Raw genomic sequence first — 112,662 nt, forward strand, 5'->3', positions numbered from 1 at the left:
CGGCGTTCCCGCATAACCTCATCCCACCCCAGACACGGCCGAGCCAGAGAATCATTTCTGAAACGGGATGAGTCCCGGGAGGCTGCGGTGCCCAGGCTCGGAGGAAGCGGGGGGCAAAGAGGATGAGGGTGAGCACAGAGGGTGCTCAGAGGTCGTGCTTGTGCCGTCGTGCGAGCTCTGAGCTGCGCCCTGAGCACTCACAGCACTCCGAACTCTGTGAGGGTGGGAAGAGGGACACAGTCCTAGCAGGAACCAGCCCAGCAGCCGAAGCTGCACCTCGTGGGTGCAGCTGTGTGTGAGCCTCGGTGTGTCTGGGGTGAGCGCTGGAGGATTCGGCTCATTCTGCCCCTGGGGCAGGAGACAGCCTGGGAACATCCTCGTCTTGATTAAAAGGGAAAGAGCACGGGTGTGCATGCTCCTCCACCACATCACAGGAGCTGTGCAACCTCCCTTTCAATTCCTGCCAGTCCCGTGGGCTGCGGACCAAGTCACAGCCTCCTCCCGGGCTTCCTTTTCCGGGCTGCATGAGGAGCTGCGGGAGCAGCGGGAGCCGGCCAAGGACCATCCCAACAGGGCTGTCATGGTGACAACAAACGCACAACAAACCCCAGCCCTCAGGAACCGAAACCTGACCTGCTCAACCCGACCCGTGGACAGCTCACCAGCCGTGGCTCCGTGCCCCCTTACCCGGCTCTCCCCGTGTGCCATCGCCTGGCTCCTTGGGCTCCGCAGCCCCAGGAGCAGCAGGAGCTCCTACAGAAGAGCTGCCGGCAGGTCCAACTCCTGCTCCACCTGCTGCCGGCTCGGAGGATCCAGGCTCCCACGCTGCCCCACTGCTGCCAAGTTCTGCTGGATGCTCCAGCTGACATTACCTGGCTCCCGTCTGGAGCTGTCAGCTGTCAGCTGGAAGCCAGACACCTGCTTTGGTGAGGATCTGCAGGATAAGGATAAGCTAAGGATAAGGCTGTACCTTGGATAAGGCTGTACCTTCACCAAAACTTAACCACCCTCCTTGGTGTGGCAAGAGTTATTCCCTTGTCCTTAAACCAGAGAGTCTTCAGCTCCTCCCCACCTTCTGCAGGTGGGACAACACCCCTGGGTCCTTGCTGACCTGCACAGAACCTGGTTTAAATTCCCACTTCACAGCCAGGCACTGTCACCTCTGGCCCTCTGCACTTTGGAATCTGCTTTCATGTTGTATGAGGAGCAGGAAGTGTGATCAGGAGAGCCCTCCATGTAGCTCCCAGGCTCTCTGGCCATGTCTGAGCTCTACCAGCACAAACCAGAGAGAGGAAAATCTTCTTGGAGAGATCTGTCTGGACTCTGGCATCAGATGAGCCTCTACACTTGCCTTTCCCACTCTGGACTGTCCCCTCCAGGATGCCCTCGCCACCCTACCTCTGGCTGGGCAGTGTAAGAGCAGCTCTTGTGGAGCCCCCACTGGAGGGGCCACAGGATTGGTTGGGGGCATAATAAAGTGGGGTCCTCTATGTGTCTGACCAGCTGGGCCTACCCAAAGTGGCCAGGTGCTCACACCTGAGGCCTCTGGCACCAGCCCTGGCACACACCTCTGAAGTGAGAGGAAAAGTTAGTGATCCCAAACTCCCAGAGCTTGTTGGTGGTTACCTCTGGAGGCCTCCAGACCCTAATCCAGGAGAGAATCACTGTGAGTGGGTTGCTCATGGCTTTGTCCAGTCAAGGACTGGCAACATTGTCCCTAGAGAGAACAGGTACCCCCAGCCAAGAGGGGGAGGTTGTCACTGGGGCTGTCCCCCACAGCAAAATGCTCTGGGTGCACAAGCAGAACTGATGTCCTGGACGGCTCAGCCACGGGGACACCTGTGTCTGTCCTTAACCTGTGGCTTCTCTGCACAGGGACCAGGGCAGACAGACCACAGGGTGCCAAAGACTGTTGTTTGAGCCACATCCCGGTTTCCAAAGCTGCTGATTTGCCTGCAGGACCCCCAAGGCAGCAGCAGATCACACCCTGCATGTCCTGGCTGTGCACAGCTCCTGCTGGTGCTGCAGCTGATCGTGCAGGATGCCAGCAGAGCACCAGGATCAAAGCGGGCTGTGGGCAAACAGCTGAGGTGGGGCAGTGAGTAAGAGATGTGGGTTGTGTTGGGTTCCATGACAACCACAATATTTGGGTACTGCCTCAGCTTGCAGCACCCAGTGGCAGCCCCGTGTGTGGCCGTGCCTCGGGCTGCAGGGTGGGCAGTGCTGGTGTGGCTCCAAGGGTGTCTCATCGGGCCACAGGCACTCACCACAGCCCCTGACACACCAGGATGGTTGGCACTGCCTCCTCAGCCTGGGCAGTGCCCTTGGTCCGTGGTGTCACCCACCAGGAGGACGGTTCCTCTGTGGGAGGCACGGTGACTGTGCGGGCCAGGGGAAAGGGCTGCAGGGTAAAGCACAAGCAGGGGTGCCAGGGGGAGCCTGCGCTGAAGGAGCGGCGGAGCGACCTTGTGGGTTTATGGTGGGACCTTGTGGGACAACGCCGGTGCTTTCTAGGGTGACGGAGAGACCTTGTGGGGTGTAGGAAAGTCCTGGTCAGGTGCCGGTAGGGTCCCGTGGGGAAGCAGAGAGGCTTCATGGCGTGGCGGAGGGTCCCGGAGGTGGTCCGGGTCCGCTGCCCGGGCTCTCCCCGCCCCGAGGGCGCTCCGGCGGTGCCGCGGCCCGGGGGAGGCGGGCGGGGGCGGCCCGGCCCCTCCCGTCTCCATGGCGGCGCCTTAAACAGGCGGCCGCGGCCGCCCCCGCCCGCCTCAGAGCGCGGCGCCGGGAGGGGAGAGAGTGACCGGGAGGTGACTGAGCGGCCTGGAGGTGAGTGACCGAGCCACCGGCACCCCCCGAACCCGCGGCTCCTCGGGTGCCCGTCCCGGGGCCACCGCATGGGGAGGGAGGGAACCGGCGGGAGGGCGGGCGGGGGTCGTGGCTGCCCCGGCATCCCGCTGCCGCCGGCCGTGAGTCCCAGCCGGGCGGGGACAGCCCCGGCCGGTGCTGCGGGGCAGTGCGGGCCCGGGGCGGCCGGAGCCCGCGGGAGAGCGATGCCGGGAGGATCCGGCGGCATCCCCGCCCCGCCGCGCCTCCCTAGCGACGGTCGCCAGGCAACGCCCATCCTCCCTAGCGACGGCTTAGGGACCACTCTCCGGGCCTCGCCCAGGCCCCGGGGGCCTATCCCGGCCTCTCTCGCCCACCGGGCGAGGTACCCGCTCTGCGCCTCGGGGTGCCGGAGGCTCCCCCGGGTACTGGAGCTCCCCCGAGTACGGCCGCGCCCGGTCCTGCCGTGGGTGCTCGGCGGGCGCTGAGGGATGCTGAGCCGCCAGGGAGAGGCTGGCGAGGCGATGGCAGGAGGGGAGCGGGGACGGGGCAGCGGCAACAGTGCCACCACGGGGTGCAGAGACTTGTTAGCGTCTTGGCACCCGGCAGGGCATCGCCAGCCCTGGGGGCAGGTCACAGGGCCGTGTGCTGCCAGCTCCGCACAGAGGGGGTGCAGGCAGGGGAGAGGTGGGGCTGAAGGCGGGCAGCGATGCCTGCTCTCCTGGTCTGCGAGCGGGAGGAAGGCGGACGCATTGCGTCATTCCCGGAGACTACTCCCGGGGGGACAGGCTGATGCTCTCACTCCCTGCCAGCCCCGGAGCAGACAGCCTCGCCGCTGACAGCTCTCGATCAGGAAACTCCATTCCCCGAGACACGTTCTTGGCTTTCGGCCTCGGGGCTCGTCCGAGGCTGCTGTCAGCCCTCACCCCACACCCGCAGGTGCTGCCAACACCCCGATCCTGCTGCAGAGCCTCCACCCTCGCCAGCCTTCCTCCTCCTCCTCCTGCTGCCCTCGAGGGCCTGTGAGCAGCCAGCTGAGCTCTGCCGTGCAGCCAGCAGGAGCCTGGGTGGTGACGGGCTCACCTGCCCCCTGTGCTGCAGCCCCATGGCCGGGAACGCTGAGATGGCATCCCTGGAAGAGAGCTTCCGCAAATTCGCCATCTACGGTGACACCAAGGCAACGGGGCAGGAGATGAATGGGAAGAACTGGGCTAAGCTGTGCAAGGACTGCAAAGTCACCGACGGCAAAAGTGTCACCAGCACCGACGTGGACATTGTCTTCTCCAAGGTGAAGTAAGTGACTTGGATGCCTTTGCAGTATGGGCAGGGTGCCGGTGTCCGGGGGTCCCCACAGAGCTGTGCCACCCCTGCTGTGTGCCCAGGCTGCCCATCACGGAGCTGCAGGTGCTCTCCTGTAGGGTCCCACCTTCAGGTGGGGCATATGGCTGCTTCTGAAAGGCCTAATAATAAATCAACCCAAATTTTGGGATTGGAGGCTTAGATTTGGTGCAGAGATTGTGCCCCTGCTCCCACTCCATGCATTGGGGTGGGTCTGGTTGGCCCTGCCAGGTTCCCAAATCTCAAGAAGGTGCCACAGGGAGCAGAGGAGGGTGCTCAGGCTTGTCCCATGTGATGCTGCCCTTCCCTGGGCCTGGGCAGCCGACACCCAAGCCTGGGGAGGGGTCTGGTCCATGGAGGTCACAGGGGAAGCTTGAAGGGCTAAAAGGCACCTGGAACTGCTTTTAGGGTCCCTGGGGACACAGCAACACTTCATGGTCCACACCAGGGTGCAGGAACAAGGATGGGTGAAGAACCTGCTTCCTCCATGTGCTCTGTCCAGGCATTCCCATGTTCGTGGGTTGGGTCAGGTGGAGCTGAGCACTGGGAGGTTTTTGGGGTGCAGGAGAGCAGGTTGCTGTGCTGCCCCAGAGATGAGAACCAGGAGCTCAGAGAAGAGATGCTGCGTGTATGTCCTTCCAAATGTGACTGGAGGATTGATGCCTGCCAGGGGAGAGAGGGCACTGGGCAACCCAGGCAGTCTGGGAGCAGTGGGAATGGAGCGCTCCCCTCCCAACACCAGCACCAAGTCCCAGTGCACTGCCATGCACCCTGGGTTTTGGTAACAGAGACTTCAACAGCATGTGGCTGAAAAGGTCCCGGAGCTCAGCACCAGCTGTGCCCAGCCCAACCTATTCAGCTGTAGCTGAATTTCAGAGTGGATGAGGGACCCAAGGGTGGTATAGGACAAAGTCAGGGTCTCTCTGATGCACTCATTTGGAGGCATGACCCAAAGACGTGCTGGTGGCAGCCTGAGTTTTGTTCCTGCAGAGGGAAGACAGCCCGTGTCATCAACTACGAGGAGTTCAAGAAGGCGCTGGAGGAGCTGGCCCCCAAGAGGTTTAAGGACAAGAGCAAAGAGGAGGCGTATGAAGCCATCTGCCAGCTGGTGGCAGGGAAGGAGCCCATTAACGTGGGTGTCACGGTGAGTGAGGAGCCCCTGGCTGCTGGGGGCAGGAGTGATCGTCAGGAGGGGAGGATGGAGCTCTGCCCACAGTGCAGATGTTTTCTAGGAGACCCCACGGCCCTGGGTGAGTGGGGGCACCTGAGGCTTGCATAGGGCACGGGGGGCACAGCAGGGTCTCTGGTGGGTGTCAGGATCTTGTGTGGGACAAGGGATGGAACTCGTGTGGGAAGGGGATGGAACATCTTAACTCCCATGTCCCATCTCCCCGCTGCAGAAAGCCAAGACAGTGGGAGCCGTGGAGAGGCTGACGGACACCTCCAAGTACACGGGCTCCCACAAGGAGCGCTTCGACGAGAGCGGCAAGGGCAAGGGCAAGAGCGGGCGGGAGAACATCGTGGACACCAGCGGCTACGTCAGTGCCTACAAGAACGCGGGCACCTACGACTCCAAAGTCAAAAAGTAGGGACGGGTGCCCGTGGCGCCACCGCCCCGGTCCCTGCGCGCCGGCCGCGGGGTCAGCGCACGGCCCTGGGACGTGCCCGTGAGGTGGGGCCCGGGGGGCTGCGCTGGGGCCAGCCCCAGGCTGGCGGGATGTGGGGGGCCGGCGCTGGGGGGATTGGGGCAGTCGCCGGGCCCGCCCTGCGCTGTGATCCCCGCGCCCCTCCCGTGTCCCCCGTGCCGTCACCCCCAGCCCCGCACCGTACTAACAGCACCGCTCCTCAGGGCTCCCCTGCCCCGCCGGCACCCAGACCTTCCCTACCTCAGCCCCGGCTTTTGGGGCACCCCCTCGTCCCGCCGGGGACCGCAGCCCGTCCTCCCCTCCCGGGGATCTGCCTTAACCCCGCAGCAGTCCCACCGCAGCCGCCTCCCTCCTGCCCCAGCGCTGCCCTCACCCGAGGCTGTCCGGCTTCGCCGCTTGGCCCCGCGGGAGGCTCGGACCCCGCCGTGCCCTTTGTGCCGGAGCTGCCGGGACGCTCCTGGCCCAGCCCCGGGACGCACCCCGGGAGAGTTTGGCGTTGCCCGGCCATCGGCAAAGGTCTCCGACCTGAACCCCCGTGGCCTCCCGCTGCCTTCGTGAAGCCCGAACCAAAGGATGCTGCAGACCCACGCTGTAACCCGGTTCTGCAATAAACCCCCTCCGCACTGACGCTCCCGTCTGGTTGTGTTCATGGACCGAGCAGCCGGAGCCCCTCTGGCCGCTGGCCCGGCCGGACAGAGGGGGCTCGGCCGGCCGCGCCGCCCCGGGGCAGCTGTGCCTGGGGCTTGGCCCTGGCCACCGCGGATTTTGGCAGCTCCTGGCTGGCCCCGAGTTGCCTGAGCAACCGCAGGCACACAAACACGAGCGCCTGGCTCTCGCTGCTGCTCTGTTTGCAACCAAACACACGAGCTCCTGGTAACGATCCCTGGGAACAGGCTGGGCTCCAGGATGGGACGGCAGCTCCGGGATGGGACGGTCACTCCGGCGAGTGTTTGAAACTGGGTGTAGGCGCTGTGAGCCCGATCCCAAGCACGGGCTGAGCCTGCTGGGATGGCAGCGCCAGGATTTGCGGCTGCACGGCCACCCCCAGGGGGATCCGTCCAGAGCCAGCCTCCCTAAATAACCCGCGGCGGTTATTTGCAGGTGCCTCGGCTGTGGCGCCGCTCGGACCGTGAGGGTCGTGCCAGGGGCACACGTGTGGCTGGGACAGCGCTGCACCTGTGCATCCCAGACACCTGCTCGGAAAACACAGGAGAAGGAAGAGGTTGTCTTCTTCCAGGCTGGATTCAGCCCCATCCGCAGTGTCTGCCAGTGGAGGGCTGGGGATATTTGCTCTCCTCTCTCCTTTGAGCAGGTTGGAGGGAGTTTGTGCCAGTCTATCCCCAAATGCTCTTTCTAAGCATCTGATGCTCCTCCAAAAAATTGTTGCTTGGGGGGCGGTGGGGGAGGCAGGGAGGGGGAAGGGGAAGAGAGACTTTAACCCCTTGCTGACTCCACTGCCCAGCTGCACAAATGAGCTGCAGAATTCCCAGGATCAGACTGCCCCACATGCCTTGAAGTCTGTGGAGGGGACTCAGCCTTGTCCTTGCAGCCTTGGCAAAGGATCATTTTGGGCAGAGATGAGCAGGTCAGGCCCCACAGCCCTCATGCCCTGCCTGTGTGTGGCCCTGGTCAGGACCTGGTTGTGGAGCATGGGAGCTCCCATGTGGGGACAGCTCTGTAGGGGAGCTGCAGGTGTTGATGTGTTTTTGATACGGGGAAATCAAGACTGGGAATCACAGAATCCTGGAATTACTTGGGTTGGAAGGTGCCTTAAAGACCATCTTGTTCTAATTCTCGTGCCATGAGCAGGGATACCAGGTTGTTCCAAGCCCTGTCCAACCTGGTTGTGTTTCCAAGGAATGGGGCACCCACACCTCCTCTGGCCAGCCTGTGCCAGGGCCTCCCCACCCTGCTGCCGAGGTGATGCCACTGCTGCTCAGCTGATCCAAGGCAGGGACTGTGGGACCTCCCAGGACAGCCAGCTCCATCAGCCAGCCTCTCCCTCCTCTGAATCCTGAACAGAAGCAGCCTCTTTGCTGCCTGTGAAGCCACTGCAGAGGTCAGGAACAGCTCACAGCTCTCACAGCTCCCACGTGCTGCCACCCTCTGCATAAAGTTGCTCCTCACCCACTCCAGCACCTCTTCAAGTCCTCCACTGTTTTCTCCACAGATTACACAGAATTTTTCCCCTCCAGCCTTCTTGGTTCTCAAGGAGGCAGCTCCAGTGCACGCTGTTCCCAGCACGGAAAAGGCATCTCAATGCTGCCAAAGCAGCCCCAGGAGAATCTGCACCGGTAAAGACCAACAGGAGCTTTTGGCTGCGAAGTGCTCCAGATCGGCCTGAAAAAAGCCATGTCCTCTGAGGTGATGGGAACAGCTTTGTGGGAAGAGCAAGATATTGATCTGGGTCTTCATCAAAGAGGGGAATCTTACTAAACACCAGTGTAGTGGTCTGAGAGCTGTTGGCTCTGTGTGTGCGTGTCCAAGGCTCCCCCGTTCATCCTTGCAGGAGGCTCTGAATGCCCTTTAGAAACAGCACCTGCAGAACTGTGGCTGTGACCTGCACTACAGATACCTCACACAGCTCCTCAAAGTGGTCCAATCCAGGTGGAGACACAGGTAAGTGCAGGGAATACGGCCCTTAAACACCAGTCTCCCTGAGCAGCGTGGGCAGGAGAGCAGAGGTTCCTGGAGTGGCTGGCAGTGGAGCACAGGACCGACAAGGAGAGGCTGAGTTGGAGGGCTCAGCACTTGAGAAGACCAAAACCTGAAGGAAATTCCACAGGAGCAGCAGCCCCGGCTCCTTCCCCAGTGAAGCTGAAGTGGTGTCACAGGCTGCTGAGACAGCGGAGACCTTGAGGCATTAGCTGCAGGTCTCCTGCGTGTGATGAAAAGCGACACTGCCCAAACCAAAGGGCCTGCAGCCACTTCCTCATGCTAATGACCTTCCATTCCTCTGGCCAAGCATCTGCTCTGAGCTTGGCTCCACACCAGCCCAAGACAGTCGCTTTGCAGCCAGCCTGTAATTCCCTGGCAGCAGAGGAGCCAGCAGGAGGAAGGTGTCTCAGCCAGTGTTTGCGTTGTGTGCGTTGATCCAAGCTCCAGACATGAAGATATTTTTTCCTTCCCACTTGTCTCTTCCCCTTGGCCACGCTCTGGCCACGCTCCCACAGTGGAGAGACACACCAGACCTTGCTCCCTGTGGTGCTCTGCCACCAGAAACTGCCACCTCCTCTGGGTTTTCGACAAACCCAGGCTCTTACAAGGTGATGTCCCACCTTGCCCCTGAGACGTGCAGCCCAGAAGGATCATCTGCGTGATTGCAATTAATTTAGCTGTAAAATGTGTTTTCTTCCCCCAGGGTCCCTTCCCTAGAGATGTTCTAAAATCACCTGGGGTCATGGCTAATGTGCTTCATGCTTTGACAGCAAGCTGTGTGCTGGGGATGAGGGATGAGGGAACTGGAGAGGTCGTTTTTCTCTAGCACGAGTCATTTGACCAGAAATACTGAAGAGGATGGATCACCCTGGTCCTCAAGGATATAGATTTGTTCCTAGAAGAGGGAGATAATGGATACCAATATACCCAGGGAGGTTTTATCCTTTCTGTCCCTGTGCAGGGTCACCAAGAAGAGCTCATATATTGTCCAAACCTCTGCTCCCCAGGGAACATCCCTCCTCGCAGGGCACTGTGCTGATACAGAGAAGATCCTTGATCCTGGGCCAGGCAAAACACCTTCCCTGTGGAGCTGTACCTGCCCTGCTTCCTCAGTACTTTTCCATTTCACTGCTATCCTGATGGACAGTGTTCCAAGACACACAGACAAGGTTGTCAGTCGTGTTCAGACAAGATTCAGAGCGCAGCTTCTACCACCTCAACCTGGGGCTCGAATCCAAGCTCCTCCTGTCAGCGCCCTGAGATGGGTTTGACCACGTGTGTTCCAGGCAATACTTCGCTGCCAGCCACGTGCTCCAGCACCGTGCTGGAATATTGATTCAGTACCCTTTTAGATGGAATTCAATTAACTAAATTACCATCTTCCCAGCACGGCACGGGTCCAGACTAAATGTTATTTTCCAGGACTCATCCCTGCATTTTGTTAATGTAATAAATGCGGCAGAGTTGTAAGAACACGGGGGGAGATGGAAGCAGGAAGATGCAGAGAAAGGAAACAAAAGGCGAGGATTGGATTCACCGGATTGGAATACAACACGAGACGCCACGCAAGGTAAAACTGAACATGGTCCATATTTATTGTTTTGTTCCTTGTACAGAGCACAATTGCATAATTGCACCCAACTCCAGAACCACCCAGAGCTGTGTGCACAGCTGCACTGATGTGTGATGCATTTCCTAGAGGGGATGGTGGTGCATTTCTCACCACTGGTGCATTTCTCAGCTGGAAGAGGTGTTTTGGGAGCAGTGTGGCTGCTCTCTTTACTCAGCTGCTGCAGCAGGATGGTTTGTGGATAGTAAAGACCCTGGCAAGGTTGTTGCAGAAAAAAGAGTAAATGATAAGCAGGTATTTGGGAGAGGGACCTGCTGCCAGGACATTTTTCCAAAACTGATACACTGACTTCATTATGGAACTATAGAATGTTTGGGTCTAGAAGGGATCTTAAAGATCCTTTAGTTCCAACCCTCTGCCATGGGCAGGGACACATTCTGCTATCCCAGGTTGCTCCCAACCTTGTCCAAGCTGGCCTTGACCACTTCCAGGGATGGGACAGCCACAGCTGCTCTGTGCCAGGGCCTCCCCACCCTCACAGGGAAGAATTTCTTCCTAATACCCAATCAGATCCTCCCCTCGTCAGTGTGAAGCCATTCTCCCTTGTCCTGTCACTCCATGCCTTTGGCCAAAGTCTCCCTCCAGGTCTCTTGGAGCCCCTTTAGGGATTGGAAGGTGCTCTGAGGTCTCCTCCTCTCTTCTCCAGGCTGATTTCCATTACTCAAAATCACATTTTAAAACATTTGTACTTGGAGCTCTGAGCCTGTAGCCCAGAGCTCTGTATTTCAAGATCTGCAGCTACAGCCAAGATTCATTTTAAGATTTCATGCAGAGCTTGCTGACAATTGTTAATAACTGATAGAAACTGTTCCAAGAGATCAATAGCTTGTGCTTAGATAGCTGGAAGCACATCAGTGGAGCTCTGTGATTGCAAAAGCCAAGTCTCCTCTCTCTCATTTTGACATCAGATATTTTTCTAAAAAAATGTGTTCCTCAGACACAGAATATTCCTGGTGTGCCGCTCACTGCCCTGGCATTTTCATGACTTGGCTTTTCATGTCTGTGGCCAGTTCCAGCCTCGTTAAGGGTGTAATGTGTGTTAATGGTCACTGAAGCAGCTCTGCCGTGTCCCAAATCCATCCATTTGCAGCAGTGGGGGGCATTACGAGAAGCAGACAGGAATTCTGCCGGCACACAGGTACCACGTCCTGCTGCGCCCTGCCTGTGAGCAGCCCACCCCTCTGCCCGTGCTGCAGAACAGCCCTGGGCTCCTGCAGCTCAGCCCGTTGTTTCCCTTCCGTTCTTGGAGATAACACCTGGCAGCTCGGACATTTTTCCAAAACAATTCATCAGAAGGAAGCACAGGGAGAAGGGTGGGTGAGCTTACACAGGTGCTGCAGAGAATCTCCACGTGAGAGGCTGCACATTCTGTTTGTAGAAAAGCTTGTTTTGGTCCTTGAGCAGCCCAGGCATCCATCCTGTGAGGCTCTGGCTTGCTTGGAGTAACTCCATCCTTGCTGTACCACGACTCCAAGCTCCTGGAAAATGCCAATAGGGCGCAGCTGGCCCTGGCACCACAAATGTGCGGTTGCTCTGTATCAGTTCTCATGAACCTTATAAACCACATCAGCCCCCATTTACTCCATGCCCAGGAGGCTCTGGAGGATCCTTGTATTTTTCTTTATTCTCTGTGGGTGTTTGATTCCTGGAGATGCAGTGGCTGGAAGCAGCAGCCCGACCCACCTCTCGTAGGGTGGAAGCTGCTACATGGCTCCCCTAAAGCCTTTCATCCAGCTTCTGAATCAGATAATCCCTTTGGGATGAGACAAGACATAAGAAAACAAACCCCAAATCCCCAGAATCACAAAAGGTCAGAAATGTTACAAGAAATGAATCACTTTTGAACAGTTTTCCCCATGTCTGGTAAGTCCCTCAGAGCTTTTCCAGTGGTGCTGCTGAGCCCTTGGAAGCAATGAATGTCCGTGAGCGTAACATGGTGTGAGTTTAAATAAACCTTTATGTTCCTGCTTTGAAGCATTTGTCTCAAACACACTTCTAAATTAAAAAAAAAAAAAAAAAAAAAAAAAAAGACCATTTCCAAGCATTCCTGCATAGGTGTGTGAAAAAAAAAAAATAAATAACCTAAACAAGCAGTAAAATCTGAAACACACCAAGATAATCTGGAGTTTTGGCAGGAAGCTCAGGTGATGTCAGGAAACAATTCTAAACAGAGAAGTTTCTATGGATTTTTTTTTTTTTTTTTGGACACCTAATAGGAAACAGATTTTTGCTTTGGATTTAAACACTTCCCTGCAGCATCTGCAGTTTTATCCCTGCCTTATGCATGTCAGGAACAGGAGGATATGGAGCAGAGAAGGGAAAAGTTCAGCATCCTCCTGTACACGTTAGTGCTACAGCTTTAGCCTGCCTTGGGACAGTCACCCAACATCATTTTCTTGGGATTATTACCCAGTAGATTTCAAGGTAAATTACAAAATCCAGCCAGCCTCCTGTCCTTTGAGGTCCACCCTTCCACCCTCATAAATCCAGCAAGGATTTCTTGCTCCACTGAGACGGAGCTTTGGGAGGAGCGAGGAGCGCAGCGCGGCTGTTCCCGGGACGCGGCGGGGACCGAAGCCCGAGCTGGATGTGAGCACAGAACCCCCCAAGGCAGCGCCTAAACGCGGGGTCTGACCCGCACCAAAGCTCGGAACTGCGGGGGCTCACGCTGCAAGTGAGCAGCCATCGGTTCAGGCAGCGCTTATTGATCGAAGGGACAGTAAAAATATCCTTACTTTGGGTTTTAATATTTTTCTGAAAACATTTCCCCCATTTCCTAAAACACCATCTGGCTGCCCTTCCTCCATCATCCCTATCAGATCTGCCATCTAAAAGCATCCAACAGCTCCTCTATATTAATGTTTTTTGCAGTCAAGTCGATCAGCAGAGAATGTCAAAGAAACCAGAGACTCCAAAACCATAAACCTGACACAAAAACCAGCCTGCAAAACGCTGCCTGGAGAGCTTATTAATAAAGAAATTAAATAAATTATCTTTATGTCAGCTGAGACTTCCAGTAGTAACATGCAGAGATGATAATGGGTAAACCTAAGAGAATGTTCAAGACGTGTAAACCCGCCCCTGAGGTGTGACACAGCCCCAGAATTGCAGCTGCTATTGTACAGATTTATTTAGATATTAATAAAGTATAAATTATTAAAAATATAAAATGTAGACATTTACATGTGGAGTTAGCCTGTGTTCATATTGATGTTCTTTTTTTTAATGCTGACCTTATCTCCGAAGGAAGCTTAAAAATATTATTTTGAAAAATAGTTTAAATATTCAAATAATAAATTATTAATGTATATTAATCAAATATTAATGAAGTATTGATGAGCACTCATATCTTTATCTAAAGCCCTCTTCAGGTTTTTTAAACTAAAAATCCCACACGGTCAAATTGATTAGTTAATTTATTAGCTGTCATATTCCACGTTTTCCTGGCTTTTTTTTTTTTTGTTTTAAATTCTTTGGATCTTGCTTCTCATCTCTTTCCTGTTCTAAGAGCAATGACACAAACAGCATCTAATTAAAGAGATCTGTCAGGTTAGCATTGTGTTAATTGGCTTTTCAATGAATTGCAGCCCTGCCCTTTCCTCCAGATGGGATGGGATGGGATGGGATGAGGTGGGGTGGGGTGGGATCAAGGGGATGGGATGGGATGGGATGGGATGGGATGGGATGGGATGGGATGGGATGGGATGAGGTGGGGTGGGGTGGGGTGGGAACAGGGGTGAAACCCCTTTGTGCAGCCTCAGAAATACCAGGATTTTACTATCCATTTTTTAAAAAAATCTCATCTTTCTTGCTTGAACAGTATCAGCAATGAGAAGTTGATGAGATTATCGATGAAGAAGTCGTGTTCCATCATTTTTGTTTATGAGTACAGTGTGGAGCTAAAAGCTGTCTCTGGAAGCTACTGATTTTAATCCTTGCATTCATTTACAAAGGGTTCCCCCTGCCATCCTTTTCCAGACATGCTTTTGACTCCCTTTTCTGTGGTCATTTGCATGAGAAATAGCCTAAAACATCAGGTTGTTCTAGAATTTACAGGTTTGTTCTTGCCCCTCAATGTTTGCTGCGTGGAGGAACCAGAGAGCGTTGTGGGATCTGCAGAAGAGTTAATTAATTTTAATGTCAGGGACTGGTGTTCCTCAATTCCTGAAAGTCACTCTGCTTCCTGAATCTCTGTTGTGGAAAGAAGCTCCTGCACAGGGTAAGTCTGATCATCATAAATTATTCATTGACCAACACAGTTTTGTGTTTAGGCACCTTCATTTTTACACACAGACCTCAAAGTTACCTTTTCTCAGCTCTGTTGAATTTATTGCATGAGCATTAATTTTGCAGCTGAAGCCTTTCCTGTGGGCAGAGAGGGATTTCCTGCGTTGTTTTTCTACACTTTTTTCATTCTTAGATAATATTGTTTTCAGAAGGACATCACAGAGTTTGTGTTAAACTTAATTTTATCAACACTGCTGATAGGTATCCAAACAAATGTCCCATTCAACGGGGTCAGTGAGCACAGAAACTTCCAAATTTCATGCTTGACCTTTCCATAAGAGCTCATTTAATGCTTTTGTTTTCAATTAACTGCAGTTAAAGAAGGCAGCTGTTGTGTCTGAGGACAGTTTTATACTGCCCCATCTTATTGAAAACAAATGTTTTAATCTGGAAAAAATGGTGCTGCCCTTTCCACTGCTCCGTGAGGGGAGTTCAGTTGGCCTGAAAATAAATTCATTCTAATGAGACACCACTGCATTTACTGTCATGTGCAACAGGAAAGTGGCAGTTCTTCCTCTTCCCCTGCTCTGTATCTGCATAAATGAAAACATTAAACGGGTATCTCTAACAAAGATTTAATTTGCTATACCGCTACAAGTATTTTTTATTTAAATTACAGTGTAATTTTGTCATGTGCCAGTGAAGGATGACTCTGTACATCCTGGCTGGATGAAATGTCTATTTTCAAACATTAATATCTGCATTTCCTCCAAGTTTTATCTAAACTCTGAGTTTCTTCTAATTTCCAGTTTGTTTGTTTGTTTGTTTGTTTTAATGGAATTGTCTCAAAAATGTTCTGCTGCTTCATATTTCTAACATCAAATATTAACATTTTGCATTTAACATCACCCTTTTTTTTTTATTTTTTTTAGGCAGTATTTAAGGATGTTCCCTCTGCAAAGCCTGGGAGAGGAAGACCAGCAAAACTCAGCAGTCTATTATTATTGCATTAACAAGCAGTGCACCATCACATTTACCATGGACCTGCTGAGGAATGGCCAGGAACACATCCCACCGAACCAGAATTCTTGCATTCCCCATCCCTGGGAGTGTTCAAGGCCAGGCTGGACCAGGATTGATCCTGATCTGGTGTCGCTGTCCATGGCAGGGGTAGGAACAAGGTGATTTTTAAAGCCCTTTCCAACCCAAACCAGCCTGTGATCACAGATCTGGGCAATGTCTGCATATCTTTAACAAAACAAAAAGGAAAATTGCACCTCTCTTCAGATTTTTGTGGGTTTTTTTTAGGGCAGGATCAGCAAAGTCAGATTAGTCCAGCTGAAAAATACTCCATCTGCCCCCTCTGCTGGTGTCCCTGCTCTAAGGCTGAAAAATGCTTTCCAAAACTGCAGCGGTCAGGAGAACTCAGGGGGCTCGGGAGAGGGCACTCTCCCTTCACAGGCACAGCAATCTATTCGGTCTGTAAAATTTATCGATCATCACAAACTGAGATGGCTTAAAACACCGGTGTCCTGTGAATATTCCACGTCCCACCAAATCAGAATTCTTGCATTCCCCATTCCTGCAAGTGTCCAAGGCCAGGCTGGAGCGACCTGGTCTAGCGGAAGGTGCCCATGGCAGTGGGGTTGAATGAGATGGTTTTTTAATGTTTTTTCCAACCCATTGCAGGATTTTATAATCCTAACACCTGAATGGGAGTACAAACCAGGTAGGGCCAAGCACAAAGTCCAGTACCAGCAGAGATAATGGTGTTCCTGGGAATGGGGGGAGTTCCTAACAGTCCACTGAACCCATCTTAGCATCTTTAGGGGATTCCCTGGGGAAAATGCCATGATGAATTTTCCATGTGAGGTGTGTCCTGAGTGTCACAGAGCAGAGTGGGATTCCTGCTTTTCAGGATCAGGCTTTATCTACCCCTGGTTAGTTAAAGGGGGAGAAAATTAAAGAAAGAAGGGACAGAGAATGTCACAACTTGTAGGAAGGCAATAGCTGGAAAAGGCATTGAAAATTCCAATTCTGACAAAGATTTCAGGCAAACACCTCTGGTTTAGGAGCTCATTTATTTTGGTTACACCCTCCCAAAAATGCATCCTCTAACTGGGGATTCCTGACAGCAGCTGAGACTCTGTGGAAGTCAAGGTTGGCAATGGAAAGACTTCTACTTATGCCAATAAAACCAAACATTTTTTTTCTCATTGTTTGGGTGCCAGATATGGAATAGAGGGAAAAATTGTTTGTGTACTTTTCAGTGTTTAAAATGACAGGCACCATCAGCCTCGCCCCAACAACCTGCTGGGTTAGGTTTGCTCAGAGAAATGTTACTTCAAGCTGGCCCCAGTACTCTGAGGGGGTATTTAGACACCCCAGGGACAGCTGCCCCTCTCAGCACTCCCTGTCTCCTTCTGCAGCCCAGGTCCCCATGCTGAAATCATGACACAGTGCAAGTAAGATTCATATAAAGAAAATAACCTTTATTAGACAAATCAATCAAACCCTGAAAAAAGAGTGTCAGGTAAACAATACTAAAGGATTTTCCAGCAATTTAGAAACCTTTGAAACTGAGAAATTCCAGAAGTTTCATGTTCCACTTGTTGCATTAGAAAGTTCTCTCCCTCTTGTGACATGAGCTGCTGCTGTCTTGACAGCCCAAAAACTTTGCATTAACCCAGCAATTACCTCAAAATAGTAACTTGTAAAATATTCCCTGTATAACTGTTTCTCACACAAAGGTGTGTGTACAAAGGTGTCTAACTGTATTTTCTTTGCTGTCTGAAAAAAGAACAAGGTTTAAAAACATCCAGCTTATTAAAAATAAACAAGTGTTTTATATACAGTACAGGAATTTCCAAACTTGAAGGAACTCTGTCTCCAGGGCAGCTGTGGGGTGTAACACCCCAGTCTGCCAAGGGGAGAAAACTGCAGTTAAATAAATTACTACTCCATCTTCCTCCTCGGGCCAAATGTGGCACTTCTCTCACACCTGCAGGAGCCTGATTTACAGCTCTGCATAAACCAGGAGTAAACAGGAGCTTGGCAGCCAAGTAACTACTGTTTCCAAAAATGCTAATTTTCATTTCGTTCAAGAACAGAGGGAGGGTGCCACAGCCACGCAGTGACCTTGGATGTTACTCAAGGAAAAGCCAACTTGGAACACAGGGCTTGTTTGTCCTCCAGTTACACTGAGTTACTTCAAACAACATCCACGTAAGGTTCAGCATTATAATCAACCCATTACACTCAAAACCCGTTGGTCTCGAATGGCAGCACCATCCAAAGCTCCTCAAACAAGCCACGACAGTGGGACTGAAGTACCAGAAGAGGGGCTGAGTCAGAGGTGAAGCAGGGAGCCAGTCCCTGTCACTCTAAAACCAGGGGCACAGCCAGGACAAAGCACAATGGAGCTTCAACTAAGCCACTGGAACCTGAGCCAGCAGGGCGAGAGAGACTTGCACCGGGACAGCAGCTACAGGGAGCAAGTGGCTAAAATTAGAGCCAGGAATGCTGGTGTCTCCTGAGCTCCACCAGACAGCTCCCTCTTCCTCACACCTAGTGCCACCTCTGCTGGCTGCCCCAAAGCCCCTCCCTGTGTCAGCCTCCCCACTGGCATCAGGAGAGTCTCTGCCTGGGCATCTCCCCCTCCTCTGCTGAATGCACTGAGGATTTACAGGTGGAGCTGGCTGTCAGAGCAGAGGGGGCACAGGCAGAGTGGCAGAGCTGACAGATGGCTATGAGAGAGATTAGCTCAGCACCAAGGCACTGGAAGAACCATCTGAAGAAACAATTTATCACAATGAAATTGCCTTTTTTTAGAATGAAAGTGTTAAGCCAAGGAAATAAATTATTGCCTACGATAGACATATTTAGAACATAAGGAAGGACGTTAAGTCTTGAGCTTCAGGTCAATATAACCCTGAAACAGAAAGTTATACTACTTTTTTTAAATACCTCATTTTCTCTTCATGCCCTTCCAAAAACTTTATAAAATGTGCAGCTTACATAACACATAGTAACAGAGTCACTTGTAATAAAAATCTGTACAACTCATAGCTTTAAAAATAATACATTTTTTTTCTCCAAACTGCTATGTTACTTATTACTTATAAATATAGGGCTAATGAGTTTTAAACGCCCAAGGTCCCATCCAACACCAAAGCTATTACATTTAGTTGACAGAAGCCTTCCTGGGACTTCGTCTCAGGCAGAGGTCAGGTTTTTGGCTGTTTGAAAGAGCCTGATAATGGACAAAAAATATCTTCATGGATGAAGACTGTCTCCTTCTGCTGTCAGAGGCCTGGGGTCTTCAGTGAGTTTGAAATGGCAATCAAACCTGGAACACAGCACCGTGCAATGGGTTAGACCGGCTGCACTCCCGTGATGTGGCAGGATCCCACAGGTCCCTCTGTCCTGGCCAGCAGTGACTTCGCAAAACACTTGAAATCCACTGTTTGTCAGAGGTAAATTTTGGTGGGGAAAGAATGTTTTAGTGGAAGAGCCTTGCAGGAGAAGCACAGCTCTTCTCCCATGTGGAGATCTGCCTGTGTGCTTCAGGACTCGCCCAAAGGCCATGTTCTGCTGTCCCTACTGCTTCCATAGCCACTCCAAAAGTCTTATCTGTGACGCCTAGAAGGGGCTCAGGACCTTAAATCTGAACCTTGGCTGGTTCTGAACTCCTGCACCCACAGGTCACGAGCCATGGGCCTGCATGGTGTCACACCCCACAGGGCCATTCACCCTGTGCCTTGACCATTCCACCCTAATCCTGCCTCTCTCATGCTTGTACCACTCTGATCCCTGTGAAAAGGGAGGCTCAGCCCTAAGAACAGAGAAAGGCTGAGCCAGGAGCAGGCTGGCTTGAGTGGGTCCTGACATGACATATCAAGGGCTGCCAACCATGAGCAGGAGCCCTGCTTGGCTGCAAGTCCTGTCAGGGTTCACCCTCCTTGGATCGACAGTGACTTCCTCGCAGACAAGGCATCCTCCCAAAATCACTAAGTACAGGAGCAACATCTGGCAGCTCCCTCAGGACATCCTGACCATAACCTAGCAGGTTCCTCTGCCTGGTAAAGCACTGTTTCCTTTGGAGATTCAAAGGAAACTGTGGGATAAATCCACCTTGGGGAGAATACTGTGATTCCCCAAGGCAGTTCAAAGGGACTAAGAACAGGATTCTGGCAAACAGCCACAAGAAATGGATTAGTGGTTAGACAGGTGGACAGCATTCAGAGGAAAGCAGCTCGTCTGAACACTCAGGAGGTGGTCAAGCCTCTACTACCTGAACGTGATTTTTCATTTAGCTTCTGCAAGGCAGAAAGCATCAGACCAGCTGTTCAGAGCGTGGCTCCACGGGAGCTGCTCCTCTGTAACCAGATGAATCAAGACCCTCAGACACCAGTCAGGAATGCATGGGGAAAACTCCCAGAGGAGCTGAGGGTGAGGTTCTCCTGACTCAGAGCTACTGACAAACCTGACCAGCACTCAGAACTGCTGGAAAATCCCCTGCAGGGGCTACTTACAACAACTCCACTTCCTGAGGCGGGGCCGAGGGGCTCACACTATTCTTGAGGGACTTATGGTGACCTGGCCTGCTTTCTGCAGAAGAGAGAAGCCAGTGTTAGTACAGCGTTAGAGGACAACAGCATCAGGACAGGATCTAGTGGGAAGGGAAGCAGCTAGAACTCTCAGGAACACACCAACATCTCAGAGCAACAAGCTCCCACTCCTCCATCTCATCATTCCCCAAAAAAGACCCAAATCTCCCAGAAAAGGAGCTTGGCAGCATCTGCAGCAGAGCTCCAGCCATTCCAGGAGGTTATTTATGTACCCCAGCCCATGGCAGCACTATAGCTCCTGTTTGTGCAGCATCTCCTCGTTATGCAGCCTCCAGCACTGCAGGTCCTTTCTAGCCCATCTCCTCAGGGATCTTGGCCACTGCAGGGGTGGCTCCTGCACCAGAGGGGCTCTTGCCTGCCCCAGAGGGGGCAAGTCTCTGCAAGAGGAAATGTCACTTCCCCACAGTCACCCCAAGCCCAAAAGCAGCATCTTCGGTCCCCCTGGGAGAGGCAGTGGCTTGAACTGGGGAGGCAGTTGCAGGAGCAGGCAAAGTGAACAAAGTGTTTTGGCTGCTTGCACTTACTGCAGAAATGTACTGGCTGTTTGTGAACCTGGGTCTGCCCTCCATGGCAGAGCTATGCTGTGGGCCTACAGGCATGTAGGGGGCTGAGCCCATGTCTTCACAGAAGCTTTCTTGTGGGATGTTGGAGACACAGCCGCTGTCGGAGCCGCTGGAGCCAGTGGCTGACATGCAGTGCGATGACTCCGAGCTCTCTGTTGCTGGGGAAAGAGAGGAAGGTCACTGATAACCATGACTTTGGGCTGCGTATAACTCGTGCCACATACACTTGGTAATGTACCTGTCTGCAAAGGCCCTGGCCACACAAGCCCACAGATCAGCCACACTCCTGTTTGGGCCTCTTTAAGGCCACAGACAACAAACCAATACAAGGAGGTAGAGTTGTAATGATGCTGATGATGGGTATGGGCTGGCCAATGAAGTTCACACAAGGTAAGGCAAAGGGTCACGGGGCCAGGCTGGTGAGGGCAAGGGACAGAGCACTTCATACCAGAAGGGCAGGGACTCAAGAAAAGACCACAGCAGCACCAGTACACAGCACCAAGCCTGCCATAGGTATGGCTGCAGCTCAGCAGGTACTTTATAACCTCTGTATTTGAGCTAACTCCTCTCACGGAACCTGAGACAGAGCTGGCACGGAAGGGCAGGGCCCTCACGCCCTGGTCTGGGCAGGAGATAGGGACTGCCACGACCCCAGCAAGCCCGGCCCGAGCACACAGCACAGAACAAGGTGCAGGGGTGAGCACACACATCCCAGGTGCTGCAGAGCAGCGGAGCCATACGTACTCATTGAGGGCTGGCTGCTCGTCTCGTGCTCCAGCTCATCTTCCTCGATGCAAGTGCCGATGTCAAAGGGGCGTCTGGGGGCCAGGACTCCTGGGAGCAGAGCCTGGTACGTGTGGAGGTTGAGGGGTCCCAGCAGGGAGGAGGAGGAAGGGGTGTAGGCAGTGGGGGTGCTGCCCGTGGAGAGCTGCGTCTGTGTCCTCTTGAAGGGATTGGAATGGTCAAACAGAGACACTGCAATTGAGGCTCTGGTCCTGGCACCTGCCAGAAAACAAACAAAAACCCCCTGAGAACCAGTCCTGCCTCACTCACGTGGATCAAGGGGGAAGGCACAGCTGGCACCTACCTCTGCCTTTCATGATGTAATCGATAGCACGGTCATTAATAGCTGCCTCACTGGGTTTGATATCCAGGAACGGCTTGTTACCCACACCCATGGAGACCATCTCCTGCATACGGATTTCTGGAGAGGAAGAGACCCACAGCCACATTGTGAGGCTGACCTGACCCAACCCTCTCCAAAGGTATTATTCAGCCACAAGTTAGAGCAATCCTGGGCTGGGCTGCTTCTGCACTGCTGAGATTAGATCTCTTCTCCCCTGCTCCCCTCCCCAGCGCTGTGGAGTCTCCAGGAACAAGCAATCATGCCCTTCTCTGGCCAAGTAGCTCAGTGCCATGCCACCTACTAAAGTCCTGCCAAGCGGGAAGCCTGTGGGGGACAGGAGGGACTTGGTCAGCATGATTCAGTAGTGAGCTCCAGCAGTGGCCTAGATCACAGGGAGACCAGCAAGCCTTTCAGGGGCACAGCCTGTGCTCACAGGACAGGGAAGCCTAAGCATGGATCTTCTGTTTCTCTCATGGGGAACAGGTGGGTGTTTACAGTCATACAGAGCTTGGACCAGTTGAGTTCGCTGGGGATGAGGGGCAGGGAAGGGACATGCCCAGCCAAGCCCAGCACATGCTCCTGAGGCTGCATGCTGGCAAACAGCTGCTTGCTGCACAGAGCTGCCTGGTAACAGGATCCAAACCTACTCGGGACAGCATGAGCTGAACAGGGCTCCCGCACCTTTTGCGGCACAGAAGGAATTCCAGGAAGGAATCACACCTTTATTGCGGGCTGCCTGCTGCCACAGGATCTTGGCAATGTCACTGGTCCAGGCCTGCTTAGTCTCAGCTGAGCTGGCCTGGAGGATGTAGGTGTCACTGGACTTCCGCCTTCGGAACCAGATCTCAAAGCGCAGGCCGCTGTCTCCAGAGTTCTCCGTCAGACCAATGTCTGCAGTCTGTGAGGAAGTGGAAAAGCAAAGCGTAAACCAGACTGCAACAGGAGCAAAAGGAGCAAACTGCTTGAAACTCGTGCTAGAGCTATCACCAGCTTGGCAAACCTAACAGGAAGGAGCCTGAGGGTCTGGAAAACAGCAGGTATGTCCTGGACACAGCTGAGCAGACAGCTCAGGCAATTCCCAGTGCTTCATACAGAATTAGCACCACTTCCCTGCCACGTACACGTTGCCTTTCCTCCATAATCCATGACCCTCAAAACATGCTGGCCCCATATCTCAGAGCACAGAAAGGGCCTAGGCATTACTGAGTGAAGTACTGCCTTCTGGCTTGACTGTATGGTTTGGAGGAGGCTTAGAAGTGGTGGGAGCAGCTCTTCTGCTGAATGGTGCTCCTGCTTCCCATTTCAGAGGTATGCACCATGGGGAAACCAGCCACAGACAGCTCCCACACAAGAGGGAGCTGCAGGGCTGCCCTTACCTTGAAGGAGCGCTTGTAGATATACACATCAAAGCCACCCTCGATCCTCTTGGGCTTGCTGAAGAGGATGAGGTCCTCAAAGAGGAAGACGTGGCGCTGGCACTTCCTGCGGCCCAGCCAGATGGTGAACTCGTCCTGCCGCACCAGCTGCCCCTGCTCCTTCAGGTTTACCTGCACACCGAGAACATCCTCCTAAGAATCCACCAGTATAACACAGGCAGCCCTCAACCTGGACTTGGAGAACAGGGTCCCATGTGGCTGCTGCCCAGGTGGTGAAGAAGCGGCAGCTACCTGACATCTTGAGAGGGCTCTCGAAGAAGTCGGGCTGCGTGGCATTGCTGGGGACCACATCAGGCTGAAACAACTGGTTCCAAGCTCAGGGGAGAGCTGGACCTCTCCTAGGCGTAACCCACAGATGACCCTCTTCTGTCACCCTGTGCAGATCTGTGACAAACCTCTGGGGTGGCAACAGCAGGCAGCGGCCAGAGCTTTCTCTTGGAGAGGAAATGGGTTTCATCCTCTGCCAGGAGCTTGTCTGTGTCAGAAGGCCAGCTCCTCAGTTCTTCCTGACCCAGACTGATCTTACTCCACCCTGAACTGCAGGGTTTCTCCCTCTCCAGTGCTGCACTCTGTATGCCTCCCCAAGTCCCACCTAGTTGATTTTGCCCTACCCCTGGCATCATCGGCATCAGTTTGAATTCCTTTTTGCAGTTTCCCTGACCCTCTTTTCACCAGCTCAATAGATGAGAGGTCCAAAGCAGCCTGGAGGATGCCATCTGCAAGGGCTGCCAGGCTGCCTTCCATCACTGGGACCATGCTTACGACAAGCAGCTCACCCAGCTAAGGCAGCAGCACCCAGGCTGTCTGTCCTAGGAAATCAAGGAGACCTCCAGGCTCCACTGTTCCCTTGCCCCATGCCTCAGCAGTCCTGCTATGCTGTACTGACAGACAGCACCCTGATCACTGAGGGAACCTGAGGGGAGGCTAACTGTACAATCCGAAGACCCCAAGTCTAGAGAAGGGGATTAAGTGTGGCTCTGTTCCCCTGGGCAGGGGAAGACACTGGAACGTACGTCACAGTCACGGATGGCATCCATGGCAAGCAGGTCGTTTCCATGCCGGAGCTGGAACTTCACCATCTCCTCAGCAGCACGGAGATAGCCCAGCTCCTGCTCTTGTGCCTCGCTGCACTCCTTGATCAGGTCCTTCAGGAGCAGGGCATATTTGCTCATCCGCTGGATGGGTTTCAGCAGGTAGGAGGCCAGGTCCATCTTATCCCCCAGCTGCACCTGCTTGAACTGAGAAATGCAGCAAAGTGAAGGCAGCAGCTTCCCCAAGGAGCACCCTGTGTTCTCAGGCAAGCACTGACACCTCCTGACTGGGGTACTCAGAGAAAATGAGTACTCTTGGGGAAATGCAAGGCCACAGGACCAATGCTGCTGTGTGATGGGTTCCTTTCCCAAGTCTTCACTGCACCTCTGCCCTGTTCCTTCCACAAGGCTGTGCAGAGAGTTGTGCCAGAAAAGCAGAGGCAGCACTGAGCCTGCCTTAGGCACGTAAGTTGGCTTTGCTCAAACAGATCAGTGACCAAACACACTGAGCAATCCTGATACAGGCAGAACTTACCTTGAAGAAGGTATTCCCGTGGCTGGCCAGCAGAGAGTCTGACTTCGGCTTGTTCTTGCTATACAGTGCATACATTCCAAACTGGTCTTTCTGCAGAAGAGATCCATCCTCATGTGAGACCCGTGCACCCAGGACATGGTGACAGCCACAACCCTGGTAGGTTACTCTACCACTTCTGCCTCTCCCAGGCTGCACCAGAGCCCCATCTGATATCAGAATCACTTTGTTTCAAGCTCATTAAGAGTCAGGGAATGTCCTTGTCTTCCTACTCCCAGAGTAGCTAGGACTTTTTGATTCATTGTTCTGCTACCCCTAGCCCCTTCCATACCCCAACAATCACCCGGTACCATTCACACCATGCAGCAGCAAAATGCATGGGGCAGCTGACCTTAAGACCTGTGCCCCTGTGCTTCTGCCCAGCAGCCCTTTTCACCCAGAGTTGGTCTGCACCTCTCTGCTCACTTTAGTCATTCCCACTGACACCACAGACAGAAAACAGGTAAGGGCTGTCCCTGGAGAAACAGATGGGCTTTAAGGACCAGACATTTTGATTCCCTGGCAGTGTCTCTGGCAAAGCACAACAGGAAAGGCACAGAAACCCAGCTCGTGTCTGGTAGAGGCCAACCCCAGGGGCAAGGTGCTGATGCCTTACGTGTCGCAGGAAGCAGTGGCTGACCCTCAGCGGGTGGTTGCAGCAGCTCTCAAGCTCTCGCAGGAAGTATTGGCTGTGGAAGTCATAGAGTTTCTCCAGGTTTCCAAAAATGACGCTGCGCTTCCCACGCAGGTCCTGGGGGAGGTCGAGGCGCTCCATCTCAGGGAAGTAGCTGTCAATGATGTAGCGAAGTGACCGCACGTATTCCCGCTCTGTGGTGACCATCTCATCGATGATGTGCCGCAGTTTGCTGCAACAGGAAACACTCGGTCTTGAAGGGACCCAGGCTGCAGCAGGGCCACAGCAGCCAGAGCGCCTGCAAAGCACTGAACACCCAGCAGGGAAATGAATGACCCTCAGCACAGTCCAAGCTCAGATATGCAACTGTCCATGACACCTCTGACCCTGAGCACTGACAGGACTCAAGGGAACAGCATGAAGCTGTGTCAGGGAGGTTTAGGCTGAGGCTGTTAGGAAAAGATCCTTCACCCAGAGAAGAAAGTGGTTAGGCACTGGAACAGGCTCCCCAGGGAAGTGGCCATGGCACCAACACTGTCAGAGTTCAAGAAGTATTTGGGCAAGGCTCTCAAGCACAGGGTGTGGTTCTTGGGGTAGTCCAATGCAGTCAATCATTATCCTTTAATAATTGTCCTTTTGGGTCTCCCTTTCAGCTCAGGATATTCTGTGATTCTAAGGATTCAGGAAGGGAGTGCCCAAGGCTGGCTGTGATCCTGACACAAACTCAGCAGGACACACATCCCTGGGCCCACCCAGCCCCTGCTCTGGACACAATGGGCTGCTCTGCAGATGGCTGCACTCCTGAAACAACAGTGACAGCAGAAGTCACAGTAACTTCTGTAAGGAGGCAGCCGGATGACTGGAGACTGTGGGGAGCAATGTTAACCCCGGGAGAGGGTTAATAGCTCTAGACCTAGGTGCTCTTGGGCTTGTCCTAGTAAAAGTGAGAGAGTAGAAGTGCCCTAACACTTCATCAGTGAACAGCAGTTCCTAGCTCTCACATAGCTCTCACATATCTCAAAGGATGCCTCTTAGGTACTCGAGCTTTCCACTGTGAGGCAGTGTAGCACCAAACATTACTACAATGTGTCCCTGCCTCCCCTGCCTTTCAGCTTTTCCTCAAGTCAACTCCTCTGGATGTTCAGAGAACAGAGCAGTGGGACTGTTTCAGCACCCATGGACATGGGAGGCCTGATGCATTGCTCTCTTGAGAAGCAAAGTGTTCACCCTGCTATGTGCTGGTGCACAATCCCTGCCATGAGCTTTTCTGGGTATCCCAGGGAAATCAGAACCCCCTTCTGGAAGATTTCACTGTCCCCAGCCATTTCACTCAAGAGTAGTAACCGTGGTCCCCCAGCATCCAGCACTCTTTTTTCATTTCTGCCATTATTTTTTTTACTTTTATTTTAATCTTTTCCAGTGAGAGCAATTGAAAGACCTGCCTGGAGACCCTTTGCCAAGAACATCTCATATCCCTGGGCTCTCCAAAGCCTAGGCACACATGACAACAAAGCTGAGATTCTCAAGGACATAGAAGGAAAACAGCATAAATGCCAGCTGTTGGACACCCAGAGACTTCATCCCCAAAGCACAAATACAAACACCCTCCTACCTGTGAAGCTGCTGTCACAAGGTGCTGGAAGTGCCTCCCTACCAGTCTGGGTACAGCACCCCCAAAAGCATGGGAGATGAGGCCTTGTGCTTCTGGTCTCCTAATGCACCTGTACCCCTGGCTTTGTTAGGACACCGATTACTGTTTCTGTAATCACTCATCCTCCAATGCTAGCAATGTTTAGAGACTCCTTCTCCTGTCTGGGAACTGAACTTTCCCCTCCTAGAGGAATCACACTGTAAGGAAAGAGCCACAAATCCCATTCCTTTGTCTGCCCAGCAAGGAAGGTGCCAGATTATGTGCGGACATCCCTGTGGGCTTGCTCAGCACCACACACACGCATATGCAGGGAAGCTGGAGCTACATCTCCATCTATCTGTCCTGTAACCAGTGCCAAAGTAACCGGCACTACAGAGCTCCTCTAATCTCTGCTGGCTGCCTTTTCACCACCCTGAGAAATGGAACACCAAATGTCACAGCCACTTACCTGCCCCAGCTCTTGGCTTCTGACCCAGAGAGGCAGCCCCTCTGTCCCTCCAGCAGGCAGTCTGCAGCCCAGCTGCTCACGGCCGGCTGCCGCAGCGCGAACGTCCTGTCCACCAGCTCCGTGCTGCTCACCTCCAGCCCCTTAATGAACACGCCGGTGTTGCCGTATCTGGCCGGCTCGCTCCTCTGGCAGCTTGACCACAGGCTCTCACCACAAGGCAGGTCAAAGCTTTGGGCCTTCCGGAGGACCTTCCTGGGATGCAGCTTCCCAGGGACTGGGGTGGATGTATAAGACTGCTTTGCCTCTGAGGTTTCTAATATGCTCTCCAGGTTTGGCTTCTCTTCAGGCAGCGTTGGAGACTTACAAGCCCTGCTGGCGAAAGAAATTCTGCTTGAGTGAGGACCAGGGCTGAGAGCAGCTTGGTAGGTAAATACTTCCCCAGCATCAATATCACCAGGGCAGCTCAGGGAGGGTGAGGGAACTTTCTCCTTAGTCCATTCCAGAGAGCTGTTGGCTCTGTTGTAGCCATGGGATGTGCTCTGAGTCCTGTCCCAGTGGGACCTGGAGGTGGTCCCCTCAGAGTGCCTCCGGTGGGGCAGAGTGCCAGGCTCACTGCCAGCCTGGGGCTGCTCCCCAACAGCTGGGTTGTGGTCTGACAGCAGAGACTTTCTTGTTCTCAAGGCTGCTTCGAGTTTCTTTTCAAAAACCAGCTTGGTCTCCTGGCATTTAGACCATGCAAATTTCCACTGCTTGAGCCCCTTGTCACTCTTCAGCTCACAGGCCAGCTCCTTCATCTCCTGGAACCGGGCAGTACTGATGTCAGGGTGCTGCCCCTTGTAACTCTCCAGGCACTTGATCACATCTGCACAGTGCTCAGCAGAGCTGCAGTCCTCCATGCTGATACAGGCAAGGTGTCGCATCCCTTCCAAGGCCCACTCGTACGCCTGCAGAGCGACAACAAAAAGCAACAGCCAGTCAGAGGGACTCAGTACTAAGAATAACCCTAATTCGGTGCCTAAAGACAAGAGAAAGGATCAGTGTCTGGCCACCACAGTTCCTTGAGTGTGGAGAGTAGGGAGGGCTGCTATTGTCAATGGGGCTTAACAATTCAGCAAAACAAACAGCTCCTTATGCAAAGGGCTTCAGCTGTGCTGGCTGCCCTGCCACAGCCCCAGCTCCCCGTCAGGTCCCTGTGAGCTGGCGCCCACGCTGCTGGGCACGTTTGTCCTCTCCGGGCAGGGGGGCACAGGGAAAGCTGCTGCTAAGACTGCAGGAATTCACACCTCAGTGTGGCCCTGCTCAGTATAAAACTGTCCCTCCTCCTTTGCCCAGCCACTTTCACCACTGTCAAGCAGGACAAGGTCAAGGGGCACCAGTAAGCTGCATGCAACGGGACTGCTGCTCCCTACACCATTTTCCGGGAGCTGATAGCACATAGAAGCCACAGCCAGGCTCTGTGGATCACCCCAAATGCTCTGACCCATCCTTGCAGCAATGAGGAATATGAAATCATGCAGCTTGTGCATTTTCTGTGCCTGCTGGCAGCTTGTGCGGTGTGCTGTGTTCTGCCTGCCTGCCTGGCTCTGCTTGCCACTGCTCTACATGCTTGTGCTGGTTAGTCAAATCCTGAGCTCAGCAGTTTATTTCTAATACTCCAGGAATGCTGGAAGCAGCTTCATGGGGCTTAACTCTAGCAGTGGTGCATATGCTGGCCTTGCTAAAACAGTTCTGCCGCATCAGTCAGCCAAGAGAAGTGGGACAAATGGTGGTCCAGTGGGACAAATACAAGGGGAGAGTGAGTACCTTATCACCATGGAAGGAACGGGGCTCAGCACCAAGACCTGTCATTGAGCAAAGGAGAAGAAAGGCAAACATCTGACTTAGGCTCATAAGCCAACATTTTCTCTATAAAGTAGAGATAGTAAGACTTCATGACAGAGTAAATAAGATGTGACCAGCTGCTGTAGGCCTGTCCAGAGAGCTTTATTGCTCATTAGTGAATACACAGGGTTATTTCTTGAAATCAGACACACAAGGGGAGAAAAACACCCTGGGAAAGGGCTGCCTGGCATCTTCTGCCAACTGCCCAACATCAGTGGATGTGCAGAAACATCACTGGCTTCCCTGAAGTGAGCCAGACCATCTCTAGCACTTGACCTATTAGGTCTTGTGTATCTGCAGAGAAACAACTCTCATGCTTAGTGCCAGGAACAAAGTGACCGGCTTTTCCATTTTCCATTTCCTGAGCAGCCTCACTGTAGCAACCTTCACTCAGAGAGCTTAAATCACTTTTATGCAGCTTTCGACATCAAGAAAATCCACCCAAGCTTCCTGCAAGCAGACACTACATCCCCATCAGGGACATGGCGGTCAAACAGATCAGGTGCCAGGCTCACTCTCTGTTGGTGACGGAGACAGGCAGGGCAGAAGATATTTCACTCACTTGATGCTCAGTCCCTGGATGGGGATGGCTATGACAGCCAAATGCTGCTGTTTGTAGGAGAGCTGAATGCCAGCACAGGCTGCAGCCTCAGTAGAGTCAGTCTAGGGACAGATTCCACAGGAGCTCCCACAGCCACCCACATTCTCTTTTGAGCTGCAGCTGCACGGTGTGCGTGCAGCCAGCCCCATTACTCATGCAGAGTAAGGAGCTGCTTCAGAAACATCAGCAGCTGCTCAGGGAAAATGCTGCTCAGCACCACAGGACAATCCAAAGAGCAGCAGCTCCCTTTCCTCCCATCGCTCTGCCTAAAGCAGCAACAGGCCCCTGACCTGCCTATCTCTTGATCCAGGCTTTATGCTCTAGACTTGCCCACTGCTGGCAGCCAGGAGGGGTGTGCAGAGGCAGAGGACATGTCAGATTCTGCTGGGAACCTGCATTTATCCTCGATGCAGAGGTTCTTCTATTCCCTGGACACAGAAGCATTGCAAGGCGAGGTGAATCTCCAAACGCAGCAGAGCCCAGCAGATCTGCACAGCAGTGACAGATGGCCTATTCTGATGAGGGGTTTTGAGCTGCCTCCTCCAGCTGTACACAAACCAAGAGCAGCCCCTTCCAGCTCTGCCCAGAGAAAGGGCTGCCCATCCTCCTGAGCTAAGGAAGGGCACATCTCACCCCTCTGGCTGTGCAGGTCAATGGGTGAGCCTCACTGAAGGCTGCATGCTGACTGCCTTTTGCTCAGTGATGGGAAAGGCTGAGCTCAAAAGGCACATGGGGCTGTCAAAGAGGGTGCTGAGACCAATGTGCTCTCGTTGTGCAATTGAGCAATGTCACAGGGACATTCAGCAGGTCTGCCTGGACTTTAAAGTAACCAGTCAGAAAGGCAGATTTCCTGTGAAGGCCTTATCTAGGGCTGGGGTACTCACTTCCAAGCACAGATGGGAGAGAGAGAGGAGAGACTTCTCTTATTTCTTGGAAACTCTGAGATCTGCATGCGATTACTGTGAGGAGACATCAGGGCTGCAAAGCACAGCAAAGGACAAAGGACAGCAGCCCCACCACCTCTCATCTTCATATGGTCTCTATCTTGGCAAGGACTCCAGGGCTGAGCAGAAATCACTCTCAATCTCAGTGGTGTTTCCTTCCATCACCAGTGCCTGTTGCAGGCCAGCAAATAGCTCAGCTTTGCACAATGGAGCAGCCCTCCATATCCTGCAGCTCTGCTCGGTAACATGCTAAGTGACCACTAAAGGTTTCTCCAGTCCCACCACCTTCTTCAACTTCCCCTTTCTGCACATAAATGGCAGTCCTCTCTAGGAACCAAGTGTGTCCCCATCCTCATGCAGGCAGGAGTATTGCTGTCATCTCTCCCCCCAGTAAGGCTGCAAACAACACTCAGCCAAGCCAGGATACAGCTCTCTGGACAAGGGGCTTTTGGGGAGCAGGCAGCCCTACACCTTCCCTGCAAAGCTGCTCAGATAAACGGAGGCAACTGTGCACAGGAAAGCTGAAATCTTCCCAACCATGTCTGGAACCAGGCAGCAAGGAGCCTGTACCTCAGCTTTTGATCTTTACCAGCAAGTTGTTACTGAAACTCTCAATTACAGGATTAAAGACAAACGTGCTTCCTGCATACGCAGGACTGACTTATCCTGCAACAGGCATCAGCAACAGGTTGGTCCTGCCAGGCTGCCCAGAAGAGGCTTGGGTTCTCAGGGACCTGCCATGCTGTAAGGAAAAGCCAGGGACTTCACTGGATTATGGCACCCTTCAAGGCCATCATCCTCAGCTGGTCTCTGATCATTTCATCGTGGACAAGGCTTGCAGCACATCGAGGACAGGAGCTCATGGAGTCTGTCAGGTTTGGCACCACTCAAGTACCATCTGCAAACACAGGCCCAGAGAAGTTGCTCAGCCCTAGCTCAGGGCAGACTGCCAGCACTGAAAGCCTTCCAGGGGTCCTGGATCCTCACTTGAGCCACCACTCAAGAAATTACACCTCCCCAACCCAAACCTATCACAAGCCTATCAGACTCCTTGCATACTCGAGGTTAAGTGACCTCTAAGACACCTTCTGGGTAGCCAAAACAGGGAGCAGACACTGTGCATCTCAGACATATACCAGAAGGGGCAATTTCACAGGGCCTGCCCTTGTCCAAACCTCTTTCCCCCTTCCTGTGGGGAGATGATTGTATTTTTCTTGACAAATAGGAAATTGAGTGTCTGAATCGGCAGAGTAGGCAGGTCAACTTTCTGCAGAAGAAAAATGCACCTGGGTGGATGATTAACTCTGCTGTGAGAAGGTTTCCTTCAGAATCTCAAGTGACTGCACAGTGCAACTGAGACAGGGGTGATGAAAAGTCAAGACTGGTCCTGTGGGGAGCAGCAATACAGGCGGGGTGGAATAATGCCTGTGGATATGATGATGGAAGCGCAGCAACAAGACAGACCAAATTCTCACTTCTGTGGGGATGTCCCAGGATTGGAAGTTCCCATCTCCCTCACTCTCTACAGATCAGAGAGAGGGAAGCACAACAGCTGAGGACACTGCCAAGGACAGCAAAAAAGCAACCAACATAATCAAACAAACCCTGATCCAGCTTGGTGCAGCTCCTGCATCCAGGGTATGCTCCACTCTGCTGTTTCTCAGTGAGACACAACTGACTGTAGGTCTCTGTGGCAAGAAATAACTGCACTGCCCCCCATTTAACCAGACCTCCCCTCACCACCACTGTGCTCATTTTAAGGGCCCTTAACTTCAGCTGTAAGCTTTAAGAGCAAAATGAGGTTAGCTTGCAGCAAAGGAGACAAAACTGGTGCAGCCAGCAAAATTAAACGCATCACAGGTAGTGGAGTGAAGTAAACAAAGCACCTCCCAACAGCTATGCAGGTGTCAAACAGGCACTGAGTCCTGCAGCTGCCCTGCTCTGCTGGCCACCCACAGCCTTGGTACTGAACCCTGCAGAGCTCAGACACTGACTGCAGCACTCCCAGCACAGCAGAGTGACAGGGACTCACCAGAACACCATTCCAAAGTAAATGCAGCTCTCTTGCAAGAAAATGACACTGTCATTACAGATGCTCATTTGGGTTTATTCCCTCTAAAGTCCAGCATGGCTTTAGGTTGATTTGAGAAGTGACTCCTGCTCACAACACTGATATAATCCCTTATCACAGGCTGCTGCATGCACAGTGTTAGCAGGGTCCCATGGCTGGAGACTGCCTTATATGCTGACAGTTCAGAAGGACCACGATTAAAAAGTTATTTTACATCAAAATATATTGAAAGCAAAATTACCCAGGCTTACCTTACTTACCACAAGAACTGTCAGCTGGCAAATGGTGACAAGCCTAACTCAAAGATCAAGCAGCTTCAGCAGAAAGTGGTCAGCTCACCACTCACTTGGATCTGCTTTAGGCTTTCCTCAGGCTCCCACCTACCAATACTCACAGCACCCATGAAGAAAGGAGCAGGGAAAGAGCAAGACTTCAAGACCTGCAGATGTTCCCTTGGCAAGTCTATTGGTTAAAAACAGACTTCATCCTACCTTCCCATCTGTCCAGAAGGAGTCCATACCTTTGCTGTGCCCAGCTCTGCGCTGTACATTATCCCCTACAGCCAGACTGAGGCAGGGCCACTGCTTCAGTGCATCATCTCAGCTCTGGTTATTCACAAGCAAATGCTGCTAGCCTAAATACCAGATTGGGGGGCCCTGGTAACCAGAGACAACGCAGAGGGGGAAGGGGCCGCGCTTCACAGGAGAGCTACTGAAGTGTGCAGAGAACACCCTGACTGGGCACAAGCCAGATACCCTCTAACAGTGCAAAGAACAGGGAGAGAAAACATCCCAACTGACCCCAAATTCAAGCAAAATGCGAAGTAAACTGCTACCCAACATATAAGAGTTGTGGAGGAAGCACTGATCCCTCCCAGACATTGTGACACTTTTTCCACATCTCTAAGAGCCAAAGCCCCTGCTCACTTCTACCAAGATCTGTGCCCATGAGCAGGCAGCTACACTCGGACACAAGAAACCACGTAATTTCAGAGCACAAGCATTGCAGCGAAGCCACGAAGTTAGAAGTAATCCCCTCTCTATGCATAGGTTCGCTGTTACTCTCCTACCCCTCCGTAGCACTCAACTTTTCCAAACTGCATTTGCAGCCCTGCCTGCAATTCATTTGCAGCACAAACCAAACTAATCAAAACTGTATCCTACATGGGATGTAGCTGGTAAAAGCTCAGCTTTAAAGACCAAGAAAAGGAGTCATGCTCTTGGAATGAAGAGCTCAATCATTTCTGAGTTGCTGTGTAGCTCAGAGAGCCTCCCCTCCTCCAAGGGAGAACAGACTACTGAAAACTTTACTTTGCCTAAAACTAGCTGCTAAGGAAAATAAACTTTAAATCCTGTATTTGCATTTCTGCCAGTTACCAAGTGCCAGCTGCTGTACAAACACTGTGGGAGGGCAAAGGATGAGAGACAAGCACAAACGAGAAACTCCTTGGATTTAAGCATATCCATTAAGAAAGGAGAACAAGCAGATACCCACAGCTGGGCAGGAAAGAAGAACAAGGGGTCAGGGAAGCAGCACCTGTCAGGGTTGGTCTGAGCATGCCACAGTCCATGTACCATCAAAGGCTGCTCATTAGAGCAATGTGCTTGGACATCCTTTTGCAGCAGCACTCTTGAACAGAGCTCAAAAATCCCTTCATTTGCCCTCCGGGCAGCCAGGCATGACAAGTCCAGGAGAGCCTAATTACAGGAGAATATAATTGGCTAAAATAAGATTGCACATGATTTCTGCTCTCCTGACGACAGCACGAGGACCCAAAGGGCAAATATGGCTTGTTGTGCTGGAGCTGTCGTGCAGGATGTGTGCTTGCCTCTCTTTTCTCTAATGCTGCCACTGCCAAGCAGCACCTAGGGCTGTCCATTACAAACAGTGACTCACCTGATGAATCACCAGCAGCTACAATAACCCCTGCTTCAGAGCAACTCTGGGATTCCACAAGAGCAGCCTGTGCGAGTTTCACTATGTATCAATGTACAGACACACACATAGGTAAATATGACACGTGTGTGTATATTTACATGTGTATGTATGTATAAAATTAATCCCTAGGTAGCTGGGCAGCAAGTGGTGGATTTGCTTTCCTCAAAGCTCCAGAGTCTATCATGACTGCAGCTCTGGGTAGATTCTGCACTGATTATTCTCCCCCTACTTTTCTGTCTCACCACAGGGATTTTCTAAACATCTAAAGGCTCCCAAGTCCAGAGGACCAGGGGCCAAGTTTGCTCCCAGTAAAACCAGGAACTTCAATGTTTGCCTTTGCTGCAAACCAGCCTCCTCACATTTGAGGCACTGCCCATTTTTTCAGCAGCTTTGTGCACCCATGAGCCAAGAGCCTCATATTACCAGCCAAGCTCAAGATCAAGCAACAGGGAGATGTGTGAGTCACCAAAGCTGGAGCTGGCAACTTGCACAACAGCAACAAATTACCCCATTCAGAGACTAATGTCACCTCCAGAGTTTTTCTGCATGCTTTGCTTTTACATCTGTCCCGACAGTCACATCATCAAGCTGTTTAAATACCCCACTGTAATAGCACACCACAGGCAAGTGTGGACAGACTGGACTGTGGTGGGTGTCTCCCCTCTGCCCTGTACTGGCTCCCTTTTAATGAGCTTGCTCGTGCTTCGTGCTCAGGATTGCAAAACCTCCAGTATGCCCTTGGGCCTGCATGGAGAAACATGGGTGCTTTCTCTGTAGCCTTCATTTCACATCCTTTCCCTTGTGACAAGCTGAGCCAAACTCTGCTTAACTACCGCATGATGCGTTGGGATCTCTCTGCACTGCATTTTGGGTGCTTGTGCCCCGGGAGATGTGGAGCTGGAACTGGTTCTAGACACCCAGCACGTTTACTGAGCTCTCCTCCCCAGGGGAACTGAGAATGCTGGAAACAGGTCCCTGTTTTAAGAGCACTCCAAGATGTACTTGGAGGGTGCAGGGCCCTGTAGAGCAGCCAGAGGAGCCTCCTCAGAGGCAGCGGGTGCTTGCGAGAACCCGTCCATATGTCCAGGGCTTTGATATGCAGATCGAGCCATTGTGAGCTTCGGTTCCATCTGTACACTGAGGGGAGCTTCATGACCAGATTGCTTGAACAGATCTATTTAACTCCCATGACTAAAGGGAATTCCAGTCTCCAGGAGGATCTGAGCATCCAGATGGATGCCAGCACACAAAAATTCAGAAAACCTGTCACTCTGTGCAGCTTCTATCCCAAGATTAGAGGGGAAAAAAGTACCCAAACTTTGCACTGCACACATGCACAAGGCTGGGCCCAGGTGAAGGGAGATCTCTGCTGGCATCAGATCTCACACCTCAAGCACAACACATTCCCCTCGCACCTCAGCTGCAATGCGAGCTGTGAAATCCCCAAACCTGCTGGGTGGAAATGCTGTTTCCCTGCCTCGACTGACTGGCTCCCACTGTGATCCTGCAGCAGATTTGAACCCACCTGACAGAGGCCCAAGTCTTTTGGATAACTGTCAATTTATGCCCATGGCAGCCAAGGACACTGAGGGGTTTTTACACAGAGGTGTTCTGACAATCAAGGCTGAATACGGTTTCAGCACGTCAGGCATTGCCCCCTGCATACACGCAGTGGCAGAACAAATGACTCCTTGGATCAAGGAAGGCACATGAGGGGCAAATACCCTACATCCCAAAATATGCTACACACTGGCTGACTGCCTCAGCCTCTTCCTCCTGCTGTGTCCTCCACCAAGGGGGAGAATTTGGCCACACAGTAGGAGGGAGAAGGAGCCCAGACAGATCAAGGCTTTGCCTCTCTGCACGTGTCACAAACACATCACAGACCTCATACTGCACTGAAGCATTGCCTGAGGTGCTGGGACAGGTGTTCAAAAGCGTCTTAACCCAAGAACCTCTCACCTTCAACTGCAAATTGTGCTTGGATTTAGCACATTACAAAAACCTAATTAATTCACTGCTGCTGCCCTGTAACACTGAGGGACAAATGAGTCTCTCACCTATGTTGTGCAACCAGAAAGGAGCACTGAGTGCTGGTGCTAACTACTATTTAGCTTTTACCTCCTGCCACAGAGCTTGCCAGGGCTACAGGCACTGCTGTGCTACCCATTTGACAATACAGTTATTGGTGAAACATAGGAGAAAATAACTCAAGCACCAGTAGAGCTAGTAGTGATTTACTGAATAATTCATAAGTTTCCAAATCACTAATTTTGCAAGACAGAAAACTCATCTGTAGCAGATCAGATTTAAGTGTTCAGGACTTGTTTGTGCAAGAGGGCTGTCTCCAAGGCAAAGCAGAAACTTTCTAATGCATGAATACACTTTGATAGGAAAGTAAACACTTGGTGCTTTTTAACAATGCAAGAAAATTTCTCCAGCAAAAACCTCGCAGGAAGGAGAGGGGAGAGATTTCACGCATTAACCTTGCATGAACTCTGCTAGAGGATCGATTTTCCTCGAGGCTCATTCCCCCAACTGCTTCTGGCCGTGCATGAAAACGGACACCCCTGAAACAGGAGAACAAATCAGACTAGATGTCTGTCTAGGGGCACGACTTTACAGGCATTACTGAGGAAGGAGAGAGAAAGAGAAATGAGACAGCTGCTGTCAGACAATGCTGAAGCCAGAAAACAGTGGCTTCCCCTAAAACAGCACAGTAAATATTCCTCTCCCGTGCCTTTTGGATCTCCTTTAATCATCCTGAGAATTTGCATCAGTAACAAAATGAAAACTGTTATTTGGGAATGTTGTGCAGACCATCTCCAGAAAAGCAAAGCCAAACTCTCCACAGAGGTGAAGAGAGAATAGTGCAGTCCCAGGGACTTTATTACAAACCACAACAAAATCTCACTTGCTCCAAGGTGCTGGGGGGAAAAACCATGCTCTGACCCATGTAGAAATGCTGGCAGCATCATGGCACAAGGACCTAAGTCTCTGCTTATGGTAAGTACGCTACAGTAAGGACACATCAAATGTCTTTTTTTCCACTTTGGTGCTAAATTCTACTCTGCACTTCTCCGAGCATATTCCCAGGGCAGGGAATCATAGAACCCTTTCATTAAAATTACTTCTCAAACTCTGCCAAACAGCCTGCCACAGAAAAATCACACTTTTTAGGTTGCAGACACCAGGATCCTTTCCAGCTTCCCACAGATCAGCATTCACAACCCTCCTTTTTTCATTAAAGGCTCAGAATAAAGAAACATCAATATTTTTCACCTGGAAGGGACTTTTTTTCCCTCAAAATGGTCATCTCCAAAATTGTATCTGGTACATAATCAGAAATGAAACACAGCAGAAAACAAGGTATCAGCAGGTCTGTTCTGAAACATTTGGGGAGAAGTCAGAGGTAACATTCAAGGAACACAACTTATTTAGCATAGTCTGGATTTTTGTTGACAAATCTAAGAACAGATCCATCTCTGGAAGCTGGGAGTGCTGTGCAGCAGGTCTCAGTCACCCGAGGAGCAGGAACCCAGCAAACCTTAGAACAGTCCAAGTGAGCAGCCCCCTCCTGTGCTGTCCACAACATTTGACAGGAGGATGAGAGGTACCACCTGCCCTGCACATTCATCCAGTCAGTCTGCAGCACCCAGCCCTCGCAGCAACTTCTAGCTGCAGGCAAATTATGCCCACTAAAATGATCATGCAGTACCTTCTAATAAAGAGAAAGAGGGACAGGCTCTGCTCTACTACAGACAGCACAACCTTGGGATTCAGAAGGACCATGCAAAGATGCCCACAGCCCACAGGGCTCTGTCTGAGTGCACAAAAGCCGCACACAAAGCACTCTGATTCATGCTAGATGCACACAGACACGCACAAGCAACCGAGTGAAAAGCCTTCTCTACATTGTTTCCAAACAATATCAATACAGCTCACACGTCAGCCGAGGCGCCGCACACTTGGTACTTACAAGAGGCTTTGCTGCGTCCGTCTGCCGGAGCCGGGATGGGGCGATCGCGACTTGGAGGGAAAGGTGCATGGAGATGTGCAGAGAGGCGAGAGCGATGGGAAGAAGGGCCCCAGCCCCTCTTTGGGCCCCAGAGCAGCAACACTTGCTCACGGGATGGAGCGCAAAAAGGCTGGCATTCCTACAGCAGCAAGGACAATGGGGAGGGATGAGGAGGCACTGCCATAATCAAATGCAGGCCAGCTGGCCCTCCCCCAGGAAGGGCAGGCACCTCCTTCACTTGCCAAAGGCTTTGTTTTCTAAGCCACAAAGAACAAAGTGGCTGAGGAGGAGAGCACAGGAGAACTCACTGTGGGCGCAGATCCACCCATGAGCTCAGGTAACCCATTCCTGGAGATGGAAACACAGATGGAGAGGGGTTGGGCAATATTCTGCCCACTCCAAGCAGAGGTCAGAAGCAGCAGCTCCTTGTATGCAGCAGAAAAAAGACAACGGAGGGACAAGAATCAGCAGAGGCTGATGGTCAGGGGTCCTTTGAGGGAAAAGATCCAAGGGAAGCAGACAGAACACGGCTGAAGGAATTGCTTGTGGAACAGAGCCCAAACAAATCCCACTATGGGAAACCCCATCATTTCTCAACCCACCTTGCCCCACCAATCCTGTGCAGTGAGAATTGAAGCTGAACAGCTTCCCTCAGAAAACAAACATAAGGCAAGGGCTCAAGTTGCAAGAGACTCACAAGCTAAGGCAGGGCAACAACCATACTTTCCCTGAACACCAATGAGGCACCATCTTGCACAACATCCTGAGAAGCAGGAAAAAGCCCCTGGAGCTGCCTCAGGCCCTCCTGTAATGATACAGGCAGTTCAGCTCTGGGCACCACACCACCACACAGCCAAAGGGTATGCAGGTGCTGAGCCTGCAATGGAAGCTGCCCCTTCTGGTTGGGTCGGTGCTTTCTTCCACTTGTGCCAGCAAGGATCATGCACTTTTACTCCCAACCTTCAGCAGGACTGGTTGTCACCCCAGGCCTGGTAGAGACTGTCCATGCTGCTGCAAGTAAGGTGCTCACATGGGCCATTTCAAACCTGCAGTCCAGGTAACCTGCACTTCACTTGTGGTAAAGTCAACAGCATGGGATATAAGAGTGTTCTGGGAAATAATTCATCCAGAGAGAGCTTGAGGAAGGAAAAAATATGAATGCTAATGAGATAAACAAGGAGAGGAAGACTTGCTGTGGCTGCTCCTAGTCTTGAGGGTTCATCTATGGCAGTGTTATTGTGAACCCAGCATAGAGAGCAGGAGAAAAGGATACTGGGGCTGTCCCTGTAGGAATCCCAGAACAAAACAGACATTAATGCTTTTGGTACACCATACATACCCTTCCTTGTACAGCTGCTCAGTTTTTCCCCAAAAGCACTGTATGGTGCCAGATCCCAGCACAGTCTTGGAAGTGAGTAAACAAGGGACAGTGGCCAAACCAGGCTTGAAGCCACAGGGAGATGGCAGGACCCCGAATATGCCCACATTGATTTTGTGGTACTGAAAAACAATCCACAGTCAGAGGTGGGGAAGGCAGATTCCTTCACTGTTCCACCCCCCGTCAGGCACCAAGGGCTAGTGCCACAAAGGAAGTGGGGACAAATGGAAACATCCAGCTTGGCACCAGTCATGTCTTTGGGGAGGGAACCCTGCCAGTCCATGTGCAAGCTCCATGTGGTTTGGCCCAGCTCAGCCTGCCTCATTGCAAGGAGCTCTGACAGGCCTTCAGGAACTGCCAAGCAGTGAAAAAACACAGTACAGCATCTTGATGGGGCATATGGGGTTATGCTGTGCTGTCCCAAGGCCTGTCCAGCAGCCACAGGCAGCGCCCTACAGAACACTTGCCCACCACATGCAGGAGGGCCAGCACAGAAGAGCCTCCCATTCCCAGCAGGCAGCGAGGTACGTGAGGGATGAACACCATGATCCCCGTGGTGGGCGTTCCACTCCCTTGGTGCATGCTGAGATGTTTGGAGGTCTGAGCTTGCCAGCTCATTACCATAGCGTACATTGCTTACGCATCTTTGGGCTTCTTCCCCAAATCCTGGGGTTTGGCACTCTGCAGGCTCTTTACGAGAAGGAAAATCAAGGACATTTCTTATTGTAGACTCCTGCTGTAGATATCCCCTCAGATATTAGGGAAGAGAGAAGGGAGTTTGGGTAGGCACTGAGAAGATCACTGCAAGAAGGTCAAAAGCAGAGCAGTATCGGAAAACAGTGAAATCGGCTTAGATAAAATCTTCTGCTTATCCCCCACCTCCCAGACCATGCCACTAACTTTGTTTTGGGATGGCAGAAAGCATTCTGGAGATCAAGATCAAACTCACAGGCACGGAAAGAACTTCCATGCTGTGCAACAACTTCTGCACTGATCCTACAGCTGCAGGATGTCTCCCCCTACACTCCTGGTTTCAGTTGGCCACTGGTTCACAATACACACATGGTATATTTACACCACCAGAATTGTTTATGGCTCTACTGAAACCAGTGAGATCAAAATCCTCCTCCCTCCCTGAGCCAGCTGCCTCTCCTCCACACAAAGCAGTGTGCAAACACACTGTGCCACTATCACTCTGTTTTCACTGGAGCCGTGTGGCATGAAAGGCACAACCCAAAGGGCTGCTGCTGCTGCCAAGGACTGCATCCTGGAATTTTCATCCACCAAAAAGAAGCTGCAATGCCCTCAGAAAATTAATGGGCCACTGTTGGAGTCTATGTAGCATTTGTATCCCTAGAAATGACTCAGGCTCTGAAAAGACATGGAAGCTCTGGAGGAACACACCGCTATGGAGTCATGTGCAACTATCCCGGCGCCCCAAGAGCCACCAGCACAATGTAATTTCCATGCCTGAACAGAGCACTGAGCAGCCTGGAAGCTTTGGGGAGACCTCAGAACACTTTGCAGAACCTGAAGGGGCTCCAAGAGAGCTGGAGAGGGACTTTGGATAAGGGCATGGAGTGACAGGATAAGAGGGAATAGCTTCAAACTGACAGAGGGCAGGATTAGATTGGATATTAGGAAGAATTCTTCCCGGTGAGGGTGGGGAGGCCCTGGTACAGCTTGTCCAGGGAAGTTTGGTCACCCCATCCCTGCAAGTGTTCAAGGCCAGGACAGGGGCTTGTAACAACCTGGTCTAGTGGGTGGAATCCCTGTAGCAGGGAAGCTGGAACTGGGTGATTCCTTTAAAATCCCTTCAAGCTCAAACCACTGTATGGCTCTACGATCATGTGCTACAGTCCACATTTGTGCTCCAGAGACTTCCAGCTCTGGCTGGAAGGGTTCACATACAACCAATGTCTGGCTTGGCTGCAGAACTGTCAATATGCCAAACGAGGCTTGGTGGTTTTATGTGCTTCAATTTATCAGAACAAACATGAGAAAACCCTTCCCAGGATCCTTCCCAGGATTCTCCATGATGGCAAGGGGTGTTCAAGTACCAGAGCAGCCCCTAAACATCTCTTTTCAGTGAGGTAGAAAAGCACAGATTCTTGCCATTCTCCTACGGCACAGAAGGCATTTCTCTCTCCATTGGGGTTAAAAAAAAAATACATATTTCCACAGCAAGAGGGTCCCCCCACCTGCACAGCACACTGAAGAGATGAGGCAGAGCAGACCTGCAGAACGTCACCCAAGAAACTCAGTCCTCATTGCCCTGACAGCAGTGTTCTGGGCTGCCTTCCCCACTTTTCTGCCTCACACAGGACGTTTTCCCATGTTTTCATGTTTAGCTAAATTTCCTCCCTCCTCCCCTGAGCACTTCTGGCTGCCAAGGCAGCTCAGAGACAGCAACAAAGTGGCACCTACATCTGGTACAGCTTAACTTTTAGTGTCTATTCTTTCTGGAATTTGAGAACTTCAATACCCAATGTTTGTACAAGTGTGGAATAAATGGAGCACAGGCTCCCTGGCCTTCTGTTCTTGCCAAAGTTGTATTTTAAAATGCACTTAGAAAATCCTACTGCTTATTCATCTGCAACTTTAGAAATTAAAGAACACCAAATCCAACTGCAGATCTACTAAATGGGTGCATTTACACTAAACCGAACAGGTGGGAAGGTCAGGCACTCAGCACAATCACCACAAACATCCTCTCCTCCTGCTTCCCAGACCCCTGTGATGATCCAGGGAACCCTTGTTCCCTCAGCCACATTTCTCAGCTCTCCATTCTGGTGCTTCCTTTCCTCAGGCAGGCCTCATCATGGGAGGAGTTGGACTGTACTTAGGACTGAAGAGCAGGGTGCTATTCCTGATAGGTCAACAGGCTGAATTTTCCATGTGTAAGGACACAGGAGGAAAATGCAGGAAACCTACGCTGGCATGGCCAAGGCTGGACACAATCAGCCCATCTCTTGGGCCTTGTCATCAGAGCCAGCACTGCCATAATCCTGCTGTCCACTGTGGCCATGAAAGGGGTTAAAAAGCTCCAGCTCAGAGAGCAGAAAACCTCTATGCTTAACAGATGTGGACATTTTCTGGAAGACATACCCACCCCTTCTCTCATATACTTACTTGAAAAAAATCACTGCAGACACATGAGCATGAGGGGACTGCTGCAGGTTAAAGATCCAGCTCCCTGATGGAGCAAATACTACATTACACATCTTTCATAAACAATCTAGCAGACTTTTTACACCTTCCTCTGTGCAGCAGATGCCTTGTCTCACCTTGTCAAAGAATTCATAGAGCCTGACTGTTTCACAGACTCGGTGCCTCGTTTCATCCAGCTGGGTGCAGAACTCCTCCAGCTGATCTTCATAGGCCTGCAGCTTTGCCCTGTAAGAATGCACATCCACAAAGGAAAAGTCTTCCCATTGATTCATCTTCTTTAATGCCTCCTGTCCCCTTTTGCAATATTCCTGAAAACAAAGAGGAATTGCTTATGAGGACAGAGACCTGGAATCAACAGTAAGTAGTCTACAAGGCCATTAATAGCTAAGGCTAATTAGACCAGTTTTTAAGGTTCAAATCACATGAGCAGGGGTGTCTTTGTTTACAGTAGAATCCTGGAGCCTGATCTCTTACGATTTACACTCGTCACACAGCAGCTTGTAAAGGCCTACACAGCAAGACCATGGCTTAATTAGGATCAAAAAAAGGCAGTGTTACAAGCACATCAAAAGAGAAACAAAAAAATCCATCTTTCATCCCAGTAGTTATTTTCCCCAAGACTGGTAAATGCCATCTAAGTGCTGAGCTGGTGGCTTTGTCTGCAAAAGGAGAGCAGGGATACCATGCAGTGAGATGGAATGACACACACTTTGGTGATGAACCCTCTTAGCATCACGTGCTTGGCTGAGCACATACAAGACACGAATGCTACCAACCCAGACGCTGGAGAATATAATTTTCCAATCCAACAAAACTTACACTGGCAACAAGATCAAACTCCTTGAACTGCTTTTGTGCTTGAAGCAGCATCTCCAAAGAATCATCCAGGTTGATAGTTTCCTTTAGCCGTTTTCTGCCAACATTCTCAATCCAACTGCTGACCTAGAAGAAAAGGGAAAAGTCCTGCTTGTTAGTCACCCTGTGCTACTCACCAACATTGCCTTTATGTGGAAAGAGCAAGGAACTGCTCTCATAACGTTGGTCATCTCATTACTGGAAAGAATGTGTGTAGACTTCTTTCCCCCCACCTCTGGCACTTCAGTCTGAGCCTCCTGCTAAGAGTTTTTCCACTTCAGGTTACAGAGTAATTGAAAAGCTCTGCTATTGCTCACTAGCCTTAGGCATAAACAGGGCTAGTGGCTGCCTGGGCTCTGTTTCAGGTGAGCCATGGTCTAAAGCAAGCTCTACAACCTGCAGACTGGCCTGAAATCCCTATTATTGTTACCCCCCAACTGGGATCAAATCTCCTTGCTGCCGGATTTCCTACATCGCTTCCCTTTTCTGACTGCCAGGACATGAACTATGTCAGTGTGAATGTATCGATGGACTCTCCCCATCTGCAATGTTTCATGGTTCTCTGGGACTCTCAGCTGCTGGTTTTCTGAAGGCAGCTCTCCACAAAGCTGAGCAGCAACTGTGTGTTCCTCAGTGGAGCCCAGCTACTGCTGCAGTTATCAGCCCATATCCTCAAAGAGGGGTAGAGGACTGACTAACAAGAGCATTCTAAGAGCAAAGCAGTCACAGGAGGCCAGGCAGGATAACTCAGCATCTCCATCATCACTAGGTTTTAAAAACAGGCTGGTAAACTTGTCTGTAATGCTCCAGGCATTAGGTAGGTGCACCTGGGGGAAGGGACACACTAAGTGCTTCCTAACACCCACGCATCCTGTTTTCCTATGTCACCTGAATCCATATCCCAACTCAACCCCACAGTCAAGGACAAACTCCTAGTTTTGTGGACTGTGAGGTTACAAGGAGCAAGCCCACTGGCAAGAGGAGATGGTGGTGGTTTCTCAGTACTGCAGGGGGGCACACTGCTGCTGCCTAGAGCTCCCAGGCAGGCTTAACAGGGGCAGTCGGAGCAGCAGCAGAAGCTGCTGCTGCCATCATTGGTGATGTACAAGCAAAGTAAGCCAGGAGCAGTTGAGTGTTACTCAATTTAACAACAACAAGAACAACAAAAAAGTTCAGCTTAAAGCAAAAACACGTTGCAGTGCTTACTTCCGTGCCTTTTTTCATTTCTGTTTGGTATTAGGAACCTGTGTGTTTAACAAGTCTCTACCAGGTTCTTGCAACACACTTCTTGTCCTGAACACATCCTGCATGGCGCCCAAGTGTCTACCTCCAAATGGGAAGTCATTAAAACTCCCGGATCCACCTTGGCTTGTGAAGACACTAGGTAGGCTACAGCCTCCTTTTCAAATCCAGTTCCCACTAGAGGAGAGGAGCCCAGAATCCCAGAACAACAGTGAAACTGATCCTAATAGTGATTTTCAAGGACACATAAACTTCACATTGTTGATGAGTTACAGCACAAGAGACCATGAGACTCCATAATCTCAGGGTTGAGTTTAGGCTTATGGATCTACAACATGGAACCTCTGGGAACTGCAACACTGAAAAAGGACTGATCAGCTCTTGAAGGATGCTCAGACCTGAGCTGCTTTATGACTTTTTGAGGTCCTCTATTAACATGGCTACAGGTTTCAAAGGTCTTTCTGAAAGCCAGTGCCTGTTTGCTTCAGTTCATGGCTGTCAGGAGTTTCAACAAGCACTAGATGAAGTTGAAGGTCTCACAGAAGTGCAGGGGGAGGTTGAGCATGGCTCTTGGGCTAAGGACAAAAGGCTGCTCCCTTACAGGAGCCTGTATAGAGGGCTGCACCCAAGAGGCAAACTGAGTGTACCTGGTGCTGCACCCAGAGGGGAAGGAGTGCACCTGAACTTACCAGATATCAGGAACCTAAGAACAGCACAGGAATCTGAACAACAGAGTACACGACAGGGATGGGCAGCCAGTGTGGGGCAGGGATATCCAACAACAGGATGTCAGCAAACCCTGCAGGAGCTACAGCCCAAAGGGGACATGCAGACTTATTACCAGCTTGTTGTCATCACACTGCTGCTTCTCAAGGTGAAATATGAAGAATGCCTCATCAACACTCTCACTGAGAGGGTTAAAAAAGACACCCAACCTTAAAGTATATTGCTTATCTATGAGTCAATTTACAGATATTTATGAGGTTTGACTGATCCACACCTAGAAGAGAAGCCAGGAGACTTCCACCTAGCATCAGGAGATACCAGGGAAATAAGTGGCTTAATTCTCAGCACTGCTGAAACTCTATCTCAAATTTTTATGTTCAGTTGTTCTTTTTAAGCATCAAGCATCACTGTACACCTTCACACAACAGACCAAGAGGCCCAGTACCCAGAACACACAGTCAGAGGGCAGCAGTCACTGGATCTGACAGGCAGGCCTTACCTCCTTAAAACACCCTTCCACTTTCTCGAACTCCATCACCAGCTCCAGTTCCTGGATGCGCTTGTTTGACATCATCACCAGTCGGTGAACGCCCTCATCAACTTGATTATAAAGCACGCTGGCAATATCCAGTGCATCTCTGCAAGGGGACACAGGTCTGGTCAAGGGTTTTGCATCAGGTCCTTCCCCCAGCCCTTCATGCAAACCTGGCTAACAACAGCACTCCAATCATCCTCCCCGTGGGACCATCTCCATATGGAGAACAGAAGAGACTATTGCTGCTCCTTGCACATTACCATGATTCCCCACTCTGACCCCAATGCAGATAACCTGGCAGGAAGGACAAGAGCATCTCCTCCCAGCTAGGCTACTTGGAAGACTTACCATATTTCTCACACTTTCAGCTTTTCATAAACATGAATTGTTGCATCAATGGATTTTCACAAAACACAAGGTCAAGCAGTTTCAGCATCTAAAACCACCATTTGAATTTAATTAATAAGCCAACACTAGTAAGCAAATCTCTCCTGAGTGATAGCAACAATATTAAGTGCCTGATGCCCCACTTACTCTCAGGTTTTCCACCAGCCAAACAAAAATGCAAAGTGTACAACAACTCAGTGCCATGAGAAATCAGATTTTACAGTGTTGTGCTGATGAGATTCAATGAATGAGCTCCCTACCTTCCACAGGCAGCCGTGCTGACCAAAGCCCAGCAGGCAACACCAGGAGGCACTGTCCCTGCCAACCTGCCACAGCACACAGGCAAGCATGGAAGAGTTCAGGATAGAGTCCAGGGCCTTCAGATGCTGCAACCACGGTCTTGGTAAGATGATGAGTATTAGCAAGCTCCTTTTAGATGTGTGCAACACCTCTCCAGAGCACAGGCTTGGGTGAATTACAGATGGGATCCAGGAGACAGAAGAGCATTCAAGCCTATTCTTGTATTTCTTTCACTTCTAGATTTCCCCTCCTACAATTATGGGCTCAAGAGACAGCTACAAGAAAACACTACAGCCTCTTTCAGCTGTGCTCTACACTGGCATATTCAACTGCCTGGTCATCTCCTGTACTCACCCTAAATCAATTTTCATTTGTTTTACAACCTTCTGACTTATTAGAGCGTGGCTTTTTATCATATAATTATCTAAAGCCCTTGCAAAACAGGTAGCTAATATTGTTAATGGAATATAATTCAAAACAATTCAGTATACATGTTTATTTCTTTCTGGGTTTACAGGCAATCTTGAACCTATGAAATGCAACCGAATATGAGCGTTTAGTAGCAGCCATCCTGTAGTTTTAATTGACACGAGGTAGTGCCATAGGTCTGGACAACTAGCTCTGCATAGCAGAAATCCACATTATTTTTCCATTCAGAATTCCATCCAGTGTGCAACAGCCAACTTCTTAAACCTCAGGCTCCTAGATACTTTTGTTTTTCCTCTTTGAAATGCCATTAGACTGAATGAATTTCTCCAAAGTGCAGCCAAAAATAACGTGAATTGTTTCTGGACTAAGATCAGTGCTACTGCAGTGCAGAGCAGACAGGTCCTGTACAGAAAATCTGAAGGCTTCAATGGAAAGATCCGAGCTGTAGCGCTGCTCTGGCATTTCCCAAAACCACCATAAACAAACCGTGATGATATGAGCCTTCTGTTTTGTAATCCTTTCCTACAGACAGGCCCAGATCCAACCCAGGAAACTCACAGCAGCAGAGTCATAATCATTGTCCAAGCTGAGCTCTGGAAAGTATTTACAGGGCAGGTTGTGGAGGCCAGTTCCCGTCAGCAGCAGTGACACAGCTGGGACAGCTAATGAGAAAAAGTTTGGACGATGGCTGCTAGCTAAATTTGGCAACACCATTAATGCTGTTCGGTTTTGTGCAGCAGAGCCTATCTGTCAAGTCCCATTTTCTGAGTCTCCAGCATATTGATGGCCAGACAGGCAGACACCCTTTGGCCTTACTCCCACAGGGCTGAATTCCCTGCTGGCATTAATGCCCTCATCCACTCAGGAAAACTCATGGATACAGCAAACACTTCCTCCCGCTGGCACAGACAATCAAGCGCCTATAACTTCAGGCATTCCATGCTGCTATATGCAAACATTTTCAATTACCCCCTCATGAGGCAAAGTATTTTTCAAACCTTTCCCTGAGCTTCCATGGAAATCACTTTGGTGTTGATGCTACTTCTTTGATGGCACTCATCAGCAAGCCAGATTGACCTGCTAGACCTTGTAATTGGAGTGCTTATGTCCACCCAAGCCAGTGACAAAGCGAGCATCTATGGCCTCAGCACTTAACATGGTATTGTCAGATGTAACCTGACGGCACAGGGAGCTGAGACAAGGGTTCCAGCTCTAGCATTGCCTGAGCTAGCACAGAGCATGATCTGATATGGGGATGGGGGCCAAGGAGTCCCACTCTGCCCCTTTCCATACCTCACAGAGGAAACACCCCCCTCACTGTTTTAAGTCTGAGTAGTTTTTCTTGACAGGAGTCAGTAGCAATTTGGGCTGCAAGGCCTGACAAATACTAGAGATTCTAGCAGAGCAGCACATTTCCCAAAGTCACAAAACACAGGCGTTCCTGAGGACAACACTGCAATTATGTGGGGGGAAAAATCACCCTCAAGGTAAAAGGATAGGAAGTGATAATTAAAATTTTTAAAAAGCTAACAAAACCCACATTTCAAGGTTTTTTTAAACGAGAAATGGGCATACCACAAGGTCACTGTGTAAAGAGGCTAATTCACTGTGCCACTGTGGAAAAGACCAGTCACTCAGAGCCCACTTGAGATCAGTGCTGGCCTTATGACCAGCAAACCCCTCAGGGAAAATCAGGTTCAAAACTGCAGCAACAAAATACTCCTTCCTGCTGGCCCACCAAGCAAAGTCCGAGAGGAACCCATTTCAGGAGAAGGGGCTTGAGTGAACTTCTTGGTGCCCAACCAAAGGACTGAGAAAAATCCACCCCAAACAACACTTCTGGCCCCATGCATTCCTTCTACAGAAGGGGTTATCCTGCCTCTGAAGATCTCAATCCAACCAAGCCTTCATATGCATTTGCAGAAGGTAGAAGGGAGCTCCAGTTTAGAAGTGAGCCCTTTGCCCCATTGGATGTAATCATAAAATACGTATCTCAGTAAATAATGTGGCTGCTAGAGATGTACAGAATCTACACATCTACGCACATCAGCCATCTTCCCTCTATCTCAGCTGATTCAATGATACCAAAAGTGACATCCTGTTACGGAAGACACAGAGAAAACCTCTGCTTTACTGATCCACAAGCATCTCAATCTTACCTGAAGTCAGTCCAGGATGAACTTGGGAGTTTATGCTACAGGCAGGGACTAGACAGAGAATTCAGTTCTGAAGAAGGCTGGAAATTAACTCTTAGCAGTAAGTTGGGCTGTTTGGGGTTATACAAGCCAAAGTCCCTTACTCCTGTCATTTAAGTGAATTTTTTTTTCTCCTCTGTGAATGCTTGCAGCAGGCTATTGATGCCCTTATCAGCCACAATCTAAGGCTGCCCCTTCTCATGGTCCTGCCAATGGTCTTCTGAGCAACTGCAAACAACATGCACAGAAAAAATGTTTCCCAGCAGCTCCTCTGGGCTCAGAGCCCTCAAACAACTTCAGGTGTGGCCTTACACCATTCCTGCTCCTCTGCGAGTTCCTCCAGCACCCTGCACATCAGCTCTTTGTTTCAAGGACCAGCCACGCTGTTTTCACACGTTCTGCCTCGCTTGGCAGGCATTCATTAAAACCTCAACATCTAGTTGTTGATCTTCTGTTGCATCTCCAAGGTAACTCCATTCATATGTTGTCAGCCCCTGACAGTTCACTTTTAGCAGCCGGACAGGCTCTCTGACTAACATTCATCTTTCACTCTCTTACACAGAGGAAAATATAAGCCTTTCCATGCTGTAGTATAAAGTAGGTAGGCAAACTGAGCCAAACAAAGAAATCACTCACAATCCATGGGAAAGTTTGTTTTTTTGATTTACTTGGGCACTTCAGTGCACACAGAGAGGATCTACTGGGCATTAAGCCTGTTCTCCCAAACCTCTGTACATCTGTTTATCTGTTTACACACACACCCACTTGCTGATCTAGATCTTAAAAACTTCCTAAATGATTTCCAGCACGCTAGTAAACTTCACAATATCCTGAAACAGGCAGTTTTATGGAGAAAAATGATACTTCACACAAATATCTATTTCTTTTTCAGCCTCAGATTCAAAAGTTTTTAAATCCTGTCTTTCAGCACCTTCAAGGCAGCTTGGAGTAAACAAACCAAATATTGAAAATTTGGTTGAAGAAAAAAGTGACTTCCATCCTGGCACACAAAGGAAACACCTGGTTGTTAAAGACTTTAAAGATATTTTAATAGTGGCCTGTGCAATTCTGAGCACGAAAGGCAGAGTTGTTTGAAGTCAGTGGAAAGTCTCGTTTCAGCTCAGATTTGTGTGGATGCATTGCAATTTCCCTGCACATGGGAGTGTGGTAATAAGTCTTTTACTACATTCTTCCATGGTCAAATCATCAAAAGCAATTTTGCAATAGTCGGGAGTCAATATAATTTATAGCAAAAAGGAGTAGCTTGATGTCAAGTTTATGTTTCCCCAAATCCTGTTTTCATTGGGCAATTATAATTTCAGTGGAAAAGGTTCCAAATATCTTCATTTTTCTGGAGAAGTGCCAAGCTGTTGTATAATGGTAGGGTAATTTTAAACCTACAATTTAGAAAGACCATTTCTGTCTGAATCCATTCTTCAAAAACAGCCAGCCTTGGAGAGTTACACTTTAGTTTTCAAAGCAAAATACCTGTTTTGTTTTCAAAAAATAGATGACCACAGAAGCAGCATCCAGCAGAGTCACAAAAGCAGGTGCTGCCTGAGCCATGCCTGCTGATGTCAGCGAGATGCAAACAGGAAAGGAAGCAGCAGAACCATCACTATTCTTGTCTGTCCTTGATGCCTGCCCCTTCAAGAACCACTTTGATAAACAGCAAGAACAGCAGATCTAACAAAAGGGCTGAAATCAAGAGTTCATCCTCTGGCCAGCCTTGGTCAATTTTAAAATGGCAAAAATTCATGGATGGAAGGAAGTACTACATGTCAGTAATGTATTTGATGGAGTTTGGGCAAGTATAGGGCAGCTAAGTTGTCCTGGGAAAATCAGATATCCTTAATCTGATTTGTCCTGCAATTTAGAAGAAACACAGTCAGACGTTACATTAGCTTCATCTAGTCTTCCACTCTTGGTGTTGAACTTCCCTTGTCGATACCCCTGCAGGTTTCAGCAGAAAATGAATAGGATCTGGAAACTAGGAGGTTTAAAGAATGGATTAGTCCAAGGACATCATCCAGATCGTGTCTGCTCATACTTTGGCTACAAATCGCTTAAAACGTCCTGAGCAATGCCTCTGGAAGAAATCCTTCCAGGATTTCCACAGGTCTGCAGGGACAGGCCTGTGTGCCTGAGGGATGTCTTGCAGGATGAGAAATGTCATTCTTGGCCATTACTGCATTTTGGTAGCAACCTACATAAGTGTCGTATTTATAATGAGCCCATAAAAGGAGGTCAACCTCAAACACAGTCCTGCTCTTTGAGCTGAGAGCTTCACACGCAGCCAAGGTTAAAATTCAAACTAGCCATGGTGAAGCTAAAGCAGATATGGCTAAATAAAGTAATTATTCTCTGCAGCATACAAACAGACATGGTGGTTTCAATCTCCTGATAAAAGTATCTGAGGAACTGGGTACATTTTTTACAAAGGCACAGCGGTCAAACACCAAACCTGCAACTGCCTGTGGGATGCCTGTTCCCATTGAGGAGGAGACCAGCAGATCAGCTGAGACCACAGACCTGGCTGAATCCCTCCTCACCAGGAGGACCTGGGAGCAAACCACCAATAATACAACACACTGGAGACCACAACTGCCAAGAGAATTCTCTTCTGGAGCACAGTTAGTTTAAGCGTGTTTTTAGCAGAAAGAGACTCAGAAATCCCTTTAAGAGCCAAGGGATCAAAGCACACAGTTAAACAAATGTCCAAGAACAGTCCCAAGATGTGACCTTTGCTTCTTTCTCCTGCCTGACTCGCACTCAGTTACAATAAGACTGTGTTCAGACTATCCATAAAACTGACTGGGAAAAAAAACCAAACCAAACGAAAACATTTTAAGAAATCCCAAACCAACAAGTAGCCTGTTTACAGAGAAAGTTCCCTGTGCAGTGGAGCCTTGGATAGGATTTGGAAACACCATTCTGGCAACACTGAGCCTCAAGATGTGGTTTTCTACCAGCTATAAAAAATTTCTACCTCCAAACCTTGTCTAATGTACATTAACTTGCATATGTTTATACTTGATATCCTGGTCAAATGCACCAGTCTAAGAGCTGTGTTCTTGAAGCTGGGACCACCAGGCTTTCAAGATGCCCTGCTCAAATACATCCACACTGTCATTCAAAGCCACATCTCTATTTCATTGACATGTCCTTTTGTCCACTTCTCAGGCTATGATCCATATAATGGCAGGGACTGTGCTATTAACCAGCCCAGCAACAGAAGCATCTTTCCCAACATAGTTATATAAAAATGGTGCTTGTGGGATAGCCTGGGCTGAGGCAGGAATGTCAGGTCGTTCAGCTAACATCCTATACTGGAAACTTTTCGAAATTTTTTCCATAATTTTTTTTAAACAGATAAAACACAGGGTGTCATTAATTACCTAATGCCATGTTGGCATGACAAGCATTGCAAACAAAAACAAGCAAAATTGGAGTCTTCTGGGTAAATTCTCACTGAATCCAAGAAGATTTAGGACATAAGACAGCAGAAAATAAAATCAGAAAGGGAGCTGAAGGGAACCATCTCATAAAAAGCCCAAGAGGACAATGAAAACTTACCTAGACAGAACTCTGCAATCTTTTAGCTCTCTCCAAATGCCACAACTGACGTCTCACAGCACTTCACGCACTCAGAATGACAACAGCCCCAGCTCCACACTCCTTTATGTGCGGAGCAGCGAGATTTGTTTAATGCGAGTGTAAGTGCTTTCTACCGGGCTAAAACCACCACGCAAACAGAGGGAACAGGTTAGACTGTAACCAAAATGAATACCAAGTAGCACAGTATGTGTTTGGGTAGAAATCTCGCCCTGCGCTCCTCCCTCCACCTGACACAAACAAATAATGCCAGAGAAGAGCACTGCCACCCCTGCTCGGCCAAAGGCTCAGTGCTCGTCAGCACCTTCTGTGTCACCAGCAACAGCGCACAGGCGTCTCGTGGCAGCCTTTGAGGCCAGAATTTAAGCACGTTTTTTCATACCTTCAAAGGCATACTGAGTATACATCTTGTCTCAAGATGGAGGTTTTAGGATTAGGTCCACAGCAGGAACATGGGAAGGACCCTACAATGAAAGGTGCCTCTCGCAGATCACGTTAGGAGGGCACACTGTGGCAAGTGGTAGCATGAGAGGATCCAAAGCTCCCAGAGAGGCACAAAGATGAGCAGGCCTAGTTCAACTGCCATCAGTGAGAGGGACACAAGTATTAGCATCTTTTGAAGCATGTACAAATACACAAAGCCACAGGAGACACACATCTCTAAAGCAGAAAGGGGATGGCAGAAGACAATAATGCCTCCAGGATGGATTTCCCAGTGTAAGCTGCCTGGCTTCGACCCACAGCAGCAGCTGTCAGTTTGACAGTGCACACACTGTACCTTACAAACCAAGAAGTCCAGTCATCTGTCTGCCCAAGCTAGGATTTATACACCAGACACCTATCTCCACCCTAACCTTGCTCCCAACTTGTTCCACATTTTGGATGATCAGCTTAGTCTCTCTGACTCTACCCAAGCTTCAGACGGTGCTGTGCAGTCCCGTGGCAGCGGGCAGAGAGCCTGTACATTATCCAGGTTTACTTCCACCACAAGGAGCTCGTACACCACTTTGCAGAACGGCACATGCAGGCTTTGTAACATCCCAGGAGTTGCTACTAGCAAGAGCCTTGCTGAAGATCCACAAACATGAGGTCTGCAGCCCCACACAGCTACACCCCACTGCATCGTTCACTGGCCACAGCTTCAAGCAGACCCAGACTCTCAGTAGCGTGTGTGGAAGCCAGAACATGAACTATGGAGCTTTTAGCTGTAAGATCACCCCCTCTGTCACTGTAATTAAATCAGGTCCAGCACGAGGGACCTGGCAGCTGCTGCTCAGGAAGTCTGCTCTCTACTGTTCAGTACCTCTGCTCAGCTCAGGTCCCCACCCAGGGCTTCCAACTAGATCACCAAGTTAAAAATAGCCAGCTCACAAAACCAGCTTCTGGCTCTAGCCACTCCACCCTCAAAATACAGAGACTAACTAACTATACTGCCTTCTGCAAACAAAGGAGAATTCACTCATCCATCTATTTATAAGCTGCTTATTCACAGTTTGCAAGCACAGATTCTTTTCAGATGAGGAGCTTGGGGGAAGAGATTAAGCTTTTTCTGGTTCCATGTTGCACAGAGCCAAGTACTCAACATGATCATTCCTTCACCATCTGAGGTTTTTCTCCTCTCAGCTCTCACCTCGAGCCTTGGGACTATCTTGCCCATCACCATGCAGAGCATGACACAATCCCACTCCTGTGCCACAGTGAGAACACGGGTTTGTGGTAGAGCCAGGCAGGTGCATTCTGGTTAAACTAGTATAAACTATCTATATATTCATATAAAATAGTTCTACCTTCTTTAATCTATTTGTGACTCATAACACATCTGCAGGACGAAAGCCATTCACCGGGCACCTGTCTAGGCACATGTTTCCAGCTCTTGGCTATGCTGGAAGAGTAGCAATAATGAGAACAGCAGTGAAAAACATCTGGCTGAAGACCAGGTTAAAAGGATCCTGGCCTTGCTTCCCAGCCCCACATCAGCAAGAGCTCCCACTGCTGCTGCCTGCTTTCTGGCAACTTCTCTGACATTTCCATCATAATCTGTAAGTTACTGACATCCACTACAGAAGCAGCAATACATTAGTCCACCTTTCACAGCTGGCTCAGTGAGTTGCCTGCAAGCTACAGGTTAGTTGATCGCTACACTAGATAGCCAGAAGCCAAAGCTACATCTGCTAACCAACTCTATGTACCTTATTAAAAAGACTGTGGTTATTAAAAAAATCCTGTTTGAAAGTGCAAAAAGACGTATTAACAGCATTGAAGTGATGGAGGTCTCCGTGCCATTTGGCCACACTTACCAAGAGGAACTTCAGGTAGGCTACCAGAGAAAGACTGGGACAGCAAAACCTTGAAGGGTTCAGCTAACAGACCTGGAGAAACACTGAGCCTTCAGTGCAGTGGATGATGTGAAGGCAAATGTGCCGGCTTTAAATCCACCAACAGTGAGCAAGTGACAATGCCACCTCCAGCAGTCCCCCTGCACCTCTGGGTGGCCAGCCCTATCATTACAGCACTTAAAGAGGCGCCACAAAGATACCGGCTCATCAGTGCCACACCCACAGCAACTCCAGGCCAAATTCAGCCTGGTCTTGCTGGAGGTGGGAGATCTCAAAGGGACCAGCTGAGCATACCACAGCCCCTAAGCCAACTCCCTGCAATGAGCTGCCTGCAGGATGTGTATTCTGGTAACTGAGCTCCTCCTTCCTAAGCTGGAAAAAGGCAGAGTTTGATAGACTGCTTGGAGAAGTCTGTCTTTCCTTTTGTGGATAAGCAGCTGGATGGGTAAGGCTATCTTTTACAGTGGTACTTGGTGGAGAAACGAGTATGAAGACTCCTGATCAGCTCACAATGTGAGCAGTTACTGGTCAAAGCCACTGCTGTGGTGCTACAGCATCTCAGCATGAGACCATCCAGGAAACACTCCCAGAAGCTCTTAAATAATCTCCTAGTGAAACAAATGGATGGAGCACAACGCATCTCTCCACCATGCCCACATCTTCAATGGAATGAATTCAACTTCTGCAGGAAAGAACCTGTGGCATTGGCTTAGCAAAGCCTCACAAATTCCAGGTCAGACCTGAGTAGCAGTGAGGTCCCACTGCTCTGTGCCACAAAACACTCCAAAGGGCATCTCTGCTCTCCAGGAAGGCAGAGCAAGCAAAGAAGGTTCCACAACCAATCCCATGAGAAGAGTTTCATTACTAAAGAAAGACTAAAACAATCCTTGATTGCCATGTGCTCTTAGAAGGCATTTGGCAGTAACATCTGACTGCACTGAGTACATGCCTGTTTCCTTGCCTGTTTTACCTTACTATCTCCAACCTGTGGTAAGGCACTTTCAGAAGGGTTCATCCATCTCTATTCTTACCAGCTCCTGGTGTCCTTTTTCCACATGAAACCACAAAATAGCAAGAATGACATCTGTGACAGTTAGAAAAAGATATCACCTGAAATAAATATCAAGTCAACCCCTCGCTTGGTTAATCCCAAGGTGAAGGTGCAGATGAGCTTGTCATCTTTATTCTCAAAAAAAAAAAGAAATCATAATTTTACCTTTAGTTCTCCACTTGTCGTTGGCATATTTTAATTAAGTGGAGCCAAAAGTCCAGAGAACTGCTCTTAAAATCGTCTTCTCCATTTATATGTAATTCCTGCACAGTCAGACAGTCACCTGCTCACAACTGGCCACAACATATGACTAAGAAGTTCTGGCAGTCATGACTCTGTTTTATCAGATTTTTGCACCCCACGAGACAATAAAAAATGACAACAATGGGACACATGATAGACAAAAGAGCCAAAAGGTGGCTCAGAAGAGTAAAGTAATTTGACTTGCTTTTGTAAATAATTTATTTTAAGTATTGGGAGAATGGGTGTGGAATTAGGCTGTTAAGCATTTTACAATTCAAAGTTCAGAGCAGCAGTACCACAAGCCCTGCTGAGTGCGCACACAAAGGCAGTCCTGTTCCCTTTTTAACACATCACCGGTTAGAAATCGAACACTGGACCTGCATTCATCAAGAGCCACTCCATGCTATCTTAGTTGGCCAATTGCAGTATTTCGTCTGTACTCTGCTTTGATCATATCTATTACAGAAGCCTTTGAAAACCATAACCTTTGCAGAATTAGCAAAGCTTAGAACCTCTAATAGCTGCACATCAGAAAGGAAAGGAGTAACTGCAAAGCCATGGAGGACCCAAAACCAATAGTGCTTTATGCAGAGTTGTCTAGCCAAGTGATTAGGGCTTGCTTTCCCATTTGAAGGGATCGTGGAACAATGACTGGACTTCTTTAGTCCTCTGCCCCAAGTTAGAAGAATATTAAAATACTGCAAGCCAAGAAAAGAATAACTTTCTCCTGCTATATTCATTTACACTCGTTAAGCTGGAGAGAGCCATATATATTTGAGTCATGGCATACAGTCTCCTTTCACACTGGCAGGCAATGAATATAACCTGAATTAAGCAGAGAACATGCAGCTTCAGCATGCACTCAAACACTGTACAATCAGAGAATTCTGTGTGTATTCCCCACCCCTGCCCTTGCTAAAGTAATCAAAGCGGTAAATTATCCTTAGGGGCATTGTCAGATCAGGTCTCAAAGTTGATAATTTCCCTGCACAAAAACACAGGCTTAGCTTAAAACCAAAACAAAACATAAAACTCATGAACATTCTCCCCATTCCCCTAGGACTCTAAAGTTGCTGTGTTGTTTAAAATAAAATAAATAATAATAAAAACCAAAACAAAACAAAGCACAAAATCCCACCTTATTGTGCTTCTCGTGTCATGTGAGAATGAAGATATTATAGTGTAGTAATTCAACCCCAAATTGCATCAAGATTACTTCACCAGTTCAGCAAGAGAACTGTGTCTGCATAGTCTGCCAGAGCTCCTGACAGGAGTGACAGCAAGCAGGGAACAGAAACAGTTACACAGCCTGCCCCCACGCTCCTCTCTCTGGACCAAAATGTCGATCCTCTTCTTCCAGTTAAAGGTAGGAACTTGCACTGTCATCCACTTACTGAATTTTAAAAGAGAAATGTTCTTTTCACAGTGTTTGGTTCAGATACTCCATAACTACTTTGTTATCTTCTCTTCGTTCCCTCCCTTCAAACCTCCCAGCTTGTGATGGCAACAGGGAGTTGAACCAGAGCAAGGCTGTGGATGCATTGGAGCTATTCCACACCACCCTGCCACCCCCTGCACCCTCACCTGCGCCCACATGCCAGCGCTTATCTCACACTGGGCTGGAAGCTCCTGGGTGCAAAGGCTGCCTTTCTACCTTGTTGTTTGCACAGCACATAGCACAGAGGCCTTCTCATGCCGATAGGCTTCAGGTGTTTTAACAGTACAAACACAAGTTGTGCAATGCCCTGGGGATGTCAAACAGCTGGGCTCTCTCAGACCCCGCTTCTCATACCACCCTGCAAATGGGCAGTGAGTATTTGTTTGTGCAAACTGTACCAGTGCGCCAGGAGATCAGAGCCTGCTGCAGCCAGCAAGCATTGCTCCCAGCTAAGGGCCCTGGAAATCCCCTTGTGTAAGGAGTGTCCTAGGAAATCACACAGCGATAACGGCCTGCACCTAAACATTCATCACCCATATCATCAATTAAGGCTTGTGTTTTACAGGAACCCAAAATATCCAGCTCTCTCTCCACTACAGAAGATAAGTCTGATTTGGCTTGAAAAAGGAAGTTGAACCATCTAAGTGAATCCACCTGGACTAGTTTTTTGACTGGGGAAGAAGCAATCAAGATAGGAGTCAAATTCATTACATTTTTCACCTTTGTTGTTTTCAACATTAATTCCTTGCTACACAAAGCTGCTCTCCAGCCCACATCAAAGATGGAACACCTCAAGGAGTCTCCCAGCACCTGCTTTTTGCTCATCTCCATCTCCTCCCACTCTGGAGGCTTACCTGTAGTCTTGGGTAAGGGTGACACAAGACTCCTCCTTCCCCAGTCTGGCCAGCAGCGCTCCACCCTCCTGCTGCACCTTGACCAAACTTGCATCTTCAAGAACATTCTTCATCAACTGCCTTGAATTCCTCAGCAGCACAGCTGCATCCTGCAGGGATCACAAGAGTGAGGTGAGCAGTTACTGCAACCTACAGGCAATGAGAGAACAGGCAAAAACCAGCACCCCAACCAAAACACACCCAAACTACAGCTCACCTGGGCCTGCTCTAGGAAAAGAGGTTGGTTCTCATAGCTGTTTCTCTCCAGCCTGACAAGTCTAAAGTGATAAACTGTCCTCATTATGCTCCTGATAGGCTCCCCACCAGGCTAAAATTGTGACCCAATTCCCAGCATTGTTGTTCCATTCATTTGCTGGGCATAGAAGAAATAAGCTTTCCAGCCTCACTTCCCACTTAAACCTAGCTCCTACTGTTCTGAGAGCCTGGATGTGCGTGGCTCCAAGCCTTGTGACAAGATGCACGTGAAAGGTTTGTGGATATACAGATATGTGCAGGAAGGCCACTACCATATCCTCCATAATTTACTTTTGGGACCCTCAGTGCAGAGCTGGCAGCAATGCCCTACCATGTCAGGAGTACAGCAGCCTCTCAAGAGGAGAAATACAAAGTTTGTGACAAACATAGGCTTGGTCTTCAACCCTTCCCCTTCTTGCCCACTTCCAAACTTGTGTACTGGAGGCAGCAAAGCTGGAACCACATCAGAGAACTAAGCTCACCTCATTTTATTCCAGGCTATTTAAGCTGACCTGATGTGGCACAGCCCAAGGCAGCTGCTGTGTACCTGGCACACCAAAGCTTGTATTAGCTACAGAGCTCTGGAGCTGCTGAGAATGCACCCCAATGCTGGAGCAAGCATCCATCAGAAAGAAGCCCAGCTGGAGAGATTTCCTTCCAAACCCACTGAAGCCTCTATCACTTCACGTGGATTAGCTTCTACTAGTAGTGGGAAACCCTGCTACCACAGCTTGCAAATTCAAAGCTACAGCTTTTCTGCAGCTATCCAGTCTCATGCTCTCTTCTGTCTCAGGTCCACCTCTGATCTGAGGTGTGTGACATGCTTACCTCAGCCTTTTCTGGTAATTTTGCAGATTCCACTTTATTAATAGCTCCCTGAAGGAAGGCACAAACACCCTGGCATTGTTGTAGCAAGTATTCCAGTTTCTACAAGAAGAAAAGACCAAGGCAGAGATTATTCTCTCACAGCTGACAGGAAAGGTCCTCTGAGCTCGCAGAAGCTTAGGAGTACAAAAATCAAGAGAGGATCAAACACATTAATACAAGGGATCAATTATATCATTCAGTGAGACTGTATCAGCAGAGAGGCCCATAAGAAGGTTCAGATGGCATCACACTAGACCAAGGCCTCCATGCAGACCTTAGAAACTCATGGCTTGGATAGCTCATGCTTTACAGGAAAAAACCCAGTCCACCCATGTCTCACATTCTTCTATTAGCATTTCTTGTAACTTTCCATGAAGATGAATCACACTGCATGAATTTCAGAGAAACAAAACATAAAACAAGTACTTGGAATTTTTCTACTTTAAATCATTTCTCTTCGTGTTAAAAGCAGTGTAAATTAAAGATGAGGGAACTGGAAAGTTTCCAAAATTAAGCACCTTAACCTATGGAGAAATTTGAAATCCTTCCGCTCTTCAGGGTGGGGGGGAAGCAGGGAGAAAAATAAACAAAAAAAAAGTCCAAACATTTCATAAGGGCTCATGAGGCACTACTTTTTGGAAAAGTAAATCATATAAAGCCTGAATACTGTCAGATGCCACCCTCTAGCCACTAACATCAAGAGAAGGGAGAAACAGTTATGCCAAAATAACCATGTTTAAAACAAAACAAAAAAGCAGTTGTTTGAATCTTTAGTGAATTGAACTCCCTCCTCCCCTGGAGTGCTGGAACACCGCCAGCAGTGACAGATTAGCAGGCAGGATGCAGGTGAGATCACTGAGACAGGAAATAAATGCTGTTTGCCACATAGCTGCAGAGCTAAAGGAGCTGAGCACACGGGTCATTATCACACAGTATAAACAGGCATTCCATGCAAAATGATTCCCATACTTACTCCCTTTGGTAATGTCTTACATGCTAAGACAAGAAGTAGCCTGATATTATGGTCCTTCCTTCAAGAATTACCTTTCTGCACACACAGAGCACCTCAGCCCTCAAGAGATTCTCAACTCTGTCCATTAAAATAACCCATAACTTCTTGCAAAGTTTCTCTGCTTCATCACTGACAAATAAACTTCAACTTCTCAAAGTCAATCCTGGGCACCAAGATTAGGCCTCCATACCTCTACTGCATCAGCAGAGGTTCATACAACTACTTTTAGATAAACTTTTTTTCAAAAAAAGGGTTCTAAAGTAAGTTGGAAATTAGGTGAACATTTGGCACATGCCAAGCCCATCTTCTGAAGCCTGCCACCAGCACCACAGTGATGTTATCAGTGACATCTTAATCTGCTTCAAGCGTTGCACTTTGCCACACAGCACTCTGGGTAGCAAGGTCAGAGCCAAAACACCACTGGATACTCTGAAAGCTGAGGTGACAATTCTATCTCCATGTGAAGACAGCCAGCTTGTGTACAGATTTACAGAGATTTAATCCTGTCTAATCTTGGTGTGCCAAATAACTCAACAGAGCCTTTAAAGATTCAACAAGCACATGGTCCACAGCACTCACAGGTGCATACAGAGCTGGGTATTGGTACCATGGATGCCACCTCTGCAGGCTTCTGCCAGTCTGCACACACCCTGCTGCTTGGAAGTAAAAGATATTCCTAGAAGAAGAAATCTGATTATCCATAACTTCCAAGTCTCACTCATGCAAGGACTGCAGATACTAGCAAGGAGGTAACAGCTTGATCTGGGGAACTTGCTCCAAAACCAAAAAGATTTAACTCATTATTACACTCAAGCTTTACCTTGTTAGTCCAATGGCAACATGATGCTAACACCTTCTCTTGAGATTAGTTTCAGATATCTACCCTCCTATCTAACTCAAGAGGCACTGAGCATCACAACAAAACAGGATTCCATTTCAGACTTCACCATATTTTGAAGGCAAGAAAGAATAGAAGGAATTAATGCAGTTCAAGAAGATGAGTAAAAAACTAGAATTTTAGTTCCTGAAGTCAGGCCAAGAGACCAGAGTGCATACCCATCTTATAAAGACCGTATTAGCATTTTTTTGATACCAGAGACACATTTTGCTTTACAGGAACATTGTCTTTTGATGCTTGTAGGTTCAGCTGTTGACAGGCTCCTCCTGTTCCCACCTGTTACCATGCCATTGCTTCTCCCAGACACCAAAGCACACAAGACACCCTACTCACCCTGCGGAAGCTTAGCCAGTCCTGGTGGCAGTATGGGAAGCTCCCATCCAGTTCTAGAGGCAGCTGTGAGCTGTCTATGTGCTTATGGAGGGATTTCATGGAGGTGAGAAGTTCAAACTGCATAGGAATAGAAAGGAAAAGAAAAAAGCAGACTTGTATTAGGGTGTGAGTTCTGGAGGAGGAGGGGAGGGTTAACAAAAGGCAGAATCTATCATTTCTTTATCTATCTTGCACAGAAGCACAGCATGCAGCGTGTAGCTGCAATATCACTACAATACAAAGGGAAAAAAAAAAACCAACAATTCAATCTTCGAGCAGCTTGCTGAACAGCTCAGTGGGCGAACCCTGAAGGAATGCAGGCCACAACACGCTGTTTCACCAGGCAGAACATCTGTGATGGAAGTCTGGCAGCAGCCAGCCTTCTCCAGAGCCAGTACCTCCTGGTGTAAGCAGAGCAACTCCCTCGGATGTTCCCACAGTCGTGCTGCGATTTGCATCTGTTTGGAGAATCTGGGAGGTTAAACCCAGCCCCCAGCTTCCCCATCTCCCTTCCTGGAAAAGAGTCTAACAGAGCAGCCTCTGCCCTGCCCTCAACTCTCCACTCATCACAGTAGCTATCTGCTCCAAGAGTTTCTTGGATCTTGACACAGGTAACTTGCCTTCTGCAATCCTTTAGTACCTCAGAGCATTTCTACACTCACCAGAGCAACAAGTGCTCCTGCAGGTACATGGAAGCCAGCCCAGACACAAATTCAGGTGCAGACATTGAACTCCCACACACACACAGTGTGAAGTTTCTACCTCCTTACAAAATTGTGATGATGCTTCCAATTCCTCTTGCATGCCCATGTGTTTATTAGCCTTTCCTCTGTTCCCTCCTACATTCTTTGTGTTTGTTCAATGTGTTTAATGTCTTCTGTAGCTCTCCCTGCATGCACATGCCTGCAGCCCCCATCCTGACTCCAAATTCTTCCACATGGGGGCAATAAGGAAATGGACTAATAGCATTTGTTATTCTCTAGCCTTTTGGGACACCACACCACACACAGAGCAAACCTGATGCCTGTCACAATTATCTTCATCCATAGGAGCCAAAATGGAGCTCCTAGGCTACTCTGAAGCCTACAGAGTTTCAGCAGGCACAGAGTTTCAGTCCATTCTTGTAGCTTGCAACAGTCTTGGAGCAAAGAAGAAGTCTGATCCTCTGTTCACTCACCACAGAGTGGCTGGGAGCCTACATTTCTCACACAGCTATAGAATTCCAAGCCAGTTTTACTGTTGTGGTAATTTTCCCTCCTGTTGGTCTTTCCAGACATTTCAGCTACAAAGGGAACCTCACATAAATGCCCATCTTATCTTCCCCTTCTTGCAGAAGTCTCTCAGCCACTGGCAGCAGCAGGAATGAGAGGAAACAGAAGAGATGCAAAATCCAGGAAAGCAACAAGCACCTCCAAAGGTGGAGTTCAGGATTTAGCATAACATGATCTCTTCCTGACCACGCATTTCCCCCCTTGTTAATGGGAGAACATGAAAAGCATCTCTAGCTAATTGTGCAGGGCTCCTCCATACAGTTACCCACGTTCACAACAAACCCCCTGCTCTGAGTCCCTGGCAGACTGACGTAACTGTGGCGCAAATGTCACTGATGGACGTGGCAATAAACAGAGCTTGACAGGGATCTGTTCAGCTCACATAAACACTACAACCCAGTAAATACCACACCCACAGAGACCACAGCCGCAAAACACAGAGGACACCTACAGAAATTTCATGTGAGAATAAACATACATCAATGGCAGGGAATTTGCTGTCTGGAGAGTTAAATAAAGGATATCAAGAGTGGCCCAGCAAACCCCAGATAAATGGTTCCATTACCTGCCCTGCTGGGGGCTTCTCCATCCGAAAAGTCAGATCTCTTTCAACCAGAAGCAGTACTCCATGAATACAGTGAGGATTCATGTCCTACAAAAGAACAGAGCACAAGTCCATTACTGATCTGCCTTGGACACTAAGGAGAATGTTCTCACCAGGTTCATACACAAGTCTGCAATTTATCCTTCAAAGGCATCTACAAAGCCTGAAAGGCAGTCACCAGAAATTAAGGAAGGCCCATCTACAAAGTACCAAGGTGATGTCTTTAAGGTAGTTTGCTTCAGATCAACTAGTCCTGCAATATTTAAGGAAGCAATGGAGAAGATCAGGTGTTGTTTGTACTAAAGAAGCTCTGCCTTCTGCAAAGTGAGTCAGGGAAGAAAAAAAATTTAAAAAAAAAAAGAAAAAAAAAAAGAAAAAACAAACATACAAACAAACCACCAAACATGTTCTGTGCCCCATTTTTTTTCCTGATAACTTTCCTGGTCACTTCACCTAACCAAAAGGAAGCGGCTTTCCCCCCTCCACCCCCAACCCAGTGCCAAAAACCTCATCTTGTCTCCACTTACTGCCAATTTACAGTCAAGTAATAGCATCCTGTTTCTACTGTTAAACTGTCAGAAATTCCAAACACAAGGGATGTTTGGCAGCTGTAGTTCAATCTCACTGATCCAGGAGCAGCTCTCCAATTATAGAAGCATTCTACAGGGAAGTGAGAAACAGGCAGAGAGAGCAACAGCAGGAAGAGGGAAACACGGGCTCCCTACATATGTGATGCCTGGACCAGGGAAGCAAGGAGAAGAGCCATTTAAGCTGCTGTGCCACATGATTAAACAAGAGCCATCCCATTTCGATGTCTCCTACATGGGTTTTGCCTCTGCAAAGATCTCAGGAATCGTCAAGCAACAAATCCTTTCTGGTGTTGCTCAATGTGCAAGGAACCTGCCACACCGCAGGCCACAACAGCAAAGGAAAGTTGTTTAAATAAACAGCTCCAGCAGAGAGTAGGGTTAAATATCTGCCAGGAGCAGCAGAGCCAGAGTACAGAGAGAAGTGGACCAACAGAGACTGAGTGACCTAACCTAACACTGGACCCCGTTCAGCAATTAAGAAACAATGCCAACACAAAGAGTCCCAATTCTGCAAGTGAAAGCAGCAGCAGAGATTCCAGAACAGAGGAAAAAGACCTTTCCTCATCCAGTCCTAAACCACAACTCTTTTAAACAGGCAGCAAAAAAAATCCCAACTGAAACACCTTCCAAAACCATGAGAGGTTTCTAAATTGTCTCAAATTTCTCCAAAGTGAATTATTCACACTTTCACTGTTATTTGAACATGGATCAAAAGGCCAAAAAGTATTTATTGCATAATTAGGCTGCATTAGGTAAATACTGAAGAGATGACAGGGAGATATTACAGCAGTTGTATCACCAACTCCGAATTTACTGGCTAGAAAGTACTGAAGGGTGAAGACTGGACACAGCTTCAAGAGTGATGATGGTACTAAACAGATTTTTCTTACACAATCCCCCTTCTATGCCAACAGTCACAAGATGTGCAATCTGAGTGAGGGATAAAGGTAGTGATGGTGAAACAAGAGGTTACCACAATAGCCAAAACACTCATTTGTTTGTTACTCCTGAAAATAGAAACTGAGAAACCATTCACAAATAAAGCTGTCAAGGGAAAAGTTCAAGGTTTTCCAGCTCAAGAAGAAAATGTATTTCCAAAGAAATCAAGTAGTTTTCACTGCATTTTTTAATTTAAATAGCTAAGAGAAGTCAGTCTCATCCAGCACTGATGGAGCAATACAAAGACTGAAACAGTTTACCAGGAGCATTTCAGGAGCCAAGCAGAGCTGGGAACAGCAGGATGCCACTTCAGGAAGCTTTCCTGCAGCTTGAAGCACAATCTCTTACCACCTTTGCTAACAAAACCAACTACATAGAAGCAAAGAAGCAAAGAGTTCCACACATATAAGCAAACTCCTCACCTCCAAAAGCAGGTATAGTGTGGACAGCATAGAATAGAGGAGCATAAGGGGAGCTCAGAAAGCACCACAGTAAATACAGATCCTTTCCTTATTACTCTTTTAAAAGAGAATTAGATACTTTCTTCAGTGTTTCTCAGACTGAAGTTCCAGTTTTCTGGCTTCCTGCTCCAAGTGGAAACCCATGACCAGACTTAACAACACTGGCACAGTCTGAAGCACAGGCTGCCAGGAATGTTTGTGCAGATGGGAGAGTCCCCAGGCACCTCAGTCAGTCTCAAAGTGACCACTCTAATGGAGTAGCAGGAGATCCCTGGTCCTTAACATGAGACCAAAGTCCTCTGTACTCCTGCACTGAGAATGCAAATACAGCTCTTGAACAGAAAGGTTTGCACAGAACTTCCCTGCTTTCAAATGCTCAGCTGGCTCTTCCCAATCCAACACACAAACACAGCCAATTGCAGGATTGAGCCTTCACACTGATATGGGAAATTCAAAAGAATTCCAGTCTATTAATACTCGGGCAGAGGGAAATCCCACAGACACCTGCTCACTGAAGGCAGGGCACACACCCCACTGTCCCTGCCTGCTCACTGAGCAAGGGATCAGCCTTGCAGTTCTGAGCAGCAAAGTTCCTCTTAAGAGCACATAGCTTACTGGTGACAACCTGTAAGCAAACACGACAGCATTGATCCCTGCAAAAATCCTTGCTCCAAAGCATCATTACGCAGTTTCCCACAGGAACAAGCCTGATCTATTCCTGCAACATGCACACACTGTGCACTTCCCTTCACCTCTGCACAGAGCTGCCAGAGTTCCTCCTGCTTCCTCCTGAGATAACTTTGCAGCAGCTTTTTATTCTGCCCCACTCCCTCTGCTTCGGCTGCTGTCTGGGACAGAAAGATCTCCCAGCCACCCAATACTCTAAAAAGAAGGGGAAAAAAAATTCTTGCAGAATACAACTGGCCCTGCTCTGAAGGCAGAGAGGACAAGCTCCCACTAGTTTACCAGGTGGTTCTGGACAGACCAACTGACAGACTCCCAAGTGCTGTAGGGAAAACTAACCTGCAAGCACCCAAAGTTGCCTACTAGCACTTAATTCCAACCATACATTCATTCTGGAAAGATGGAGAAGTGGAAAAAAGATTTCCTCTGGCTGACATATCTTGACCCAGGAACCTTTGTTCCCCGGGAGACTCTCTAGGTTTAACAGATCCCAGCAGAAAGGGACTCTGCTTTAGGGCATCTGATCTGTGCTTCCCACTGCTGGGTCAAGAGGAAAACAGTCCTTCAGCTTTGAACAAGCAGTGCTGTACCTCAACATTAAACAGAGTCCAGCACATTATCATAGTAGGCTTCACAGAAACTATGTAAGTAAAATCATGTATAAGGAGAGTCCAGGACAGCACAGAAATGAGCTCTAGAGACAGTCTGCCAGAGATAAAAAGACACTGAGATGTGCAAGGAATTTCAGAAAGGACTCCAAGGAGGTGATCTGCTCTGTAAACTTAGAGGCATAACATACAGTCAAGGTTTTCCAGCTCAAGAAGAAATCCTATTTCCAAAGAAATCAAGTAGTTTTCACTGCATTTTTTAATTTAAATAGCTAAAAGAAGTCAGTCTCATCCAGCACTGATAGAGCAATTCAAAGACTGAAACAGTTTACCAGGAGCATCTCAGGAGCCAAGCAGAACTAGGAACAGCACGATGCTGTTCAGTGCAGTCACTTTCAGGCCAAACTTCCTGCTGCACTCTGGAACACTTATATTGCCTCACTCTAGTTACACTCAGTTTTCTGTATTACACTATCTTTGTTCCAGAGCAGAGGAGAACATTGCCATAAGATCATGGAGTGAATGCTGAGGATCTCCAAAAGTCTCAGAGGAGACAGGGATTACTTCTGTGCCATAAAACTAGGTAATGAACTTCCTGAACAGGTCTCCTTTAGAGAGTCTTCAGAAGAGTCAGTGTAAGGATCAAAAAACCAGAAGCAGAGTAATCAGCCTCTGTCAGTCACTGTTACCTGGAGCACACACTTAGGTCCAGCAATCTGTCTTGCAGCACATTAAACTCTGTTAAATAACTGTAGTACCAGCCTGATAAGGAGGTGGTCGGAGCCAAACAGCCATCACAGCATAGCAAAAAGCTTCCCCCCTCCCTCATTTCAGAAGGGAAACTTAAGGTTAAAATGCCATTATTACCATGCTTGTATGAGAATTGAGACAGCCAGAACACGTTACTGATTTCCAAATCAGGCTGCTAAGACTGCCATGCAACTTACATGGACAGTAAAATGCTCAAAAGCTCTAGCAAGCCCACTGCCATGTGGGCACAGCATAAAAGAGAACACATTTACTTGTTACCTCTGCAGAACTGAGCAGGGCACCAGATTACTCCTTCACCAGAGAAAATGAACACGCTGATAGAGCTCACAGCTCCACCCAGCCCAGGAAGCAGGAGGACAGACCTCTGAGTCAGACTCAACTCTCAGATGTGGCACTGAAGCACATAAACCACAGACATCAGCTTCATTAAAACATTGCCCTGCTCCAGTTCGCAGAGTTTGAGTCCTAAGAGACCTAAGCTCTGATTTAAAAGAAACACCTGCTTAAACAAGATTAGTCATCGCTACAACCCAGCATCTCCCTGGCTTTCTAACAGCAACAGATAGTTTCTATCTGGGAGGGGGGGGCAATACAACCCACTGGCTTCCCAAGTCACTGATATGAAAGCCTTTGACCTGAAGCAATATAGAGTTACAGCACATCCGATTCTAATCATTCACCAACAGCCACATCAACAGCTGCAGGTGCTTTTCCACCTGGCATGGCAAGCAGTGTCCTTCCCTTCCCATGACAGCAGGCAGAGGCCCCTCTTACCCCCCTTTCTGTGGCAGGCAAAAATTGCTGCACACTTCACACAGCCCCTCAGCGCAGGGGACAACACCTCCAAGGAGGATAATCCATGACAGCATTGAGACTTGGGTATGGGCTGTTCTCAGCACTGAGATGAAAGCAAATTTGGAGGGTGGGGAGGGGTGTTCTCCCCAAACTCAGACTTTGCTCAGGTTTTTTGCTTTGTCTGCAGTCTGGCAAGTCCAGGTCATCCTCCCAAAGCAGGGCTGGGTGCGTATCTCCACCTCCCAAAGCCAACTGAAAGCCAGGTGGCAGATGGAGGACATAAGCAGCAGATGGAAACGTAACATCCAACCACGACAGCAAGCCAGCCAGCGTCCCTCTGCCCAAGCTCCAGGCTCACCTGCAATGTGCTGAACGCCTTGAAGAGAGCAGGAACGGGCGAACAGCGACGAGCGTCCACAAGAACAGTGAGACCCAAAGCCTGACATTCTAGTCTGCAAGAACAAAGACAAAAAGGTCACCTTTGTCACCAATGAAAATTAACAAGACTATGGAAGCAGAACCTGTAATCATTGCAGGGTGAAAAAAACCCAGTACATTATGGCTTTGTAATAACAGGAACTAACTGGCCACCTTTTCCTAAACAAAACACAGAAAGCACCAACTGATTGCTCACTTTTACCTTTGCCATTTGATTCTATGACTTCTACCCAATTTCCCACTTTTCCTATTCCTAGAATATGTGTCACTGATGGCAAAGGTGCTGATGCCAACTGAATAATATACAAAGGAAAACCAATCCTTCCTAATTGTGTTCAGGGACAAGCCTGGTTTCAGCCTCACTGCTTCAGAAGAACAGCCAGTCCAGAGCAGACTCAATGCTTATCTCACCCAGAATCAGATTTGAAGGGAAAAGCCTAAAAAATAAAGCATGAGTTTTTCATGGGTTAAGCCTCCTCCCCTTATTAACTGTTTAAAGGCCTCAAAAAGAAAAAAAAAAAATCACTATCATAGTTAGCTTTACCTCTTCTTATGTAATAATTTTAAAGTGAAACATTGTGATGAGCTGGTGAATAAGAGTCTGTCACAGTGAAAGGAAGAGAAGCTGCAGCAAACTCCAGCCTGCAGACTCCAAAAACAATTTTCAGCCAGACTTCAAGTCAGACTCTCAACCCTTGCAGATCCTCTCTCCTTGGAGGCCTGGCCCTAAAATATCATGTCACAACACTTTCACTGAGCTGCTGCATGACTGCCCCATGATAGCTCCCAAATCCCATTTTCTGAACTGATGAAGGATAGCCTGAATGGCTTGGACTCATGGCAACACATGAAAACATTCAGTACATACCTAATTATATCACATCATGTGCACATGGCAGATACAGAATAGGTGAAGCGCTTGCTGAACACAAGCCTCTTCACCCTAGCAGGAGATTCCCACCTGTGTAATTTCAGGACTGTTTGGACCAAGTTCCTAGGCCAGTAAAATCATCCTCCTTCCACTCCTGCCTCAATTCCCACCTCCCTGAAAGGCACAGTGGACAGCAGCTGTCTGTCCTGTCAGCTCAAGAGCATCACAAACCTTGGGATGCTGTGCAAGTACAGAAGAAGGCGTACAAGCTCAGTGGTATTGCAGTGGGGGTTTAACCAGGCTGTGTTCCTTGTCGTTATTATGGCCACTGCACGTCCCGATTTGTCTCTTGTACCTGTAAAAAGAGAGCAGGGGGTGGAAATCACGCAAATAATTCAGTTCCAGGTCTGTATGCCTCATGTTCTCCCACTAAGACCCCATCACCTTCCTGGAAATCCTCTACAGAACTCAATATAGTGTATATCGCAGATGGTAGGAGGCTATAAACACACTTTAAGTACCCAAATGCTGCCTCAGAGTGAGGCAGATGAGCTCAGCTTGTCTTTCTCTCATGGTAGTGTTCAATTTTTACTGCTGTCTTCCACCCAAACAGATGTTCTTCATAAATACGGCTGAATTTGCCTAACAGTAATCTTGAGAAAAGCAGAAATCTCATCAATTCCAGATACAGAATCTCACCTTCACATTGTTGTCACACGAGAGAATGCAGACAGGTCTGCAGAATATGCACTACGCAATGAGACTGGGCACATGCTGCAGGCTGAGCCCAGAATGTAACCAGTCAGCTCCTCGAAGCAAAGCCCTGGAGCAGGAACCCAGAGCTCCTCCCCAGAGGCTGCAGAGAGGACAGCCCAGAAGCACACTCCAGCCTGCCTACAGCTCTGACAAGGGCAGAGGCAGGGCCAGGCCTTCCTTAGGTTCAGAGCTTGCTCAGTGCCCAGGGAATAGATACAGCACAGTATGGGCAACCCAGCTGAGATGTAATACACTGAAAAAGGAGAAATCCCTCTGCTCCAGTTAGCCAGGGAGGACAGTGCTTCTCTGCCACCTGTTTTCCAAAAGCCCAAAGTCACAGCTTATCACAGGAGAAGGACCTAACACTGCCAGTTTTGGAATTATGTCCAGCCTCCTCTCCAGATGCAAAAGCAGGGTGAAGAGCAGGAGGACACAGCACTTTGGAAAGCCCGAACTGCCTCTGAGACTCAAAATCAGGCAGCGCCTGCAGCGAGCCTGCTCAAGCAACTGGGAAGGTAAGTGATTTGGAGAACAGGAGGGACAACACCTCTTTTGTGTGAAAAGTAATTCACAAGAACAGGAGCCATTTCCTGTCATACAAACTGTATAAGAAAGATGGGGAGGGCAGAAAACCGAGCACAAAACAAAATCAGAACACTTAGAGAAATATGTTTCTTTCACTCCTTAACTGTTGCTATCACAGGAGATACTGTCCTGGACCACCTCTCTCCTCCATCCCAGGGACAAGCATGTGAGTTGACAGGTAAAACAGACACAGATGGACAGCCTCAAGCACAGAAAGCTGCCCCAGTGTGATCTCAATCTGTCACTAGGACATGACTCGAATAAGTGCCACAGACACAGATGGACACCATTTTGAAGTAGGGCTTTCTCCCTCCCAGGGACCGAAACTGTGACACAGGCTTTCTCCTGCTAACAAAAATCATCAGTGTAATTCAGGAGGACATTTATTACTCCTGAAATACTGCAGCCTGCATGCTGCATAATCAAAGAGATGGAAAGAAATTAGAAAAAGCTCATTAATATAATTTGTTTCATAAGCTAAGGGGACCATCACAAAATAAAATAAAAAACGAAAGCTCTCAATTACCAGGAACACAGCTCAATAAGAGCTTTTTAACTCAGAAGCAACATCTCCTGTCCAGCAAGCAGGTTGGGCATCACCAGAATTTGATTAAACCTTGAACTTCCATCCAGTATTCTGGGAATTGCCTGACCAGACCAAAAAAGCAACCAGAGCCACCAGGGCTAGGTCTTCAACAGTGGCATAATCCAGAACTGAAACTAGGTTGGAAGTTTCGGCTAACTCCATCAGCTACTAGTTTATTAATTAGCTCTTATTCACCATTCATTATAAAAGTTATTCTTTCTAATGTAATTACTGTATCATTACCACAGACTAACATAAAGCACTTAACTGAGTTGTGAGTACATTCCCTCGGGTGTGAGGATTGCCCACTGAAACCTCAAAGACGCAGAGAGGTCAGTCAAATCTGATAGTGGTTTTACAGGAAACACAATTCCCTCCTTAGAGAAAAACTTCCTTGGAAGCAGTATCAAACCAAATCCTTGCTTCTTGCAGGCATTTGAAGGGCATTTGACACCCCTTCATCACGTATTCAAATGCTTTTGTCTCATTTAACAGTGGTACATTATGATAGGAATCTGTGACAAATGGAGCACGGTCAGGCTCCTGCAACACCATGGACTGAGAGCTTCTCTGAAAGAACCTCTCTAACTCTGTAACTTCTTGGGCTCTCCTATACAGCATAAAAATGTCCAAACTGATCAGCAGACCAGAAGATTAAAAATCCTCCTTTGGAATTTGTTGTAACAATTCACCTCCTAATGCAAAGTTACATGTACAAATGTACCATTACTCTGCCCTGCCCTTGGTTTTCCATTTCACCTTCTTCCAGAAACTGGCAAAGTTTTAACTCCCTTCTTTCTTCCTGGCACAAAGGTGATTTCACCTCTTTCTCAATTATCCTATGAGACACACAACCTTCCAGTCTCTTGTCGTAAGACACGCAGCTTGGTTACAAGAAAGCGCTGTCACCCTTCTCTGCACCACCTCTAATATTTACATTTCCTCCTACAATACAGCCCAAACTATTTCAGAGGCATCACCAACAAGTATACAGAGGTAAAAAAATCAGTCTCTTAATCTGTCTAGTCATCTCCTCCCCTTTACACACCTGAGGTCAAAATGGGTCTTGCAGACCCAGCACGATCTGGGAGATGCCTGTGCTGCCTTTCTGCTCTCCTTCCTAACTGCTCCACACTGCACAGGTCTGCCTGACCTCTCCCCTGAGGCTGGGCTCTCTGCCCAATTTTCAACTCGTATGTGGCCCCTGAGCTGATCAAATGCAGCTCCTCCTGCCCCACACTGAACAACCCTCTCTCTGGCCCTGAAAGGACAAACCCACAGGGGCTCCTTACACAGAGCTGCCAAATGCTGCTTCTCACTAGAGAGACAGATCTTACTTCCACTGCTTTACTTCTTGTTTGGTTAAACACAAAGACGTCTTGTGTGGGCCCTGTACACCAAGAAATCCTGGCTGCTCTGTCCAACAGCCTCAGCTTTGTTCACCCCTCGGCCACTATTTATCCCACGCAGAAATGTTATCTGCAGCTATTTGATATTCATTGCTCTATTAGATGCAAACACTGAATAACATTTCACCTGCAACCCAGGTCAATTCTGGCAGAATAATTCTGGAAAGTTCTCCCTTGATAGCTAGTTTTGTCATCTGCTATTTAGCTACACTATCGTTCACCCTACACATTAACCATTCACTTCAATGGGATATTCCTTTCAACATTATGTGTCATGAAATCAAATGTTTTCTAAAAATCTATTATATCTAGGTGGCTACATTTAATCAACCAAACTTCTAATTACCAAGAATAAAACTGGTTTTCAAGAGTCGTGTTAAAGAGCATCTTCTACATTCCTATCCTTTAATTATCTACCAAGTGAATCAAGTTCCCATTCTTCTGACCAGGTCTGATGTCAGGCCCACCAGCCCATCATTAGCTGCACCCTCTCTCTGCTCTTTTTGAACTCCTGGTATGAGCCCAGAGATTTGGTATTTCTGACTCATACACGCTTGGTTTAACATTTTGAGACTCCTGAGAGCAAATTAACATTAATGGGAGGGAAGTTCTGCTTCCTGTCCTGCCCATTCGGAAACTTCAGAGGATTCAAGAAGTGGAACTTCTGAAGAGGTCTGGACTGTAAGAAATAGAATTGGCACCAGTCTCCAGCGCTGCAAAAGGAGGCTCAATTCCCTTGCCCTCCTACAAACCTCATTTCCAAGACGCGTTCTGGCTCAGCCACTCACCAGGCAGGTAGGCAACTCCGCTCCTGAGCACTTCTGGGTTCACATCCTTCACTATGGTAGGTGCAAACTGACCACCCCAGGCAGTTCCAGAAATTGGGGATGTCGGGGGAGTAACAGGTGCTGAAGCTTCCTCCAGGGCACTGCTTTTACTCACTGGTTTCAACACACCTGTGCCAGTTGCCTCTTTTCTCATTTCTGTCTCTTCTGACATCGTGCCTGTAAGACAAGCAACAAACAGAAGCTTGAGCAGAGTTCCACCCAAAAGATCCCAGCTGAGTACCAGATGGGGAGGGATGTACCCCCAGCACTCTGCAGCTCCTCCAGCCCTTTAGCCAGCAGCATGGATGTTCCAAAACTGGTTTTAACATTAATACCACTGTAATTCTAAAAAAAAAGAAAGCAATTTATTGTGAAGTTTGCAAAGTGTAAGAGCTCGATTCAGGTCGGGGTTACTGTAGTCCTTTTTAAAGGTAACGTATCAAGCAGTACATGTCTGCTCACAGCCTGGAAGTCTGGCACAGTGCAAGTTCCTGGCTGAGCTCCAGCAGCCTGAGCATGCTGAAGTGATAAACCAGCTTCTGACAGGGAGGGCTACTCCATCAGGACAGAATTACTCCCCCAACACCACTTTCAGATTAGTTCCTGAAAATATGAAGTCAGCTGGAGGCTGACAAATCAGCTGGAAATTAGCCAAAGAAACCTTGCTCTCCTCATCCAGCCTTTTTTAATTAACATTTAATGTGAAAGTCAGAAACCCATTTAAAAACACCGAAGAACAGGATGATTACACCAACCAGCTCCTGCTCAAGAACTGCAGAAAATGCTTCCTTTGTCTGACACCTCAACTCTAAAGTACAAGGCATCAGAATCAGAAAATTAAATATCTTGGCTACTACATGGAAACTAAGGCTAGTTCTATCAAGTTTCAATTTTCATGTAAAACTATCTGGAAAGAAGAAAAAAAGTATCTACCCCCTGTGCAGGAAGTATTATTCCCCATTTCCCAACATCACAAGAATTAGAAGCCAACAGTACATCTTCAATAATAGATTTTTAGCAGCCTAAGTACACAAGCAGGCTATCTCTGTGTTTGCAGAAAGCTATACTAAATAAAAGGCTATATTTCACTACAAATCCTGATACCCCAGTATCTACCAACAAAAATATCAACCTTTCTTCAGGAAAACAAGAGTGAAATTATTTATTTGCTTGCTATGAAGTCAGACATTTTAATTGCTATTTAAAATTTACTTCAATCATCCTACCTTCCTGCTGCATCAACAATGTTGACACTTGACTCAGTTTATTTACTAACAGATTCCAATACTTCATTAAAGAGCAGGACCAGGAACAAAGCAGTCCTTGAAGTGGCTTTCAATACAAGTTTTAGCAGTGAAGGAGATTTACAGGTTGAGGCTTAGCCCGAACTGCTTACAAAATTGCTAAAATGGGCGAGAGAAGTGCCCTGAGCAGCACGGCTCACTGCACCAAATCATCCAACAGTGGGGGAAACTAGGAGGAGCTCCCAGGCTCTGCACCATGGAGGGCATAACAGAATAGCTGTGCATTCCTCTTTGGTAACACCCCTGGTTGAGGAGCATCCCTGGGATCCAGCCTGGCATCAGCTGCATTTGGCCCCATAAGCTGCTGGGATGGCTTCAGGGCTCTGCCCAGTTGTGGGCTGTACCAGAGCCCCACTCTGCTCCTAGGGCAACCTCAGCCTCCCCTTCCCAGTGGTGCAAGAGGTCATCCACTTCAGACAACACTGCTGTATCCTCCTGGAGCAGCATTTTAGAGGGCACTGGTCTCCTGCAGAAAGGGTACCCTGAACATCACAGAGTTATAGAAATTGTGCCCAAAGGTTTCACATTAAGAGCTGGCAGACTTTCGGAGAACATGGAATCACATTATGAGCGAGCTGTAAGGCCTGGCAACAAGAAAAACTACAGAGTTTGTAATAAAGGGGGCAGCATTAAATGACAAAAGCCTGCTAAGAGGACCAAAAGGTGAGATTTAAAGAGGACAAGAAATGGAACATAGCTGTGTTCCACACAGGTTATACTCCAGGGCAAGAGAAATACATAAATGTATGTGACAGCCGTGCCTTGGATATCTCTTAAGAATGGGGTAGCAGCTCCCAAGAGGTGGGAGAGAAGCACTTTGCTCAGCCCACCACACACAGTCATGGCACCAGGGCTTTTCAGCCCTGGGGAAACTTCACTAAAGCTGTGCAGCCTCCAGATTATGCACAGCTTGCCCAAACAAAACTCTTCCCCGAGCTTCTGCAGCCCAGCTCAGATCTGCAGATGCCAGCTCTCCCAAGCAGGCCCAAGCACACTATTTGTTATTTGCAATCTGGGGCGGAGGCACTCACTAAAGCGGAAATTGTAGAATGCGGAGGATTACATCTAAAAGCAAATTGAGAACAGGGACATCTGAATTTGCCGTTTGCAGGTTCCACCTTTCCCCGAGGTTAAGGAAGTGGTAGAGGAGGATTTGCTTGTGTGCATTTCAAAGAGACATTAGCATTTTCCATGCAAACTGCCCCAGCACCAGTATCACCTATGCTAACATCAGGTTGTAACCAGGACCAGGAACAACGCCCTAACAGGTGCTGCTGAATATGCCCCGGTGTGGCTTTTCAGCCTATTTCTTGAATATCCAGGTATTTTCCACCCACAAAATAGAGGAATTCTTTCCAGAGCTGCAAAGTTTAAAAATCCACTTTCATTTAGATGTTTAGTCATTAGGAAAAAACAGCAGTCACATTATTTGTGAATGGAACCAGTGTAAGTTTTAAGCCATCAACTCAAAACAGTTCACATTTGTGAACAGTTCAGACTTTTTTCTATTTATATCTAAGTCTTTCTAAGTTAGACTCTATTTGTGCACAAAATAAGCTCACTGAGACTGGAAGTAAAGGGAGAGCGTTAAGGGACAAGGAAAAACCTGCAGACACAGCAAACTCAGATGCCCCAGTTCTGAACATGTATTTTGACATAATCTACAATATCTGCTGTAACAAGCAAGCTCCTCCACCTCATACAGAGCACATTGTGCCTCTGCTGCTGAGGTGTGAACTTCAGATCTGAATTGACCCAGTAAAGCTAAAGCTTTGTTGTTATTTATATTTTAGGCAAGATACCCAGTTTCCAATCATAGTAGCAAGATTACCTCAACAAGACACAGAGAATTTAACCTACAGAATTGCCTTGCTGAAAAAGTAGAGTCCATCTGCAGGACATTTGCTTTGTTTTGTAATTTTATCTCTGAATTATCTTATAAATACATGTCTGAGGGTTTAATGGGGCTAGGTTAGAGGATGGCTTGTTTTGATCTCAAAGCAATCAAATGTAATTGAATGGATTAAGCTTTTTATAGTGCCAGCTATAGTGTTTAAGAAATACTGCCAGCATTAACAGATACTTGAGCTGCCCTTTGCCATAAAGGGTTTATTTGGTTAGTTTGGGTGGTTTTCCTGGCAATTTAGGTTGTTTCTTTTGCTTTACAAACACTGAGATAACAAGGTTTGCTTTTATCTTAAACTGCAGTGCCCAAGTTTAATATCAGCAGACTTGAGCCATGAATGTCACTTATTTCAGCCAAATCCCCATTTGCACTGCCTTTCATTAAAAACAAACTCCGTGTGTACCCCAGAGGGGTCCATCACTGCTGAAACCTCCTGCAGTGGCCAAGATTTCTTCTTTGGACCAGTGAGAACGAACTCAAATGAGCTGGACCTTGCTAATTTTAGACAGAAGAGATGGGAACACTGAACAAGTAGCCACTGGACTCATGAACAAAGCGCCCACCCATCACTAAACACAGACTACGTGTTTCAAGGCCTGGTCCTGAGCAAGCATGAAGTCAAGCTGGGTTCAGCTTGGCGAGGAGAATGGATACCCACAGCATGGTTATTTCCCGGCATAAATCCCCCAAGACCCACAGATAGGCAGAAGGCAATTTTTTTTTTCTGCTCATGGTGACAGATGCTCAGAGAGATGGGCACTGCAGAAATAGAAACCTTTGAGCTGACCCCTCCATTTCACGGAAGAGAAATGCTTGTCACTTCAAAAATATCAGAAATGCCTGGAAACCCTGGGCTTGTCTAACTATGGAATTAAATAAGTTTGATGCAAATGTAATGAAATTACATTTTCATCAATGGATACTAACTTAGCTCCATTAGGAGGTCACTACGACATCCGGTAAAACGTGACTTTTGGACACCTGAGAAGCAGCTGTGTGTGCAGTCAAATGGAATCACGCTGGAGCTCTTGGCCACATAATTTGGGAGTAGGGCAAGCTTTGGATCTGTAACCCCAGAGGGTCAAACATGCTCTAGGAACACGGGTCTGTGCAGCAACCCTTTCAAGAGTCCTCGCTCCAACATTTCAAGCTGGGTAATTTTCCTAGCCAGGGGTCTCAGGGAATGAGAGCTGTTGAACTGGATTGGCATGTTCCACCCGCCCCCGCCACACACCCGCTCCTCCGTGTGATCTGCATATCGAGCTGCAGCTTTCCAGACTCAGCAGAGCTGGGCAAAGCCCACACCAGGCCCATGCGGTTACACACTGCCTGCCTACAGTCTGGTGCAAAAGGCACACACCTGGATTGCCCTCTCATTTCCCCCTGAAGTTGTACAGCTCCAGCTCAGGAACCCAAGCATGAAGAAATCAGGGTAATACCTGCTTGAACATTCCATCTGAGTTGAAGTTAGATGCTTAATCTCTGTGGTCTCCCACTCAAGTTAAACAGCTCCTACTTGAAACATAATCGAGCTGAAGAAAGCATGCCGGAGGGGAAGGCAGGGAAGAGGGGGGGAATCCCTCAGCTCTGCAGTTTGCTGCCTAGATCAATTATCAGCACATGCATTTGTTGATCTTCAGGTCACGTTACACAGCTAGTATTTTACTGTAGCATCCACTGCTGCTCCCTCTTGCCACAGCTGTCTTCCTAAAACCAGTTTTCAACTATGAAAGACTTGTACAGTTAGATGAGTCTCTCCTCACACATTCTGCACATCATGAATGTAGCGGGAAGAGGTCACCAGCAACCAGATTAACTGAAATTCAAAGCTTCCTCCAATGGAACTTTGTTCTGTATCAATGTAAATTTGCAAAGAATTATTGAACAAAATACCACAATAAATCAACCTGTGAAGAGAAAGCTAATTTCAAGCCACAAAAAAAGACAATTTAATCACTTCCCAGTATTTTGTGCTATTACCCCAAAGCCTCCCAGATGTATTTATCAGATCCTGCCTGATAATTAGTATTCAAGCAGTACTCCTTGAGGACTGCTTTCAATCCATGTTACCAAACACAACCACATAAACATCCAACAGCTGTACCTTTAGGAGATGATGCCTCAGAAGCTGCCTCTGGCTGGAAGTGCAGAGCCTCTGTATGCCCCTCAGCAGGTTCTGAGGACAGTGGTCCACCCTCCAATTCCTCTTCAATGGATTCCAGTGTTTTTGAGGCTGTAGGCTTCAACCTTTCCCTGTAAGAACAACTTTCCTGGTTCTCCACCTGTCCCTGCAAGTCCTGCACTGCAACACGCTCCAGGTTCAGCACAGAGCTCTCTTCACTTTCACAGCCATGGTTGTCCACCAGTCTATGTGGTTCCTCAAACCTCCCTCCAGACCTCTGGGTTTTGAACAGACTTGAGTCTTCTTTTTGTGCATCAGGAGCCAACAAGTCACTGTTATTTAATTGTTCTGCCACCTGATTCCCTTCTGCTGACAGGGTAGTTTGGAGTTGTACGGTTTCTTCAGCCTTTTTATGCTCTTGCTCTTCACCATCTGACAAGGTTTCATCTACTAGGGCTTTCACAGAACAGTGACTATGACCAGTCTGATTTTCATTTAGAGTCAACATTTCTTTAGACTCCTTCACTTCCTCTTGGCTGTCCCTTCTTCCCACCTCAAATTCATCTACATCTCCTTGGTTCTCTTCTGGAGAATTTAATGGAGAACTGATATTTGCTTTGTTATTGCTGCAGCAAGCACTTTCATCTGCCATGCTCCCTGAAGGAGAGCCTCTCACCACACCCACATCTGAATTTTCAGGCAATGTAGTGACCTGCACTGGCTCAACACTTCCACTGACACCCTGGCAAGAGACATCAGAACCTTCCTCTAGTGTGCAACACGGTCCCAAAGGCCCTAGGACAGACACAGAAGAAGCATCCATCAGTGTCACCTCCTTCTGAGCCTCTGTCAGTGGTTCTGTGTGTACTCCCAGCATCACTTCCTCTTTAGCAGCAGCAGCAGCATCTAGAATCGCTTCTGGACTCTGCTCCAATGTTCCAACACCAGCATTTTCACCAGGTCCATCACTTTCTCCTTCCATGTTTCCAGGGGCACCAGGCACTTGTGCTTTGCAGCTGACAGCATCTCCAACACACACATCGCTGTAGCTGCACAGTGCATATTGCCAATCCAGTGAGTGTTCACTGTGAGTCCCCTGCTCTGCAGATGAATCTTCTGCATGGCAAGCAGGAGACTCAGCCACAGGAAAGTTATCACCCATACTTCCAGGATCAACCAGTATCAGCTGACCTTCTGGAGACAGTTCTCCATGTGCCATCACTTTGTTGCCCTTCAATGGAATAGCATTTTTGAGAACTTCTGCAGAAGTGCTCAGAGTGTCCATTTGACTGTGCTCCTTTTGCATAAGTGCTGGCTGAATTAAGTTCTTGGAGTAGGTGCTGTCTTGTGTGATAATAAACCTGTGCTTGCCTTTAGACTCATTCACTCGTGCCCTGGGCTGAGTTAGATAACTTAATGCCAGCGACCGGGTTAAAGATCCTGTTTGTGGCCCAAACCTGGGCAGTGAAACTTTTGCCAGCTCAACGTACTCCCCTTCAAGGTCACTTCCCAAGCTCTCTTGAGTCACAGGACTCATACAGACACCATTGACCAGAGCTTCATTTAACTGTGGAGCTGTGCTGCTAATGACAGAGTTGTCTCGATTTGGGCTTAGTTCCTGTAGATGATGAGACCTCAGGTCTGGTGAACCGCACTCAGTATGGTCCGTGGGGAGGCACAGAATTGAGCGTTCCTCCGTTACTTCTGGAGAGATGACATTGTTTTCAATAATTTTTGGTTTATTTATAAATTCAGGATTAACCACTTTATCCCAGGGGACACGGAATATTTTGTCATCAGTGGTTAGTAAACAATTTTCCAGTGCTATGCCCATCCGCTCTCCATTGAAGGTACTCAACCATTCCAGAGTAAAAATAGAGGTATATGAAACTTCTGGAATCACCACTTCTTCTACATTACGCTTATCTTTTGCCAAACATTTCAATACAATTCGTGGAGGCTTCTTTAGAGAGGGGACCACCTGCAGGTAGAAGTCACCAGGCTTCAAGATTCGCCAGTCAATGGAAGCTAGCTGGATTACAATCTTCTCTTGAATACACAGGGGCCAGCCCGCATGGCGAAACAGCAATCCGCAGTACGGAGCCTATGGAGACAAGAGAAAGTGTTTTCAGCCCCAGCAAAAGATCTCAGCTCAAGCTCTTCAATAAGAGAGATCAAGAAAACAGATGAATTTAGGGTCTTTGGTTATGGGTATAGGCAAGTTTTCCACGCTAAGGTCTTCTCTTTAAAAAGCAGAAGAAAGAAAAGCTACCAACACAAACCACCTATGCAGGACAGGTGGGCACAAATTACACTGGGAGGCTGCAACTTCCTGGTGAAGAAGATACTGCAGAGACAAAACAGGAGATAGGAAGCAGCAAACGAGGAAAGCATAGCGGAGACACAGAGAAACAAGGCAGCAAGTGCCACCAGCAAGCTGCGAGGAACCACACTTAACATACCAGCAATTTCCTCATTCTCAAAACACAGCAACACTGAGGCCATGCCTCGGACAAATCCTGCCCAAGATTCATGGCTGAACTGACTTGACTCAATTATTCATAGCTTTATCACAACTTCAAAAAATAATTTCAGTGCTTTGAACTTGATTCTGTTAAATTAAGTCATTATATAAGCCATCAATTCCACAATAATTTCATCTTTTTCTGTACAACAAGGCTTTAGATCCAATTAATTCAAATACTTTACCATATAGAGAGAAACCAGAGAACTGAAAAGAACTTCCTGCATCCTCACATACCTTGAAACAACAGGTATGGGCATAAAGCAATTTCTTTTCTTACGTTCATCAAGCTTTACCTTCAGCCCCACCAAATTTCTAACTCTCCTTGTACCTGAAGCACAACTGCTCACAGGTTTGGACACCCAAATCATCCTTCAGTCAGTAATTCCTCTTCCTCAATCCTGTATTTTCTGGATCTGTTCCTATTGCTTAGACTTATTAACCCAATGTCACATGACCTTAGCACGTCTACCTTCATCAACTCCTCGGTGTGCCTGAAGTATCTCCTCTGCAATGCCCATTTCTTTTTCTTAAAAACCATTTGTTCATTGTGCAAAGCATTGCAAAACACTGTCTATAATGGCACAAGCACTTCCCAAATGTGCTAGAAGCATCTCTTAAAGCTAAGATCCCACCTGTCTTCCAGTCACCTACTGGTTCTGCTTTTCAAACTGATGAACTTCAGCTCACAACAGAAGTTCTGCCTGCCACTTTGTGGAGGCATGCGCTTTGCCCTCCGAGTCGACCATTACAAAAACTTAAGTACAAAGTTTTAGATCTCATCTTATACAATGCATTTATCACCCTCCTCTTCCAGGTTATTGTTTATGTGTCCCAGGTGGTTTCACCACAAACATGCCATACATACTCTTACATTTTATGCCAAGGTCATGGATGAGAAGCACTGGGTGTTTCACGACTCCTGCTCCAACTCCATTTTCCCCGCAGTACAAACATCCTCCCTCCCTTTCACCAGTTTGTAGCCATCTTGCAACTCTTGCATAAACCTCAATCCCTCTGACACAGTAATTAATCTTCCATATGACTCCATAATAAATCCTTTATGGCAGAGATTAAACAATGAAATTTATCTCTCTAGAGAGAGCTGTTTTATTAAAAAGGCTGGTGTGACACTATCTGCCATGGAGCAAACCACATGAAAATGTTATTCAGTTTTTCATGGGTCAGTTAATTCAGTCCTTGCTGAGTGCACGATGTTGTAGGCTCAGCTTGTTCTCTGTATTTTGTTACTAGCCCTGACTTAACAGATTCAGTAAAATCCCTGTTACCAGATATTCAGCATTATATGGTAACTTCTTCCACATTCCAGGATGGAGACCTGCCAGTCCTGTTTCTTCAAAATAGTCAATTTCAGTCACAGTAGTTTTACTTCTGTTCACTTACTGCTACTGCCCTACTGATGTACCTACCGTATCACTACAAAACAGAACCTTGCTTTACTTTTCATTTACTTGAAGGATCATCTTAGTATTACGTTTCTGTTCTAACCTTGACTCAGGGCAGACCCACCTCCCCTTCTTTCTTCTTTCTGTTGAGTCAGAATCAAAACCCCCTATAACCTAACACACACAGCTGCTCGCACTTCCCTCAAAGGCACAGCTAAGCGGTGCAGTCTGACGTTCTCAGGCTTTCTGATCTGCAAGACACAGATGCCTCTATCAGTAAGTTTCTTTCATCCACAGCACAATTAAACTCGGCAAACCAAGACCACCTCTCGCAGCAGTCTGCACAAGCTGCTTTGGCTCCAGCAGGTCTTAGGCTAAATGTACTTCATGGACTTTTATATCAAGACTCACACTGCACCTCAGTCAACAAAGCTTGTGGCTCCTACACAAGTGCCCAAACCAAGTATTTTGTACATGAATTTTAAACTAGAGCAATTTGCAGTTCTCCAGAGGAGACTGTACTGTTGCACCACACCAAACCCTCTTCGCCCATCAGAACATCTCCCAGCTGGTATATTAAGGCAAAGGGTCTGTACCAAGGGTCTTTCAGGGGAAGAAGAGGTAGACAAAGATCAGTTCCCAAACTATTATAGTTTATAGGACTGAAAAGTGAAAGATGCAATCAGCAGCAGCATAAACATAAAGCTGAATTCCATCAGCACATACTTGACATAGAGATTCTGTTAAAATTTGGAGGCAGAGTAACCCGCTGGAGGGCCATTCATGCATTAAGAAATTCAAGAACTTAGGCTCACGGCTTACATGCTTACTTATCTGCCTACTGACTCATAAGGAGAAAACTCAGCAATAAAATCTTGAAAACCAAAATGCAGAATGCATTGAAGCTCCTGAAAAGACCTACAAAGCCACAGTCTTAACTGCATCAAGAGCCAGAGTAACATCCAAAGCAGGAATGCAAGTCCCACGATAGCCTAAACATTACAGAGCTTTATAACTTTAGAAGTGGAGCATCCTCATGCTGCTCCTGCTCCAAAACGCACCTTCAAAGGGAAGATCTTGTGAAGAAGCTTATTACAGTCCCTTTAACATCTCATTCTGAGGCTCAAGGATTGGCTTTTCTCGTGTCCAAACACCACCAAGCCAAACCAGGCTCATCAGAGGAGCGCCAGGAACACCCTCTACACTCAGTGGCTGCAGCCAGGAATAAAGCTGCATCTGAGGAAAGAGCTGTGCACCAATGACAAAAATGGCACAAAGGTGGAATCTTCTAGAGCTAAAGGGATGGTTAAGCTGGAACAGACCATTTAGCCCAGCATGTCACCTCAAAGCCAAGGGCAAAATTTAGTTTTTAACTTTGTGCTAAGGAGAGACAGACACCCCTTCCACTCTCTGAGGAATCACACACAGGCTGATGATTTTAATACACCCAACTGAAGCCCATGAACTTGTTTAATAATTCATATAGCCATTTACACTTTTGTTACTGCAGAGGCTGACAAAAGATCCAGTGCTCTTAAGACTTTCTACAGTAATCATTCAGATAGGAGTTAATTCTTTTCCCTCTAATGTGTTTAGGAAACGCTCATGCGGAGCAGCTGAACTGCAAACTAAGGAGGAAGTATTGCTTTTGTTTAGACTCTCTAAAAGGCAGGCAAGACTTTCAAAAAGCAATTAGTAAGAAACAGTCCTCTGTGCTTTCAGACTGTATGATGAAGAGGCATAGAGTGGAGGATTGGGGAAGAAGAGAGCACAGCAAATTAAGTGAATTTAATAGATCAGAAAAAATATATTGAAAAAAATAAAACAAGCAGAGTTTTAAATAAAATATGGAATACCCGGTGGCTAACTTTAAAGAGGGTACAAGGTACCTAGAGCTTCCCTGAATCTCCCCGTACTACCACTCTGGAAGTAAAAAATCATGAGTCACAGCCAGAAAGGGTCACAACCAAGTAAAAAAGGATCTTGGTGACCACTCTCAGACATTTCACATTTCACCAGAAGCTCCCAGTACATGATATTAAGCCCTGTACAGCCCTCCCTAAAGGCAGCTGCCCAACCAACACCACATCTTGTGGCTACCAGGCAGGCCAGGGAGAGCCAGGCAGGCCTCCAAGCCCAGCTCGTGTCCCTGCATCACCTCCCCTAACTGTGCTACACAAGTAGGACAGCCCCACCTTGCAGGTTTCCCCCTCCCACAGGACACCTCAGACACCCCCATGCCTCCACCAGCATCCTGAGCTCCTCCAGTGCCCACTGCCCTCATACTTCCCTCATCAGCACCCTGAGCTCCCACTGTCCTCAACTCTCGCTCCTCAGAACACGCAGTGCCCACCGCTCTCATCTCTCCTACCTCAGAACCCTCAGCGCCCACTGCCCTCACCTCTCTCCCTCCTCAGGATGCCCAATGCCCATTGCTCTGACCTCTTTCCTTCCTCTAGCATGCCCAGGACCCATTGCCCTGACCTCTCTCCCTCCTTAGGATAGCCAGCGCTCATTGCCCTCACCTCTCTCCCTACTCAGGATAGCCAGTGCCCATTGCCCTCACCTCTCTCCCTCCTCAGGATGCCCCAGGGCCCATTGCCCTCACCTCTCTCCCTCCTCAGGATGCCCCAATGCCCAGTGCCCTCACCTCTCTCCCTCCTCAGGATGCCCCAGTGCCCATTGCCCTCACCTCTCTCCCTCCTCAGGATGCCCAGTGCCCATTGCCCTCACACCTCTCCCTCCTCAGGATGCCCAGTGCCCCTTGCCCTCACACCTCTCCCTCCTCACGGCCGAGCACTTTTGCGCCTCGTGCCCCAACGGCTCTTCAACATCTCAACCGAAGCCACCCTGCCCGTCAAGGCGGTCCCGCGCTGCTATTGGCTGCTGCAGCCGCCGCTGGCCTCCCATTGGCTGTCGCGCGGCCGAGGCCCGCCCCGCCGCCACACCCGTGTCCAACGCGGGGCGCCCCGCGGGCAGCGCGGGCCGCGGTGGGAGCGCGGTGGGTCCCGTCCGTCCCTCGGGTCCCCCTGAGCGCCTCCTCGCTGGGACACAGCACTGTGTGCCCAGCTTACTGCTGCTTTCCCTGCCTCCCCTTCGCTGCCTCACCTGCCCGAGGCCCTGCTGGCCGCTCGGAAGCCGCCGGGATCTCGAGGAGTGGGGAAATTGCTACCTTGGCTCCTTCAGCGAGGGCGGTGTTTTGGGGGAAGCTGTGAAACGTCTTGAAATAATTACCAGTTTGTACGAACGAAAAGCCTTTTGTCTCTTTGAAGGGGGAAAAACACACAATGCACCATAGAATTAGAAGCTCCAATTAGATACTGATGGAATAACATCTATTCCGGTGTTCAGGGTGGGAGAGAGGAGCAAGGTCATGCACCACCTTGGATCCTCCTCGACTCACAGGGATGGCTGGCACCAAGCTGGAGGCTGGTGACAATACGGGGTGACAAATGCTGCACCAAAACACACTTTCAAGATACTTAGCTCACGTGGATCCATCCCATGTGATGTGTCTGTCCCCCCAGTATTTTCTTGAAACAAATGAGTAACTGATTATTTCAGCCTCTATTCCATATTCTTCCTCCTCTTAGAAATTCCTCGTCCTCTACGATGAGGACTTGAATTGAAAGCCTGGCCGCACACCCCCTTCACATTCAGAGACAAAATTATTAGTACAAACCCACATTTTAGGTTATTTGGACTGGTTGGGGTTTTTTCATCTTGCAGACTTGGAGCCAAGTTTTGTGACGGAGGTGTTTGACTCATCGTTTCTAACATTTTAGACTCCCAACACGTTAGTCTTGGACTCGTTCTGGCAGTAAATGTAACGTGACTCCTCAGGGCTACTGAGCCTTGCGACCGTTCCAGCAACCATCAAAGGGGAGCTGGAGTTCTGGGAAAAACACCGACTGGCAGCATTTCGCCCTGCATGTCATCCTGCCAGTGGTGAGAGCCCAACAGCTTCATCCACAGGGCCAGGGAACAGCTGGGGTCAGAGGCCACCTCAGCCAGCCACATACAGCAAACGCTTCGCTAAACCTCTTCCCGTGAATCCCTTAAGCCCTTGGTGTTCCTGATTATGGAAAGGGAGAGCACTGCTCCACACCTGATCTCTGAAGGGTTAAGCTTCAACAACAATTTCTCAACTTTTCCTAATTGTCTGCCTGCCCTCCCACCTAGGCTGCTATACATACCCAAGCGCTTTTTGCCAGCCGTTCTGCATACGAGAGCAGAAAGAAAACTCTCCAAGAAAGCCTTCACAGGCCTTAGAGAGCATGATGTACTCACACAGGCATCCTGCTGAATGCACTGCAGGATGTGCTTGGCTGGAATCAGGAAGTCTATGAGGTAGTGCAGTCCATCCCCACGGTACGTGTTCTCCACCACATCAAAAACTTGGCACAGAACAGTGGCTGCGGTAGCCTCAAATGGAGGGTAGAGTGCTGATAACGTACTCTGAATGCAGCCGTCCAGTGATTCCGAGTCCTGCCGAGAGAGAAAGCGTTAGTGGTACCAGGGCACGATTTGCCCAACGCCCAGGAGCGCAGCCATCTCCAAAATGCAGGAGGAACGAAGATCAAAGGAGCCAAGTGCTGTCCTTTCTGGCTTCTTTTGGCAGCAGCGATTCCAGGTAAACACAAAAAAGCTCTCCCAAAACGGGAGTGGAGTGCTCGCAGAGTGCTGCGCGCAGCGGTGAGAATTCCCAGCTTTTGCTTACGCAGCAAGTCCTTCTCCTGCCTGCGCGGGGTGGGGCGGCTGTTAGACCACACCGCAGCACGTGAGCGCGTGCGAGCGCAGCAGTCGTGGGGTGGGCGCATCACCAGCCAGCCCCGTGTTTCGGGTACGCTCCTTGGCGGGCTGAAGCTCCTCAGCCTCCTGCGCTCTGGAGTCCCAGCACGGGATAAGGTGCCAGAGCTGTTTGGTTCTGTGGAAAGCCAGTCACCAGCGCGACTCCTCGTTATTCAAAGCTGTTTGCCTCTCATGAAAGGCTCTACTCCAGGAGCCAGGAATTTTCTGCGGGGCGAGATGCCTCACACCAGGATTCATGCAATGTTTGTGAACAGGGCTGCCTGTGGTCCCTGAGCACACCCATTGATACCTAGGGTGCCTCTTCAGGGGGATCAGAGGCAATGGCTTCACTGCATCCACTTTCATTTGGGAGAACCTGCCAGCCAGAGCCTGCCCATAGTGTCAGGACCAATTCCAGTGCTGGAGGCCAAATTCTGAGTTATTGCATGGGTGTAAATCAAGACAGCTTGCCAAAAAGTAACAATAAAAAATTTATAAAGCTGTACGTATCTGGAGAGAGGATCAGGATCGCTCTTTTCTATTTTAGAGGAGATCCCTTGGGCTAACTTACAGCCAGTGGGAGTAAGTTTTGCTACAAAACCAAATGAAAGTTTACTCAGGTGTCTCGCCAGATCCTCATCTGATCCAAATCCACCTCTTTTCACTAGAGACAAGCAAACCACTTCAGCTGCTGGCCCAGAAGCCCTACAGCCTCCTGTAGAACAGGAACAACTGCATGGACATGCCTGAAAATACACTTCAGTCCCACAGCAAGATTGGGAGAGAAAGTTAAACAAACCAGTGCCACAACAGCTTACGCCACAGCCGGGGAACAGTAGAACAAGGAGATCAGGAGGAAACAAAGAGTTTCACTGCTTCCACTCCATGACAGCACATCACTGCACGTGCCTCCACCAGCCCGAGAAAGTTCAACAGACTCAGAGCAAGCCTGAACTGACCTGCAGCCAAGCAGAGATGATGCTCCTCACATAAACCTTCCCATCTCTTGCAGCTTAACGATCTCCAAGTTCCTCCTTCAGAGGGCTGGGTGTTTAAGCACAGTATAAACTCCCTGCTCTGATGCAAAGCTGCCTTGTAGGACAGCCTGTGGGACTGCACAGGAGAGGTGAGGACGCCCAGGTGATGCCTCCACAATCCCTGCCTGCAACGAGCTGGCAGAACTACGGTGACAGGCAGACCACACACTGCCTGTGGGGCAGTACTGCTTCCTTACCTTTTCTGCTGTTTCTCCTGATATCAGCAACAAGCAAGGCTATATGGCAGCAGGCTCCTAAAGTGTCCATACCTCTTCTGAGAGAGCAGCTGCCTCCTGCAATACTCAAGGCCAATGTAACCAGATAAACAGAGGTTAAGGAGCTATTTTTCATACGCATAGAATCATAGATTATCCTGAGTTGGAATTCTTAATCCAAGAATTCCAAAAGGAAGGGCCCTAGGGACACACTCCCAAGTGCTGAATTCTAGGGATGAGCATTTAACCCCAGTTCTAAATAGGAAGAGAAGGCTGGTTTAGACAATTTACTTTTCACTTAGAAAAATAATAACCTCAGGTTGATACTAACCTGTCCCAGTAAGTGCCTGTGACCTTGTCAGATAAAACTGGCCTTCACAGAGGTGCTCTCCCGCCCCACCAGTCACCTGCTTGGACACTGTCACAGTAGCATTGCTGCTGGCAGCATTTGACAACAATCTCCCTCTGACCCTCCACAGCCCACAAGTTCAAAATATCAGGCAAAACCAGCTGGAGTTGGTTCTGCACCATCTTCTGTCCTCATGCTCTGCTTGAGCAAAATTCTTTCAGATATCAATCCCTCCCCAAAATAAATTTCTTAAGTTCACTGTTGCAAATAAAACAAAGAAGTCAAAATATTTACACATGAGTCAGTGCATCGCGCTAAGGTTCTCACACCATTCCTGCTGCCTTAGCCTTCACAAAACAATTATTAACATTGGCACCAAATCAAAAATCCTTTATATGGTTAAAATAAACCAGGTCGTACATTATCCTTCCTTTAGTAGAATACAGAATAACCATAGCCTGTAGCCATTGCACAGTGCAGTGCTGACTGCACTCCCAAGCACAGAGGCTTTATCTCCCTCTGACTAGATTATACCACAAAGCCATGATAGCTGTGTAGGTTTCCAAGGGATAGAGAGAAGGTTTCAACCACTGCCTCTTGGTAGAAAGAGATGTTTGCACCAATCTCCGCTAATTCTGCAGGAAAAACCCCAAACAGAAAGTTGATTCCCACATTCCACCATGCTGTCTGGGATTGCAGCATCAGCATCCTTGGAAGGCTACAGAACAAGGTTCAGAACGAGGCTACAGAACTCGGCAGCCTCTGTGTGCCACAGATGATGTGGAGGTGACACTGTGCTCCAGGATGGTCACCCAGGAACAGCTCCTGCCTGGATGGAGGGTGAAACATGGCAGTGCCTCAGAAGCCACCCTGAAAATACAGGGGGTAGAACGTGGCAAAGTTTGGAGCCTCCAACGGCAACAGATTCTCCCTCAGTAAGGGACTCACTAACCCAGGTCACAATCCTAGGGATGGGGCTGCTTATTTGCACTAATTAACTTCTCAGACTGCAGAGGGGCTGGAGGACAACACCTCAGCCAGAACTGCAAGAGGCCTCATGGTCCTGCTGTGGAATGCCAGAGCACAGATGGGCAGCCTCACACATCCAGCCTGCCGGCAGGGCCAACCACCATGCACGTGGAGGAGACAGGGTATGCAGGCACAGGGAGCTCATACAAACCAGAGAAAGGGTAGTGCCCCGTGGTCCTGAGTCTGATAAACCTGAAGTCTAGAGCCCATCTCACCTACATCATGGAATCATGGAATGAGTAAGGTTGGAAGGGACCACTGGAGGTCATCTAATCCAACTTCCCTGCTCCAGAGTGCCCTAGACCATGCTGGGAGCCCCCTAGACCCCTGCAGGGTCCTCTAGAGCATGTTACTCCAGACAGTTTTTGAATATCTCCAGAGAAGATGACACCACAATCTCTGGGCAACTTGTTCCAGAGGTCCCATCCCTTATCTCAAACAAGCAATGTAAACCCCAGCAGGCATGAGGAGAAACTTTTGTGATCTGGGATACATGAACAGCGCCGAGAGAGAAGAACAAACTGAACCTAACAAGGATCCATGGAGGGGGCACTGCTGCTCCAGCACATTTCCACTACAACCAGCCCACAGTGGTCCCCAAGAGCTGGCAGAGCCTAGCACAGGAAGCTACTGAAAAAAACCAGCCTCCTTCAGGGATTGCAGCTTTCAAGTTTCCCTGCTTCCAACACTGTTGCCACATCCCTCTCACAAGAAAGGTCCTGGACATGTGCTCCTTTTCAGCCACTGGGCACAAACACCCACAGAAGCACTTTCCAAGCAAGCCAGAGAGCATCACAGCAAGCAAAAGGAGTCTTGGGATTCAAATGATTCTTTGTCAATGGCACAGGAGGACCTCTAAACTCCAGCTCACTGCCACCACTCCACCACACCTCCCAAAAGAGAAACACGCTTTTAAAATAACTCCTCTATAAATCAAGGCGCTAAATAAAGCCCAGGTTAAGGTCATGTCCGGCCAAACTGGCTTTCACTGCTGCTCAGCTGGGAGCCGGCTGCCGGTGCAGGGGCTGGAGCACAGCGAGGGAAGAGGAAAGCACTTCATGGGGATGGGATGGGCTTGGCTCCATGGGACAGGAACAACCTAGCATGGTCCCACCCAGGGCCCCAGGGGAGCAGTGAGAAGCCAGGAGGACTTCACAGCTGGCAGAAGGCTTTGGTCTGAACAGTGGGTAGGTGGGCTGCCCTTTCTCCCCTGCATATGACAGGAGCCACAGATGCTATGACAAGCAGAATAAAGATTGTTGTGGCAAAGCTCTGCGGCTCAGCCCTTAGAGCCCCACTACATCACAAACTGCAGCAAGAACCAGGAGTCAATAGGAATGAGGCTACGAGTGCCTGGGCAGAAGAGGAGCCCAGCAGTTGTTACAACCCTGCTCAGGGGTCATCTACTTCTCCTGGTGCAAGCAGACAGTGCAGGTTGGAGGAGGAGCCTGTCATGAGGCATCTGGAGTAACCAGAAGCTTCTTGGGCTTTTCTAGGTGCACTGATTGAATTTTCTGCCTACCTTTGTGGGCACGAAGAGAGCAATGTAGCAGCTCCAGCCACTGGGAACTCCTGTCATTCTACATTTTTTTCTGACTCAGGACTGAACTTCTTCCTCTTTGGGACCTGCTCCTCACCAATTAAGTCTGAACCCTGGAGAACCCTCCTACAGGTTTGGAGAACAAAAAGTCAGCCTACCTGGGGAGCAGAGAGATCATCCCCAGGGCTATAAACACACTTCACACAGCATCAGAATACCTGTGCTCTTCAAGCAAGAGACAGCAACCCAAGTGGCTCAGGACAATGTAAGTCAGTGCAGGGGAGGGCTGCAATGCTTCTGGACCCATCTGGGACCACAAAGCCTTGGCAGCATTTTCCCTACAACTCCCCCAAGCGCTTTGCTCATTTTGCCTACAAAGTACTGAGTCTTGGTCAAGGCGAACATGAAGAGGCACATATCTTCCCTGCTGACAGCCCAGATGCTGTCTGCAGACTACTAAAAAAGATTGTTTTGGTGAGACCAGACTAACAGTTTGACTAACCCATGACTTATGGCAGACAACGCTCCTCTTCCAGCAGGCTGGATTGGCCCATGTAACACGCTGAGAATTCATCCTTTCAACAGGAATTTAGTTCAAGAACCTACAACTCTGCTTTCACAAACCTACACCCTCATTTGAGCTGCCAAAGAATGAAACTACATATCCCTAAGTGCCCCAGTTAAACGCAGAGCTTGCTGCGGCTTGGCAGAGCGAGGAGCATAGCTGGGCAGAGCAGCAGGGCCCGGCTGCGAGCGGTGCCCGTGGTACACCCAGCTCTGAGTCACCGAGCAGGGAGACCTTGCCAGGAGCTCCCGCAGCTTTGCCCTTCTTCTGCCGGCTGCCCGGAGCCTGGCCACGTCGTGCGTGCACCCACTTTCTCCCCTCTTGCCCAGGTGCCAAGACACAGTGCAAAGGCAGGACAGGAGAGACCAGAGTGCGCAAAGGTGAGGGGAAGAAACGACCCAAGCCTCCCACGCCCCAGACTGGAAAGTAGGAATAACACCAAAACTGGGGAGAGGCAGAGCTCGGAGCAGCACAACACAGCGCCTGCCCGTGGCTCCCGGCCAGCTTTGGGACTGGGGGAAAAGGAGCTCACAGCAGGCGCTGAGCAGGGCCGGGTTAGCTGGTCCCTCCGCCAGCAAAGGCTGCTGTGCTGCACCACTTGGCTGGGGCTGCTCAGCTCTCAGCTGACGTGAGAAACCTCTTTTCCAGTAAAAACAGACCTCTGGGCTTTCCATGAAGCCTTTCCACTTTCTGACACAAAGCTGAAAGACGGGCTGCTTTCCCTTTAAATAAAAGAGACATTTCTGTGCTCAGTAAGGTCTTTGGCTAAAAACAAGGCTTGTTTTTCTGACAAAATTTGAGATTTCCCACTCCATTGCTGCAGAGAGAACCCTCCCAGCCCCATTTCCTGAGCTGTTCTAATCACAGCGGCAATGAGTTCAAGAGAGAAAAATCTTCCCAGAGCAAGTGCCAGCTCCCCTGTCTGCTGCTCGCTCTGAGGCTCAGAGGGAGGCTGAGAAGAGGGCGTCTGCCTTCGGCACCCTGCCTTCCTCTGGATAAAATAATGTATTATTAAGTGGTGCAGCTATAGAGGTAGGCATTCCCACTCCTGCAATTACACCACCTTCCTGTGAGATAACCAGGAACAGTTCTACCTGCTCTTTGGGCTATTGTTTTAGGCTTTTCAGGGAGAAAATCACAGCGCCCAGTTCCTCTTTGGCGGCAAGTGTTTGCACTCTCACCCAGGCCAGCTTTGCTCAAGTGCTGTATCTCCAAAAGCAAGCTGCTTTCTGCATGCCACCATGGCATCCCTCGCAGAGGGCATGGCTGTAGGCTGGCTCAGGTCCCCTGCACTGAGGGAGGCAGGTCTGCTCCATAGCCTGTGGATAAACCAGCTCCTACAGCTTTTCAGGGAGTGGTGCTCTGCAGACGGAGCTCAGAGAATCATTTCCAGATGCCTCCCTCTGTTCTCCCAGCCCTACTTCGTGTTGACGCGGCTGCGGCAGCCAAAGCAGCTCCTACTGGGCAGCACACAGGATTATCATTCCAGGCACTGCAGGAAAACAAGCGCTTGGAAGCGATTAACTCATGATCTCTCATTTAATTAAACAAAAGGAAAAATGATGTATTTGCTTTTCAGCTCTGAGGTCCCTGTTCTGCGCATGCTGTAGGTCTGGGCGTGCACGGCTGAGGAAAGGCAGGCCCAAAGCTGGGTGATCTCTCCAAGCTCAGGCTTGGCTTGTTTTCACTCAAGGGGGAACACCCCAGATTCTTTGAAAGTGAACCACGACCTCCTGCGAGCTTCGAGCTTTGGAGTGCACAAGTACACCAATGCTGTCCTTGTGCCGGAGCAAAAGGCAGGGAATAGCAGGCAGCAAAGGCAGCCTGGTTCAGGTACATCCCTGGCTCTGCACCACACTTCAGGTGGCCTAGCACAGGTATTATCATCTGGCAACATGACCTGAGCCCGCTTCCCAGCCCAAGACCTTGTTTACTTGGGTCTAAGAGAGCACCTTCCCCCTAATTCACCTTACTTCTCTCTACCCTTCGGGTTTTTGTACTCCAGCTTTTCTGGAGAAGAGATTGTAACTTTCTCCTTTCTCTGTGCAACATCCAAGACATCAGAAGAACTGCTGACAACTGCTGAAGATTAAAGAGGCCAAAGTGGGGGTGACCCACAATCCAAGAAAGTTGTCTTTTAGTCAGACTGGGGAAGAACTGGGAAATGAAGACAAGCATTTCCTCACAGGGACACGTCTCGCTCCCTAACGAGTTCTCAATGTACTGGGCAGGAGGTAGGACTTTTACCCATAGCAACAAATGAGCCCTGCTCTCAAAGACCAATTACTTTCTATCAGAAATAGATCAAGGAGATGATATAGGTGTTTAAAGGGCAGCTGAGAGAACAGATCAAAGCCTTGTCCTTAAACAGACATCTTCCAGCTGAAACAAGGACCTGTGAGTGGATGAGAAGAGCTGTGTATAAAACACCATCCTACAGCTGGACACCAGCTTATTTTGGTTTAGTTTAATCAAGGGATTAAGTCCTTAATCTGAAATAACTGTCTAAGCACAGATTTTTTTTAAATATCACTGACATAGCTCTAACAATGCAATTAATTAAACAGGTTGTACTCTGTGTGCTGCAAAGCTTTGGGTACTTTTGGAACTACCTTCCCAGCAACAGACTCATGCTGGAGGAGTGGGAACACTGGCAGCCATGGTTTCACTGCCCATTGTTAGCCATGTGCACCTTTCCACCTCCTCAAGACTGCCTGGAGCTCTCCTTCTCATGCCAGACTGCACAGGCTGCCCTGCCTTGGGCACCGACACTGCGGCTGTGGCACCGGATGCCACAGTCCTGCCAGGGACCTGCACATTCCAAGTGTTATGTTCCTACAACAGGCTCAGACAAGGCTTGCTAAATCCTGTTAGATATCACAGACACAGCCAAGAATTTCACAGACCACTTCTATACAAATCCTGAGACATTGCAGCCGACTCCCTTTCTTTATAGGGCTCTTTCTACAAATGCACTAAAAACCTTTCTCTCTGCTGTCGAACAAAAGAAATTGCTTGAGCTCATTCACCCTATCATTAGTGACAGCATTTGCTCTGCTCTCAACTTCAGGCATCTGGCAAACCAACCCAAGCAGCAGCATGTTGTGCCCCTTCTCATTTCTGCCTAATGGGTACCAACTAACAGAGTACTCCAGGCAGATGAAAGATTTCTTTATACCAGCCAGCTATAAAATACCCCAAGTAAATTCTTCACCAAACAGGTCAGCTCATTTTAACACCTTTCAGTCAGAGGCATTAGGCCATAGCCAACCCCTTGTGTTCAGACACCCATCTGGGGGCATCTTACAACAGATGGGCAGCCGCCTGTGCTCAAAAAGAAAATGATAATCCTTCATCAGGCCACCTGATGAGTGCCAAAACTATCTTCATGGGGTCAGTATTTAGATTATTAGTTCTGTGCCAATGCTGCACATATTCTGGACTCGTTCAGATCTCACCCCTTCCTTTTGCAAGATGCATGAGCTGCTGGACAGATTCCCATGGGGGACTGGTGGATTTTCCATGTCTTGCAACCTCCATCATTAAGGGTGGATGCCACAGAAAAATTACCCTCTTTTAGTTAAAGGGCTCCCAGATTGCATATGGGAGCTAGGCAACACTCTATGGTCCCAATATCCCGTAACAGATGAGCCATAGTTCCTTTTCACCTTAAACACACTGTATTACCATGTGCTCATTAAATACAAGTCCTGCTATGCCAGAGGGGGACAGAAACTGCTTTGAAGCAGAGCTGCAATTCCAGGAGGGGACGGCTGAGTGCATGAGAAAACAAAGTATAGAAGGACCTTCCTTGGAGGAGCACATCTTGCACACCATTGGTAGGAGAAAGCACCCGGCAGCAGTAATCAGATGCCTCTTATGAAGAGGCTGTGAGGAAGGATGAGCCAGAAGGACAGAGCAGGCAGCTCAGAGATGTCCATGCTTATGCCAGATCAGCTATGGGCCGCTCCAAGAAGCATCAGTCTGTGCTGCAGAAGGGAGAAGCATTCCTGGTCAGAGGGACCAAGATTTGTTCCAAGACTCTCTGAGCTCACTGAGGAACAGACACACGTGTGCTCAAGTTCTCCTCCTGCCCCTAAGCAGCAAACCTGGGACAGATTCAGATGAAAACATTTCCCCTATATTTGGATACAGCACTAAATGCATGCCTCCCAGAAAGCTAAGTAAATCAGTCATAAATTCAGGGCATTTCTTTCATTAAACTCCCGAGTTAGAAAGGGGTGAACACAGGCTTTTAAAGCTACTCCCTTTATAGATTTTTTTTTTTTTTTTCCAAACAGAAAACAGTCTCACGTGTCCCATTATTTCCATACATATCAAAGGAGGGTGGAGATTTAACTAGCAATTTCTAAAAGATCTTTGTGCACAGAGGGGATGTATGCCAAAACGTGGGTGGTTATAAGCCCAAACACAAAGGAGAATACATCCACAGGCATTTTTCCCCTTGATCCATTAACGGGTCTGCATACCAGCCTCCTGAGCATATGAGAGGGACCTTGTTCAAAAGGTAAATGTATTCAGCAAGATGACAACAGACAGCAAATAACTCGAATCCTTTAACCATGTTGGAGGCTCAGCAATGCTGGGGTTTTGTTGGGAGGCACTGAGATTTGACAAGCAGCCTCAGGGAAGGTATCCTCCTGAAGGAACCTGCTCAGGAAGCCTCTCCCACACCTAACACAGGCTGCAAAGCTCAAGGTGGACACCTAGCTAAGGTCATCAGAACTCCAGCAGCTTTCCAAACCACCATCCAGCCACAGCAGTGTGCCCTGTTGCAGGTGACCATAAGGCCCTATGAAGACTCCCCTTTACCCCATCCACCAGTGTCCAGGAGGAGCACATGCAAGTCTTCTCTTCAGCTGGGCCATTTGATTCCATTCAAATCAATGGCCGGTTGCACCAGCTGGAGCAAGGGTTCATCCTGGGCTTCCCAGGCTGATGGCAGGATGGCAAATCTGAGCTGACAGAAAGACTTTCAGATTCATTCTGTGCCGCTTTGATCTTGGAAGTTTCAGCTTGGTGTCCAGTGATGCAAAAAATAGGATACATATGAAACCAGCACTTACCACAAGAAAGGCCCCATTTTTGTTAATATTTTAATAAAAGGCTAAGCCAGCCAACAGAGATGAGGCACTTGGTGTGGCAGAGAGGTATAAGCATGGTCAAACCTTCAGAATCAGCAAGGGCATGTCCACTCACTTCTCTGACCTGCAAACCAGGTACTATGAGTGGTGCAAAAACCACAGAGCATCCCATGGCCAGAAGTGGGCAGCTTTACCCTGGCACACTCTCCTTGCTTTTTACTGCTCTTCAGTTAGCAACACATCTGCTCCCAGTGCTACTACTCACTTTTTCAGACTTTGGTGATGCTGAGCTCTGCAGGACTGGAACAGGGGGTTCCATCATGTGTAAACAGCCAAGAACAGGAACAAAAGCTACTCTGGTACAGGTACCTACAGGTGGGGTCAGTTTATAATTTCTGCAGGACACCTTGATTGTTTCATCAGAGATTTTTTCACCACTTCAGTGCTAAAGGAGCCTATAGCCCCTGTGATGTAACTTCCACCCACACTCAGCACCAATGCTCAGGTTAAGGCTGTGCATAGCTGGTAGGATGGTTCAAATTTTACACGATTGGTTGCAGACAGGGTTGTGTTTGAGATGCAACTAGAAAATGATGCCCTGTGAGCTGAGCACTGTGCCTGTGCTCTAGAATTTAGACATGCTGGCTATCCTGTCTGAGAGGACCAGCCACGAGATGCCGACAAGGCTCTCATGTTATGATCTCTTCTGCTAGCAAGGTACGCCTTCAGAGCCAACTGCCCATGGGGGAAGATGGCCAGCAGCACTGCCAGAGGGGGACGTGTTACAGGATGCTGGTTTTGAGAAAATAAGTGCTGACACACAGTATAGAGTCCTCCTTGGACACCTGCATTGTGTCACTGTAAGCATCTGCTGTCTTCCATTCCCATGTGGTACTAGAATACATTTGGCCATTTCTACAAGGAAATACCTGGATGCAGCTGGCCTGACATTTGCATTTAGCCAATATTTTTATTGTCACAATGAACGGCATGTTTACCTGCCCAGTGCCTTTGAAAAGAAGCTGGGCAAAATGCAAGTTGTCAACTTTGTTACTCCAGAGGAGGTGCTTTCAAACTGCTTCCATGTGCTCAGGATTATGTCTCTGGACTTTGTCTGTGTTCCAACATCTTGCTCATGGTCTTGGCACAGAAATAAAGAAAGAAGATCCCCAATGCTTAAAGCTCTTTGTGATTCCCAGACTCATTTCCTTCCCACCCTGGGAGAAGACATAACTGGAGGACAAAGGAAAGACCCTATTTTCTGCTGAAACCCATCCTCTCTCCTACCAACACAGAGGTGCCACCAGAACTTCTCTGCAGGAAGCACCAGGAAAGGTGAATCCTGAGAATACCAGGGAATGAAGATAGATCCCAAGTCACAAAAGCCATGATGGGTGAGCAAGGTAGACAGAGCCCAACCAGGCTCCTGCCCTGCTCTCACCATGGGGTTTCCACAGCTCCAGAAGTCACTTCTAGTGGAATTGGACTACTTCGGCCCAAGCTGTCACACCCATTTGGGGCTTTGGGCATCTCCCAGCTGCCGCAACCTTATGTACCCATACACACACACCAGCTTTAACACTGAAACCCCATGAGGAGGAATCACCTGCCTCACAGAGCAGAGCAGCCAGCAGTGGTGCCTTGCCAGACCTCCGTCAGGAGCCAAGTCTCCAAGGGTCCTGCAGGCTGCTGGAGGCCATGGAAGGTCTCCTACAGGTCAGCAGACTGACACACATACACTGAGATTCAAATCTTTTGCCTGCAGGGTTTGTTTTATTTACAAAAAACTCAGAACAGCTTGGAGCTACAGTCACAACTTGGTTGCTCACAGAAATGCACCTCCCAAAATGTAGATTGGTCTACTACAGCATTGAGAACAGATACCTGCCACGGACCAGAGGTGTCCACAATGTGGCCAGCACTCATTGCTGGGTCTGGTGCAGCTTGGCCTCTGGTTCCTATTCCTTCCAGCTGCATTCAGCCCCTGAGAGGCACATGATCCCTCCTCAGCACTGACACCTGGCCCTCAAATGCCCAACCACCCGGACTGGTCATGGCACTGCTCCACACACGGCTCCACAGCTGCTTCAGACAGCTTTTGCATCACACGTTAAAACAACATCAAGGAGGGGGGCTGAAGCACTTGGGAACCAGAAAGACACCTCCAACTTGAAGGAGCAGAGTAGCAGCAGCCAGTCTTTGCCTCCAGCCTCCCAGGGCAGAATTTCACAAGCATTGCTCCAGCCCATATGGCAAAATGCAGCCCATGAGACTGCAAGGGATGGTCTCAACCCTGCACAACCCCAAGCAATGCTCTCCTTTGATTTCAACTTCATAATATAACCTGCATAGACCAAAAATTGCCAGGAACACACTAGGCATGGAGTGAGAGAAAGAGGTCTTCTGACTGGGATGGAGGAGTGAGATACCTCCATAGGATAGCAGAGGAGAGCACGCTGTGACTCTGACAGGCGTGTGAGGGCAAAGAGCACCACAGGATTCTCTGCAGAGGAGCTGGAAGGTGGTAAAGGGAAAAGACATGAGTCTATAAACTTAGCTCAACTTGCAGAAGTCAGAATTCAACTCACCCCTCAATGAAAGCCAAGTTTCTGCAGACTCAAGAGTCTGAACTTCTAAAGAGCAAGTCACTGCCAGGCACAGCAGCAATGCAAGCTGCTTGTCCTCCTCATGGATTTTGTTCCCTCTGCTGTGGGGAAGCAGCCCATAACATAGCAGGACACCTCCAGGAGATGTGGGGCTGCTGGGCACATGGATCTCAGCCTGAGCCTAGAAGCAAACCATCAGAAGCTAGACTGGTGCTCAGTGGGATGTCACCATAGGGTCAGCGATCCCTTCAGCCACTGACAGCCCAGGGCTGCGCACCTCTGTTCCCAGGGCAGTGCCAGTGTGGCTGGGCAGGGGACAGCCCTGCAGCCACTCCCAAGGAGTCTGGGTGCTCTGCTGCCCACTGGGCTCACCATCCTTTCCCATCTCCAAACAAAGATCTCCACGTGCAGAACTTGACAGTGGAAAGGAACATCCCTGCCCAGCTCCAGGGGTTTTCTGGATGCCCACCCGGGGCAGGAGAAAAGGCTCTGCAAGAGGGCACTGCCCAGAGCCACAAAGCAGGACTGGCAAAGAGTGAGGGCAGGAGGAGAGCCCAGCACGCAAGCAGCACAAAAGACAAGGCTCTGCCCGAACTGACCCAACCCAGCTTCTCGCTGCAGCCCGATAGGCACCTCGCAGGGGTCAGTGCCAACAAGAAGTTTGTGTCCCTGCAGCCACCGCCCGGGTCTGGCACCAAGAGTACAGCGTGCCACTCGAGTAACGGGAAGTGCCAAAAGAGCTGTTAGCCACTCCCGGCATTAGCGCCGTGCGCTGGCTCCAGCCGGGCTGCCCCGATAGCAGCTCCGTCCCGCGCAGCCCTGCTCGTGCCCAGGGCGAGAGCCCTTCGCAGAGATTTCCTTACCATGTTCCCGGCCTCCTTTATTCCCCCTCACTTCCAAAGACAGCGTTTTTTCTCTTTTTCCTCCATGTGTGCGACGGGGCGTCTCCTCTCCCCTCCGACGTGAACCACCGAAGCACTTTGAGTTCTGGACTGTAATCCAAGCCCTCACCGCCCCCAGCACAGCTCCAACTAATCTAACTCATGACACTACCGGGGCTGAGCAGGGGACCTCGAAGGTTTCTCTGACAGCCAACTCCAGCGCTAGACGGCAGAGGGGCATAGCGAGAGCAGGGCGCCGCATCACCCAGCCCCGCGGAGACCGCAGCGACACGGCCAGAGGCAGGAGCGCTCCCGGGCCGCTCCTTACGGCATCGCTGCTCTCCGCGTCCCTCGCAGCGCCTGGCCCGCCGCACAGACCTGCTTAACGCAGACGAGTCGTGGCAGGGAGCTGCCTTCGCCCGGGAAGAGCTGAAAAGCTGCTAGAGGAGAATAAGGCAGGCATCCCGAGATCTCCAGCGTCTCAAAGAGGTTTCCAGCGAAATCCTCCCTCCCCGCTTTGCCTCCTCTCGGCTTGTCTTTCTCGAAGTCCAGGGTAGTTTCTCCACCCCACGAGATCCTGAGGCACCGCCGTAGGTTGAGTAAAATGCCGAAAAATACAGGGAGAGTGCTCTGCAATACTGTTTTTCTAACTTCTAGAAGGAAAACAGAGCAGTGACCGCTTCAGGCAACAGCAACAAACTGCATTGGGATCAGGCAAGAGATGTAGAGACCTCACCCCCTCCCAAAGGTGGAAGTAATTTAACACGGCTAGTTTCTCCACCCCTCCATTAATTGTTTAAGATGGCCAGGGGCCAAAATACTGCCCGAGCGGTGGGGAAGGTCACCAAACAGGCAGGCGGCAGCCTCCAGAAGTGACAACGGGAAAGGGCAGAGCCACAGAGGCGGAGAGAGAGGAGAGAGGCAGGTGCCGCGGGGCATCCCAGGATCTGCTGACACACAAAGGCTTTGTGTAACGGGAAGCAGGGCGGGAAGTGACACACAGGCAAAACCTGGGCACGAGATGCGGGGCCTGGGACTAGAAACTGCCTCCTCAGGCCGAGCAGTGCATGGTCTCAGCAGCCTCGATTGAGACTGACCCTCCACCAAGGAGTTCACCAAGTGCTGGAACTTGGTTGTCCCCACTTATGCGAGAGGTCACACAAACCAATCCATCCCCAAGAGACAGGGTGACTCAGGCAGGATGTGAGGACCTACAGCAGAAGGGAAGACATCTCCTGCATGGACAAGTAGAACATCACAGGGTACTTGCCTGCTGAAAATTGAGCAACTGCTACCAACGCCTCTGCTGCCTTGGCTCAAGGAGCAGAGTCCCACAGCCTTCCCAAACCCTGCTCCATAGGGCCAGCAGCAGATGCTCCACAGCTAGTCCAGCTCAAAACCACCTTCAGATACTCCTCTCCCAGGGAGGACTGGCAACAGTTTGCCCTAAAAGTCCTTTGCATATGATGGCCTCATCACATTTCCAGACCCAACCAGCAACCAGGAATTTGAGCAGCCCCAAAGCCAACCATTCAATCCACCAGCTGCTTGGTGTGCTGCTGCATTTCCTTGAGCCAAAGAGATGTCCTGCTGAAAGGGGCTGTGACACTGACAGTGACCAGAGCTCAGCAGCTGCCTCACTGTTCAGCACATGGCTCTCAAAAAGCCTGTGCTTTCAGAGGCTTCCCCATGGCCTCAAACAGCCTGTCACCTTCTCCCCACAGCAGCACTGCCTCTGTAGGCAGTCCGTGTCAGGTGACAGCAGTTGCTAATGCCAAACTGGGTGAAGGAGAGCATCCCTGCCACCTCGAGTATTAACAACCCAACACAGGCACAACCTAGTTATTGTCATCTGCAACAACTAATTTGAGATCTTAGATTTTGTCTGTGCGTGCAAGAGAGCCTTTCTTTCCCCCTCATATTCATATCAGGAGGATGAGGTGCCTGGCATATCTCCCCAGCAGAGCCTCTGACCACAGCTTTCAGGGTTTATACAAGGCTACATTTGCAGAGTAGCTTTGCCCTTCATCTATTCCTGCAGCATATCTCCCAGGCAATGAGCATGGCTACATTTAGCTAACCTTTGCAATATCTTCCTGCAGGTGCTTGCTGGGAGTCTCCCTAGGGATTGGCCCACTCCCAGAGAGGAGGGAGCACCAAGAGTGATGTCTCTGCGAGCACGCACATGACTGGCCATGACAAGCCTTGTGCTATCAGAAGTACCAGGTTATTTCTGTGGGAGGCACATCCCCATCACAGAATAAAAGGAGGTAGAAGAGATCCAACATGTGTCTCGTGCCCAGATGTTTTATGGAAAACCGTAGGAACAGTTTCATGTACTGTTTCCAGAACTGCAGCATTACATGTATGTTTCCTTCCAGGAGGCCATGGCTGCCCAGGGCTGACCTAAATTGCAGAATCATAGAGAAATCCTGAGCTGGGAGGGACCTAAAAGGATCAGATCCAATTCATTGTTCTGCACAGGACAACCCCAAAAATTATACCTTGAGTGGTTGCACCAGCTTCACCACTGCATATTTTTATGCAGCAAACAGGTCACTGCAATTACCTGTACTGCAATTACTGCAGACTGGTCTGCAGAGGGACCAGTCTCCAAACAGAGATCAGGATTCTCAAAAAGATCTGGCAATCAGAAGCTTGGGTAACAAGCCTGGGCACTTTGGAGCTATTCCAGTTGCAGACCAAAGCTCCTGCTCCTTCAGGAGGACTACTGCACAAGCCAGGAGCCACCTCAGCTTTGAAACAGACATGTTCTCCCCAGGCAGCACAAAGGGCAATGCAGAGCCAGGTAGGGCTGGGACATCCCCAGAGCCCATGGGGATGAAGGGGATGGAGCAGAGGACCTGCTCCCATGCTGTTACTGAACTGGTCAGGTCTCCTACACTCAGACCTTTGGCAGCAGATGCAGGGTAAGCAGCTTTTGGCTTTCCTATCTCCTTCAGGTGGCTTTCACAGGCCTGGGAGCACAAGATTGTCATCTCCTTTAGTTCTGGATTACCTGCTAAAATACTGACAAGCCACCTAATTCCAACTCTCTGATGGCCAGAAAGAGAAAAGTGACACTTTTCTCACAGAAAGAGGAAAGTGGTATAGGAGCTTGCAGCATCCCCATAAACAGATGACGAAAACACTATACAGGTACTCAGAACCTTGTTCCCATCCCATTTTCCATGACAAAAAGAAAGCTCTCCACAAGCTCTCGAGCTAACACCACTCAGAGGGATGCAGGGAAGTTGGCAGCACCATTTATAGACGCTGCCAAACACAAGAGCAGCTTAGAGCCCAATCTCACACCTCCTCCCTTTCCTACACTGCACTTAAAGCTCAGGAGCACCTTCCCCCATATGGATTTCCAGGCTGAAGAGCCTGAGTTCAGCTCACCCCCATCCCAGTCGGAGGCCGTGACGTGATTTCCTCTGCCATGGCACGGTGCTAAGGGGAACATCGCTCTGCTGTTTACTCATAGCAGGATCCTAATATAGTTTCCTTTTTTTTTTTTTTAATTACAAAGTGGCCTTTCCCTCTTCTGCATTGTAGATCCATTTCCCGCACAAGCACATGGGAGACAGCTGCAGGCAGCACTTCAGTGGGTGTTAAAAAGCCCCTCTTGACTGAGGCTGACAACAATGCCATGCTTGTTCCCAGCACAGTCTCACTCTGTCTCCTTGCAGGAGCAGCTCCTCACTCTCGTGCGAGGCCTGCGCATTTCTCAGGGTTGGTTTAATTGCTGAAGTCACTGCAAAAGGCTGCTGTCATCCGTGCTGGCAGAGAGCTGGGTGCCCCAGCTTCCCATCCAGCAGACCCAGGTCCTTTGCATGGTCTGGGGGGCAATTTTACACCAAGGGGACTGCTCTGGTACCCACCTTCAGTGGCAGCTGACTAGTGCTAAGCACAGCCTGTCCTAGAGGTGAATTACAGCAAAAGACAGCAAATGCTGACATTAGGAAGGATGGGAGCCAACCTTTTAAGGCTGTAAGGCCTCCTCAGAATTGAAAAAGAAGGAGGTAGAAGAGGGATCAGTAGAACTGTTCTGAAATTTTCAGAGGTTCTAATTTCAGACCTTCATCTCTTTCCTCTCCCTTCCTTTCTCCTTTCCTGGATCTAGTTTCTGGAATTGCAGTATTTCTCAAGTGCCTAAAGCAGTACCACAACCTGGAGCTGGGAGAGAGCACAGACAGAGGTAGGAGGCAGGGAAAGGACCTCTGCCTTTGGGTCAACACTTAGCAGAGCTCTGCTTATTTTCAGTTGTGCAAATCAGGAAATGCTCAATTCTTTTATGAATAGAATTCAGCTATGCTGGAAGCAACACAAGACAGATGTTTTAGATGCCAGATAAGGACATCTCCTGACCTAGGGGAAGTTGTGCAATATGGATGTTAGCAGGATGATTACATTACTGTGGCCAACATCTCTTAGGAAAATACCCCCATGAGCTCTATGTTAGCTTAGAGTAATCACTGGTGCAGTCCTCAGCACAGCATAGGGAACCTCCTGTGGCCACAGAAACTTCTGAGGGAATGGAGGTCCTGGGAATGGGCTGTGGTAAAGCACTACTCCAGGATATATGGCTCCTGCTAACCCGCTGATAAGTGGATTTCTCTGAATCTACTTCCAGGCATCTCATCACCAGACTGGGGTTCTCCACCAGCTCCCATGTCCACAGACATGGCAATGCAGATATCCCATGGATTAAGCTACACCCTGAGAGGAAAGGTATGTTACCATCCCACCAAGCTATCCACAATGAACCCTCACAAAATATCCTGACATGGAAGGGATCCATAAGGATCATTGTAGTCCCACTCCAACCCTATACCCCTTCAACTTAGCAGCCAACAAAATCAGGGAAAGCCACCAAGAAGTAGCATTAGACCTCACCCAGAACAAGCCTTAAAAACAGTGATAGATTTTGCTCAAAACAGGGTTTATGCAAGAAAGGCAGCAAGCGATGCAGCAAGTACAGCTGCAAGCAGCCCTTTGCACCAACTGCACTTGAGGAAAGAACTAGCTCTCTCCGCCCATTAGGGAGATAAAAACAGGTTGTATGCAGTTTAATAACATTTTAAACCTTTATTTCAGATCACAAGTAAAGCAGCTCTTGGCTTCACAAAAGCACATCTTGGTTTAACTAATTAATTTGATAATCCGCTATTTGCAATCCTCAAGAGACATTCAGCTTCTAAAGCAAGTAATTACCACTAAGTGGCAACCTCTTTGTGAGGCCCAGTCTGATTAGGGGAAAAATTTCTTAAGCCAGAAATATAATCACGGTGTGATTTCCCAGAAGGACTGAAGGAGAGACTACATAACAACAGCTGGTCACGCTCACCATCTGAAGGAACAGAAGCAACTCAATTACTAGGTCTGCAGCTACAATTCAAGATGTTGTTCAGTGCCACGTGCAACCATGGCCTGCAGTTAACCATCAGGAAGTCTTACAGGAGATATTTTGTAGGGACAGAAATCAGGAAGGTCCCAAGGGGGACTCAAATACCCATGTATGCTACAAGGGAAAAAAGGGAGAGGAAAAAACTTCAAAAAAAAAGAAAAAAAATTAATTCATATTTCAGGCTGCCTGCAGCACAGCAGCCTGTGGATGCCCCATCCCTGGAAGTGTTCAAGGCCAGGCTGGACAGGGCCTGGTCTAGTGGGTGGCATTCCTGCCTGTGGCAGGGGGCTTGGAACTCTGAGGTACCTTACAAACCAAAACATTCTATGATTCTAAGTCCAAGCTCGTAATGTGCAGTCCCACAGTGAAGCAGGGGAATATCAGCCTTATAGCCTCTGCCCAGATATCGAGGCACACCTTGATGACACACATTGTCTTCCCAGACAAGCCAGCTGGGCTCAATACATGCAGAGTACTTGATGGTTAGACTAGCTCCGGGCATCCCCAAGTGCCCAGGGTTTTGGCTCAGCTGGCATCAATCACTGCCAGAGTCCACAGAACAAAGTCCTGCTTCTGCACCCATCCAGGACACCCATCTCAGCCTGAGCAGCTTTGGGCTCCTTTAACTTTGGGCCAGGGAGGGGACACACCCCAAGCTTTATGAAGAGGCCATGCTGCACACGACTCTTGCAGAGGTTAATGCCTCTACAACAAGTATCCAGAGACTTCTCCTTGAAGTGGTGAATGCAGCCAGCACAGGTAGGAGCAGGGCTTGGATGGAAACCCGGCCTCCTGCCCAATCAGACACAATCCCAGTGCACTCACACCCTGAGGGTGTTCCCCCACTGCAGTGGAATCCCCTCTTGGGTGCTGGGTCACAGCATTCTGGTGCTTTGAGTACTAGGCAGGTGCACTGTTTGGCAGGAGAAAATATCCCAGCCCCCCACAAGAGCCTGTAGGACACAGAACCAGGCAGGGACACACCTCTGTGAATGTGGAGTCAAGAGAGCTTAAATGGTTTAAGAGGAGCTACTTGTCTGTCTCCCAGGAGTTTAGGCATTGCCTGCCTTCCCTGAGAACAAAGTGCTCTTGGCTCAGAAATCCAGCTGTGGTTTCAGGACTGCTGCTTCAGAACTCACCACAGTCTCTGAACAGAAGAACAGGTCAGCTTTTTCTGAAGAGCAGCCTAAAAGTGACCCATCGCTCTCCAGATCCCACATATTTAATGGCACAGAAGAGTCATCTGTTTACCTTCCCTCCTGGCAGTGATGTTGCATGCCATTTAGCCCCACAGCACATGTTTACTGTACTCTCCGAGACAGCACGCTCACCTCTGAGCTAGACGTGCCAGCGGGCACCCACACCCTTCCTGCCCCGGCCCCTCTCCCACAGACAAGGGAGTCATGGAACACAGGGTCACACACGACTGCAAATTCCATCCTCGGTTACAGCTGCCAGGGCCTGCTCCTCTTTCCAGTTCTGCTTGGCAGAGTAAGCGTTGTGATAACAGACAGACATCCCCCACCGCGGCTCCACACCACATGGAGCCCTCCACTTGTGTCCCTGCCCTGTACCCAGCTCACACCTGAGCAACCAGCACCCATGAGACACCTGCCCAGCCCGCACCCAGAGAAGTGGGTACATCCCTTGCAGGACGACACTGAGCACCGTTGCCAGACAAGGGCTGAGACACACTTCTGATCTGGAGACCCATCCTTTCTCTTCCCAAAACCAACCTGAATCCAACTATGCCCTGCTAGGAGGCAGGGCTGGCAGCTCGAACTAGGGGAGCAAGGACCCCTGCTCCAAACACCGGCTGCAGTCTCTGCTCCACAGTTTGCAGAGCCAGGGTCCCCTCCCAGGTCTGACCTGGGGTGACAGTCAGGGACTCTGATCCAGGAGCTTTGATCCCCTGAACTGCAATTCCCCTGGGTGCACACTCTACCAAGCTCCCGTCCAGCCCCTCCAACCCTCCCAAACCCCACACTTACAGCCAGCGTTTGCAGAGCCTCTACCCAGCAGATCCCGACAGATCTTGCAAACCATTCTCCCATGGCAGAATGTCTCCAGAGAGAAGGGAAGCTCCCACCTGCCTGCAGCTTGCTTCTCCAGAGCAGGCAAGCAGCTAAGTTAGCTCAGCACTCCCTGAGGCAGAGCAATAGCCCCAAGATGCATCTCCAGGTCCAGTCAGTGTCTTATAGAGCTGCATGGGCGTTTCCAGCTGTCATGGTGACTGTCTGTCACAGCTGGGTTGTGTTGCCCACTGAACTCAAGCAGTCCCACTGTGAGTCCTCCAGGTGCTTCTCGAAGTACCCTTAATCCGACTGGTATTTCCAACAGGGGAATGACAACCTGCTCAGGTCTGACAGTTTCCCCGGATACAGAAGAGACCTGCTTTGTCCCCCTCTAGCCTCGTCCAGCTGGTGGCAAAGGGGAAAGATCTCAGTCCTCCAGCAGCTCTCCAAGGTTTCAGGCTGATGTTCAAGTCACTCTGCAGTGGGCAAAGAGCAGCTGAGGTCAGGGTCTCCTCCCCAGGGGAGTCTAGAGCCAATTCTGCTGACTGCAGATCCAGAGCACTGAGAAGGCTCCTTATATGCCACAGGGAAGGGCTGGTTTGACAGGGATAGGAGCAGTCTGCCATGGAACATCCACAGCCGGCAATTAGAGGAGTGAACCTCAGGGAATGCCTACAGCAAGGATGCCAGGCAGGAACACGGAGCAGGTGGGACACAGGGCCCAGTGAGGAGGTGATGTGATGTGGATCATAGCTGCTGTACCAGGGGCCCTTTGTTCCCAGTGTGAGCTGGAGGCAGAGGAAGCACCAGGAAGCAGCACAGGACTGACATGCTGTGCGCCTGGTTCCAGCTGGGGTGGGCACCTCCCCTCCCTGGCACCGGGGCTGGAGAGCACCAGCAGGAAACTGATTCGATGCCATCAGCAGCAATAACAATGTGTCTCCTGAAGGAGATGAGCAGTTTCCCGTCCAGACAGGCAAGGCGGAGGGCTCCTGTCTCCTGTCAGCAATCTGTCCTCTCTCCCTCTCACTTGCCCTTCTTCCACAATGTTGCCTCTCTCTTCCTCTTCGCAGAGCGATCTCTGCTCCCAAACTGAGACAGGGTAAGGCCAGCTACAGAGCAGCCAGGGGAGGGTTTGAGGAGGCTTAGACCCCTCTGGGGTTCAAACAGGAATGTTAGACTGGGGCCATGAGCCTTGGAGGAGCGACAAGTGAGTCAAGGGCTTCCTCTCCAACACAGAAACACACATGTCCAGCTGTGTGTTCTTTGCTGGTTTTTATTTTTTTTCGTTATAGAATCATACAATGTTAAGAAGTTGGAATGGACCTTAAAGATAATTCTGTCCCAACCCCTCTTGCCACGAGCAGGGACACCTCCCACTAGAACCAGACTCGTCAAGGCTTTATCCAACCTGGCTTTCAAACAATTCCAGGTTTGGAACAACTACAGCCTCCCTGGACACCATGTTCCAGTGTCTCACCACCCTCGCAGTAAAAGAAGGCTTCGGTTTCGGGTCATATTTTGCAGCCCCTGCCTGCGTTTGCTGCCAGATGAGATGAAGGTGTCTGAGAAAGAGCTGGTGACTGAACCTGGACATCACACCCGCCATCAGGAGAGCGAGAGGGAGCTGGGCAGCAGCCTAAGGAGGCCTAAAACTACCACATGCATATTGTCTTTTCCCTTAAGACTACCCCGTCACGGAATCCCCGGGGCCTTTGGAGCCGCGCTCCGCCGCACCCGCCCGCCGGGGGCTCCCTGAGGGGGCGCGGCCGCCATCTTGGCGGGCGGGCCGGGGCGCGGCCTCGGCGCGGGGCGACACCTGCCGGCGGCGCGGGGCAGCGCGGCCGCTCCCGCCATTCCCGCTCCGCCCGCTCCGCCCGTCCCGCCCGCTCCGCCCGCCCCTCCCGCTCCGCCCGCCCGCTCCGCCCGCTCCGCCCGCCGCTCCGCCCGCCGCTCCGCCCGCCGCTCCGCCCGCCGCTCCGCCCGCCCCTCCCGCCCCGCCCGCTCCGCCCGCTCCCGCCGCTCCGCCCGCTCCGCCCGCTCCGCCCGCTCCCGCCGCTCCGCCCGCTCCCGCCGCTCCGCCCGCTCCGCCCGCCGCTCCCGCCGCTCCGCCCGCTCCGCCCGCTCCGCCCGCCGCTCCCGCGTACCGCCCGCCGCTCCGCCCGCCCGCTCCGCCCGCTCCGCCCGCCGCTCCGCCCGCCCGCTCCGCCCGCTCCGCCCGCCGCTCCCGCCGCTCCCGCGTACCGAGCTCCGTGCCAGCTGAGCTCGGTACTCAGCCAGCGCCGGCCCCTGTTCCGACCCTCGGTGCGTCACCCTCCCCGGAGGGGAGATGCACCCCGGTCCCCCGATCCCCGCCGGTTCGGTTGCCTTTGGGAAAGCGACACCCCACGTGGAGCTGTTATTTATAGACAAATCCAAGCGCAGCGAGGTAGCTGCCTGACGTTTTCCCCTCTTCATTGCACCCCTCAGTCTGTAATTTTCTGTTTGCTTCTAAAGCTATTTTTACTAAGGAAAAAAAAAACTTAAACATTTTTAACTGTTCTAACTGTTCACTAGCAGAATAAAGCAAAGATCGGAGTGAACCTAGTAGGGATCATGGATT

General features: G+C 49.3%; 2 protein-coding genes across 9 annotated transcripts; one reads left to right on the forward strand and one right to left on the reverse strand.

The window, feature by feature from the left end:
- Positions 1-2,701: 2,701 nt before the first annotated feature.
- On the forward strand, positions 2,702-6,431 carry TPPP3 (tubulin polymerization promoting protein family member 3). 3 transcript variants are annotated; one of them, XM_040075247.2, is made up of 4 exons: positions 2,702-2,823; positions 3,760-4,113; positions 5,149-5,302; positions 5,559-6,431. In XM_040075247.2, exons 2-4 carry the CDS (start codon positions 3,926-3,928, stop codon positions 5,745-5,747), a joined length of 531 nt encoding a protein of 176 aa, XP_039931181.1. In that variant the 5' UTR covers positions 2,702-2,823; positions 3,760-3,925; the 3' UTR covers positions 5,748-6,431. The 3 variants fall into 3 exon arrangements, with proteins under 3 accessions (XP_039931181.1, XP_039931182.1, XP_039931180.1); XM_040075248.2 differs by having other exon boundaries at positions 2,710-2,823; positions 3,922-4,113; XM_040075246.2 differs by having other exon boundaries at positions 2,779-2,823; positions 3,633-4,113.
- Positions 6,432-16,790: 10,359 nt separating this feature from the next.
- PLEKHG4 (pleckstrin homology and RhoGEF domain containing G4) lies at positions 16,791-110,185 on the reverse strand. Of its 6 annotated transcripts, none has more exons than XM_040075054.1 (24): positions 110,037-110,185; positions 88,808-89,005; positions 80,570-82,691; positions 75,217-75,432; positions 71,324-71,447; positions 70,142-70,235; positions 64,897-64,983; positions 63,022-63,138; positions 60,740-60,838; positions 59,618-59,766; positions 46,734-46,872; positions 44,231-44,353; positions 43,528-43,719; positions 27,410-28,353; positions 25,293-25,542; positions 24,641-24,730; positions 24,088-24,312; positions 23,015-23,185; positions 22,359-22,536; positions 21,600-21,716; positions 21,257-21,514; positions 20,474-20,670; positions 19,854-19,929; positions 16,791-18,667 (listed from the first exon to the last, which is right to left on the reverse strand). In XM_040075054.1, exons 1-23 carry the CDS (start codon positions 110,097-110,099, stop codon positions 19,888-19,890), a joined length of 6,195 nt encoding a protein of 2,064 aa, XP_039930988.1. In that variant the 5' UTR covers positions 110,100-110,185; the 3' UTR covers positions 16,791-18,667; positions 19,854-19,887. The 6 variants fall into 6 exon arrangements, with proteins under 6 accessions (XP_039930988.1, XP_039930986.1, XP_058278020.1 ...); XM_040075052.1 differs by having other exon boundaries at positions 22,320-22,536; XM_058422037.1 differs by lacking the exon at positions 19,854-19,929.
- Between the last annotated feature and the right edge of the window lie 2,477 nt (positions 110,186-112,662).

This window comes from Hirundo rustica, chromosome 11 (assembly GCF_015227805.2).
Source record: "Hirundo rustica isolate bHirRus1 chromosome 11, bHirRus1.pri.v3, whole genome shotgun sequence".
Lineage (NCBI taxonomy): Eukaryota > Metazoa > Chordata > Aves > Passeriformes > Hirundinidae > Hirundo > Hirundo rustica.

Excerpts from the sequence above, each read along its gene's own strand:
- TPPP3 (XM_040075247.2), top strand. The coding sequence starts at position 3,926 with ATGGCCGGGAACGCTGAGATGGCATCCCTGGAAGAGAGCTTCCGCAAA. Across the intron at positions 4,114-5,148 it reads ATTGTCTTCTCCAAGGTGAA|AGGGAAGACAGCCCGTGTCA; the intron begins GTAAGTGACTTG and ends TTGTTCCTGCAG. Across the intron at positions 5,303-5,558 it reads CCATTAACGTGGGTGTCACG|AAAGCCAAGACAGTGGGAGC; the intron begins GTGAGTGAGGAG and ends TCCCCGCTGCAG.
- PLEKHG4 (XM_040075050.2), bottom strand. The coding sequence starts at position 110,099 with ATGGGAGAATGGTTTGCAAGATCTGTCGGGATCTGCTGGGTAGAGGCT. Across the intron at positions 60,839-63,021 it reads ACTGGCTAAGCTTCCGCAGG|AAACTGGAATACTTGCTACA; the intron begins GTGAGTAGGGTG and ends TTCTTCTTGTAG. Across the intron at positions 44,354-46,733 it reads TGGAAGGGTGTTTTAAGGAG|GTCAGCAGTTGGATTGAGAA; the intron begins GTAAGGCCTGCC and ends CTTTTCTTCTAG.